This window comes from Monodelphis domestica, chromosome 2 (genome assembly GCF_027887165.1).
Source record: "Monodelphis domestica isolate mMonDom1 chromosome 2, mMonDom1.pri, whole genome shotgun sequence".
Classification (NCBI taxonomy): Eukaryota; Metazoa; Chordata; class Mammalia; order Didelphimorphia; family Didelphidae; genus Monodelphis; species Monodelphis domestica.
In genome coordinates, this window is record NC_077228.1 from 326,436,008 (window position 1) to 326,580,186 (window position 144,179).

Genomic DNA, 144,179 nt, shown 5'->3' on the forward strand with positions numbered 1-144,179 from the left:
CTGATACCTTTGATGAAGATGTAAGTTCTTTTCTTATCTCTTTTGCTACCCCTCATCTTTTTTTTTTACATAAGCTGAAACATAATGAATTCTCTAGTCTTTTACCTTTACCCTGTGTGTATCTCCCCATTCTAAATGTGTTTATTGTACAAAAGATGTTGTGAGACTCTGGTATTTAATTCACTTTGCTATATTCTATTCTATGGATGGATTCTTGCTCACATTCACAGTTATGATTACTATGTGTTTCATTCCATATACTTTTTTGTCTCTGTCTTTTTCTCCTTTCAATCTTTCCCCATTCACAAATATTTTGCTTCTGACTATTGCCTCTTCCAGTTCCCTCTCCTTTTTGTCTGTCCCCCACTTTTTCATTTCCTCTTGCCTTAAGACCTCCCAATAACTTGAAATAGATTTCTATAACCATTCGAGTGTGGGTGTTATTCCTTCTTTGTGCCAATTCTGATGAGAATATGGTTCAAATATTGCTCATCATCTCCTCTCCTGCTTCCTCTCTACTATATTTTTGTGAAGATTTTTATTTTACAAATTACAAGTAAAAACAATTTTCCATATAATTAGTCTGAAGTTATATGACCCAAATTGTCTCTCTCACTTTCCTCCCTACCCCTTCCCAATGATGTTGAACAATTTGATCTGGGTTATAGATGTATTATTATACAAAACACATTTCCAAATTATTCATATTTGTAAGAGAATAATCAAATAAAACCAAATCCCCCAAATAAAAATCCAAATAAATTAAAGCACAAAATATGGTCAGCATTCTTTGTTATAAATCCTTCAGAACTGTCCTGGATTATTGTATTGATAAGAGTAGCTAAGTTTTTCACAGCTGATCATTCCATAGTATTGCTGTTACTGAGTACAATGTTCTCTTTTGTCTGTTTATTTCACTCTGCATCACTTCATGTAGGTCTTTCCAGCTCTTTCCAAAACTGTACAGTTAATCATTTCTTACAGCACACTAGTATTCCATAACCATCATATACCACAATTTGTTGAGCCATTTCTCAACTGTGGAACTTAGTTTCTAATTCCTCGACACCACAGAAAGGGCTACTATAAATATTTTCATACAAATAAGTCCTTCTCTCCACTGTATTGAGTCTTAGATAGATCCTCAAATTAGAAAAATGTATTCCCATGCTACTTTCCTTTTTCCTTTTCCCAGAATGTTCCTCTTTCTTATTCATTGCCCTAATACTCATAAAATCTATAGGTATCTTCAGTACTTTAAATATCTTAAGTTCTTTGCTACCTTAAGTGTCTCAAATATCACAGATCTAAGTCTCTTACTTATATTCCATGTAATAATGTAATCATTTCAACCCAATTGATTCCCTAAGTACCTTTAATACTTAAAGTACCTTGAGTACTTCAAGTACCATAGATACCTTAAGTTCCTTGATTAACATTTCCCCTGTTAGAATGTAATCATTTAATCCTATTGAGTCCTTTGAGTAACTTAAGTGTCTTAAGTACTTTAAGAGCCTTAAGTATACCTCATGTTGTACCTGTCTTAAGTTATCCCTTTCCAATATAAAATGTAATTAGTTTCCCCCCTTCACATGCTTAAGTTTTCTCTTTTCCATATACTTTTATTATGCTTCTCTTGAGTATTAAATTGATCAGTGAATTTTCTTTCTAGCTTTGTTCTTCTCATCAGGAATGCCTGGAAGTCCTTGATTTCATTAAATATTCATTCCTTTCTGTGAAGTACTAGGCTCAATTTGGCTGAGTAAGTGATTCTTCTTTGTGGTCCTAGATCCTTTCCTTGTGTAATATCATATTCCATGCCTTTGGGTCCTTTAATGTAGAAACTGCTAGGTCCTGTGTAATCCTGAATGTTGGCTCCACAATATTTGAATTCCTTTTTTTGGTTGCTTTTCTCCTTGCCCACAAGTTCTTAAATTTGGCTACAATGGTACTGTGGGTTTTTAATTTGGGATGCCTTTCAGGACACACTCTCTGTTGGCAATATATGTAGGATACTACATCAAATTCCAGACTCAGGTCTTTTGAGTAGCACATATACCAACTAGTTATTATTTTTATTCTTATTGTTAGGACTCCTTTAAATAATTTTGAATTGGATGTTGCAATGTTTTCACTGCAGTATTCTATTCATTAGCTCTGTCAGTTCTTCAAGCTTCTTAAAAATGTTTTGGCTTTGAATTATTGACTAAAATAAATTATAGTCATACTTTTAATTACCGTCTCAATCTGGATAGTAATCAAATTTTGTGTTTACCTAAGAAATCTATCTAAGTAATGTGGCTTTCTATCAGTAATTGATGACTCTCGTCTAAAACATATATCTCAGGCTACTGAAATATTTCATAATATAAAATTTGTTAGAAATTTTATGAATCTGATGAAGCCAATCACCAGGCTTCAAAATTTGAGCATATAATGATCATAGTCCCTCTTCCACTTTCTGATTGGACTGAAAATATGTTTACAAGATTTTAAGTATGAAATGGATTACATTCTGTAATACTTAACCATGGCTTATCTCTAATATTGGTTCAAAATCAATGAAAAAATAAGTTAGTAGAAGTATTATAGATCAGCCAAGTTATATAGCTATATAGAGAACCATAAACCTGAGCCAGGAAACAAAGTTAAGCATAAACTCATGAAAATAAAATATTCTTCAATCTCCCTAAGTTGTTTAACCAGAGAGTTGCCAAGTCTTATCAGCTCTACCCTTAAGACAATTGTTTAACTCTATCTCTTTTATGAAAAGAATATTATCTTTTCAGGAATTAATTACAAGTTACTTGGACTATGATAAAAACTTCTTAACGGGTTTTCCTTCTTCTAGGTTCTGTCCTTTCCAGTCCTTTTTTCACACAGTTGCAAAAATAATCTTGCTGAGGTTCATTTGTACTCCACAAATCAAAACCCTCTCATTACTTCTAGGATAAAATTCAAACTTATTAACCTCACATTTAAGGCCTTCCAAAGTCTGGGCCCTTCCTACCTCTCCAGTTTTGTTTGCTAACCCTCTTGCAATTTTCTTCATATATGTCATCAAATTAGACTATTAGATATTCCTCAAATTCAAATGAATCTTCTACCACATTATATTTTCTTTTCTTTTAATATTTAAAGTTTATATTTATTTTAACATTCTTTTTTTGAGTTCCAAATTATCTTCTTCTAGCCATTTTCCCACACTGAGAAATTAAGCAATATATCAATTATACAAGTGAATTGATGCAAAAAAGTTTCCATATTATCCATTATATTATATTTTCTACTTTCCTTTCTCCTCCTACCTCATAACATCCTATATCCTCAATTATGGGCAGCAAGGCCACACAGTAGATGTGACCCTGGAAAAATCACTCTACTCTGCCTCAGTTTCCACATCTGTAAAATAAGCTGCAGAAGGCAATGACAAACAACTCCAATTTCTTTGCCAAAATACCTCAAAATAGGATCACAAAGAATTGGACAAAATTAAATAAAAGCAATGTAAACCCTCTATTACACTTATTGTTATACACATTAAACACAGTAGAATATAAATTCCTGAAAAGCGAGAATGATTAGTTTTTGTCTTTTAAAGAACAGTATCAAATATAGTGTCTTGGACAACTTTTAAAACCTACAAATGTCAGTGATATAATTTTCTGTAAAGAAATTCTCCTTACCAAAACAGATCAATACGTTCTTTGCAATTGAATGTTCTTAGAAGTAACTCTGTAAATTAATGGATAGAGTAAAGTCTTTGATGTCAAGAAGACTTGAATTCAAATCTGGCCTTACATATTTACTAACTGTTTGACCTTGGGCAAGACATTTCTCCTTCTAGCACCACCACACAATATTTTGCTATTAATTATAATAGCACTTTAAGGGTAGTAAAGTGCTTTACATACTATCTGACCTTTAAAACAACCCTTTGAGGTAGATATTATTATTATCCCCTTTTTATAGAAGAGATAACTGAGCAGGTTAAGTGACATGCCCAAGGTCATATTTGTATGAGGCAGATTTTGACCCCATGTCTTTAGTCTGTGAGGGGAGCTATCTATACATACCATCGTTGCCTCTTGCTTTGCATGTTAATAGGTGCTTAGTAATAACCTGGTTGTCTTTGTTGATGGTTGTGCTATAATCACAAATTATTCCAATGAATAAGAACAGGTTTGCTAATCCAGTAAAGGAAATCTGGACCCACAGGAATTTTTTTTCAATTTGTAAAAGACATAGAGTCAATAAACTGATGACAAACACAAAAGACCGGCACAAAAAAAATTTTTTAAGATAAGGAAAGGGAAAACTAAAAATAAATATATTGAGGTCTGATGTGTTACAAGGGCTGTCCCCCACATGGAGCATGAAGGTGCTATTGTGTAGTTCAAAGGGAGGCAAAATAGATAACTCTAGCTTCTTCCTCCCCCACTCTTCTCCAAAAGAAACTTTAATTACTGACAGGAGAGGAAGCAAGAAGTTGGAGCCAAAGGATATGTTGCTCTCCATAGAAAGACCTGGCCCCAGATTAGAATTATATCTGTTTCCTAAAGGATTACCAGGAAATCAGGTTTTTAAATTCAAGTTAATTTCTGATCACTGTTCATTAATGGAAGGAAACAGGATTCTCAAGTTTTATCTCCAGAGCTTGACCTCTTTCCTACCAAATATCATTTCCACAAGGTACACACAGCCCAGAAAAGCCATTTATCCAACTCAGTAGAAAAACAGAAATTAGAGAAGGTATACATAAGAGGATATATATTCAACCATATAGAGTGAAGGATTAGTCCCATTTGAGGACAATAATTCAAATCAACTGAAAGAGAAAAAGTAAAATGTCCCAAAGTCTCTAACGTAGGAAGCTATGGAAAGGGTTATGATAGACTGCCACTTCCTTCTTGACTTCTTCCTAGAATCTTTCATTCAGCAACATGAAGTGGGATTTAGATCTTCACAAGAGTTGCTTCCCAGGGTGATGGCCGAAGTCACTAGGGTGCCTTTCCCAAGGCTTATGACTCCAAGACCCTGAGTTGTCCTCATGAGGATTTAAAGGACACATATTGTATTGCCTCTTGTCTATTCCTAAGAATGTCTTAATGCTTTAGGTAGGCTGCCTTGCTTGCGTGCCTCATCTGCATTGATTTGATGGAAATTGGTGATTATGATTGGCCTCTCTTCCACAGGAGTTGCTTCTTCAGATTATGACTATGAATGTTATGATGAACTCAAGAAGATCCTCCAAATGGAAACAATATACACTTTGACACTGGGTAACTTTGAGGCAAAGATCAGAATAGGTAAGGATAATGAAAAATATTTTGGAAAGAACAGATAAGTATTAAAGAGAGTCAAAAAATCTTAGACTGTGCAGCAGTCTTACATTAGTGCATATTATGAATGCTTTCTTCAAGAAAAGATCTTGAAGGGGTTAAAAATTCATCATATGTTTAAGTGACAGGTAATGGACAGTCACCAATGTTGTTGTCATTCTTGCATTCTAATATATATATATAGAATCTGACTTACTTGTTAAGACCAGGAACAAAATTCATGCAAAATTAGAAGAAAATAAATGTCCCTTTCATTTGAGCTAGCATTAGAAGAACATGCTGAAGGTGAGGAAGATATCAATAATATAGAAAAATTTTGAACCAGAAAGGCAAAAAAGGTCAATTTATACAATGTTAACAACTACATACCAATGCATCTACTTTTCTATTTATATTTTAAAAAATTAGAATAATTTACCTATGTAGTAAGGATATATAATTCCTGAGAGTATTATTAGGGAATGGACAGTCTTTCAAAACCTATATTCCACAATTCATATTACTATCATCAAAAAATAGAGATTCTAATATGTCACTACATTTATTGTTTGCAAATAATCACATTCTTTAAAAGCTTGATAAACGGCTTTCATAAGGGCTTTGAATGTCTCCATACTAGGTCTCTCCTCTCCATATGTCAAAATTAATATTTTATGAAAGATATAACAGAGATTAACTAATTTGATTAATTTCATTATTTTAGGGGGGAAATGAGCTTTGCTTTACATGTCCTAATATATTCTACTGCCTATCCCACTCAGAAAACTATACTTTATAATAACATTTCATCTTTTGTAGAATTAAAAGTGATCATTACCCTGAAGGCAATGGAGAAGTACACTGTGAGAATGCCTACAACATGTACTAAGGAACAAGAATTCTACATTCTGTTGAATCTCTAAAAATTTTTAAAAGAAGCCTAAAATATATCATAAGAGAAATGTTAATGAAAAATGAATATATGCTGGTTATGTGGTGAGGCGGTATGGAATCCAGGGATAACTCATGGACAAATTGCATGTTCTTCTAATGTGCTTTCATTGTGAGGATAAAAGTGAGATTGTCCCTCAAAGCACTTGGTAGACTCCCTTGTGGGGAACTCATGGAAAATATGGACAAAAGTCTGTGCACTGTTGAATGGACTCTCTAAATTGATGAGATAAAAAAAAATCTAAATATCTGAGGAAGTATATGAGATGTTCAAAGTGCTCTGTAAGGTCCACAGAAGTAAATGTCATAATTGCTAGGAAGGCTTCATAAAGAAGGGAACATTTGAAATGGTCTTTGAAGAGCTAAGGGGTTACTCTGATCACTCATTGTGGTGGACAATTGATCCTGGACTCTTGAAAGTCATGCCTCTAAAGTCAGTGAGAAATACAACCAAGTTGGTTCCAATACAGGTCCAATGATGTATTTAATGCCTTGTGCCTGTGTACTCATAGATTTCAGTTCAGGGAATCTCATAAGCAGATCAGCTTCTGTGATGAATTTTTCAGACAAGGAAGCTCTTGAAGTCTAGCTATTAACTCAAAAGAGGTTGTGATCTACATCACTAAAGGAGCACCAATCAAGAAATAGAAGGGTTGGAGGGGTTTTATTTTTTTTTAATCAGGAGCATTTAAATTGCTAATGCATGAGAAAGAAATTCTAAGCATTTGTAAAATCATGGAACTAGAAAAAACGGAGCATATATATGAGAAACTCAGCCAGTCTAGTTTGGCTAATGGTGCAAGTAAATGGAAGGGAATACTATGAGAAAAAGGTAGAAGAAAAGTACTTGCAAATCATGGAGAGTCTTAAATTTTTCCCCACTTCTGCCTTTTGGAACCTTTTCCTTCCTTAAAAACTCCACTCAAGACTTTTTTTCATCCACTTAGCCTCTAATGTATCCCTTCTAAATAAATTTGTGTTTATTTTTATGAATTTTGTGAGAAAAGCTTTGTAATAGAGCAGATTAAAAAACTGGCCTTATCCTGGGAAGAAGTGAGTTTAAGTCTTGCTTCACATGCATACTGTTTGTGTGATGTAGGGCAAGTCAATTAACATCTCAATGACCAAGAAATTCTCTAAGACTACAAATTTCACAAAAGCTGTGGACCTGTATTTCTGAAAGAACTTCTTTACCAGGAATGCTGTATGCTAGTGAAATTACATCTGGTCACAATATATCTATTTTTGGTGGACTTGGGGTTGTTTGTGTTATTTTCCCTGGCTTTTTCTTTTCAACAATGTATAAGGTCAAAGTCTTGTTCTAGCTGAAAACACTAATTCACTTTAAACCTACCTATGGCTTATGTCTACACACCACTATCCTGACCTGTCAAACACTGGGGAAAAAATGCAATAAACTTTTGTTTATTAAATAGAATAGGAAAGCTGGAAGATTCCTAAAGATCAAGGAGCTAAAACCCTCTCATTTGACAAATGAAGAAACCAGTTCCTTGAATGGTTGTGGTTTGCCTGAGATGAGGCAGCTGGTGTAAAGTGCTGATCCTAGATCAAGAAAGACCTGAGATCAAATCTAACTTCTGACACATTATCTAGTAACACTGGACAAATCTCTTGATCTCTATTTGCTTCATTTTGTACAATTATAAAATGAAGTTCCTAATAGCACCTACCTTAGAAGGTCATTGTAAAGATCAAATGAGGTAATACTGATAAAAAGTGCTAAACACAATCCCTGACATATAATAAGTATTTTATAAATGATTATTCCCTCTTCCTTCAATTTCCTTTCCATTCAACTACTTAGTGGCAAAACTAGAATTAGAACCCATATCTTCTGAGTTATGGGCCCCTACATGTGGCAAACACTGATTTGACTCTTGGCCTTAATTTTATTTTTAGCTCCTACAAAAAATGAGATTCTTGTCTGATGTTTCCCACATCATCATGCATATAAAACACTTTGTTTTTCAGGGAAATCAGGAACCAAATAATAGACATGCAAACAAAAGAAACTAACTCACAGCACAAGTTGTTGTTGTTGTTTAAAATGCATAGTGACATAGGCAGTTCTCAAGATAGGAACACATGGTTCTACAGGTGAGAATGCCTATCCTGGTGGAAATTCTCTCCTGTTATTCGTATTAATCACAGTCAAGGTAATAACTACTAGTTTGGGGAGGGAGACATGGAGAAGGGAAGTTAAAGGGAATCTCTTGCTTTCACTTCCAGAGAAGGCTAAGGAAAGAATTAACAGAGATTCTTCCCTAGATTTTAGAGCTAAAACAGATGAGATGAGGTCCCAATGTCTCATGTTGATGAATGCACCATAAAACAATGTAAAACTATTCAATGCTAAAGAAAAGCATGAGGAGAGAGGAGTCAGAGAATATGGTTTCAAAAATCAATCTTAGATATTTACTTTCTCTGTATCATGGATGAATCACTAAAGCTTCCTAGTCTTGAGTTTTCTTAATCAGTTAAAAAAACAGTCATTAAGCATGAACTATGTGCCAGACCCTATGCTAACTAAAGAATAAGATAATCCCTACTCACAAAGAGTTCATATTCTAATGGGGAAGACAATTAGTACTTGAATACATGTATACGGTATAAATGAAAAATTATTAAATGAGGACAAACTAAATACCAGGTCATTTGGGAGGGAAAGTACCAATAGTTGACAGGGTCAGAAAAGATTTCATTATAGAAGATGATGGTTGAGCTGAATCCTAAAGAAAGAAAAGGATTTTCTGAGGTAGAGTTGAGAAGAAAGTATATTCCAGGCATGAATGATGGTCAATGCAAAGACACTGTGTTTATAACAGTGCCTGGCACATAGTAGGCACTCAATAAATGCTTGTGGATTAACTAAAATAGAGTTTCATGTGAGGGAAAAAACATATAGCCTGTTTGGCTGGACTACAGAGGCTCAAAGTATAATGAGGCTAGAAAGAGTTTGGGGCTATGCTGTTGATGGCTTTAAAAACTAAACAGCATTTATATTTTATACTAGTGGGAATGGAGAGGAACTAGAATTGATTGAAAAGGGGAATAACATGGTCAGATCTGTGCTTAAGGAAAATCACACAGAGCAGTGTGTAAAATAGACTGAAGTAAGAAGAACCTAGAGATAGGGAAAACCTTCAAAAGACTTTTGCAATCATCTAAAAGAGAGATGATTAAGCCCTGAATAGAATAATGCCTTTGAGAGTACAGGGAAGGATTAGAAATGAAATATGTTTTGAAGAGAGAAATGGTGAAATTTGGCAACTTTGTGTGGAATAAAGAAAGGGAAGAGTTCAGAATGATACCAATATTTTGAATATGAGGTACTGGAAGGATAGTAGAACCATTGGTAGGAAAAGAAAAGAAGAGAGAACTCATTTTCACTGTCATCCATATTCTAAGTGAATAATTAAATTACACTATCTCACTTCTGAGGTCCTCTGCAGCTTATGCACTTACAAACTCTAATTCAGTTTCAAAAGGGGTTACCAGGTTCCTATGTGATAACTTGATCCTAGGCACTATACCTAATAATCTTTTAATGGAAAATGTGTTTTGAGTTGAAGCTGGCCTACTTACTAATAAAATTTTGGAATGAAATCTATTGTTAAATTATTGGAGACTGGGTGTTTTATGAGTTAATTGTTTTTTGGTCCAGAACTATGATTTCATTGTATAGGAACGCGTAATGGGAAAACTCCCTTTACTGATGCAAATCTACAGTTTTCTTGCCCCTAGTAAAAAAGCAGTATGATTAGAGGCAAAAAACACAAGTCTTCCTAATTTCAAGTCCAACTTCATCTACTCTTCTCTTTCAAATAAGGTTATATAGATTTCTAATTATAAAAATATAATACATGAAAAAATTCTAAACAACCACCTAAATCAAATGAATGTATTTTGACTTTTTAACAAAATGTCAGAGGCTCATTAACTGTCTTCTCTCTTGTTGTGTCTTTCTGGGATATCCAGAAGCTCAGCCCTGTCACTCAAAGTCAGCAGCTGGTATAAAGTAGATTACACAATCTGAAAACTTCAGGGTCACATCAGGATTTAATCCCGGATATAGGCCACTGGAGACCTAACAGATTTGCAACTACCCCTTAAAAAAACAAGAAAGAATCTTCCAACATCCATCCCAAGAGAGGGAATTCACTAAGCACACCCAGTAGTCCAGCTAACCAAACTAATTACAGACGGATTTTTTTAATAAATCCAACTTCAGACATTCATTAATTTTGATATATTTCAAAGAACAATTTCAAATGAAAAGCATTTCTTACCCCCCACCCAAATGTGAATGTGTATTTCCTTACTAAATTACAATTTTTAGAGGTAAGGGGTTCTAGCTTGTTTCATCTGTGTATTTTGATCAATCAAAAAGTGTTCAAGAGTTTAGTTGTAGGCACTATATTGAAAGGATGAATGCATGAATACCCTAAGTTGAATTTAATAAATAGCATTATATATAAAACTTGGAGTATTGTAGGTTAATTTTAATCTTAATACTATTCAATAATGCATTTAATATTAACATAAGATGAAGTATTAAATAAAGTGACAGATGTTCCCCTATACTATTCAACAATGTCATGGAAAATACTCTTCAATAAGTCTCAACAAAAGCAGAATTGTCTGTAGATGGCAAGGACCTATAAAATAGCAAATTCTTTATAGACGATACCATTATAATTGCACTTACCCCCTCCCCAGAATACCAAGATCATAGGATCAAAGATGAAGAATTCAAAGATACATTATAAGTCAACTATAATTCTTTCACCTTACAGATGACAAAACAGGGCTATAAAATTTACAGTACTTGTCCAAGGATATCCAGCTAGGAAGTATCAAGGTGAAATTTTAATCTAAGTCTTTCAATTACAGAGCCAGTATTGTTTCCACCATACCACATTGTCTCAACATCAATGAAATCTATAAGAATTTTAAAGAATGTGTCCTAATGTTCTATGGTGGGTGAGAGAAGGTAAATAATGGTTAGGATACAGGTATTTCCAAGATTATGATATGCCACTTGAAGAGTATCCTGTGAAATTATACACACTGAATGGGAAAGATCCAAACAGTGAGAACTATCCAAAGAGGGAATACACCATCTCAGAAGGTAATTGGTTCCTTTTTTTATCTTTTTTGAGATATTCAAAGAACAGTTTAATGACCACTTATCATGTTGATAAAGATGAGTTTTTGTTTTGTATTTGGGTTAGACCAGATGACTACTGAATTCATTTCCAATTTTGAGATTCTGTGATTTTTTTATGTTGGACATGTAGTGTATGACTGGATAGCAAGTGATGCCTAGAAGTGAATAAGGGGAAGACAAGATCAAAAGATCAGTATAAAAATTCATCTTTTGATAATAGTATTCTCCTGGTGAAACCATACAATGACAAATGACAAGACAACCTAAAATTAAAACTATAACTAACCCAAATGCCAATGGAAAAAATATTTGGAAGGCCTAGCCAGTCACTAATGTGTTTTCTCATATTGTCAGTGACAATTCATATGTAATGTGTATTGCAAAAGACATTATCATGGACATGAGGAGATAAGTGAGTGAGTCATGCAGTAAGAGTGAGAGATAAAAGATGGTAAACCTGAGTGGCATGTTGATATACCCTAGAGATTAAAAAGTAACTTTAATAATATTTATGTAGTACTTTGAGGTTTTCAAAGTACTCTATAAATATATTTAATTTGACCTCCATAACAGCTTTGAGAGTAGGTGCTATTTATTATACCTATTTTCCAGATGAGGGAACTAAAGGAAAGAAGTAGTTTATGATTTGCCCAAGGTCACACACACACAGCTATTTAAGTTGAGTAGTCTTAAGTCATAGATAGCCATATCTAAATTGAATATAGGAGGAAGAAAACACAAAATCAGAGGAGCAGAGTTCTTTGAGTCACATAAATAGTTGCAAATAGCATATAGCTCCTACCCTGGTTTCATTAAAATACTCAATGTAAATACACAAAATACCCAGCCAGATTTGGTATAGTTACAAAGCAAGTCAACTTTCTCATCCCCACCCACAATAAAAGAAAAATATTGGGAACAAACTTTAGAGTAAAAGTGAATTTTAATGTGATCCAGTTTTATATCCATCAGTGACCTACAGGCCTCCCCAGGATAGCCTGAGACCCTAAGCTTTGAAATCAAATTACATTATGTATGTGTGTATATATATATATATATATATATATATATATATATGTACGTATAAACACACACACAAATTCAGTTCAGGGTAGGTCAGCCAAGTGGAGCCTATAAGCAGAAAGGTTGTTGTTTTTCCCTTTGAAGACATAGTACCCTCTTGGAAAGAAGTTCTACCAGGGTCAGGGCCTGATGGTGGGAAGGGCTTAGGTCTTCCCCTGAAGGCCTGATCCCTTCTTGAAAATAAGGTCTGATGTCTTTCTTAGCAAGAAGGTCAAATCTTCTATGGAAAAGGAAGGGATTAAAGTCCAAGCAAGAGATAGAGAACATCACAAAATGTAAAATGAATTATTTTGAATATATTAAATTTTTAAAAATTGTACAAACAAAACCAATGCAACTAAAATTAGAATAAAAGCAAAAAATTGGGAGAAAATTTTATTTTAAAAATATCTGACAAAGATTTAATTTCTCAAATATATAAGAAACTAGGTCAAATTTATTTTAAAAATTAAGCCATTCCTTAACTGAGAAATGGTCAAGGGATATGAATAAACAGTTTTCTGATGAAGAAATCAAAACTATCAATAAGCACATGAAAAGGTGTTCTAAATCCCTCCTGGTTAGAGGAATGCAAGTCAAAACACCCCTAGTAGATTGGTCTATATGGCAGCAAAGAAAAATAATAAATTTTGGAGGAGGAGGTGTGGGAAAATTGGGATGTTAATGCATTACTGGTGGAGTTGTGAATTGATCCAACCATTCTGGAAGGCAATTTGGAATTATGCTGAAAGGGCACTAAAAGTCCATCTGTCCTTTGATCCAGTCATAGCACTGTTGGGTATGTACTCCAAATAGATAATAAAGAGAAATGTTTGGACAAAAATATTTATAGCCATGCTTTTTATAGTGGCAAAATACTTGAAAAAGGAGGGGGTGTCCCTAGATTTGGGAATGACTGGGCAAATTGTGGTATCTGATGGTGATGAAATTTTATTGTGATATAATGAATGATAAACTGGAGGTTTTCTATATGAAATGGAAAGACTTCCAGGAATTGATATTGTGAATTTTAGATTTTACTCCACCCTGCTTAGTCTTTAGAATTTCAGCAACCAGGAATGTATACACCCCCACCTAAGGATTAAGTGTGGGGAAGGAAGGTCTATGAGCCACTTGTGCTAGCAAGTGACAAATCAGAAACAACTGACTGATCTCCTGATCTGTCGAAAGCCAAGTTTAAGCCACCATTGGTACATGTGAGACACAGGAAGTGATGTAAAGAACTGCCTTTATATTTTGTGGCACTTTGTGTGAGAAGGACTTGGTAGTTGAACTTGACTGTGAAGGAGCTCAAGCTTGAGACTGCTGACTGCTTCCTTTAGATTGTTATGTGATGAATGTAAGGCTTACTCCCCTTTTATTGGCTTTTTATGGAGGCAATAGCCTCTGAGAAGGCTGAGGTCTGAGAATGCCTGAGGTCTCTGAACTCCTGCCTGGTTCATACCAGTCTGGGGCAGCTATCCTTCCCGTTTCCTCTCTCTCCCATTCTTAATTTCTTCCTTCTATTGTAAATAAACCATGATAAAATGCCATTCTGACTTAAGTATTTCATTGGGATTTAGAATTTAAATCCCTGGTGACCAACAAAAATTATATTCAGTCCAAGCATAAGTTTTACCCCAAATAATGTAGAGCAAAATAAACAGAACCAGAAGAACATTCTACAAAGACACTGAAACATTGTCTAAGACTGAATGTAATGGACCTTTCTACTAGTAGCAATGCAAAGATGCAGGACAATCCAGAGAGACTTATGAGAAAGAATGAAATCCACATCCAGAGAAAGAACTATGGGAATAGAAACACAGAAGGAAAATATATGATTGATCATGTGATTCGGGGGGGTATATGATTGGGGTTTTGACTTTAAAAGAGCACTCTACTGAAAATATGAATAATATGGAAATAGGTTTTGAACAATGATGCATATGTAACCCAGTGGAATTGCTTGTCATCTCTGGGAGTGGGGAGGAAAGAGGGATGGGAAAGATCATGAATCATGTAACCATGGAAAAATATTCTAAATTAATAAAAAAAAAGAAAGAAAAAAGGTCAGATCTTCTTGCCAAAGCTGGACACCTTCTTCATAAGAAACTCTCAGGTTTTTCTTGTCAAGAAGGTCAGATATTGTCATATTGAGTACTCTACTCTATTCCATATATGGTAATAATGAAAATAGCCAAGGTTATTCTGTAGCTTCAGAGCAAAATGAGATAACATCTTCAGAAACCCCTGGATATATTCCAGGACCCTGAAGGCATGCACAAACTTTCTTTGGCAAAGATATCCATAAGAAATTCTATTATTAATTTTAAGTATGCTATAATTCTTGATTACTGTTTCTCATACACAGTTACTTAACCAATTAATAATGGGAAATATTCTTTACTATTTAATCTATTATTATTATAATTCACCATTAAAACACTGATTATCCAATAGAATTCCATGTAGAGAATATGTAAAATACAGAGGTATAAAACAATGAATATAAACTGAAGTGGTTTAATTAGATTATATTTTATGCAACCTTCCATTTTATTACTTTCTCCTCTCCTCAGGATACAATGAAAAAGAGTGTGGCTCTGATGTCCAAGGATTTGTGTTCAAATCTCAACTCTGAAGCTCACTCTTCAAGAAATAAATGGATGAATAGATGGGTGGATGGAAAAGAGTTTATTAAGCATGCATTATATGTGTCAACTACTATTTTAACCTGTGAAGAAATAGGAAAAGCACTGGTAGATGACACATTTTTTTAAGTCAACTGTAGAGCAAATAGAAATGTCTGTAAGTCTCAAAGGACAGTATAAGTGGCAAGGTCCACCACAACAGATGACAGTGTAGGGGAGATCTACAGGGCTTTGAGGGAACACAGATGCTTAGTCCTGCAGGACCTTAGGATGAAATGTCAAGGTAGTCACTTCATCTCCTTGAGCCTGAGTTTCTTCAGCTATAAAGCAAACATTTGGGAATCAGAATCCTACATGTTCCCTTCCAGCTCTAGCTTTATGATTTCATTATCTTGTAACACCACACAGCACCAAGGAAGTTGGCCAGTTACCTTATTCTGATGTTGTGCTGTCTAAGGTTCCTCTCTGTGATAATCGATTGAAAGCTGTCCTTCTTGTGCCCAAAAAGTTTTCAATTTTATTGATTTCAAATCCTTCTTTCCCTCTGCCAAAGTCTGTTTCCAGCTGTCATAATTGAAAGGATCTAATAAGTTAATGCAAATGAAAATGTTTGTAGATGATAATAGCTAGTTGTATTGCTAGACTCTGGAGAAAAAATAAGTTAGGTAGAACTTTTATTGAGAGAACTTTTAATTACAAGCTTAAATTTGATCTCTGTAGTAATTCAAGGTAACATTAGAAAGTCAATCTGTACAGTAGTACAATTTATTTTTTATCCAGGATAAATATTGGTATTTCTTGCTTTAGGGGATAATTCTGTTATTTAGTTCCAGCAAACAGACTGTTTATTTTTATCCCAACCACCATCTCATTCATTTGATTGATTGTGTGTATATGTATATAGTCTACATGACCAAATGCTATTATCATAAAAGTGTCTCTATTCCCTTTCAAGTGAATTATGTATTTATGTGGGTTGTGCTATTCTTCAACATGTATTTCAGGGTTCATTTTCATTATACAAAATCCACCATGGAAAAGCCAAATAAACGTGCTTCTAATGAAAAGCTGGAAAGTGATACTATCAAGTAGCTTAAATTTCCCATCAGCCTGAGCTTCTTTTTCCCAGGAGAATGAAACATAAATGTCTGGAATGTGTCTCAGGATGAGGAATATTGGTGGTATGCTTAAACAAAAGTGCTGAATTGCCCAGTGTGCTAATATATTGATTCCTCTAGGGGTTTCCACTATCACTGGTTCCTAGCATCCTCAGCCCCTGAAGAAAGAATAGAAGAAAATCCAATATATTTGTGCCCTAGATGAGAATCTCTGTCCTCTTCCTGGTTGATCAGTATTCTAAAGAATTCCCATTGGACAACAATTTAAAAATTGTGAAACTTTAATAGCATTTATAAAGTGTCTTAGGTTTGCAAAGCAGTTTACAGATGCATCTCATTTGATCTTCACAACAACCCTGGGAATTGGGTACTATCATTATGCCTGTTTTTCAGATGAGGTAACTAAAAGAGATAACAGATTTAATGCCTTCCCAGTTTACACAGCTATTTGGAATCAACTGCTACAAGCCACAGATAGTAATATCCATATAGAGTATAGGAGGAATAAAACTCCAAACCAGGGGAATAGATTTCTCTTAGTCAATTAAGGGAAAGAAATTTAGGTGTAGTGGAAGGAATTCAGGTTAACTAAGGGGCAGAGTAGACAGAGTATCAGGCTTGACTTCATGAGTTCAAATCCAGCCTCAAACACTACCTGTCTGAGAAAGTCACTTAAACCCTCTTAGCCTCAGTTTCTCACATCTGAAATGATCTGGAGAAGGAAATGGCAAATTGTTCCAGTATCTTTTCCAAGAAAACCCAATGTGAGGTCAAAAAGAAATCAGATGCAAAAGAAATGATTCAATGACAATATAATAGAAAGAGTACATGACCTGAAGTCAAAGACCCTGAATTTAAATTGTGGCTCTGTGAGTTAATAGCTATGTGAATTTGGACACAAAATTTAATCTCTCTATGCCTCAGTTTACTTATCTATAAAATGAGGTCCATGTTCAGCATAATTAGATTTTCTATAATCTAAAATTCAAGAGAGCACACCAGAATCCCTCATAGATTTCAATACAAATTTGAAGTTAAGAAAACTTTATTGTATTTGACATAATGGGATTTTTGTCTTATTTGGGGTTTAAGCCTCATTTATCAAATGCCCTCAGTACTAAATTATCTCAATAATTATTGAGTCTGATGAAAATGAACAGATGAATGAAATAAAATGTAAAGGTAGAGGATAATATAGAAAAATTAAGATGAAGGCAAGGGTAACGATGATATATGTGCAAATGGAGCCTCAGATCATTTACTCAATGTCTTGTCCTTGGCTACTGAGGCTAGCAATTTTGAATTCTTCTTCTGTTCCCACCTCCTCTTTTGATTCCCAGGTATTGCCTCTGGCATGCACTTTAGAACATCTTTTTGGAAATATGGTAAACCAGAATTCAGTGGTCCATGCCTTAGCAACATCTAAACTTGGGGACTCTGTTGGCAGAACAACTAGAAACATATAAAAAGGTAATTTATGGTGAATGGAGCAACAGTCTCCCTGGTGGCATTCATAAATTTTGTTTGTTCATTTACATTGGTTTTTGGTAATTCTCAGTATGCACTCTGGTTTGCTAAGATGGTCATCCATTAGATTTTCTGGGAAACTCTAGGTGGAAAAGGTCTCTTTCTTATGATTCTTAACCATTAGTTATATCCATTCTCTTTGCTTCCCACTGATTACTGGCACCCTTCATAGGATCACAAAAATCTCTTAGTTGGGAGGGGACTCCAGAGTCCATATAATCCGACTCATAATTGAATGAGAATGCCACATTCAACATCCTAGATAAATGGTCACCCAGCCCAGGCTGTTGTAAGGAATGTGTTTTTTAGACCAAGATGTACAATAGATACTGTCTTATTAAATATTGGCAGAATTCTTAGGGATCACTTTAGAACAAGAAAATTATCTACTTGGCCTGGAGCATTACAGTTAGAATATGCCTCTCAGATGAATTTGTACAGAAGTATTATATCTAGTTTCCAACTCAAACAATGGATTTAATTCCATCCCTCTTCCCTCTGTCTTCCCTTTATTTTATTGATATAAAATTCAAAATCCTTATGTGAACATTATAATTAAAATTTATCATAGAGATCCCTGAAGAAAGAGTATTCCTTTCTCAAAGACTTATAAATTTAACACCTTTCTAAATATAGTAACAGCTTCAAAAAAAAGATATAAAATACACACATTATAAGAACATAATCTCCTCGAGTAGATTCTTTCATTCTCTGCACTTGTTTCCCTAGCATCTAGCACAACACCTAACAGTAGATGCTTAATCAATACTTGCTGATTGTTGAATTAATTGCATATACACACAATTATTCTTAGCAAAAGCAGAACTGGAAAAAAATCATTGTTACTTAAAACTTGATTCTCAGAAGACATTTGGGTGGCTCAGTGGGTTTAGAGTCAGACCTAGAGATGGGAGATTGTAGGTTCAAATCTGACTTCAGATGCTTCCTAGCTATGTGATTCTGGAAAAGTCACTTAACGTCCATTGCCTAGTCCTTACCACACTTGGGCCTTGAAACAAATAAACAATATGGATTCTAAAATGGAAGGTAAGGGTTGTTGTTTTTTTTTTTTAATTAGTACTGCCAGATGAGAAAAGACAGTGTAAAAGTTATTGGAGGAAGTTTCAGCATTGTCATCCCAAAAAGGGTGTGTTCCAAAACTGTAAGACTCTATGGCTTACAAGACTCATCCACAGGGTTGGCCAGTCCTGTGACATCCTGTTTGGGGTAACGAAAAATGAAGAGTAACAAAAGAAGAGATGGATACTATATGAAAAGAGAGAAATAGTGCCAATTTTATTTGCTTCACACAGAACTTTTATAGGTAAAGACTACTTAGACAAAAAACCTACAGGAATTTACAACTCTACATCCCAGAAACTCTAATCTTGATCAAGGGATAGTCAGGTGTTCGAAGGTCAGCCTACATTCTTCCGTTAATGCAAATACAAACAAAGGGAAAGGGGACAGACGAGGGGATAGGCGCCCACCTAATCGCAATTAGCCCTTCATAAATTTTATCCCGCAGCCTAGGCGCCCACCTAATCGCAATTAGCCCTTCATAAATTTTATCCCACAGCCTTCTTGTTTACATTCCATCCTTGGTCCCAAGATGGGCGAAGGTGTCAATCCTTATCTTTGTCTGTAGCAAAGATAAGTAAGTCCACAACTTTATCTTAGGCAAATACAAATAAAGAAAAGAGGAGGTATTCCTCGACTACACAAAACATGATAATCATATAGAGTCAAATCATGCTTTTTAACTATAGAAAAAGTATCTCCAAGATTTTTGCACATTGAAATAAAATTCAAACCCTTTTTGTGAAATTAAATTTGATTTATACATGGCAATTCTTCTAATTCAGTGAACCTATAACTTGAATGTGACACCAGAAAGAAAGGGTTTGGAATCATTTCCAGCAGGAGTTAATAGGTCTCTATCAGGTGATAGAGACCTTCCCACTATGATTCAATGAAGAGGGATTCATAGTAGAGAAAAAGTCTTCATCCCTGTATCTTAGTGCCAGTCCTATATATAAAGCTTCTGCTATTGAGTATAGCCACCGAACTTTGGCTGCTTAAGAATAAGAAAAGAGCCAATGGGCTAGAGTAGAAATAACATAGGAATTAACTAGATGGGCAATTCATGGGTGAAAGACTGAAGAGGAAACAGAGCAGATGCAAGCTCTGATGTTTCAGCTCCTGGTTCTACCTACTACTCCACTCTACCACTCTATTAATAAAAAGCAAGCCACAACATGTGATCAGTATACCATACAGAGCAGTCAATGAATCATTTGTCCTAGAAAACAGTCAGAAGTTCTTATGGTACCATGGGTTAGTACTTATTTTAGTCCTTTTTTTTTTATCGGTAAAGAACTATAGATGGTAAAGCTATACTTATGTGGTCAACTCCATTATGCCATGCTCAAATGACTGAAGTTCAATGAAATATAGCAGGAGAGGAAGGGTAGGAAATCATACAGTGGATGAGAGCTGAGCCAGATGCTAACTGAATATATCCACACAAACCATACCCCTGCTCTAACAGGACAAGTAGAATGACCCGGAAATGAACAGAGCTAGGGAATCAAGGTTGCCACCTCTTTGGCAACTACAGAGGACTTCACATTCCCTCAAGTGCCCGCTGGTATTGAAAGGAGAGCTTTACAACCAATATGAGTATGGAATTGTCAGTTCCAGTAATTCCATAATGCAAAAAATTCAGACAAGTGGCTAGCAATGCATGTGTGGTTAAACACATATGGCCAGTGAATTTTGAGCTTTCTCACTGGAAAAAGAGCTATTTATAAGCATACACCCACACATACATAAATACATAAACAAAAACACATAGCAAACTAAAGAAAGTATGTGCAAACCCACAATTGCTGCCAAAGCAGAATTTTTTTAGTTATCTTATGGGACATGATTTTTTTTCATCAAAGTCAAAAGCTATTTTTAAAAATCGTGACAAAAAGAAGCAAATATTTACATGCTGAAGGGTTTCCAAGAAATATATATATATATATATATACATATATATATATATATTAGTTGTAGATTTCTCTTTATGGGCTTGGGAAAAAAAGGAACTAGGGGGCAGCTGGGTAGCTCAGTGGATTGAGAGCCCGGCCTAGAGACGGGAGGTTCAAATGTGGTCTCAGACACTTCCCAGCTGTGTGACCCTGGGCAAGTCACTTAACCCCCATTGCCTAGCCCTTACCACTCTTCTGCCTTGGAGCCAATATACAGTATTGACTCCAAGACTGAAGGTAAGGGTTTAAAACAAAAAAAAAAAAAAAAAAGAAAGAAAAAAGAAAAAAGGAACTAGCTAGACCAATTTGGGATGTGAAGTGAGCTTTTACATAAAAAGTTATAGACATCTCTAAATTTCAAGTAACGATGATTGGGTCAAAGATGCTTCCAAGTGTACTATCATGGTGACTTAAAACTGTGTCTGATTGGTTAATTGACAAACAAAATCACATTCTCCCAATTGACTGGGCTTTTACTTCCAAAGGTAATTACGTCCTATTTTGAAAGATGATACATAATTTAGAACAAAATTTAAAGAAATACAAATCCTTGAGAATAGTTATACATCTTTCTCACTTCGCTGTTAGCAATCTGGTTTTCATTCCAGCCTTAAGATTTCATGTCAATTCACTTTAAATCCTTATATCACACTAATTAAGAACCTATTTAGGGGTCTATATACAGTGCATATATACAATATATACATATTAGGTGGTGAAATGGATAGAGCACTTGGTCCAGAGAGAAGGGTACAAGATGTGTAATAATAATACAGGGAATGAATAGGATCATAGATTTGGAGAGAGAAGGTATTCTAGAGGTCATTTAATCCAAATCCTTCATTATAAATATTGAGGAAATAAATATCTTAGGAGTTTGATTTGCCCAAAACCACAGAGATTTTAAATAGTGGAGCTGGGATTTGCAATAAGATCCTCGGATTCCAAATTGATCTCTTTGCCTTCTGCACTATATATCTTTCCCAAGTTTCTTTTGGGGGAGATGAGGAGGTGGATAGAGTGACTAGGGAGTTAAGGATAAGAGAATCAGGCTTTTATACTAATATACACAAATAAGAATATTCACAAGGAAAGGCATCTAAAGTAAATCCCCAAAGAATTCAAAATAAGGGAGTAATCATTTATTAAGTGCCAAAGTGTGTGACCCATGATAGGTACTTCATAAACATTTCTTTCTTTATTTCCTACTACCTAGTTACATGATCTTGGTAAAAGCATTCAGCTTCCTTATATCTCAGTTTAGGGCAACTAAATAGTGCCGTGGATTGGACCTAGAGTCAGGAAGAATCATCTTTCTGAGTCAAATTCTGCCTCAGACACTTCAAAGGAAGGGAAATTAAGCTCTCAGCAGCTTGCCATTCTGGATGTCCCTTTGGTTTTACTGATGTTCAATGTAGCAGCTGGTAGCAATTTACTGAAATAATCCTTGACCCTTATGATTTTGCAATAAATATCTGCTATTAAGGAAGAGAAAGAAAATTCATATATAAGCTAGAGTTGAAAGAAACCATAGTAATAATCTATAAACTAATTGCCCATTTGATAAATGATGAAACTCTTGCCCAAAAACATTGATTTATTAGTCTGAAATCACACAACTAGCTAGTGGAAAAACTAGGGTTAAAATTCAGTTTTTTCTGAATGTCAGACCATTTACTTAGTCTTTATTCAGGCCTCAGTGATGTTGATTATATACAATATGATGTAATATATAATAGGCTTGTAAATACTTATCCATCAGGTCTACAGTGTTTCTCATCCTAAATAAGAAGCTAGATATTACCTCCTGTAGTTATGTTCTTATATTTAGTCCAACCTTAATTTTAACCCCTACTTTACTCTTTCTCTCTATTTTGTAAATAAAGCTGCTAAATAAAAAGTCATTTGACTTGAGTTATCATATCTGCAATCACATTCTCTTCTTTTTAGTCTAACAAAAAATTTTAACCCTTACACCACCAAGCTGCCAATAGCAGAAAAATTGAATTTAAACTAGTCTTAATCCTGCCCACACACCTGCCATCAAATTCTTTTTTCAGTTACACTGTAGTACTTGTGCTGTTTAACCTTTGCAAAGCTAATCTAACATAAAACAGACATTCACTCACCTACACACAATATGCTAGGGTAGTTCTATAGTGATAAGAGTTATTACTCTTCTATTTAACTTAAGAGAAGGATTACTGACCATCTTTTGCAACTGAATCAGTCTAAAGGTGATATAACATGGCTACAAATATGAATATATTTTGCATCTTTTCAAGTATGAATGAACTCAATATATCTTTATAGGATGTAAATACAAACATATTCATTGTTCAAGACAAAATAAATAATATGAGTAATACCCTAAATTTTTTAAAATATACAATTGAGAACAGTCCTGAGTTTTTTGTAATATTACATAATTTCTTGATAGAAAATGAACTCTTGGAATCAGACCATCAAGAAAGACATTAGTGATCATCTGGAATTTTGAGAAGTGACTTTCAGTGAATATTTTTCCTACAATTGCCAATAAATTATAATTAGATTAACAATACTTTTCTTAAGTCATTTATGACTAGAAAGGAATTGAAAATAAATCAAAAGAGAAATTTTAGCTTACTCATCAATGAATAGTAGACTGCAAATTCACTAATATCTAATAGTTTTAAAATTGTTTAATCAATTTCTAGGGATAAGGAGGTGGCTCAGTGAATTAAGAACCACTTCTAGAGATGGAAGGTCATGGGCTCAAACACTCCCTAGTTGTGTGACCCTGGGCAAGTCACTTAACTCCCATTGCCTATCCCTTACCACTCTTCTGCCTTGAAACCAATACACAGTACTGATTCTAAGATGGAAAGTAAGGGTTTTTAGGAAAATGTATTTCCATCTTTAGTAAAAGATCTTATAAAACTCTTATTATTTTCACTATATATTAGTATGAGTGAATATTTTCAGTTTTTCTTGTTTTAAATAAAAGGATAGAAATTAACTCTATCTGGAACCAGTTTTAAGACAGTGTTTGTCTGAGGTTGAGCCAAATATTGCAAACTTTTGTTCAAATAAAAAAGTACAAATCAAAATTAAGTTCATGTATGATTATTAAATTATATTAAACACCTTCTAAGTTGTGGCTTATATCATTAAAATGTTATTTACATTCAACAAAATTTATAAAATAAAAATTTTATATGAAGTCTCGCAGATAATTGTGGTGAGTGAAAGATGAAAGGACTGAGGAAACAAAGGCTTGAGCTTCCAAGTGTATTGATTTATTAAGCAATGAATGCCAGCTGCCTAACTATTCTGGACCTCAGCTTTGGTATTGGACCCCAAATGTAGGGTAAAGAACTGTGGAAGGAGAAACACAGAAGAAAAACAACTTCTTGATCACAGCGTTCAATAAGGATATGATTGGGGATGTCGACTCTAAACAATTACCCTAATGCAATATTAATAATATGGAAACAAGTCTTGATCAATGAGATATCTAAAACCCAGTGGAATTTCTCGTTGGCTATGGTAGGTGAGTGGGAGGAGGGGAGGGAAAGAACATGATTCATGTAACCATGGAAAAATATTCTTAATTAATTAATTAAACATATAAACTTATAAAAATAAGACCAGTTAATTAAAAGAAAGCAATATAAGATACAAAATTTGGTAATGTGACTTCCAATTAGAGGAATGATTAAGAACATTCCAAGGTGGGAGGGTGAGAGCAAACAGGTACAGTTCCCTGAATTTAGTAAAAGACGTGCTCCACTCCACCCAACTGTCTATACTTAATCAAAGGAACATGGAAATAATAACTTACTGATTATTACAGGGTAAGTTTTCCAATAAGATCTAAGAATTTTTTGACATGTGTAATTGTGAAAAAACTACTTGCAAGTCTTCAGATTTGACTGAGTTTCTGGTGAGAATAACCTAGGTCCTTACTTGAGAGTCTTTAAGTAGCAAGTAGAGGTGGTTCAGTTTACCACTCATGTAGGGCTAGCCCTCATGTAATGAGATTTTCTCCAAATTCCCACAATTGAATAAAATTTTCTCACAAGAAAGAAATTAGACTGGACCCATAATTGAACAGAGAGGAAACTGATCTAGCTCCAGAACTGAGTCCCAAGATGGAATCAATGTGGCTCAATCAATTCCTTTACCATTTGCTGTCCTAATTCCCTCATTTCCTTCATAAAAGTAAAGATATAAAGTCTTGCTAGATTACGTTTCATTCTTACAGAGTATACCACCTAATTATTTTATAATTTATATTTTGTTTTCATAATTATAGATCAAAATAAAATTTTTATTTTGTAAGCATTTCTACATAGTTCATTTTTTTTAACTTTGAGGAGCAAAATTTATCATTGTAGTTAAGTAAAATACCTAATTGATAAATGGGAAAGAATATAATGAGTATTATACTAAATTGCCATAAGGGTTAATTTACATATTTTTGTTGTTGTTATTGTTGTTGTTGAAAGAAGTTCACAGAACCAAAAACATTAGTAACCTGGCACATAGGAAACATAGAGATTGGGAAACTCCTCTAAATGCAGATGAGAATCTTCTTTGCAATTTATAGTTGTATTGAGAGATTTACTGAATTGCTCAGTATGACACATTCAGTGTATATATATATATATATATATATATATATATATATATATATATATATATATCAAAGGCTGGACTTGTACTCATGTTTTCATTTTTGAGGACCAGCTCTTTATCTTCTGTGTAGTATATGACTATGAAAGGAAGCCTGATGGTCATATAGTGAGAATGAGGGGGGACAATTTTTCCACTATTGGCATGTGTACAGTATCAAGAGTTCTAGAAGAATGTTCTCAGCCTATCCAGAGAATTCTGTAAAAGATTTTTCAGGTGGAATTTGCCATGAGTTACACATGATGAATGGATTATGATATATATAGTTGAAGGGAGTATGTTTGTCAAAAAGACCAAAGATGTTTTAAAATCTCAAAGTAGTAGTATTATCACAAACCCTTTAGACTGGAAGAAGCTTATTCTCTGAAGAAAAAAATATCAAAGTTCTGTCTATGGGCTGAGATGGGAAGAAAATCAGCTCCAGTAATTCCATCACTATTTCCACTCCTCCCATACACTATGGCAGTTTGAGGAGAAGGAAAAGAGAAGAAAAAGAATACAGAAATATATCATTTGGAGATACATCAGTTCTTTTGCTTTTTGGACTATATTATTCTCTTCCCTTCTTTAGTTTCATGAGGGTACAAAATAATCTTCAATCATTTAAATTTCCTTCCTTATATTTAAATGTCTTTCTTCTATCTCTTGCAGAATTTGTGACTGAAATTATTCATTCTATGTATCCTAGAGTTTGAAGCACAGGCTATTTAGGTTTTCTTTTTTCTGGAGCAAATCTCTCATTTGTTTTGTTTCCTGCATTCAGAAGTTGTACATAGTTTTCTTGTATTTTTTCCTGCATCCTAGTGTTAAGGTTTTATTTGTTGTTATTGTTAAGGTTTATATGTTGTTGTTGTTCATATGTTGTTGTTATATGTGTTGTTTAATTTGTTGATATACCTACAGTATTTAAGTTGTATCCATACACCTTGTTTTCAAGGTCATTATTTTGACTTGGATAGAGTTCATGAGTCCTTTTAATATCTCTAAAATTTTCCTACACTTCAATATTTTTTGTTCTAGATCTGTACATTTTTCTTTTATTTGGTCAAAGAAATTCTCCACTGTAGACAGATCTTTTCTCAATTATTTGTTGAATTTTTCTATTCTTCATTATTCCAAATATTTTATTATATTGCTTCATTTCTTTTTTAAACTATTCTGGGGGTTCTTGTTATTCTTTGTTCTCTTAAGAATCTCCAATTTCCATATCCCAAATACCTTATTTTACAGATGAAGAAATATAGTCCAGGAGAGGTTAAATCAGGTCATACATATAAGGAATAACAGATCTAAAATAAACTGCTTTGATTTCAAATACTATACTTTTCCCCATTATATTTCTTTATGAAACATACTGTCTCCACATCTTAACTGGTCTTCATATTCCTGGTACATGAGAAGCTCCTAGCACTTAAAGCTACACTCATTAGCTTAATGTTTTCCAAACTGTTCTCGAGAACCCAATATCCCAAGTTCCAGCAACTTCAGTGATTATCACAGTCTTTACTTAATCACTGTAAGTGCTCATTCATTCATCCAATAAACACTTATTAAGCTCTTAATATGTTCCAAGCACTGGATCGGGTACTACATATGCAAAGACAGAAAGGGAAAATTCTATTCCTTGAAAAAACATTCATACTATTGGAGGAAATAACATGTAAAGAGTGAAGTAGACTCAACATTTAGAGAGTGATGGAGATAGAAAGATGGATTAAATATTTAATACAGAGATTAAACTGTATTACATATTATATAAGTATATAAATAGATGATATAGTTATACATAATATAAAGATTAGAGATAAAAATGAAGATGAGAAGAGAAAAATATAGGGGACTTAAAGAAGGAGAGAACAGAGAAAAAGAGAGAGAGAACAGAGAAAAGAAAGTCAAAAGGGAGAAAGGAAAGACAGAGAAAGAGAGGGGAGAAGGAAAGAGAGAGAAAACAGAGGAAAGAGACGGAGAAGACAGCAAGAAAGGAAAGAGAAAAATAAAAATAGAGAATAGAGAAAAGAGAGACAGAGGGGAAAGAGAGAGAGAGAAAGAAACAGGAGAGAGAGAGAGAGAGAGAGAGAGAGAGACAGAGACAGAGACAGAGAGAGACAGAGAGAGAGACAGAGAGAGAGAGAGAATAATTGGAGGAAATGAGTAGGAATTGGAGGTGTAAGGAAAGGCCTTAAGTAGTAAGCAATGTTTGAATTGAGGCAGGCTGCTCTGTTGCACATGCCAAACCAAGCTGTCATGGTTTTTGCCCTCTAGTGCCTTTCAGTGGAAAAGAAATGATCCCAAAGCAGATAAATAAGAACCATGAAAATAGGCACAATTTAGATTGGAGATTGAATAACCACATCATTATTCTCTATTAAGTAGAGAAATTAAATATGATATAATAGAACTAGAGTAAGAGGGCATACAGGAAGAATATTTCCTAAATTCCACTTGAATGGTCCTCCCTAGGGGCAGCTAGGTTGTACAGTGAATAGAGTACTGGGCCAGGAGTTAGGAAGACCCACATTCAAACTCAGCATTTAATACTTATTAACTTTATAACTTTAGGCAAGTCACTTAACCTTTTTCTGCCTCAATTTCCTCAAATGTAAAATGGGGGTAATAATAGCGCCTACCTCCCAAGGATGTGTCAAGGATAGTGATTGTAAAGTCCTTAGTAGAGTGATACATGGTCAGTCCTATATAAATGTTAGTTATTTTTATTCCTTCCTTGACATAGAGCTTAATGTTTATATGCTTTTGTCACGTTTTATTCTACCTTGTAGTGATATTTATCTATTTTCTTATATCTTCTATTCCCTTCACCAAATTATAAGTTTTTCAAGGGTGGGAGTGATATTTGTGAATACAATACTTCCATTTAGTCAGAGAGACTCAGAATTCCCCAAGAACTGGAATCTCATGTTCCCTTTGAAGGAAAAAGTTGGAAGGAGATTGCTTAATGATTGTTGAAAGGAGGGGTCATTTTAGGGTGTTATACTTTGCCTGAACTCCTAACTTGTTTCCTAGCCCCTTTCCATTATCCTGACTCCTTAAACAAGATTTGAAATCCTTTCAATTGTCTTACAGCTGTCCTATCAGGTGACCATGCCTAGGAGAATTGAATGTTCTGGTTGAGTTTTCCAGTTAGAGTATCTTGCTAATTCCAGTTGTCTTTTCTCTCATTCAGGCCATGGCTTAAATGGACTTTGATTCAGTTTTTGGCTACCATGAATCCTCTTCAGATTCTCCCCTGCCTTTCCCCAGCACTTAATAGTATAAGACTTCCTAATAACAATATCTAGGAAGCTTGCTTCTTCAGGAGTTTAGCATTAACTGCAGTAGTCCACACTGCTTTTCACATTGGAAGTTCACAACGGATGACATTCAACCCTCTGCTGGCACCCACAGTGATTACTTGCTAGTTAAATTGTCAGTTATATTCCAAAATTATCTATCTATTGAGTAAAATAAAAATTAAAACGAGTGATCAGAAACCAATAACTACAGCCTTACTAGGAAAACATTTTCATTAATGTTATCAATTTAATTGAATTTTGTTTCCAACATTTATGCATTTGGTCAGTACATTTTTAGAAATCCTCAAATAAATATTTTCCAAGTTAGAAGCATCACAACTTTACACAAGTTCTTTCTATGTTTCCTGACTACTACTTTTGGAGAAAACCAATAAGCTCAAGATAGTCTTTTTTAAATAGTCAACTAATTCTATTCGGTTTTTTTTTTATTAAACTTTCATTAAAAGATAGAAGTGTTAGCTAGTTTCTATATGATAGCTGGATGAACACTTTCCATACATGAGATATAGCAAGCTTTTTTTGTCTTGATTATTTTAAGACATTCCATACTATTCATGGATGAAATGGTTACAAATCCATTTAAGTAAACAGATAATTTATTGGGTCTCACATTTTAGACACTGATGATATGGTAAAAAGAGGAGTTAGAGATGCCTTCCTACCTTGTTTAATCTGCATATGATTTTTTTTTATCAATACAACATGCATGCTCTCATTTATAGCTGCATTGTGGCAGGGGTAGAGCTTGATCTGCCTTTGTTCTTCTCCATAAATATTTATACCAAACTACACTCCAACATCTCAAGGAGCTTTCTCCTAAGAATGCAGTTGTGTACACAGAGTGTCTCTCAAAATGTGATAGAGCCATATGTGGAGAAAACAAAGGAATTCTTCCAGTTCTGAAAACAAGGCTAGGGAGTAAAGAGGGGAGACTAAATGTAAAATTTGATGATGAGTCTGGGCATGATCACAACTGAATTTCCCTAACAGCCACCCTTGAAGAAGATAATTTAGAAATGATGAAGGTAGAGAGTTGATTTTAGATGAAATCCTCCATAAGTTTCTATTTAAAGTACTTGAAGGAAAAAATTCAGTGTCTCACAATTTTTTCCCAGAAATCCCCCCCTTTTTTTTTTGCTCCCTTCTCTCTTGGACATGTATTTGTTTTCTGAACCCAGTCCAAGTTTGTGTTTGTCAGATTGGTAGATGTATGAAAAGACCTAAGTCTGATTGACATTGCCAATTTTGCAGTCCCAGTTCAATTCAGTGAAAATGACGAGGAAATAAATACACTGGCCCTCAGAGGGGAGGATAAATCAGTCAACTCATCAAAAGACTCCCAAGTTCAAGGGGATCCTTTCAGCATTGTTGCTTGCAGACCCACTAGATGGCACTGTGTGTGTAGGTAGCACTGGCACCCCAAAGTAGGGACCAGCTTACTGCCAAATCCAGCTACTTGAGTGACCAAGTTTCTGTACCAAAAAAGCTCCCCATTTTGGGAACAGCCTGTAAACATTCTGCCTGCTCAGCAATGTCTAACCTTCCTCACTCAGTCTGAATTACTGATAAATGCTCTTTTCAACAGTTCCTACTAATTCTTCCCAAGAAGCTCCAGTTACTTTTTCCACCTCCTGGCCCACTCCAAAGAGTTCCAGAGGTTTAGGAAATGTTTGGAAAACCAAAGGTTTCTTTTTTCAAAAGGAAAAAAGAACGCTCTCATCCTAAACCTCTCTCCCAGAATGACCTTAGAAGGATTTGAAATTATGGGTTCTTATGAGTAAATAAAGTTCTCATGTTTAAAAGTGCTAGGTTTTTTAGTGGAGAATGTTGATGGCAGTTGAAGCAAGGGTTCTTCTTTTGGTTGAGATCCAGCTGCAATAAATAGGCCCATACTAGGGAGCCAAAGTATAGGAATGGTTCCCTCTTCTTTGAAATGAGCTCCACTTTGCTCTAATATCTCCTTGCCCAGTGGTAGACTGGAAGTCAGGAATTTTAAGTTCTAAATCTGGCTGCTCCTCTCTCTAATTTTCTAAGTAGGGCCAAGTTGCCTAAACTTTCTGCACCTCAATTTACTCATTTGTACAAGGAGACTATGAACTCTACAATGTTTAATTATCTATTCCTGCTTTAATAGTAAGTGCATTGCAGTGATTAGAATGCTCGACCTAAAATCACAGAAAGGTGAGTTGGAATCCTATTTCTGATACTCAGTAGTTCTGAAGCCCTGGACAAGTAATTTAACCTCTCAGACATTGAAGTTATAAGTTGCTTGCAATCTATATCTGGTTACATGACTTTTGAGAAAAAAATTTTGCCTTTGTGTATTCTAATTCAAAAAAGTTCAAACATTTCAGCACTTGAAAATAGGATAGGATCTTATATAATACTTTGACTCTTCCTTTTTACAAAATGTAACACTCTTTCATTGAGTAAGGTGATGTAAAACTGATTTCATCGCCTCTTATTGCCTATACAAATAGGCAATACTACTTTGGTGGTGGCATCAATTTGGGAATTCCCACAGAAGGTGAATTTAATATCTTTCCTCTATCATTTAGTACCTACATGACATTGGGCAAGTCATTTAACCTGACTGCCCCGCAGTTCCCTGATGTAGAAAATGAGGGTGATATACTAGATTATAGGCTCCTAACCTTATTCTATGTCAAAGGCCCCTTTGGCATTCTGGTGAAATCTATGGACTCCTCAGAATTATGTAGTTAAATGTGTAAAATAAAATATTTATTGCTTTAAAGGAATGTCAAAAACATGTCAAAATATTTTTATAAGTTAACTGACCCCCATGTTAAGAACCTCTAGACTAGATGAACTCTGAGACAGCTTCTCATTCTTGGTCTCTGATCTTATGATTCTAATATTTACCATTTTTGAGCCCTAGTTCTTTAAAAGAGCTTGAGATCTTCAAAAGTAAATAAAATCATCTTGGGTAAAAAGCTAAGAAGTGCACAGAGAATTATCTAATAAGTTGTGATACAATGGAAAGTATGTAGAATATGAAGCTAGATGGGCTCAGTTCATATCTTTGGTCAGCATCACCTTGAGTGAATTGCTTCACCTCATTGATGAAGAAACAAAATTGTCATATATATAAAGTTTGAACTAAATAATTTATAAAGTCCAGAATTAAATAGTAGGGTCCTAGCTGGAGGTTGCCATAATTATCTTTATAAACTGAAAAAGTGAATTTCACTTCTTGGGGGCAAAGAAGGTGGGAGTTGGATGAACTAGTGATCAGTTCACAGTGTTGGCAATGCTAAAATGCTTCCAAAACACAAAGGAATAATGCAAAAACATATCCTAATTTTCTGTCCAAAGCCTATTTCATATTTATTCAGTGTGGACAGATGAATACCTCTCATCACTTTATACCAAAGCCCACCCAAATGTTTAAACTGCCCCATATACCATTCTTACAATTCCAACTTTTCTAATTATGTTATATGGAATTTCATGGATATTAAAATTCCCTGACACTCTTTATTGGGTAGATAGGAATGAGACAAAATTATCTAGAAGGGACAGAATATCTCTAATGATGAAGAGATCAAGAAATATATAGCTAGGATCTGATAATTGGAATAATTGGAATCATTCTACATCTAGTCCTGGAAGTAAACTTAAGGGTGTATTAAACTTAACCTCTTCATTTTAAAGAGGAAGTTTTTTAAAGTCCACAGAAATAAAAGAAAAAAAAGTTTTTAAAGTTCACATAAATAAAATTGCTTGTGAGAGTTTACCTAGGCAATAAGTAGAAGATCCATGTTATGAGGGAAAGTCTTCTGACTCCAAATTTAGTATTCATTGCAAGTTACTATTTTCTTACTGCTTGGGTTTCTTAGATACAAAAGTAATGGTTTCAGTCAGGGTGACACCATTAGAAGACTATTATAGGGGCAGTTAACTGGCTCAGTGGATACAGTGGCAGGTCTAGAGAAGGAAGTCTTGGTTTAAATCTGACTTTAGATATCTCCCAGCTGTGTGACCTTGCCACTATTTTGCCTTGAAACTGATACTTAGCATTGATGCTGACAGAAGGCAGGGGGAAGGAAGAGGAGGAGAAGAAGGAAGACAAGGAGGAGGAAGACAAGGATGGAGGAAATTGAGGATGGAGGAAGATGAGATGGAAGAAGCTCAAGAAAAGAACAAGAAACAAGAATAAGAGAAGGAGGAGGAAGAGGAAGAGAAGAAGAAGGAGGAGGAGGGAGAAGCAGCAGTGATGGCCTGGGTGAGAGGCGACAAGAGCCAGAATTAGAATGATGACTATGGGAATGGAGAAAAATATATTTCTAGAAGTATTGTGAAAGTAGCAACAATAAGACTTGGTAACAAAGTGGGTATGTGAGGGAGAAAAGAGAGAGGAGTCAAAGCTATCACTGAGGTTCTAAACCTGGATGTCTAGAAGGATACTGGTACCCTCAATGGAGATAGAAAAGTTTAGAATAGGAGAGGACTTGAAGAGAAAGATAATTAGCTGTTTTTGGCCATGTTGAGTTTGAGATGTTAAAGGAACATCCAATTCAAAATACCCAACAATCATTTTTTGACGTGGCACCTTAGAAGACTAGGTGAAATAAATAGATATGGGAATTTTCTGAATAGTGATGATAAATGAACTGACAGGAATTGATGAAATGTACAAATGAGATAGTATTGAGTAAAAAGAAAAGACCCAGAACAGATGCTGAAGGAGGACCCACAGTCAAGAGGCATGATATAGATTTTTTTTAAATGAATGGCCAAGTAGATAGGAGAATAACCAAGAGAAAGGAGGATCCTGAAAACCCAGAAATGACTGGAATACATACTATCTAGGAGGAAAGGATGATGAATAATATAAAATGCTGCAGAGAAGTTTTTTAAAGATGAGGATTTTAAAAGGCTGTTAGGTTTGGCAAATAAGAGATCATCAGTTATTTTGAAGAGGGTAGTTTTAAAATCAATGGTTGACTGAGAAACTAGATTGCAGAGTTTAGAAAAGCATAAAAGAAGAGGAAGAGGAATTACCAATTATAGATACTTTTCCCAAGTATTTTAGTTGAGAATAAGAGAGGAGCTAAACAATGACCTCTAGCATGGAAGCTAGGATGTAACTGAATATTGGGTTTGGAGTTTTGGATGGGTACGGGGGCTGGAGAAGACTTGAGCAGGTTTGTAGTTTGCAGGGAAGTATACAGTATATAGAGAGATTGAATATTAGAGGATGGAGGCAATGTGCTAAATAAAAGAAAAGAGAATGAGATCAGCTGAACCCATAGAGGAGTTAGCTTGAAAATTTGAAGGACAACCTTACCATCATTGACTAGAGTGAAGGAGGAAATGGTGGGAGATTGACATTAGAGGAATTTGAGAAAAAGGAAGGAAGAAAAAGAAACTCAGTCAATGAACTCAATTTTTAAGTTTTCTAATTTTAAAAATTACTGTTTAAAGACCATGAAAATTTTTCTTAATTAGATAAAAGTAATACAAATTTTATCAGAATTTGTCACATAATAGTTCACTATCATTTGTGAACACTTCAAATTAAAGTTGTAGGACATCATCTTAGCAGCTGCTCTGGGCATTTCATCCCATAATAACTTCAATTTCTTTTACTGAGTCTGGGGATACAGTTGGTTTATTTATTAAGCTTTTAAGAATGAAGGTATTCTAAAATCCTAAGTACCATGAAATCAATGAACCTTTCCAGAAAACTCTTCACAGATGTGTATAATGTGAGACTAGTTTTGATTTCAGAATGGAATTTCTGTCCTTAATGATTTCATGAGAAAGAAGCTATGAAACTTGTAGTGGATATCCATCATGTAATTAAACAATGATTATGGTTGCATACTTTATTGTCCTGTACTTTGTCACATCACAATGTACTAAAATAAGTTGAAAATGACCTTTGCATTATTTTGGTTCATGTTTCTTAGTAGCATAGGAAAGTCATATTAATAATCCTCTCAGGAACAAAAACTTCCATTCCATTATATAGTAACAAATGTTCAGTTTCTAAATTGTTAGTTTCAGAAGCTATAAAAGTACCAATGAATATATGATGTCTCATTTGTATGCAACACTGGGAAAGAGTTCAGTTTTCTCAAGAATAAGAAAAATCTCACAACTAAGTGATTTGTGGTCTGCTGCTATTATTTAGAATCAAAAAGCAAGGGTTTAAAGAGACCTCAGAAGTCACAGATAAGTAAACTGAAGCTAAGGATTAAGCCTAGGTTAAATGATTTGCCCAGCCTCACTGAGATTTGAATTCATTTCTTTTGATTCTAGAGTCAGTGCTACATCCACTATACATTGATATTTCCTATTTAAATTAGCTAAAAGGATGAACAACTACAATTTCATATGTACTCCTTAAAAAGGGACACAGAATATAGAGATATTCAACACAATATAATCCCTAAAAGAAAAATTATTTACAGAACATGTTTTCTTGAGAATAGCATGAAGACAAGTCAACGAGCAAGGGGAGTGTCTTTCAAAGATATTGTCAAAGTAAAATTTAGAGCCAAATTGATTGGATAACTGATTGAATATTGGGGTGAAGTCATGAGTAAGGGGATATAAGAGGGTTGAGGGTGAGTAAAGAGTCAAAGATGACATGTAGGTTGTGAATATGAGTGACGAAAAAGATGATATTGGTATTCTGGATAATAATATGGAAGGAGGCAGGAAGGCATTTCAGTGGAGATGGGAGGTCTTGTGTTTAAATCTAGCTGTGTGACCCTAAGGAAGTCACTTTCACCTAGCTCTTACCCCTATTCTGCCTTGGAACCAGTATTCAGTAAAGGGTTTGTTTTTTTAATAGCAATAAGGCAGTTAGGAAAAAGAAAGGTTTTGGGAGGAAAGATTAGTTTCTTTTTGGATATATTGAGATTAAGATATCCAGAACACAAATTCAGTTTGAAATGTCCAATAATGAGATAGAGATGAAAGGCTGGAGATCAAGAAATATTAGGACTTCAGAAATGGATTTAAAAATCATCTGCATAGAGATGATAATTGCATTTGTGGTATCCAATGAGATCACCAAGTGAAATACTATAAATGGGGAAGAGAAAAGAATCTAGGTCCAAATTTTCAGTGATATTGGTAGTTAGTGAGTATGACGTTAATAAATATTCAGCAAAAGATACTGAGAAACAGTCAGATGGGTAGTAAGAGATCAATGTTACAAAAATGTAGGGAGAAGAGAATATCAAGGAAAAGAGGGTTATCAACAATGACAAAGCTTTCAGAAGGGCCAAGAAGTATGAGAATTGAGAAAGGACCATTAGATTTAGCAATTAATATATCACTGGTAATATTAGAAAAAGCAGTTTCAATCAAATGATGAAGTCAGAAGCCCCACTAAAGAAAGTTAAGAGAGCAATTGGAAAGAAAGTGCAGGCATCTTTTTAGATGATCTTTTCAAAAATGTCAATCATTAAGAACATCCTGGTGCAAACAACATCATTGAAATAGGTTCTGATCAAGGACACAAGTAATACCCAATGAAATTGTGTGTTGACTGCAGGAAGGGGGGGAGGGAGGGAAATAAAGTGAGTATTTTAACCAAAAAAATAAATAAATAATAAATAATTAAAAAATAATTTCAATCATTAAAGGGAAACAAGATATAAACTAATAGCTAAAGGGAATGGATGGATCAAATGAGCATTTTTGAGGATAGGAGAGATATGGACATATGTCTATGAATTAAAGAAGTGCCAGTCAACAGAGAGACTAAAAATAAAAGAAAGTGGTGATGATAGAAGTGGGTAATATGCTAGAGAATATGGCACAGAATGGGATCATTTATATGTTTAGAGAGATTCATCTTCAAGGGGAAGTATGACCTCTTCTTTTGAGACAGATGAAAGAAGATAGTAGGAGAAGTCATCTGATGTGGCATGAGGTGGAAGAAAGAAGAACTCTTCATGAATGGCCTCAATTACTTCAGTGAAATATGAGGCAATGCTCTTGTCTGAGAGGGTGAATGGAGAAAGAACCAGAGAGATTTGAGAAGTGATTTAAAAAAAACCATTTTAAAAGAGCACCTAAAGTGAATGAGATAGTGAATCAAATAGAAAGGTAGAAAAGGAGGCAGCTAAGTAGCACAGAGGATAGAACACTGGGTCTAGAGTCAAGAAGACCTGGATTCAAATTTGACATCAGACCCAACTGTGTGACCTTGGACAACTCTCAATTCCAATTGTCTAGTCCTTGCTACTTTTCTGTCTTAGAATTAATATGACAGAAGATAAAAGGAAGGAAGGAAGGGAGGTAGGGAGGAAGGAAGGAACAAACGAACGAAGAGAGAGAAGAAAAAAATAAACGAAAGGAGGGAAGGAAGGAATTGCTTTGCTGCAGTAAAGGACCGAATGAGATTATGTCACATAAAATTTATATCAGGCCCTTTCAGCATGCTTTTGTGATTTTTCTGGTTATGTTGAGTACCAGGAATCCAAGGATGATGTTTAGCAGGATAAGATTAGTGATCTTTTAAGAGGGTAAGGGATAAAAGAGGGCAGTGAAGACTTGAACTGGTTCACCAAGGGGAAAAAATTAAGAAAGAAGTAATACGTTAACAATATAGTGATAATGACCTGGGAGATAACTGAAGGATAGAATGTTTACAGATAGCAATGAAAGTGAAAAACAGGTGGTTGCATTGTAAAACAGAGGGAGATGTGGAATGATGATGGATCAGATAAAGCAATTTCAGAGTTTATGAGCATGAGTAACATGCTACTCAGACCCATCATCTTCATATCTGAAGATGTGAAGAATATTTTCAAGGTCACTGAGACATTGTTCTTTCAATCAACCACAAACATGCTTGATGTCTAGAAAAATCATGAAAGCCCCATTGTGCCAAATTTCATAGTTGAATGTTTATAAATTAAGTCAACTGCTTAAAGTAATAAGAATTAGGTTCAAGTTCCCACTACTGATACTTACTAGATATATGATATTAGACAAGTCATTCCATTTCTCTGAACTTGTTTCTTCTATAAAATGGGCAAAATATTTGCATTTCCTCTCACCAAATTGTTTTTCAATCAGATCTGTCATTTTATTGGTAAACAGAACTCAAAAAATGAAATAAAATAAAGGAACTCTCCACAAGAGGGATACTTGCTTTAAACAAAGTTACAGAGGACACTGAGTAAAGAGTGAGTTTATATTAAGTTTCTTTGAACTTGTCTTCTTCACATTTAATAAAAGTACTGTCAATTGTGACCATTATCTATATGGAAAATGTGAAACTGAAAAGACCAGAATCCAGACAGTAGTGCTAAGAAATCATCATTTATGAAAGTTATTTGTATTCAAATCATCTTCAGAAAACATGAAGACATCTTCCACAAATTCATAGCACAAATGATGCCTTTGGCTTGCAAATAAATGGCAGGGCTTTGCTTGGGGTTTGGTTTCCTCCTTTTTAGGTCTCTTGAGAACATTTCCAAGGAGGTGGCTGGGACACTGTTCTTTCAAGCAACCACAGACATGCTGAATAGATAGAAAAATTGTGAAAGCCCTATATGTGGTTTTCTGTAGGTTGCCACGTATGGAAGGAATGTGCAAAATTTCTCTTCAGTAAATGATCACAGTGGTTATCTATACAATTATTTTTATTAAAGTATATTCTTAAAGTATTTATATATGGAGAGGAGGCCATAGGATGTGGTCTAGGCTTGCTACAAATATAAATATCTAGTATAATGTTTAGGATTTTGTTTTAAATGGCTATGACAAAATGTAATAAACATCAAGTGACTTTAAAAATACAAATTATGCCGAATCTCATAGTTGAATGTTTACAAACTAACTCAGCTGCCAACATGGTGATTTTGAACAATCTTAATGCGTGCCAGTAATTTATTTTCATGGTCTGTATGGATAATAACTCACAAACAAAATCGGCTTCCCTTTTACGCCATGGACTATATCCATGAATTGTTTTGTGTGTCCCTTTGGATTATTGAGACATTAATTACAAAACTAAAGCCATGCTTTAAGATTAGGGGTCAAGGTTTTTCATCTAAATATTTAAAATGGGCACAGTGTCAGGATTTAATGTAAATTACTTAAAGGCAAGAATTCTTTCATTCTTCCTTTTCATTCTTAAAGGTTGGCTCATAGTGGGTATTTAATAAATGCTTGATAAATGGTGGATTGATTTGTTTGCAGAACATTTGGAAGGTTCTCTTCTCCAAAAAGATCCTCACCACACCTTTCACAGTATATGCCATGCAATACTTAAAGCTTAAAGTGATTTGAGTTAAGGCATTAACTCTTCAAGAATCTGTTTCTTTTTTCCCCAAAGGAGAAGACACTATTAAACTTTTCTCAATTTTTATTACCTTACTGTGGCTTCTTTATTAGGTTTTTCTATGTTAATAAAAAGAATTTGTATTTTAACTGTGGATAGAGAAGAGTTAGTGATTACATTGACACATAGGGTAATTGACCATAAAGTAAGTAAGAACTGAGCAATGGGACTAGGGAAAATAGTGAAGAGGAATCAAGAGAAGAGTACAAAAAGGGAAGGTAGCAGAATGACAAAGAAGAATAATAGCCTTTTGCATTTTTATTTCAGATATATTTATTTATGTTGTATATGCTTACTTATAGGCTTATCTCTCCCATTAGAATATAAGATCCTTGAATAAAGGAATCATTTCATTCATTGTATTTGTATCCCCAGCATCAAGAACAGGTAGGTACTTGACAAATGCTTTTGGTTTGATCAATTAAGGACTTTACCAATTTAAAAATGGACTTTCATGTATTGCCTTTCATTCCACTCATAACACAACCCTATTAAGGGGCCCTGGGTCACCTAGGTGACACAAAGGAGAGAGCAACAGATCTGGAGATGGGAAGTCCTGAGTTCAAATCTGACCTTAGACAATTCCTAGATGTGAGATCCTACACAAGTCACTAAATCCCAGTTGCCTAGTCCTTATTATTCTTCTACCTGGGAATTGATACTCAGTTGTTTTTTTTTTCTAAGACTGAAGGTAAGGAAGTGGGGACAGGGAAAGTATCTTTATCTCAACTTTATATATGATGCAGCTGAGGCACAGAGGAGCTGATTGATGCCCCAAACTAGGAAGTGGCAGATCTTGGTTTCAAACATATAGCTTCTGCCTCCTAGTCTCATCTATCTTCCCCATATCAGACTGCTTCTATTTTAGTGGTTGACAAAAAAACAGTTGTATGCTTTTTACTAGGACCTATCATCTTTGTCTTAATACATTTGAGAACAGACATTACAATAAACCAGTTGAAATACTTTTATCTTTTTCTATTATTTTAATTCACTAAGTGGAAGTTGTTTGAGGGTATTGAGTTAAGTGACTCACTGAGAGTCACACAGTGAGTATAAAGATTGGAAAACAGTTCTTCCTGACTTTAAGTCAACTCTCTATAGCTATATTGTGCTTCTTATCATAGATCAGTGGTGAGACAGAGATGAGAGAGAGAGAGAGAGAGAGAGAGAGAGAGAGAGAGAGAGAGAGAGAGAGAGAGAGAGAGAGAGTTTGGGGGTAGATAGAATTAGATAGGTTGTAGATAAATAGAGGATGATCCAGAGAAATGATAAAGATAGACAAATTGGCAGATGATAGAAATAAAAAGATATAAAGAGATAAGTAGATAGATAGTGTGTAGATAAGTAGTTAGATATATAGAGGCAGATGAAGGAGAGAGACAGTAAGAAAGATGAATGGGTACATAGATGGAGAGATGACTGGGTGGATAGAGACAGATGATTAGATAACTTGATATATGATGATAGATACAGAAAATGGATAAATAGGTGAACATGGGGATGTATACATGAATGTATAGAGCTAAATATAAATAATTAGATAGATAGATAGATAGATAGATAGATAGATAGATAGATAGATAGATAGATAGATAGATGATATAGACAAATAATGAACAAATAAATGACTTAGAGAGAACAACAGAGAAAAAATGGAGGAAAGACCAAAAGATCGCATAATCTAGTGAGGTAGAGAGTAAATGTATTTTTGAAAAGGGAGTGAACAAAAATTTTTTTGGAGGGAAAAAATGAGGCAGTGGGGAAAAAACATTCTATTTGGCATTGAAGAACCTAGATTTGAATTCATTTGTCTTTTAGAACAGAATCAATTTATTTTGTGTTCTCAGAGATTTTAGATTCACTTCTTTAAAACAAAGTTAAAGGAATGCAAAAGTCTCAAAGTAACAATGTAGAAATAATCAAATACATACATTATAGAATCCAAGAACACTGGGTAATCCTTCAACATACTTTCATTTCACAAACAACTTTTACAACAGACTATGAGAAACCAAATTCAAACTAAGGTTTGGTAATAAGTCACTCCCCCATGAACTAGATTAGTTTCTCAGATTAATGCAAGTAAGCCTTCAAAGGCTGAAGCCTTTGAAGCAACTTTGCCTTAGTGACTAAGGAAATTAGTTATAACCTTCATAACTTTAATATGTACCTTTGTACTGGATAAAAAGCTTCAAGGATTTTCCCTCAGAAATCTGGAATTTTTCATTATCCTGACTCTCTGTCTCCACCCCCCCCACCTCTCTCTCTCTCTCTCTCTCTCTCTCTCTCTCTCTCTCTCTCTCTCTCTCTCTCTCTCTCTCTCTCTCTCTCTCTCTCTCTCTCTTTCTCTCTCTCTCTCTCTCTCTCTCTCTCTCTCTCTCTCTCTCTCTCTCTCTCTCTCTCTCTCTCTCTCTCTCTCTCTCTCTCTCTCCCTTCCTCCTCCTTTTAAGAATAAATCTCAGCCTATATACCAATTAGGTTACCATTTAAGACACAACTTAGGGGCAAGTCTCCTGCTACTTCTTGGCTATGTGACCCCAGAAAAGTCACTTCACACTTCTTTACTGCTGCATTTCATCCTCTGTAAAATAAAAGGCTGGACTATGATCACTAAGGCCTCTTCTCATTTTAAACTATGATGCAAGATGAAGATGTGGAGTCAGTGAGGCACAGAAGAAAAAACACTCATTCTCAGTTTAATGAAACTTGGTTTAAATCCTGCTTCTGAAGCCTCTGTATCCATATGTCCTTAGGTGAGTCATTTTTCCTCACCTAGAGAGGTTCAATGAGATAACAACAGTGAGCATTTATATTTCACTTTAAGGCTTGCAAAGCACTTCATGATATCTCGTTTTATCTTAAAAGGTACATGCTACTACTCTCTCTATTTTACAGAAGAGAAAAACAAGAAGAAAAGCAATAAATTACTTGCCTTTGGTCACACCACTAATAAGTATTAGAGATGGATTTAAATTCACATTCCCTTGACACTAAGTCCAGAATTTTATACATTGGACTACCTAAAAGTGGTCTCAGAGAATTCTGTCCAGCTAAAGCCCTATGATCTTGAACAAATGACAGTGCATTCAGATCATGACCATATTCAAGTGAAGTTGCTTAATATTTCTATTTTCTTTCTGTTCATAAAATGATACAATGGCATAACAACTTTTGCTTTACTTTAGGTTAAGGCATCACCTCCTCACCCTATCAATATTTTTTATTAAGTGCTATGAATATAGAGTGGGGTACATTTGTATCCTTTATGAGAGCCTATTTGAAAAAAACAAAACTGAGATTTAAAGAGGCAAAAACTAAGAAGAATAAGGAAAAAAGAAACTGATTTTGCACAGAGATGAGGTGTGTAGAATCTTTTTCCCACCTAGAGAAAATGGCAAAGGCTCCCCAACAACTGGGTTCTACACAGAGATTTCCATAGCACCTTGTCTAGTTCAAATAAAACCAACTGAAATAGCCAAAATTGGAAATTTCCATAGTACAGAGTGGACTACCAACAAAAGATTTGATTTTCTAAAAATATGACATCCTATTCCATCTATAGCTTCCTTCTCCATTTGGCGAATCTCTGGTCCATGCCACAGTTTTGTAAATTACCATTCCCTCCCCAATTCCTACACTTGTAGCCTAGCTCCCTTTTATATGTCTTTTTCCATTCAAACGTAAGCTCTTTCTAAGTAAGGATCATATATTTTGTTTATAGTTTCATTCCCAGCTCTTAACACACTGCTTGACTCATAACAAACACTTAGTGAATGTTCTATCTATTTATCTTCATCTATATATCTATTTATCTCTAATTTGGATCAAGACTCCTTGTAAATGTGATGATCTTCAGGAATGCTAAAATATGCTCTACACTTTCAAAAGTCATATTAGTGCAATGAGAAGTTTAAATTGTAGGTTAACATCAATGGAACAATTTTTTTTCCACTGGGCTTTTGAAGTTTATTCTTTCAGCTGGAATTCAGAAAAGTTCTCATGCTTATTCTGTTAGCATCACACCAGTCATTGTTAAGCTTGGATAATAGACTGTTGTTTTTCTCTCTACTCATCCTTCTGCCAAGATAGAATGTTCCCTAAAGTAAATTTGGTTTTGATTAGTTCAATGATAACCTCCAATCTTGACCATTTGTATCTTTGGCTTAATTAAACCCAATTTATACTTTGTTTCCATTTACCAACAGCTATTTGTAAAATGAAAAAAAATCTTCTTTCCACTTTAAATCTGCTTGGCTATGTCTCTTTAAATGTTGCTTCTTCTATAAAGCTCACCAAGAGATGATTCTCTAACTCTAGTAATCCTGTCTAGATTGTACCGAGAACAATTTATTATTCAGAATTATAGATTTAGAACTAGAAGAAAATTTAGAGTTCACATGATCATAAGATTATGATTTAGAGTTGGAAAGGATTTTAAAAGTCATCTTGTCCAATCCTTTCATTTGACAGAGGAGGCAACTATGACCCAGAAAGATAAAATTATTTGCCTAGGGTCATATGGAAAATAAATGGCAGAAGATGAATTTTAATATAGATCTCCTGAACTAAAAGTACAGGGAACTTTTCACTGTTCCATGTTGTTTGAATATTCTTTTATTTCTTGAAAAAACTCAACAACAACCACAACAAAAATTGTCTCCACAGCATTGCACAGTGCCTGGAACAGAATAAATGTTTAAAATATACTTTTAGGGGCAACTAGGTGGTTCAGTGGATTGAAAGTCAGGTCTAGAGATGGGAGGTCCTGGGTTCAAATTTAGCCTCAGACACTTCCTAGCTGTGTGACACTGGGCTAGTCACTTAACCCCTATTGCCTAACCCTTGCTAGTCTTCTGCCTTAGAACCAATACCCAGTATTAATTCTAAGACAGAAAGTAAAGGTTTTTTTTTAAATTAAAATATTCTTTTACATTGATCAATCACTGCATGTTTAGCTCCTGTCTCTCCATTTGGCCAAATTCCTGATGGATAGAAATAGCCTTATTTCTTCACACACATCATTCTGTACACTAGACGTCATATTGCATAACACCTAACATAGTTTGAGATGCATAGTTCTGTCTGTCCAAAAGCCACACTAGACTAAAGGCCCATTGAAATGGAATTGGTGTGTATGGTATGATTAAAAGCATGATTTAGGCAGTAAAATCTTAAGCACACTACTCTTGCCACACCACAGTGACATAAATGTTGCCAGCCTTTTACTTCTTCTTGGTTGTCTACAAAGGCTACATTTATGTGGATTTGCTGCCTTAAAATAACCTTGACATCTGTGTCATGAGTAATTACTCCCGCCTATCTGGGATACATCTTTGAGAAATCCTATTCATGTCTTCATGTCAATCAAAGGGATTGATGAATGTCTTTTTAAATTACATACCTAGTTCTGGACTACAACAATAGATCAAAGATTTATAGTGGGAAGGGACCTAAGCGATAATCTAGTTCAACCTCAAGAGAAGGAAACTGAAGTCCAAGGTTAAGTGACTTGTCCAAAGTCACCTAGGTTATATATGGCAGCATCAGGATTCCAACCCAGGTCTTCTTATTACAAATCTAGCATGCTTTCTGCTATAGAATCCTGACTTCCTAATTAAAAGCCATTAACAAACACTTTTGGGGAGTGTAAATAACTGTGTTATTCAATCTGCTCTACAAACAGATTTTATTCATTCATAGAATTAAAAAGACCCCAAAGGTCATCTTGAGCAGAGATGTCAAACATTGCCACACAGGTATCCATGATACTTCTGAGTGTGGCCAGAACCAGGTTAAAATGTAACTGAGCAGCATTTAACAAAATAAATAAAAAAAGAGAATTTAGATAACATTAATATGTGATTTTCAAGTCAATATGCAACCAGTTGTCACTGTTTCTAAGTTTGACACCACTGATTTTGAACATACGTGTTTTATTGTGGAAGGGGACATTCCAAACGTAACTGTTAGGAATTATAATATTTTGCAACAAACTCAGTCTAAATAGCAAATGAGACCAGGACAATTAGTCAGCTGACTGAATACAAATTTGTTTCTTTCAGTCTGGATGAAAAGTACTGTTTGGACAGTGAAAAAAAGAATTAGTGTTAGTGGGAGCAGTATTATCATTGGCTAGAAAAGTGGCATCTCCACACAGATGCCAATAATGTAGAATTACTAACTATAGAATTAACAGTAAGACCACCATCTATTACTGCTCTGGGCTTAGCTATTGATTTTTTGTTTTGGTTTGGTTTTTTGTTTAAAGAAAAGTGTCATATATGCTTTTTTGAGCCCATATCCTACAAAGAGCAACTGAGTTAGAAAGGGAATCTAGCAGATTAATTTCTAACCAGGTTGTCATGTCAGATCAAGTATGTGGGTGATAAAAAGTGGGTCTTTGAAGAGATAGATTCCATGAGACAAATCAGACTTTTTGTCCAATCATCAGGTATTTTACATACCTGACAGAATTGATATCTCCATTCTGTCCCTACCTTTCTTGTTCCTGCTATTTGTTAAATCTGACCCTTCTCCCAAAAGAAAAAGACTTTCTCTTGGGCTCACCAATTATCTGATCACTGGAATGCATTAGTCCCCCAATAGGCAATGCAAGTACATGCAGCTCCTCTGTCATTGTGTCATACATATTATTAAGATAGAAGTTAACATACCCATCATAGAATTCTATATTCACCACCAGTTTCATTATTTTATCTGATAATATAAAGTTAAGTTTGTTTCTCCTCAAAAAAAAAATGAAAGACGATGACTAACTGATTTGTCCATTTCAAAATCTGTGGAAGTAACCTGAGAGATTGTGTGTAGAAATGAATGCTACGGATACCCACAACATCAAAAATAACCTTTTGGTAAATGGAATCCTTTCAAAGAGTGACTCAAAGACCACAATGAGTACTCACGTTGCAAATAAACAAATTATGTTACAGATTTTAATCACTGCCATGTGTTCATTATCAACAAGTTAGATAGGATTTTCCCTGTTTTTCTTTTTACTGATGCAATATAGCAAGAATAAGCTCCCTGACAAAACAAATATGAAAATTGCTTCAGGGAAATAGGGAGGGTGGGGAGAGGAAAAGATGTCATTAGCCACAATTTCCAATCTCTGCTTGGTGGCAATATGTTCTTTTGGATGAAAGTTTGGGTGCTATTCCTTGAAAAGTATTTACCCTGTGCTTTCCACAACATTTTTCTTCAAATAAAAAGGTATCCAAGTAATATGAATCAACTCTCAGCAATGTAGCCTAGAAAGTTCCCTGGCCTAGTAATGATGCTCAAGTAAGAGTTCTCTGATCAATTTAATGAGCTTACCAGGAGGTGAACCTTTGGTTGTCCAGACTTCTGCTTTGTAGCAGATGTGGATGTGCTCATGGATATATTATTTAAAAAGACAGAAGACAAGTCCAGATTAAGTCCTGGCGAATAAAACTGCCCCAAAATGAAGCAACTAATTCAAAGATACCCTCTAACCCTGCTAAGGATTGGTTTAAATAGCTAAAACAATTGCTCAAAGAGAAAGTTTGATATTTGAAGACCCAGACACTGAGACTGGATAGAGCCCATTTAAGTCCAAAGTCTTAGGCAACATAGACCATAGATTGCACTCATAAAATGTCCATTTAAAGGTCAGAAATCTCAAGTGAAATAATGAAAAGAAATGTGAACAAAGGGGCCTGGCAATAATAGATCTCAGACTATACTACTAAGCAATAGTTATTAAAAACAGTTTCAAATGGGTTGAAAAATAAGAAAATCAGTGGAACAGATTAGATCCACAACATATGAAGCAAATGTATCTAAAACTCTAGTACTCTAAAAATGCAAAGACAAGCACTTGCATAAGTACTTACAATTGACAAAAATTGCTCAGAAAATTGACAGCAATATTAAAAAAGTAGATTTATATCAACACTTCATACTTTTCACACTTTTTCAAAGAGAATTTTCAAATACACATGTGACTTAGATATAAAAGATCTCAAAATAAACAAATTAGAAATGTGGGAAATGTTAACTATCATGTCTATGGATAAGAAAAAAGTTCATGATCAAATGAGCATTAGAGAGAATCACAGAAGATAAAATGGAGAATTTTTATTATGTAAAATTATGCATAAACAAATCTAATAAAGCTAAGTTTCAAAAGGAAACAATTAACTGGGGGGGAAAGATCATCACAGAAAGTTTCCCTGATGAAAGTCTTATTTCTAAAATACATAGAGAACTAATTCAATTTTTAAGAAAAGAAATGTTCCCTAATTGATAAATTATCTAAAGGTATGAAAAATTTCTCAAGGGAAAAAATCAAGGCAATTCATGATCCTAGAAAAAAAATACTCCAAATTACTACTACTTGGAAAAATGCAAATTAAAGTAATGCTGTTGATAAGACATTGATAAGATAACCTAGACCAAATCACTTGCCTAAACAGGGAGGAGGAAGGAAAGGGAGAAAGGGAGATAAGTTCAATCATATAACTAATGTGAAAATATTATTCTACAAGTAATTGATTAAAAATAAAATAAAAATTAATTAATTTTTTAAAAAAGTAATGCTGAGATTCCACCTCATAGTCATGAGGGTTGCAAGAATAACAAAAAAAGAAAAATTATAAAGATTAGAGGGGGTATGGAAAAATAACTACATTGATGAACTTTTGATGAACAACCTGTGAAAGGCTACAACAATTCTGGAAATTATATGGAAATATACACTAAAAGTTACTAAACAGGGCCTGCTCTTTGACCTAACTATGCCACTGATAGATCTATATAAAAATAGACCAAAAAAAAGTAAAAGAGTTTTATGTACAAAAATATTTACTTCAGTTCTTTGTATGGTAACAAAAACAAAACTGGAAATTAAGGAAATGTCTAATAACTGAGAAGTGGTTTAAGAAGTTGCATTATATGAATGTGTTAGAATATTACTTTGCTATAAAAAATTATAAAATAGGTGGTTTCAGAAAGTCTTACATGAATAAATGCAATGAAGTGAGAGGAAACAGAAAAAGATATAGCATCAACATTATAAAAATGATCAATCTTGATGTTTATAAAAAATAAACAAAGGGAGATTAAATAAGCAGAACCTAGAAAACAATTTATACAAAAATAACATTGTAAAAGCAAATTACTTTGAAAGCTGTTAAGAATTATGATCAATACAATGGCCATTTGTGATTACAGAGAATTTAAAATGAAACATGTTATGCATTACAAATATGGCACAAAATTAGAGTGCAGAATAAAACATATATTTTGGTAGACAATCATTGAGGGAATTTATTTTTCTTGGCCAAAGATTTTTTTAAATGAATAAAATTTTTATTTAGTCAATTTCAAACATTATTCCTTGGATACAAAAATAATTTTCTATTCCTCCTTCCCCTCCCACAACCCCTCCCATAGCTGACACACAATTCCACTGGGTATTGCATGTGTCTTGATTTGAACCCATTTTCATGTTGTTGGTATTTGCACTAGGATGTTCATTTAGAGTCTATATCCCCAGCCATATCCTCTCTACCCATGTATTCAAGCAGTTGTTTTTCTTCTGTGTTTCTGCTCCCACAGATTTTCCTCTGAATGTGGATAGTGTTCTTTCTCATAGATACCTCCAGATTGTTCAGGAACATTGCCACTAATGGAGAAGTCCATTACCTTTGATTGTACAACAGTGTATCAGTCTCTGTGTACAATGTTCTCCTGTTTCTGCTCCTTTCATTCTGCATCAATTCCTGGAGGTCATTCCAGTTCACATGGAATTCCTCCACTTTATTATTCCTTTGAGCACAATAGTATTCCATCACCAACATATACCATAATTTGTTCAGCCATTCCCCAATTGAAGGGCATCCCCTCATTTTCCATTTTTTTGCCACCACAAAGAGCACAGCTATGAATATTCTTGTACAAGTCTTTTTCCTTATTATCTCTTTGGGGTACAAACCAAGCAGTGGTATGGTTGGATCAAAAAAAAATAAAAAAGATAAAAAAGGCAGTCTTTTATTGCCCTTTGGGCATATTTCCAAATTGTCTTCCAGAATGGTTGGATCAATTCACAACTCCACCGGCAGTGAATTAATGTCCTGAGTTTGCCACATACCCTCCAGCATTCATTACTTTCCCTTGCTGTAATGTTAGCCAATCCATTAGGTGTGAGGTGGTACCTCAGAGTTGTTTTGATTTGCATCTCTCTGATTATAAGAGATTTAGAACACTTTTTCATATGCTTATTAATGATTTTGATTTCTTTAACTGAAAATTGCCTATTTATGTCCCTTGCCAATTTATCAATTGGGGATTGGCTTGATTTTTTGTACAATTAATTTAGCTCTTTGTAAATTTGAGTAATTAGACCTTTGTCAGAGGGTTTTGTTATGAAGATTGTTTCCCAGTTGTTATTTCTCTTCTGAATTTGGTAACATCAGTTTTGTTTGTACAAAAACTTTTTAATTTGATATAGTCAAAATTATTTATTTTACATTTTGTGGGTCTTTCTAAGTCTTGCTTAGTTTTAAAATCTTTCCCTTCCCAAAGGTCTGACATGTATACTATTCTGTGTTCACCTAATTTACTTATAGCTTCCTTCTTTATGTTCAAGTCATTCACCCATTCTGAGTTTATCTTGGTGTAGGGTGTGAGGGGTTGATTTAAATCCAATCTCTCCCACACTGTCTTCCAATTTTCCTAGCAGTTTTTATCGAATACTGGGGTTTTATCCCCAAAGTTGGGATCTTTGAGCTAGTCATAGACTGTCTTGCTGAGGTCACTTACCCCAAGTCTATTTCACTGATCCTCCTTTCTGTTTCTTAGCCAGTACAAAATTGTTTTGATGACCACTGCTTTGCAATACAGTTTGAGATCTGGGATTGCAAGGCCACCTTCCTTTGTATTTTTTTTTCATGATTTCCCTGGATATCCTTGATCTTTTGTTCTTCCAAATGAACTTTGTTACTTTTTTTTCTAATTCAGTAAAAAAGTTTTTTGGTAGTTGAATGGGTATGGCACTAAATAACTAAATAACTTCGGGTAGGATGGTCATTTTTATTATGTTAGCTCATCCTACCCGTGAGCAGTTAATGTTTTTCCAATTGCTCAGATCTAGTTTTAGTTATGTGGAAAGTGTTTTGTAGTTGTGTTCATGTAGTCCCTCTGTTTGTCTTGGCAGATAGATTCCTAAGTATTTTATATTGTCTATGGTGATTTTTAATGGAATTTCTCTTTCTAATTCCTGCTGCTGAGATGTGTTGGAGATATGTAGAAATGCTGATGACTTATGTGGGTTTATTTTGTATCCTGCAACTTTGCTAAAGTTGTTGATTATTTCCACTAGCTTTTTAGCTGATTCTCTAGGATTCTTTAAGTAGACCATCATATCATCTGCAAAGATTGATAGCTTGGTCTCTTCATTGCCAATTTTAATACCTTCTATTTCTTTTTCTTCTCTAATTGCTATTGCTAGTGTTGCTAGTACAATGTTAAATAATAGAGGTGATAATGGACATCCTTGTTTCACTCCTGATTTATTGGGGATGCATCTAGTTTATCCCCATTGCAGATGATGTTGGCTGATGGTTTTAGACAAATACTGTTTATTATTTTTAGGAAAGGCCCCTCTATTCCTATATCTTCTAGAGTTTTCAATAGGAATGAATGTTGCATTTTGTCAAAGGCTTTTTCTGCATCTATTGAGATAATCATGTGGTTCTTGTTGGTTTGCTTGTTGATGTGGTCAATTATGTGGATGGTTTTCCATTGAACCATCCTTGCATTCCTGGGATAAATCACACCTGATCATAGTGAATAACCCTCATGATGACTTGCTGGAGTCTTTTTGCTAGTATCCTATTTAAGACTTTTCATCTATGTTTACTAAGGAGATTGGTCTATAGTTTTCTTTCTCTGTCTCTGGCTGGCTTTAGGGTCAGTACCATATTTGTGTCATAAAAGAAGTTTGGTAGAACTCCCTCTTTGCTTATTATGTCAAATAGTTTGTATAGTATTGGGATGAACTGTTCTTTGAATGTTTGGTAGAATTCACTTGTGAAGCCATCTGTCCCTGGTGATTTTTTTCTTAAGGTGTTCTTTGATGGTCTATTCAATTCCTTTTTCTGATATGGGATTATTTAAGAATTCTATTTCTTCTTCTTTTAATCTAGGCAATTTATATTTTTGTAGATATTCATCCATATCACCTAGATTGGCATATTTGTTGCTATATAGTTGGGCACATTAGTTTTTAATAATTGCCTTAGTTTCCTCTTCATTGGATGTGAGTTCTCCCTTTCCATCCCTGATACTGTTAATTTGGTTTTCTTCTTTACTCTTTTTCATTAGATTGACCAGTACTTTGTCTATTTTGTTTGTTTTTTTTCAAAACACCAGCTTTTGACTCTTCTTTATTAGTTCAATAGTTCTATCACTTCCATTTTAATTAATTTCTCCCTTAATTTTTAGGATCTCTAATTTGGTTTTCTTCTGGAGATTTTTAATTTGTTCACTTTCAAGTTTTTTGATTTGCATGTCCAGTTCATTGATGTCTGCCCTCTCTAATTTGTTAATATATGAACTCAAGGATATAAATTTTGCCCTAAGTACTGCTTTGGCTGCATCCCATAGAGTTTGAAAGGATGTCTCATCATTGTCATTTCCTTCTATGAAATTATTGTTTCCATGATTTGTTTTCTGACTAAATGATTTTGGAGAATCATGTTATTTAATTTCCAATTAATTTTTATTTGGTTCTCCATGTACCCTTACTGATCATTACTCTTATAGCCTTATAATCAGAAAAGGTTGCATTTATTATTTCTGCTTTTCTGTATTTGTATGCCATGTTTTTATGACCTAGTATATGGTCAATCTTTGTGAGTGTACCATGTGCTGCTGAAAAGAAGGTGTATTCCTTTTTGTCCCTATTTATTTTTCTCCACATATCTATTAAGTCTAAATTTTCTAAGATTTCATTCACCTCTTTTACCTCTTTCTTATTAATTTTTTATTTGATTTATCTAAATTTGATAGTGTTAGGTTCAGATCTCCCACTAGTATAGTTTTACTATCTATTTCCTCCTTCAATTCTACTAGTTTCTCCATTAGAAATTTGAGTGCTAAATCATTTGGTACATACATGTTGATTAGTGATATTTCCTCATTGTCTATACTCCCTTTTATCAGGAAGTATTTACCCTATCCCTTTTAATCAGGTCTATTTTTACTTTGGCTTTGTCTGATATCATGATTGCAACTCCTTCCTTCTTTCTGTCAGTTGAGGCCCAATAGGTCTTACTCCAAACTTTAATTCTGACCTTGTGAGTATCTATCCACCTCAGGAGTGTTTCTTGTAGACAACATATGGTAGGATTTTGGATTCTAATCAACTCTCCTATTTGTCTACGTTTTATGGGTGAATTCATCCCATTCACGTTCAAAGTTATGATTGTCACTTTTGAATTCCCTAGCATTTTGATATACTCTCCTAGTTTTGTCCTTTTTTCTTTTGCTGTATCCTTTTAAACCAATGGTTTACTTTTAATCATTCCCCCTAATCCCCTCCCTTGATATGATTCCCTTTCAGGTCCCTCCCTTTTTGTTCCCATCTTGTTTTTTTAGGGTCTGTTTAGTTCCCTCCCCCCTCTCTTTCCCTCCCTATTGGTACTCCCTCCCCCCTACCCCCCTTAGTTTTACTTTCTTCCTTACCCTGTAGGATAAGATAGACTTCAAGATCCCAATGGATCTAGATACTCTTCCCTCTCAGAACTGATTTTACTGAGAGTAATTTTTGAGTATTACCTATTAGCACTCTCTTTCTCTCCCTCTTAAAAGAGTATTCTTCCCCTCCCCTTCCCATGTATATCTTTGTGTGACAAAGATTATTCTATTTATTTTATTTCTTCAAGTATCTCTTGGTACCATCATCTATTCCCCCCCCACCCTTTTTTTTACATATCATTTTAGAGGCCTTAATGCCCCAATCCTTTCCTATGAGTGATTCTTCTAATTACTATAATAATGAATACAATTTTTGAGAGTTACAAATAACATTTTCCCCATATATTAATAGATATAATTTGATCTAATTGTAGCCCTTAAAGAAGAGAGTTTGAATTAAAAAAAAAACATTTTCTCCTTTTCCCTCTCTTTCATATTTACCTTTTCATGTTTCTCTTGATCTTTGTGTTTAGATATCAAAATTTCCACTTAGTTCTGGTCTTTTCTTTACAAATACTTAGAAATTATCTATTTTGTTGAATTCCCTTACTTTCCCCTGGAAGTATATAGTCAGTTTTGAGGGGTAGGTGATTCTTGGTTAAAGACCCAGTTTTCTTGCCTTTCTGAATATCATGTTCCACGCCTTGCAGTCCTTTAGTGTGGAAGCTGCCAGGTCTTGTGTGATCCTCATTGGTGCTCCTTGGTATCTGAAATTCCTCTTTTTGACTTCTTGTAGAATTTTCTCCTCAGTTTGAAAGCTCTGGAATTTGGTAATTACATTCCTAGGAGTTGGTTTTTTTGGGGGGGTAGGAGTTAGTGTAGAGGGTGTTCTATGAACTCTTTCAATTTCTATTTTGCCCCCTTGTTCAAGAACATCAGGGCAGTTTTCTTGGATGATTTCTTGTAGTTTGGTGTCAAGATTTCTGTTTATTTCTGTTTTTTTCAGGTAGACCAATGAGTTTCAAATTGTCTCTCCTTCCTCTGTTTTCCTGATCTGTCACCTTGTACCTTGTCAGTGAGATATTTTATGTTTTCTTCTATTTTGTTAGTCTTTTGACTTTGCTTTATTAATTCTTGCTGTTTTGCAAGCTCATTGGTTTCCAGTTGCCCAATTCTGGTCCTTAAGGCCTGGTTTTCTGTTATAATAATTTGGTTTTCTACTTTAATCTTTTGGTATTCAGCTATGATTTCTTCATTCTTTTTTGCACCATTTCCCACTTATCTTGCCAGAAGGCTTCCATCTTTTTGATAAGCTCCAATTTAAATTCTTTCAGAGCTTGTAGACAATTTCCATTTTTTAAAAGGTTTTGCCTTTGTTTGAATTTCATCCTGCATTTCCTCTGTAGGCTGGGTTTTTCCTCTGTAAAAATTTTCGAGGGTCACTGTTTCTTTTTTGTTTTTGTTTTTTTTTTTTTGGAAGGATTTTGAGTCTCCTATGTGCAATTATCCATCACTATGGATGTTCTTCCTTCCCTTTTTAGTCAGAAATCTGAGTGAGCTGGGCAGGTTCTCTGTGTATAGAGTTAAGGAGCAAGGATTTTGCCTGAGGCAAGCCCTGGAATCTCCATAATCCTTTGCAGCTCTTCTCTGCACTACCTTCCCAGTGGTACCCAAGGTCTGTAGTCCCCTCCCCGCCTGGGTTTCTGGTCTAGCTGCTTTCAGAGGTAAGTCCCCAGTGGTCCCAGTCAGCTCCCAAAGACCTAGAAGTGCCCCTTGCTCACTCTAGGGGTGCCTCTTGCTAGCTTGCTGCTTCTGGCATGTGTGCTGGCTCTGAGCACTTAAGGTCTGCACTCCCTTGTGCACCTGGGTTTCTGGTCTAGCTGCTTTCAGGGGAAGGTCCCCAGCAGTCCTTGTCAGTTCTCAAGGACCTAGAGGTGCCCCTTGCTCACTCAAGAGGTGCCCCTAGTTCACTTGCCAGTTCTGGCACACACTGGCTCTGGCTCCATAGGTGGGGTGGGGGAGGGTGGATCAGCCCACATTTGGGTGTGAGCCTTTTCACTCTCTTATAGTGTGAAAATGCCCAAATCCCATATACCTTCAATGCTGCGGCCTACTGTACATTTCTTCTGTTCTTCTGAAAATGATTTTTTAAGATCTTTTGAAGTAGTCTTTGTCCGTGTGTGCTGGGGAAAGGAAGTGTCCCGCATCTAGACTGCCACTATGCTTACCCAAAGCAATTGGCCATAGATTTTTGATACAAGAAATATATTTGTTTTCTCTTGGGAAGGAAAGAAAATAGACTTGTGTTCATTTAAAAAACAAAGGAAGGGGGTGATATAGATGTAGAATGTTGCATGAACTTTCAAATGAGATCACTATTATAAGTTTTACTTAACCATTTAATTGTGTTACGGGATCTCATATGAGAAGATTATATTAATCTGTAAAAACACATCAACAAAACTTTTTTAAAAAAATAAAGGAAAAAAATGTGCAGGACTAGCTTTCAATCATACTGTCAGAGGACACATAAATGGCATTAAAATTTTTTTTCTGACAATTACCTACTTATGGAAATAAGTGGTAATACAATGATACTAATGCTGGAGTCAAATATAACATAAAATATCTTATTTGGTTGTCAAGAAACAAGCTGTTATTGATCTTTAAGACACTACTCCAAAGCATGTCACTGGTTGGTCTTGACATTTATATTCCTGAACTCTCTCTTTCCCAGTTTTGAAAAAGGCACTCATGTTTCCTTTTTCTCTTTTCTTAAAAACACAAATGATTCCCCTGGGATTTTTTAATTGCTGCATCAATTTTTTGCCTTTCTTAGATATTTTTCAGAATAAAAGGAACTGACTAGGAAGGCAAAAAAAAGTATTGAATCACATTTGAATATAATGAATCACCAAACATCGTAATTAAACTCTCAAGAGGCAGCATATACAGTAAGAGATAAGCTAATGTTATTTTTGCCCAAGGACTAAGTTTGGCAATGGAATTGCCTTTTAAAAAATCTCTGGGGAAAAGAGAATTCATTTGCACTTAGAAGGGAATAATCAGGAAAACCCTGACCATTGGACTGGGGAACATCTCTTTGAGCTAGAAAGGCTCTGTCAGGCTCTATGGGGATGGGTATATACTTTGACCCCTTTCTAAATGACATGCATGAGGACATCTTGCTCATTGGAATCCAGCTTTTGCTTGGACTTCCAGTAAGAGGTTAGCATATACTTACAATCCCATGGAGTTAGAAAGCACATGCCTAGCTCAGAGTTCAGCTCAGGGGATTTCCAATTACCTCCATTATACAATGTGTTGTAGAGTGCTATCCGTTCTTCCAAATCTTTCATGTGTGCCTCATAACTAGTACAGAGTGAATGGTGCTTTGCCCTGGGGTCCCATGGAGGGGACAGGGCTAAGGGTTGGGGGGGGGGAGCCAGGAAGAAGAGAAGGGAATAAGCATTTATACAGCACCTACAGTGCCACTTAGCCACTATGCTAAGAACTTTACAAATATTACTTTATTTAATCCTCTTCATTACCCAATAAAATAGGTACTGTTCTTATCTCCATTTTATAGTTAGAGCAACTAAAGCAAACAAAGATTAAAAAATATTCCCAGGGTCATGTAGCTATTTGTGTCTGAGGCTGAATTTGAACTCAAGTCTTTTAACTCCAAACCTGGTGATTGATCACACTATGCCACTTTACTACCTAAAATAGAATATCTCAGACCTTCTACAACTACTACTCAGAAACAACTAGGCAATACAGTGAATAGAATATAGGATCTGAAGTCTGGAAGGCATAAATTCAAATCTAGATTCAGACACTTAAGTTATGTGACCTTGAGCAAATGACTTTACCACTGTCTGCCTTGGTTTCCTCTGCTTTAAAATAAAGTATATAGTAACACTTACCTCCTGGGTTACTGGGAAGATAAAATGAGATAATGTTTAAAAGCACTCTGTAAACCTTGAAACAATATGTAAACTATTGACATTAATACATCAGTGAAATTGTCCCTAGCTACCCCCCTCCAGGGTTTCTCTAATGATGGCAACTTTTTCCCAGGTAACAATTCCTCTCAGCCCCTATGCTATGAGGGCCTACCCCTTCCTATCATTATTAACCTCTTGTTAAAACTGATGTGTGGGCTATTGATTATTGTGTGTATATGTCCTATCTTCCCATTAGAAATTAATTGACTAGTAGACAGAGACTCTTTTCTTTCTTTTTCTTTTAACCTCTCTTCACAAACATTCCTCTTCCTGAATAGAACCTAGACATACAGAGTTCTGCTGCCCAGAAGTAACACTAGACTAAAGGCCCATTGTCCTGGAATTGGTGTAATCCCTGTGCTTGAAAGCCTGAGTTGGGCAATAGAATCTCAAGCACACAATTCTAGCCTCAGTGGCATAAATGTTACTAACCTTTTGCCTCCTCTTGGAGGCAATATTTACCAGACTATATTTACAAATTTGCTGCCTTAGGATATATTTGACATCCCTATTGTTAATGTCCCCAGTTTATCTGAAGTGAATCTTCTGGACATCTTATTCATGCTTTTATGTTAACCAAAGGAACCAGGACTAATTCTATATGAGTATAGAATTACATATCTAGCCCTGTTCACAACAAATGGCAAATAGGATGGTAAATTTAGAAAGGAACTATGGAGACCATGTAATCCAATTCTCCTATTTTACAGATGAGGAAACTTGGGTCAAGAGATGTTAAATTACTTACCCAAGGTGACATAGGTTGTTTGGTTGTTGTTTTTTTCCTGGTACAGTTACAAGTAGTTACAGCTCCTTCTATTGGCAAGTCATCATTTCTGTAACCCACATTAGTCATTTTTATTTTAACTGTTGTTTCAATTAGAAGTAAAAGCAAGAACACAGAACATTTCCTATTCTGTGATATGTCTCTGTGAGTTTATAAAGGCCATCCTCTATTCCTAGAAAGCTTTCCCTCCTCTCTGCCTGACAGACTATCTCTTTTCCTTCAAAACTGAGCACAAGTATATGACTTTTCTGTCCCCACATTCCAGTTCTCTCCCTCTTTAATATATTATATGTAGAGACATACATACTTCAATTTACTATACCTTGTATTTATTTTGGATTTATTTTGGATTATACATTTAGACATGTTTCCCCTTATAGAACATAAACTCCTTGAGAGCAGGCATTGTTATATCTTTATCTCCTCAAAACATAATATGGTATCTGGTATCCTATAGATATTCAATAAAATTTTGTTGATGGATTGATTAATTGCAAGAAAATGAATATAAAGATAAAATTACAGGGAAATTTTTCCAGTTCTTATTTGGTGCTTAATTCTAGAAGCAAAGAAATTGTCAGAAAACTTCAATAATATTGGCAGGTCTGAGACAGAGAGGAGGGATGGAACCTGGGAAATTCAACTGAATTTATATTTGCCAGTAGCCTATGGTTTTCACTATGTATATTCCTGGTAGACTTATCAGAGAATCAAGAAATGTTAGTGCTGATTAAGAAAGAAATCTAAGCCATTCATCAAGCATTGAGATCAACAAGGGAATAGAAAAGAAACAATTGAGAACAATTTTCATTTTGAGAACCAAGAACCAGGATTATTTCGTATATGCTTACCTATACATAAGTCTTCTGACATTCTAAATGATAGATTTCTGTCCACATTAACCAAGTCCCATGAGTTAATATTACTTTGAATCTAGAGGAAAAAATCATCCAATCTTCCATGCCTTATACCATAAATTAATTATATTCCTCTAAATTTTAACAGGAACAGTTAGAACCAAAAAAAAAAGTATATTGGACATCCAGTTGTGGATCAAAGAAAGAAGCAATAACAGTACTATTTGATCAATTGGAAGGAATATGTCCCAGAAAACCACATATGGCGATCAGAACAGGCCACATTCCCTCTCTAATTAAACAGTTTGATCATAGGGCTTTCCACTGGAGGAGAACCTTATGAAGGCAGGTAACTACTTGTAAACAATTTAATCCAGTGGAGCCATGAAAGTGAGGGAAACAAAGTACATCACAGCCAATTGTGCCATCATATTTACCCAGAGTATTTAAGGAGAGAAGAAAGTTGTTCAGTCATTTTATGATCCCATTAGGGATTTTCCTGGCAGAGATAATACTGAAGAATGATTTGCCATTTCCTTCTGCAGCTCATTTACAGAGGAGGAAGCTGAGGCAAACAGGGTTAAAGTGACTTGTCTAGAATCACATGGGTAGTAAGTGTCTGTATAAATGGAAAATATAATATTTTTATTATTAGAGATATAATTTTAGATTTTTATAGTTGGCAACCAAAAGGGACAAGAGAATTACTCTCAATTTTTTTTAAGATAGCCTAGATAATTTTTTTAAGCCACATTTCTTCTGCCAAGGCTTTTGGCCCACCCCTTCCACCCACCCACCCTCACAAACTGTGAGAAAACTCGAAATCTCTTTGGAATTGCTGCCTTTTTTCTTTCCCTGCTTTTTGCCCCATTCCCTTCCCTACAGGCCTGGCGGTTTTCATTTCGAGTGCTCTTGTCCATCTGCTTGAGTTCCTCAATTCTTCTCTGCTGACTCTGGCATTGTTGATACTGCTTCCTCTATACCCTGACCCTGATCACTCATCCAGCCCAACCATGGCACTGAGCCCGGCCCCAGCCCCAAGGCTCCAGACATCCTCCTCCTGATCTTAGGCTCTGCTCCTAAAATCAGCCTCTGACTGGACCCCATCACTACCACTGTTGCTGATTGCTGCCACCAAGAAGCTAGGAGTCAGGGCAAATGGTAAAAAAACTGGGGTATTCTTTTCTTAGGCAACAATTAGACTCCACATGGCAGGGAACCTGGTTGGGGGGTAGGGGGGAGGGATGCGCTAGGAGAAGGAAGAGACTCTTCCAAAGAAATTGATTACAAGCATGGTGTATTCTATGAGAGGGCAGTGCATTACCTATTTCAAACATCTTCCAGCTTTAGAAGGTTTTTTCATGGGTGGACTGATCCTTTTACTTATCTTACCTGAGATTCAGGGGAGAATTAACCTTTTGCCATTCTGGCCTGCCGAGTCTCTAAGATTCATTCAATTTGGGATTCCTTCACACTATGCTCAGCAAGGAGCACCCAAGAGCGCTAATAATAGAGATCTGTACAGATTTTTAAAAAAAAAAGGAACTTTAAAGAGACTGGAGGTTATATGTTTAAGACTTTTTAGACTTCAAAGTCTCTGTATATTTTTGGATTTTGCTGATTTTTTTAAGATTTAATTTTGTGATTTTAAATTGATATATTAATGTATTCAATGTTATTCTGTTACACTGAATGATTTTAATGTACTGGGTTTTAACTACTGTTATATTCTCCTACTTTTCCCCTATAACTATAATGAACAAATATTATTGAATAAGCCCATATAAAAACAGATATTTTTTTCTATTTTGACTTTGTAAATTGTCATATAGAGAATAGATGAACTTCAATAAAACAGGTAACAATTGTATAACATATAACAACCTTTGAAAATTTTAATGAGCTAAATATCTCAAATTGATTTTAAGAGGTCTTTAGATATGATTTTTAGATTTTTTTTTCAACAACTCTAATCATTTTGCCTGCCTCTAACAGGAGGTAAGGTCCATTTTAGATTTTTTTCAACAACTCTGATCATTTTACCTGCCTCTAACAGGAGGTAAGGTTCATTTTAGTAGCTGAAGTGAAGTACAATTATAATCCCTACCTCCCAATGGGACATTACAGTCTCATACCAAAGGAGCTGGGAAGTTATCCCAGGGCATGGTACCCCTGGGTGGCTCCCAAAAGAGGGGAATCTCTCATTTGTAACTCCTCAGCTCACTTTACCCTTTCACCAGAATGATCTAGATTCTTGGTGACATTTTTAGACCCAACATCAACAGTACAGAGGTTTGGTTTTTTCTAGACTCCTGCCACATTTTTGTAATAATGTCAGTAATGGAATTTTTTAAAAATATTTCAAGCAAGGTTGAAACATTGCTACACCTGAAAAACTTGTAACAAGTATCCATTAGCTTCTTGGGTGCTTTTTTTTCTTTATATGTCATACAGCAGACTCATGTAAAATATGATAGTGGGTTTGTTTGCTATTGTCATTAAATGGGCTATTATAACTTTGGGGATTTTGATACTTTTTTAATATGCATAGAACTACTGTTCTTTATTAAAAAAAAACAGTTACTTTGTGAAAATCATTTGCTTGTACTCACAGTGGATAATGGCCAGGTTTGAGAAAGGAAATGGATCTCATTTTTTGGTGAGAAACTTTTGTATTCTACATTTCCTTAACTGACAAAGTGCATCAATGATTATAAACTACATTTTTAAAACTTTTATTATTGTTTTTGCTTGCATGTGCAATATACTATTTCAGTTTTTTCTCTCCTTTTTATATTTGAAGCACATGTCACCAGTACTAGAAGATTTTCTTCAACTTTTTTTGAATTTGCAGTAATATAAGTGTAAAATATATTTGCTATAATATTAATGCATACTCAAAAGATTTAGACTATGGAAACCTGCCATTTATTGATAAATGTTATGGGACTGTGATTAATGTTTGTGTCTAATTCTAGGAAATGGGATCAAAAAAGGAGCTCAGACTTCATCTATACAGTTCCATAGAAGCACAGAATTTAACCTGAATAGTGCCAAAAAGAGCACACAGGTCAAAAAATAAACCAATCCATGTGAGTTTGATGAACTTCTAAGCCAATACTAAAGGACTTGAACCTAGTGTGAGACTCGAGGTTGTGACACTTGACATATGTTAAGATGTAGGACTCCTTGTATCCACACTCTTTGTGAAATACTCACAGGCAAGTACAAAAGTTTGGCTATCACCCTGGCTCCCCCTATCCCTGAGAATGAAGCCAAAATCAGGCCAGGGGATGATACTTCCCTATCCATCATTTTTTCTCTCTTATAATACAGTAACTTCTTGTAGTCTTGGCTTCAAATGGGTAAGTGAAATAGTACTACATTTTGTCCTACAGACTTGTGGGATAGACATTACTTTAATTGGGCCCTGATTCAAGGACCTGTTATGGATTTATTTTTCTTTTACTTAGAATTTTTACACATAAGACTTTGATAGTCTATATTTCATTCAGAAATTATTTTTCATTTGTATTTTTGATATTTTTTATTTCTCTTGCCAGTTGATTCATATAATTCATAACTCAGCCATGTATTCCTAAGTGATCCCTGTGTTTTTCAATCACCCTCTTCTGGGTGGAGGGAATGTATAATTATTATTATTTTAAATTGCAAAGTTTAAATTCCTTTTGAGAGTACTTTTAGGTTAAGAAACATGCTACCTCTCCAATTCCAGAAAGTGAACTCTTTAGAGAAGGCACCATGAAGGTGCCTCCATAGACCACCAACTGCACCAAAAGATCCAGAGTGAACTTTGGGACATGGTGATTTGAACTGTGTGGGGTTGAATGAAATTGTTTTGTATATATATGTTTATGCCAAAGGGGACTTCCCCCTAACTGGCTTTTTGTCCATGCATATAGCAATCATTGGTTTTGTTCTTTTCCTCTTATCCTCAAATTATTGTAATTTCAAAGTTGGTATGTTTACAAAACCCATCAGAGAGATTAGTCTTCCTCGGGTCTCAGGGGGAGTATATAAATAGAGATTTGAAACTTTGACTTCATTCCCCAGAAGACCTTAGTATTTACCAAAATCCCCTATAATCTCTTCTGCATCTCCACATTGGCAGGATCTCGCTATTGGTATTTAACTGGCAGTAACTCCTCCCATGATCTCTTTTTGGGGGATGATATCAGCAGTGATGGTGGTGACTGGGGATTTTAAAAATGGCTAACCAGACATGAACATGTGGTTTTTAATTTGTATCTTCTTTATTCCTTGATTTCTAATTATCTTTAATAAACCTCCAAAACTATGATATTTTTGCTATTTAAGATCAAATTCTAATTTTTACAGTCTGGGTTTGAACTCATGAAGCCAACCCTGATACTCTATCCACTGTGCCATTTAGCTACCCTAAACTCCTTCCACTATACCTCAATTGCTCTTCTTTAATTGGATTTGAAGTTATGAATATGAGTCTTCCTGATTCCAAAACTGGGGTTCTACACACTATACCAACTATCTATCCCAAAAAGGGGGTAATTAGTATTTAAAGTATAGAAAAAATATCTGAAATAGGCATGGGAAGGGTGAAGCTGAGGGAGTGACACAGAGTCTTCTAAGAAACCAGCTTCCACCAAAACTTGAGAGTCGATAATTAAAATTTCTGGGTGAGCACTTATTCATTGGAAATCAACAAAGATACAAAGCAGAGCTAGCATATAGTTTGATTGGTCTAAACTTAAGAAAATAATAGAGATGTTAATCATTCAGATTTAACTTTAAAGCTTAATATCTGCACCTTTTTTTTTAGAGACAGTGATTAAGCATTTACCACCATACTGCTATATATGTTCTATATATATTCTGATTGTTTTCCACACCCTAGGAAAGAAGTCAGAAATATCAAAGTGAAAGAGTGTTGGTAAGTACAATGCCATTTACATAGCACTTTATGAATATATTTATTTGATCCTCACAAGATAGGTACTATTATTCATTCCTTTTAATAGATGAGGAAACTAAGTCAAATGGAGCTTAAGTGATTTGCCCAGGGAAATATAGGTAAAAAAATATCTGAGGCTGAATTTAAATTCAAATTTTCTTGATGCCAGATTCAGTACTTTTTTTTTTACTTTAAAAATCTAGCTATCTCATCATAATACCAAGAATTCATATCATACTTTAAAGTTTTCAAAGCATTTTACAAATATTTCATTTTAGTGTGTAATGTGTGTGTGTGTTTCCTTCCCTTATTTCTTCCTATGCTTCAAGCATTGAACATACTATGGCTCTGTTAGATTTCCACCAAAATAGGTGGTCACCAGAAGAGTGAGCCTGTCTTAGAAAATCACATATATCATAGACCTCACATTATAAGAATGATCTGAAACACTGCTGTAGAGCATGAGATCTCTTAACCTGCATATTTTATATATTTGTGCATATATAAAATTATATTTCAATATAATTTGTTCCCTTTATAATTGTATGCATTTAATTTAATCATTTATAAATATCCTAAGAAGTGATCCGTAAGCTTTATCCAACTGTCAAACAAACAAACAAACAAAACATTAAGAACCTGTGTTCTGGACATATTTGCTTCAAAGTTCTGTACATCACATCTATCTCATTGGGCAGTAGCAAAATTCAAATGTAATAAAGTTAAAGTGCTGTGAAAACTAGATACACATAGAGAAAATTTTGTAATCTATTAGATTTCCTAATCCAAAATTATTATAAGCATGCAGCTAAGTGACTCACTGCATAGAATATCAATACCAGGAGTTAGGAAGACTCATCTTCCCAAGTTTAAATCAAGCCTCAGACATGAGTTGTGTTACTCTGGGCAAGTTACTTAACCCTGCTTACCTCAGTTTCTTCATCTGTAAAATGAGCTGGAGAAGTAAATGGCAAAACATTGCAATATCTTTAACAAGAATACCCTAAATGAGGTCAAGAGTTGATCATGACTGCAAAATAACTGAACAACAATCTTCATTCAACTAATTGATGGAAATATATATAATGTGTATAAAATATATTTATATATAAAACATATATTACTGGTCTATGTAGCTAGATATTAAGGGATTCATTTTTAGCTTTTTTTTAAATGTTCAATATGAGTGGAGGTAGTGGCAAGGACATAATAAAAATAAAATAAAATAAAATAAACAAGCTGGAAAAAATGAAAAAAAGAACCTTACCCTAAAGTGTTGGATAATATCTTCCATATTTATGTATAGAGATGTGGTTCATCTTAATTACAGTCAAGATTATGGACAATGACCTGGGATGCAATGAATACCCTTGACATCTTCAATGACCAAAACCTAAGCACCCAATAGTATGTGCTTCAGTTGCCTTCATGGCCATTGGAACTGTTAAGATTAAATTGTTAATATAATAATAATAATAAAAACCAGAAACTGGATTTTGGGTAAGATGATCAATTTATTGATTAGGCTAGCATATAGTTCATAGATTAATAAATCATTGATCCCCTCAATAGCCAAAAGACCCTGGTCTATAAATACTGACCTCCCTTGAATACCTGTAGACATCTCTAATTGGTAAGTAGCTAATTAGGAGATGGTGCATTAAACTATCAACTCCTCCCTACCCCATAGGGGATTAGGGTCATGTAAGTAGGAAGAGAATCATTGTCTCCTTTACCAATTAACCAGGTTTTTTTAAATTCCATTTAGTCATTTTAGAACATTATTCCTTGGTTACAAGAATCATATTCTTTCCCTCCCTCCCCTGCACCCCTACCTGTAGTTGCACAATTCCACTGGGTTTTACATGTGTCCTTGATCAAAACCTATTTCCGTGTTGTTGATGTTTGCACTAGGATGATCATTTAGAATCTATATCCCCAATCATATCCCCATCAACCCATGTAATCAAGCAGTTGTTTTTCTTCGATGTTTCTATATACATATACATATACATATACATATACATATACATATACATATACATATACATATACACTCCCAAAGTTTTTCTTCTGATTGTGGATAGTGTTCTTTCTCATAGATCCCTCCAAGATGCTCAGGATCACATCATTGCCACTAATGGAGAAGTCCATTACATTCTATTATATACCACAGTGTATCAGTCTCTGTCTATAATGTTCTCCTTTAACCAGGTTTTATTAAAAGGAAAGCATCCCTTGGAATTCTTTAACAAAGAAAATGTAAAATTCCACAGACTAGTAGGAGCATATGATCTAAGACCCTGTCACAGGAATTCTCTCTAAAATATGAGAATTCTCTCTAATACAAGACTCTAATACAGTATATAAAAAAAATAAATTCTCATAGAACAAATTGCTCTCATATGTCTATTCTGCCATTGAAATTCCTCCCATACTTGGGATAGAAATCCCCCAATTTACTGATGAGTTTGAAGTACATCACATACCTTTAACCTGGTTTAGCTCATCTACCAGAGTGTGGCCCCTGTCCATGCTATAGCTTCCTTGAGCCACAGGTGAGAGTTGGGTGAAAGGTGGATGTCCTGAAAAGGGGTCAGCAAGCCTTCATACCAGAGGTTCTAGTCATTTCCCCCCCATACCTCATGAGGACAGAAAGACCAAAGGAAACAAACTCTGTCCTGTGTACATATGATATATGTATATATGATAATATGTACATAATTATACATAATATTAATCAACATTTTAGATTAAAATTTGAAAATTATTTTTCCTACTTGGTTTTTTAATATATATGTATATATTTGTGTATATAATCTCTATTCAAATAATTGAATATATAGCATACATATATAGATTCCAAATATGTGTGTGCATGTATATGTATCTATGTACACATATATGTATAAACATACACACACATATATGAATATATGTGGGGAGAGAAGTATACAAAGCCTAGGACAGAGTAGATAGAAGACTTAACAATAATCTTTAGGTAAGGTTTTTTGTTTTTTCATTTTTTCCAACTTGTTTTTTATTATTTTAATTAATATTTCCCTTCCACTGCCTCATACTAAATACTTTTAAAATAAAAAAATAAAGCCCTCATTATGTATCTACATAGACAATAAAAAAAGTTATTCATGTTGGCTGTATCCAAAAATATATCTTTTTCTTAATAAAGTTAGGAAATGAAGGGTTATGAAGTTGAGTATGTGATGTGAGGGGTACAATTATTTATTCTTTTGGATTAATAATTTGTCATTATGTTTACAAAAATTCTAAAGTCTTTAAAAGTTGTTTTTTCATTACAATGTTATCATTGTACAAATTCTTCTTTTAGTTCTACTCACTTCACTTTGCATTAGATCATAGAGATCTTCCCAGTTTATTCAGAAATGTCTGTTTCACCATTTCTTATGGAACAGTAATATACCATTACATTCACACATCACAATTTCACTATTTCTTAATAGGATATCCCTTAGTTTCTAATTTTTGGTTATGAAAAAAGAGTTTCTATAAGTGATTTGATATATATTGATACTTTTTCTCTTTCTCTGCCTTTTTTTGGGGGGGAATATAGACCTAGTAGTAGTAGTATAGCTCTTTTGAGTAAGGTTTAACAATGAACTATGAATATGTATAATAATTATACTATGTTATTATCTAGAAACATTTCATGAGGATATCATGAGTTATTTCCAATTCAACTGAATGAATAGGAGAGCTGATGTTTAAGTTCCTTTTTATATGAAGATATACTTTGATAAAGTCAAGATGTGCTTAAATTAAATTAAAGTGCTTTAATTAAATATATTTTAATTTTACTTGATTAATTAAATGTGTAATGTGGCATTTTCTTAATCAACTTTTTCAGTAACTAAATTCATATTATTTTGTGAAGGATGTTTTTGATGAGCTTTTGTGTGTCTTGAAACTATTTGCTTTCTTTACCTTTCTTCCTGGTTTCTAACTGATCATACTATTCCCATGTTGTCAAGTCCTTATAATTCTATCTACTCACATATTATTCACATATATTCTTAAAAAAATATCACGTTCTCTCTGGAATTTCATTTTTAGACTTCCCATGTAATCCTTCCAACTAGATATGTCCTCTTGTTGAAGTCAGTTTTCCAAGAATACATGTCTTAGTTTTTGTCTCATGTACACTTCCACTTCACAATAGATAAATCTTCTGAAATATTTTCTCACTAACTGAAAGATATAATGTTTGGGGAAGTAATCTCCTCTTCTGAACTGTCTTGCTTATGAAAAAGAAAATCAAATTAATATGATCTAATCTATAAAAACCTTGACTTTCAGAACCTGTCATTCATTAAGTCATGTTCATCTGAATAAATTTACTGTTCCACCAATGCTATCCCTGCCAAAAACATTCAGAATCTGAGAGGAGTCATTCATTACTTGATGAAATGTTCATCTATCCTCTAGTAAAAGCTGAAAATTTCATCTTGGAAAAAGCATAACTAATTCCAGGGTTCTAATCACAACCTTTAGTCAAATGTATTATTATCACTCCTGGAAGAGCATGAGATCTCAGTAAAAGACCATGGTTTCTGTACTAGCTTAATGTACATAAAATTCATGCATGACTAGCTTTCAACTAATTTCTTCATTATCAGCAACTAGACAAGAGAGTGTTTTAGCAGCAAGCAAAATATTGATTCAGTACCTACTAGCTTTGTGTAGCCATAGACAAACCTGAGTGTCTATATATGTAAAATTGGCATGATAATGTCTGTAACATGTATCCCTTGGTGCTGTCAGGAAAAACATTTTCTGTAAACCCCTCAAGAGATTTTAGAAATATGAGCTATTATTATCTTTCTCCTAACTCATCAATTTCACTGCTTTGTTTAGATATTCTCTTTACCCAGGCATGGACAGAAGAGATAGTATGTTCAATAAGACTCTGAGTGGTAATTAAGTCTCTGTAAACTTTTTTAAAAAGTACATTTCTGAACAACAATCAAGCTCAGAGTTTGTGCAGAAGGATAATATGAGGGAGGAGTTAAAGTAGAAATAAAAATGACCCACCAAAAACTAATGATGAGACAGAAGGTGTGAGCATTGAAAGAGTTGTTTTGTTTTGTTTTGTTTTCTCACATGATGATACTTACAGGTATTGCCTTTGTGGACAAGCAGCTACTTGATAAGAGGGAAGTCTCTTCCAGCAAAAAGGTTTCATGAAAAAAAAATTAGGAAAGCTAATGGCACTCATATCAGCATGGGATCCAGCCAACGGCCTCCTGGCCCAGTTAGCACAGGGTGGCGCCAGCAGCCACATGACTCAGACTTAGTCAAAGTGTTCTGGAAGAAGCTTTCAAGGTTCTGCTAGGGGAAAAATCTAGACAGCCAGGGAAAATAAAGGTCTCAGCACAAGAAATAAAGGAGTTAAAATGAAAGGCAAAAATAAGCTTTACCTGAAGCAAAGACTAATTGAGTAAGGGCCTGTAACCTCAATGCAGACTGCCTACAGCAATCAGCATCAAATCTCATTTCACATGGCTTGATCTAATCAAAGAGTACCAAGGTTAGTTAAACTACTAATTGTCCTCTTTAGAGGTTCAAGTTTAAACTGGAGAACCTGTCAACCCAGCTTGGCAAATCTTACCATTTACTTTTTGTCTTATTTTTTCTCTGTTTTCTAGAAGTGTGTATTTATTGCTTCAATAGATGCACTGTTCAAGACTGGCTTAATGGTATAACAGGTAAAAAGCTGACCTTGGAGTCAGGTAAGACATGGGTTCAAGTCTGTAATACATACTGGCTGTGTGATCCAAGGCAAATATATTATTTTAAACTATCAGTACCTGAGGCAACTCTCTAAGATTGTAATCTAGGTCCTATTCTCATTGGAAGGTGTTTCTCACTGAGAGATCCCTAAACTGATGAAACTATAGGTCCAGTTCATCCCTCCCCCAAATGTATACTTTAAAAACACATGCAAAATGTAAAATTTTATCACTTATACTAATAAGAGCCTGTCACATAGTAGGTCCTTAATAAATGCTGGATGACTTTTTCATTAGGAGGGCAATTTGACATACAGTATGTGAATGGATACATTTTTTAAGTATTCATTAATCTTTAACTATGTGCCAAGTACTGAGCTAAGTGTAAGACACAACAAAAAAGAAAGTATAGCTTCCATCATTAAGTGTCTTCACCTGAGGGAGATACCTCTGGCTCTGAGTTTCCATTGTAATCAGTCAACCAAGAATCAAACCTGAAGCTCCTCATGGTTGTACTTAGGTGATGAAGTGATGTCAGCACTCTGAGCTATTAGTCCCCCATCTAAGCAATTCTCAATGATGGTTTCACCCACCTTTTAAGGAAAAACTAATTGAATTTGGATGAGGATAGGATGTTAGACTATTAATCCCTCCATAGCATGGTTTCTGGTCAGGGTAGAAAGATTGCTGGTGAAGATGGTGAGGAGGTGGTATACAATATGCCATATATTAAGAGAATCTTAAAGATTAATAACCAGTAAAGTAGCAAGATACAAAATAAGCAGACATAAATCATCAACAATTCTGTATACAATCAGTAAAATCAACTAGAATATAAAAAAGAGGATATGAAGAAAATTTGACCATCCATCTACTAACATACCCAGGAACTATATGAATGCAATTACAAAATATTCTTTACAGAAATAAAGAAAGCCTAAATAATTAGAGAAATAAGACCTGGAGAAAGGTCTTTTCTGCTTCATAATTGGGCTTTGATTCTGTGATCAATCTGCTTTATAATCTACCCTCCCCAGATTTTCATGGTCATCAAATGTATAAATATACATTTTATCTTCATTCAAATCATTGGGGAAAGACATATATATATGTATATGTATGTGTGTATATATACACATATATGAACAAGCAAGAATAAGAATGAAGGCAAGAATAGAATTTAGGGCATTAAATGCATTAATCATTACTCTTTGAATAAGATTTTACAATGGTAAGATGGGAAAGGAGCAGGAATGAGAATTACAATACCACCTAGCCCATTTCCTTGCCCTCATAAAAATAATTTGACTGGTTTTAAATCATTTTGGGGAAGGAAAGAGAAAACACTCAGCATATTTTGAATCAGAAGTTTTAAATTCAAACCCCACTTCAGCTATTTTGTAACTATGTGATGATGGGCAAATCATTCTATTTCACCAGACCTCAGTTCCTCATTTGTAAAATATTGGATTAGCCTAGATGACCTCCAAGTTCTTACTTATGATCCAATTATAAATTGTCTGAAAATATTTAGGGTAAAAGGAACCTTAAATACATAGAAGTCCAGTACTCTTTCCACCCTACCAGCATGGTATTTAATGGTGATTAACTTACTGAAGATATAAAACTTTAGTATTCTAGAGTCACAAAATACCTTAGACATATTTATGTTATTGTTCAGTTGTTTCTGTTGTGTCTAACTCTTTGTGAAATGTTCTTGGCAAAGATCCTGAAGTGATTTGCCATTTCCTTCTCCAGTTCATTTTACAGATGAGGAAACTAAGGGAAATAGGGTTAAGTGTTTTGCTAGTAAGTGTCTGAAACCAAATTTGAACTCAGGAAGGTGAGTCTTCCTAACTCCTGATCCATCACTTTAGCTGCCCATCAAGAAATTTATATCAACCCCCTCATTTTATGGATTAAGGAAATAGAGACCCAGAAAGATAAAATTACTTGCCTGAGATCATATTGCAATTAACAGGCACTGAAAGCCATTTCTTGAAATCTAGTTCAGTAATCCATTTTCTCAATAGGATCAAATCCCTTCCAGCTAAACAAGTAGATAGATAGATAGATAGATAGATAGATAGATAGATAGATAGATAGATAGATAGATAGATAGATAGATAGATAGATAGACAGATAGAGAGAGAGAGAAAGAGAAATTTCTTTATAGGCACCAAAGTTTGTTGGTTCTACTTGCATTCATCCGCCTTTGATCCATTCACCTTGCTATACAGATTCCTTACTTGTCTCTGTTGGACCTTAACAAGTCCAATTTTCAGTTCATACTTCATAGATTTGCTAGAGTACTATTCCTAATACATAGATTTATAAAAATGCCTTTCAGCATTCAAAGCACTGTTTAGGTACTACTTTTTCCATGTGACTCCCTGATCCTCTAAGGTCAAAATGATTCCTTCCTCCACTAAATTCTCATGCCACTCTGTTTGACCTCACTTTCCAACATAATTCTAATTTCACTCCTTTATTCCCTTGTACATAATGAGCTCTTTGAAGGAAAGGGCTATGTCATTTTCTGTGTTTATAACCCCAGTGCTTAGCTTAGTATTTCGTAGGTACTTAATAACTGTAAGTAGAAGTTGTTATTTTAAAAAAAAGGAGCTCTGGAAAAATGAATTCTGAATAAATTGAACTCATATCCCAAAACATTTATGTTTTACAAAATGCCTTTTCCCACAACAGTTTCATTAGATATATGAAATAAATATCACTACTTCCATTTAAAGATGAAGAAAGAGAGTCCCATGGGATGAAGTAACTTGCTCAAGAATATAAAAATAATAAATGTAAAACCAGGAATTCAAGATCAGTGTAGTTAAAGTTAGAGGGAATATTTTTTCTGATTAAAGTCTGATAGCCAGTATATGGAAGAAAATGATTGAAATATAAAAGAACAAGTCATTCCTTAAATAGATAAATGATTAAAGAATATGTATGGATAGTAGTCAAAGGAAGAAATCCAAGCTATCAATAGCTATTTTGAAAAAATGTTCCAGGTTATTTAATTTAATAATTTAAGATAATAATTTAATAACAATAATAATGATTTAATTAATGATTTAGGAAATGCAAATTAAATAACTTCTGAGGTTCCATGTTATGCACACCAAATCAGCAAATTTAACAAAAAAAGAAAAAAATGTAAATTATTGGAAGATGTGTGAGAAGACAAGACTGGCACACTGATTAATTGTTGGCAGAGCTATGAATTTCTCCAGTCTTGCTGGAAAGCAATTTGAACCAGTGCCCCAAATTCTGAGCATATCTTTTAATATAGAAATAATAATATCAGGCTTATACCCCAAAGAGATCAAAGGAAGAAGGTAAATGCCCATATATGCAAAATTATTTATAGAAGTTCTATTTGTTGTAGAAAAATGTAAACTAAAGAGGTGTCCATCAATTAGAGAATGACCGCACAAATCATGTCAGATGGCTATAATAGCATATTATTGTACTTCAAGAAATTTTGAAAGTAATCATTTCAGGGAATCTGAGAAGAACTATTATAGAATGAGAGGGCAGAAACTAAGAGAGTAATTTATAGAATAACAATATTGTAAAAAAAAGTTGGCATATGCTACCACCTCACAATTATAGTCTCAAGGTACAGATATTTTTAGACTGATATGTGAAATCATTTTTGCTTAACCATGAATACTTTGTTGTTTTATTTGTCCTTTAAAAAATTTAATTGGGAGACTTAGGAAGAAAGGCTAAGAAAAATGAAGAAAAAAAGAAAAGGAAAGAGGGATCTTTAAAGAATTTTTAATGCACAGGTTAGAAAAGGAAATTTACAGGAAACATGCAAATAAGCAGGTTACCTATGAAAATAATATCTAATTTACTTTATACTTTGACAGAAAAATAAGCTGTATATAAAATGAATATTTTCATAAATAATCCTCATGAATTATTTCTTTGTTCATAAAAATGTTCATCTTATTTGACATATGTCAAGTTCATAATTTAAAATTTATAATAAATTCTATATATGCATTTTATATAGTCATATAAGAGAGAGAGACAGAGAGAGATGGTACCTCTACAGAAATGTTTTTGAAACTGGGTCATATGGGAGGATTCCAAGTTTGGTAAGAAAAATGTAGTTTGGGACAAGAAAAAAGATCATTCAAAGGAGAAGGTCTTAATATGAGAAAAGGTCCAAAGCTGAGAAAGAATCTGATGTGTTCATTGGACTATTAGGGAACCAGACTAACTAGAGCAGAGGGTACATATTGGGAAGGCACAGGAAGTAAAATTGAAGTAGATATTGTGACACCTTGAAAGCCAAGTAAATAAAAAAGAATTATGAAGTGAAAAACTCATGAAATATTTTGGAACTGCTGAAGAGAATATAAATGGAAATTTGTATGAACCTGCTAAATATTTATCAATTAGATTGTGTCAAAAGGAAAGAAGGAAGGAAGGAAGTAAGGAAGGAAGGAAGGAAGGAAGGAAGGAAGGAAGGAAGGAAGGAAGGAAGGAAGGAAGGAAGGAAGGAAGGAAGGAAGGAAGGAAAAATAAAAATGTAGAATCATCATGCTCTTTCTCAAAAAGCAAATTAAAAATGTATTGTGGGGGGCAGCTGGGTAGCTCAGTGGATTGAGAGCCCGTCCTAGAGATGGGAGGTCCTAGGTTAAAATCTGTCCTCAGACACTTCCCAGCTGTGTGACCCTGGGCAAGTCACTTGACTCCCATTGCCTAGCCCTTACCACTCTTCTGCCTTGGAGCCAATACACAGTATTGACTCCAAGACAGAGGTAAGGGTTTAAAAAAAAATGTATTGTGGTATTCTACATGCCCACGGATCTCAGTACCTCTTTTATAAGATACTATAGTTCACTTAATCCATTTAGCAAATAGTGGCAATTTTGAAAAAAAATATTTAAATTTTTATAAGAAAATATTAAAGTTATAAAACTCCTATTATCAATAGTACTACAGTAGGAGCTAGAACTATCTGGTTTTTTGTTTTGTTTTGTTCTTTTTACTTCAAATTTGATTATTTAAGTCCATAGACCTTACATATATCTGGAATACTCTCCTTTCTCACCTCAGTCTCTTGAAACCTCTAGTTTTTTTCAAAGTTTAACTCTGACACCTTCTACAACAGACATTTCCTGATTCTCTGTTAACACTTCTCCCACCTCCAATAATAATCATTTTGCATTTATTTGGAATGTATCCTGTATTTAGTTATCTTTCAATATGTAGCACCCACCCCACCCAATCAAATGGACTACCTCAGAAGCAGAATCTCTCAGTTTTGTATTTGTACCTTTTTTTGTACCTTCAGTACCGAGCACATAGTAGGTACTTAATATATGCACATTTAATGATTAATTGAACAATTCTCACATTCTAGATTTCCCAAAATTTTCTGCTCATTTAGCTGATATAGTCATCTATTTACTTAAAGAAAGCAAAAAGTTTTCTTCTATCTCTAACATTTGACCAATTTACAGTGTTACAAGGATTATACACCCACACAGTCTATCACCCAATAACTAACCCAGTAACAAAATAATAGGAGGCAACTTGAGTTTAGAATTGTGGCAAACACAAACAAGGTAACCTTTTTCTTCAGCTTTGCTTCTTGGTTTCAATGCCATGAACATCATGCCTCCATTTGGATTAACTCATCACTTAAAGTGAAATCCTCATTTGCTGGTGGATTCTGAATTGAACTGACCATTCTGAAGGGTAATTTCAAATCATGCCCAAAGGGATTTAAAGTTATGCATGCCCTTTGATCCAACAATACCACTACTAGGTTTATATCTCAAAGAGATAAAAAAAAAAAAACTGGGCAAGGATCTGTTTATACAAAAATATTTATAGCTGCATTTTTGTGGTAGCAAAAAATTAGAAAATGAGGGGGTGTCCCTTGATGGAGGAATGACTGAAAAATTGTGGTAAATGATGGTGATGGAATACTATTGTGCTATAAGGAATGATGAATTAATGGATTTCTATAAGAACTAAAAAGACCTACATGAACTGATGCACAGTGAAATAAGCAGAACCAGGAGAATGTTATTCACAGAGACTATAACATTGTGGGATGATCAAATATGATAAACTTTGCTACTAAAAGGAATGTAATAATCCAGTACAATTCTGAAGGAATAATGAGAAAGAATGCTATCCATATTCAGAGAAAGAACTGTGGGAGTAGAAATCCAGAAGAAACATGTGATTTATCACTTGCTTATATGGGTATATGAATTAGGGTTGTTGTTTTAAAGGATTGCTTTTGTGCAAAAATGAATAATATGGAAATGAGTTCGAGTGATTATATATATAACCCAGTGGAATTGCTTGTCAACTCTGGGAGGGAGAGGGGAACGAGGGGAGGGAGAATACATGAATCATGTAACCATGTAAAAAAATAATAATTAAAAAAGAGTAATCCTCATGAAGATCAATTTAACTTTAATACTCATCACCTTATAAGTACCCTCAGGTGTTTCTTCCCTCTTAAAGGAGGGTTAGAGAGTGAAAAAAAAAGCTCTTCCTAAAGCCTGCCTTTAGAGTGCCTCAGAGTTTGCCATCTACTTTTCTATTTCGTCAGCTTCTCTACTTGATTTCAGTTCCACAAACATCATGTGCCTCTTCTGGTACCCTGGTTTCCCTGTCCCCTTCTTTTCAGCTTCCCTTGGTGTATTGTCTTCCTCTATCAGATCCTAAACTCCATGATGGCAGAAAATGTCACTATCTTTTCATTTCTCCAATGCTCAACACAATACCTGGCATGTAGATAAATACTGATTCACTATTGACCTAACCAGAAAAATAGGCAACCCCCAAAATACTATAATTTCAGGAAGGAAGAGGGTCCATTACAAAAAAGGAAATTAAATAAACAAGCAAACCTCCCTATCAGACTGATTAATTCCTGAAATGAATTGAAGAACTTCATTCCTTTTGCTCACTCCTGCCTAAAGCAAGTCATATGTATTTTAGAACTCATTTCTGATCTTTCTTGGGAGTAGGATTTGTTGGTATAAGACAAAGAGACTGAGAGGGTAGTAAACATGTAAAGTATTATGGAAATGTCAAAGCAGCATTGTGGATAAAGAGAAAGCAGAGTCATAACTATCTATTTTAACATCTGGGGCACCACAAATTCTGTCCAGGGCAAGTGCCATGGAATTCAATTTGCAACTGGGACACTGATGCCTCTGTTCAGAGACTACTGAATAAAAAGAAACCACTTCTGATGAGGCTGGTCTATGAGGATGGGGAGGGGTAAGCGAGAATAAAGGGGTAAGGAGAAAAGATCATAGATGATATAAAAGCTACCACAGAAGAGAGACAAAAGGGGGAGGAGGAAATAAGTAGAATATCTGGTAGTGTCCTCTTTTTTAGTTACTCTTTTTTTCTAACTAGGTGCTAAAAACCTCATGATCCTTTGGACAAAACTTTCTTGTCAAAGATAATGGTGTGGTTTGTCATTTTTTTCTCCAGTGTGTCCACAATTTACAAATGAAGAACTGACACAAATAATTTTAAGTGACTTGCCCAAGGTCACACAGCTCGTAAGTGTTTGAGGTCAGATTTTAACTCTGATCTCCTGACTTCCAAGACCCCATTCCACCACTTTGTTGCCCCTAAAAGTTCTTTTAGTGCCTCTAAATAGGACACTAAACCAGTGCACTGGGTAATTTATCATAATCATGGCTCTGGGAAATAAGTTCTACCTACTTCAGAATTTTTCCTAGAACTATGTGCTGATGGAAATTTTTCAATGTATCAACTCTAGCAGCTTTTTGCAAAGCCAGGCATTATTAACAATTATGTAGCCTAATACCATTTTCAAAAATTTGAAGTCTTTCAAGTTAACCAGGTACTCTTCAGCTGTCTTAATGACTGTATCAGAATTAAGTAGGTTAAAATGATAAGCAAACTTCAAGGAATTTGACAGACTGGGAAAATCCATTCAGGAAAACCAACCGATTTTTAGTATAGTTCTGAAAGTACTAGTGCCATACAAAATTCAGGTAAATTCTGACCATTGGAAATTTAGACCAAAGATCTCTGGAAAGCAAAGTCAGATCTGAAGTCGCCTTCAAATTCTTGTCTATTTCTAGGTAAATTCGATATCCTAATGGAGAAATCACAACTAATTGAACTCTCAACTCTACCTTGAAATAGCTGAACCCAGTTTAAATTCAAAGTCATTACCTTTTTTCATGAACAAAAGGGAGTTCATGTAATCTATATGTAATATTTGAGGAAAATGTCTAGATGTAGGATCAAAGAGAAGGCAGAATTTCCATAAAGGCCATATAGAGACACAAGAACTAGACTAGTGAGGGGGATTTGGGATTTCCTTTACCTGAAGACTCTGTATAAAGTTATGTGGGTGTGTGGCCATGCTTTGAGGCAAGAGAAGAACCAGCTTGCTAATTCTTGGTGACCTAGCAAAGAACTCCTATAGGATCCATATTTTCCCATGAGAAATTCATGAGACTGACATGAATAGAATTTTAGAGTTTAATGAATTGGGTTTGAGAGCATCAGGACCCGAAAACATGCAGTGGAAGAAAAATCAAATACATAAAGGAGCAAGAAAAAAAAGGTTGATATTTAACAGTTTCTGTGTCAGACCCATTCTTAGAATTAAAAATTTTAAGTGTATAAAATAAAATACAAAAATAATTACAAAGGAAAATATTTATATTATTAGAACAAAATATTAGATTAGACTATTAGAATTATTCAATTATCAAATCATCAAATTAAAAGTGGTTATCAAAATATCACAAAAATTCAGGAACCCAAAGTTAATAACTCCTAAGCTAAGCAGAGTAAGAAAGAAAATGTTCCACCAAATGGCATGAGAAATGAGGAAGCAGACAAGGAAGCAAAGATTCCAAATTTAGGCAGGTAAGGGAGATGAGAAAATTAGTAGAAAAGAGAATAAGCATGAAAGAACAAAATAAAGGTGATCTGATCACCAAAATCTTACTCATGTCTGAATCCCAAAGGAATGGCAAAGTAGATAGGTAGCATGGTGGATAGAACTCAGGATCTAGAGCCAATTAGATCTGAATTCAAGTCCATCCCTTAAACATTTAATAGCTATATGACCTTAAGTCACTTAAACTTTCTGTGCTTCAGTTGCTGTGTCTATAAAATGGAAAAAATAATTGTACCTAGAGTTATTGTGAGGATCAAATGTGTAAATATACAAAAAGTGCCTTCCACATGTCAATGTGCTATATAAATGTTAGATATTATTATTGTTGCTACTATTGTTATTATATATGGCTATGAGTTAATATAACAATGGAAGTAGCTAGGGTCTGAAACAAAGTACAAAGTTAATAGAGAGATAGGAAAAGGAGACAGAGAGAGTAGCTAGTCTTATTCTTCAAAGTTATAGTCAGACTTCAATGTGCAAATGTTGGTATGAGCCAACACGAGACCTCTCAAAATAAGAAATTCCTGGAAGCAGAGGGTGGAGGGAAGGAATGACAGAGGTGGAGGAACTTTTATTAGCCAAAGGAATGGCTGCAACTTGGAACTCCCTATAGGTTATTTCTCCATGCCAAGAATCTTTCCATGCCAAGGGCTTTTCAAAGAAGTTTGCATGTGAAATAGAAACACCTGTCATTATCCTGGGTGAACATTTTGGGACAATTTGGCGAAAATTAGCTCCTTTGTTGCCTTGGCCCAGAGTACAACTGGTGATGTTCTGGAATTACCAAGAATTGAGGTGTTAGGTAGAAAACATATTCCATGTGAATTGCCCATCATGTGACTGAGACTGGACTGGTTCCTACATTTTCCCTATAAGTTACAAAGCCTGAGGCTTTTCTGTGTCTTTAGGGAGCATTATAAACTGTTGTTGAAGTCAGTCATATGACCTAGTTGGGAAGAAGTGACTCCATCCAACTGTGTAGCATCGCCAGCCAGCTACAAATTGCTTTCCACCATCTCTAGAGGCCTTCTAGACAGATAGGCAATGCGCAAAACTATAATAAAGGAAATTTACCAGAATAGAATAGAAGACTAGCTCTGGGTAGTGTTGTAAAATAGGAAAAGTTTGTCTTCAGTGGCTCATTTTGTGACCTTGCAGCCACAAAAGTGGATATCATTGCTCCTATTCATGTCTTCTCTGCTCTTACCAAACTGACCTGATGTTTCTCACAGATCATGTGACTTTGACCTGAATGTCCTTTCTCCCACTTTCACCCCTAAGAATCCCTAATTTTCTTCAAAGTTGAACTCACCTCTTTTCCTAGACCTAAAAACTTTCCTGATTGCCACAATTGCACCTGTATTTTGTGAATATTCCCTATCTGTCCATAGTGTCTTCTCCAGTAGAAAGTAACCTCCTTAAGAGACTGATTCATTTTTATCTTTGTATCTTCAGTACCTAGCACAGAACCTGGCATAGAGTAGGCACTTAAGTACTTTTTAATCAATTGCTCAGGAATTGTATTGCATTAAAGAAACAGGGAAAAATAGAGATCTAGTAAAGAAAATCAAGTGAATGCAGGCAAAGGGAAATGGAAATAGTACTCAGTAAGCATAGTGCACAGTCCAAGTGGCCTTGAGGGGCTGGGTATCATCACATGTTACAGATCTCTTCTTTATGGGTTCTAGTCCCTTCTCTGCTGCTGTGTTACCTTGGACAAGTCAATTAAACTCTCTTAGGCCCAGATTATTTATTGGTAAAACAAAAGGGATAGATTAGAAGATATTAGAAGTCTCTTCCTATCTCTAAGATTCAATGATTCTACCACTAAAAAAAAGTCTCTCTTCTCTTTCTTATTCCTTTAAAAGTATAGTCTCTGCTAGTGTGAAAATCATGGTAATTTTCAGTTATCAGTTAAATAGAAATGGAATATTACTGTGCTGTATGAAATGATGAAAAGGATATAAAGTAGTTTAGTTAAAGATAAAGTTCAGAGGGAGAGCAATAAAAGCTGTGGGGAATCAGAAAAGGTTTTGGGCAAAAGATGGTACTTTCATTGCATCTTAAAAAAAGAAGAGAGAGGGATATCACAAAGTAGAAGTAAGGAAGAAGTTTATTTCAGGAATGAAAAATGGCCAGTGAAAAGGCAAGCCAATAAGAGCATTGTGAAGAATAGAAAGAAGGCCAGTTTGCCTAGATCACAGAATGGGAAGAGGGTAGAAGGATGCCCAATGAGTTTGGAAAGGTGGTTTGGTGTCAGATTGTGAGAGGGTTTAAAAGATAAAGAAAGGAGTTTATATGTCATCCTAGAAGCAATAGGAAAGCAAACTGGATTTGGTTGAATAGGAAAATCACATGGTCAGATTTTTGCTTAAGGAAAACTACTTTGGCAGCTATATGTGTAGGATGGATTAGAGTGATGAAAGACTTGAGACAGGTAGAGCAATTAGGAAACTGTTACAATAATCTAGGCAAGATGTGATGAGAACCTGAATTAATATGGTACCAATGTGAGTTTCTTTAAAGAGTCAGACGTAAAAGACATTGTGAAAATAGAAATGGCAAAATTTGGCAACAGATTAAACCTATAAAGGATAATGTTGATGATGATACTGAGACAGTGGAAGGACAGCACTGACCTTGATCTTAATAGAGGAGTTTGGAATAGGGGAGAATTTGTAGGGAGAGATAAATTAAATCAGCTTAAGTCATGTTGAGTTTAAGATGTCTCTGGGACATCCCATTTGAAATGTTCAATGAGCAAATGGAGATTCAAAATGAACATTGACGGGAAAGCTTGGAGTTGGTCATAAAAATCTGGAGGTCTTCTCCATAGAGATGATAGATAAGTCCATAGAATCTAGTGAAGTTACCAAGAGAATAAAGAGAGAGGATAGACAAGGACCATCTGTGTAATCTGTGTAAACACCCACAGTAACAGAGAGTGATGTGGATAATGAACTGGCAAAGTAGATAGAAAACGAATAGTCATATTAGTAGAAAATAAACAAGAAAAAAGTAGTTTTGAGCAAATCCATAGAAGAGAGTATACAGAAGTGTCGAAATGGTTGAGGACTGATTTTTTAAATTTTGTTTTGGTAACTAAGAGATTACTGGTAACTTTGAAGAGATTGGTTTCAATTAAACAATGAGGTCAGAAGATAGATTGAAAGGAGTTGTGGGAAAGGCAGATCAAATATGATAGTGTAATCGAGCTTTTCTACTGAGTTCTCCCAAGCCAATTGTCTAAACAATTTTTAAAAAACACATCAAATTAAATTCTGATGGGATTTAAAGGACTGCCTTGCTACAATGAGGGCCTAGTTGAAGTTGGTTAAAATAAATTTGTAATGGATATAGGTAACATGATCATGAGATATCCTCCAGCTTCAATCAGCAGCTGAGTATGAGAAGAAGAGAATTCAAGGAGTGATCCAAGGTTGAGGCTTTACAAGAGAAGAGTGGTACTAAGATAAGGAACAAAAGAATTCATGACTAGAGGACAAGGGAACTTTGAAATGACTAATTATTAGGTTGAAATTGGAAAGAGAGCAAAATTCATTCAAAATCCACATCTAGTGGCCACAGAAAGTACTGAGGGATGAATAGAATAGAGTATTGATGAGGAAAAAGAATAGATTAGAAAGGAAGAGTGGTATGAAGCATTGGGAGCGATGGAATTATAGGAAGTTATAGTCATATAGTGGAATTTTACAGTTTCGTAGTTCAGGAGATTGATCCCGAGCATTTGCAAATGGAGTACTTCCAATCCAATGTCAAATGGTTCAATTTTGGAAACTAATGTGACTTTAGCAGTGGAAGTGGCAAATACCACTGCTGGGTTTGTACCCCAAAGATATCATAAGGAAAAATACGTGTACAAAAATGTTTATAGCTACACTCTTTGTGGTGGAAAAAAATGGAAAATGAGGGAGTGGCCACTGATTGGGAAATGGCTGAACAAATTGTGTTATCTAATTGTGATAGAATACTATTGTGTTGAAAGGAATGATGAACTGGAAGATTTCTTTGTGAACTGGAAAGACCTACAGAAACTGATGCAGAGCAAAAGGAGCAGAACCAGGAGAACATTGTACACAGAAATCAAAACATTGTGGTATATTCAAATGCAATAGACTTTTCTACTAGTAGCAATGCAATGATCCAGGACAACACTAAGAAACTTCTGAGAAGGAATACTATCCATATCCAAAGAAAGAACTGTGGGAGTAGAAATGCAAAAGAAAAACATATGATCAATGACATGATTTGATGGGAATATGATTGGGGTTTTGGTATTAAAAGATCAATCTATTGCAAATATGAATAATATGAGAATAGGTTTTGAACAATGATATATGTATAACCCAATGGAATTGCTTGTCAGCTCTGGGGAGGAGGGTTGAAGAGGGGTGAGAAAAATCATGAATCATGTAACCATGGAAAAATTTCTAATTAAATAAATAAAAGGAAAAAGAAGAGGCAATACCACTTGTTTTGCTAATGCACCCTAAGAACCACAGGACCTTTCCATCTGACTTGCTGCTGAAACTTTCTGAGTCTTCTCTCTGAGTAGAATGTGAGTTCTTTGAGGACAGGGACCATCTTTTCTATTTATTTCCTAAGCATTTCACCCAGTGATTTGCACATAGTAATCACTTAATAAATGCTTTATTCATTCATTTCAACCAGAGATGAGGAACTCTTGTAAATTATGGTAAGATCCAGTTTGTGACCATCCCTATATATGAATTAAGTGGATTGAAGGAGCAGGTCATGAGATTTAAGGAGGCTGAGAAAATAGAGATTAGTAAATTTGAGGCAATAACTACATAGATATTAAAATTTTGTAGTGTAAAAGCAGGAGTCAGGGAGAAGAGAAAAATGATGAGTTGAGTGTTGCACTCATCTGAGGAATGAGAGAGAATGACCAGAATGAGGTTCAGTAAACTGCAGCTGCCATAATTTTAATTGGTAGACAACTTTATTGTTGTCTTCCAGACTTCCAAAAAGGAAATGCTATTGACTGAATAAGGCAAAGGGAGAAAATGAAGGAGCAAGGAGGAGCAAGAAGTATTCTGCCTCCCAGGCTAGGATTAATGTGATGGCAGGAGGGAAAAATAATGTAAGAGAATGTGCAGCCAATGTTGGAAAAGATAGCCAAGAATACAAGAAGGAGCCAGTTCTCTAATAAAGGCTAATGGACAGAAAAAGTATAAGGCAAAAAGAACCACAGAAAGATGAACAATGGATGGAAATTATAAAGAGATGAATTTATGCCTTAATATAAAGGGGAAAATCTTATAGATCAATCAGAATTGTCCAAAAGTAAAATGGGCTGGCTCATAGGATGTGATTTAGTGGATATTCTTTGCAGGGTATGGGTTGGACTAGATGACTACTGAAGTCTCAGTTTTGCAGTTCTTTAATTCTATGTTTACTGAAAAGATAGTGCAGTTCAAAGATTTGTTTCAAAGTAACTATCCCAAAATATTTCTTTTTAAGAAAATTACTCCTTGGAAGAGGAATTTAAGTTGATTATTTTAACAAAAGACTAAATGAATAGAAGCAGAGCAACACTGGTTACTGTTGATCCAGGCACACCCAGTGATTTCTATTCAGCAACATATACTTTAAAGTCAGTTCTGTGAAACTGTATTCATTTAGAAACCACAAATTTTCGATTTGCAATAACTTTTGAAATGATATAAATAATTTCTATTAATAAAAACATATTAAATTCATTTTCCTCTGTAAAATTTGAGGGCTTCATCTACAAATCAAGTAGAAAACACCCAAATTCAGTAGTTTGGTTTTTTATTGATATGATCAGTTAAAATCTTCAGTGAAGCTTCAGCTGACACCAGTAATGAATTATTATGCATTAGACTTTGAGTTTATAGTGCACTAATGGATACTTTTGTGAAGTTGTCACAGTGTCAAAGAATCAGGAAAATCTGAAAGGGGCACCCAGGCCAATCATCTTTTTATGGCCGGTGTCTGGTCCCTTCCACCAAGAGAACATTCACAGGACCTCTTCATGCTTCCATGCTGGTTATCTTTCTCATTGCCTTCCCACCTTCCTATCCTTGTTTGAGTTTCCTTACATATAGTATTATTTTCCCCAATAGAATATAAATACCCTAAGCTTAAGGACTGGGTTTTTTCACTTGAGTTTGTATTTCTAGCTCCTAGAATAATGCCTGGCATGTAGTTAGCATTTAATAAATGCTTCTTAACTGACAGATGGACTCACTGACTCTTGGAGATGTAAGGAACTTCAGGTAATATCTAATGCAATCCCCTCTTTTTTATAGAATGAAAAAACACAAGTGAAAAGGTTTAAAGTGAAACTGAATTCCATAGTGGAAAAGCTTCTGAATTCAGACTTTCAAGTAATTTATAAGGTATCATGAATTATCTCTCCATAAACAAGTACCCTCCCTTAAAACTAACAATCAAATTCCGGAGAACAAGCCAAAATAATGTGGTGTTTCACATGAATGTTGAGGGGATTAAAATATATACATTCAAATAGTCAAAATTGCCAATGGACTCATGATCTCATCAATTCAGAAATACACATTAGAGTCCAACCAGGTCTCCCACCCTATGGGACTTATTGATATTCTCCCTAAAATCTACCAAAAGCTTGCTACACAGTGTGCTAGAGGACTTCTCAATTTTCTCCCAATATCACAAGTTTACCAATGCAACATGGCTGCTCAACTGTCATACAATGAACTAATATTTCAGTAATTTGGAGAACAGTATCATGTCTTGACATTCTAAATGTAACAAGTGGGAAAAGTCTCTGCCTCTTTCTCCCTTTGAACCCCATCTAGACCCTTTTGAGGAACCCAAAAGGTGGCCTATTTGTGAAAACAGAAAGGCTTACTTACTCATTTGTTATCCATCATGTTAACCTGCTAAACTTAATTACTCACTCCATTGCTGATGTGCCCTCCTAGACCTTATCCCTTCAGCTCAGATCCATTCACACAACACAGATCAGCCCAACAATTCCAAATGCTGTCAACTTAGCTATTGCTTTTCAAAGTTGGAATTAAATTGGACAAACATTTCCTTACAAAATATGCATTAAGAATAAGAAATGAGGAAGCAAAAAACAGTATTTTGATGTGAAACACCTTCTATGAAATAAGAATCTCAGGTATAGCTGGAAATACCATTCAGATTAGGTTGATTTCTTGCTTTGGACAACACAACGATGCACCAATGTGTATAATGGCATTGGTTATCACAAACACATTTAAGAGTCTCAATAATGAGTTGGAATTATAAATTTCATGCTGAGAAAAAAATAACATTAGGAGAGGAAGAACTAAAGCCTCTGGGAAAAGTTAAGGACAGCAAAAAGGGGTTGAGAGGGACAGAAATAAATGAATAGGGTACTAATTATAGATTATAGATAAGGTAGAGTCTAACAGTGTCTGGTAAATGATTAATAAATGGCTCTCTAAGAGAAAAAATGTACCTCTAATACTCTTTTAATATTTTATCTGAATTATCAAAATTTTATCCATCAATCTCTTAAGTCTAGACAATCAACAAAGCAATAACAAATTCCAATTTATAGAATTTATTAATTTCTAAGGTATAAATTCTCACAAAGAAAATGTAACAATTGGCTCTTTAAGCCAGAATGAACTGGATCAGGCATACGGTCTTGGTTGCTCAATTCTAATTTTACTCCTGCTTTTTATAACAAAGAGAATAACTTTCAGACTGGCAAGGACAGGACAAACGTGATTAACAGGGAGTTAAGTAGGAAAATAGTAAGAGAGAACATAGTGGCCCTCAATGAGGTCACATAATTAGTCCAAGACAATCTGCATCTTAAAATACTAAGAAATGGTAGATATAATCGATGAGTCACTGTGAAAGGTCCCTAAACAATCATGAAGAATGGGATTGAAAGGAAACAATTGCCCCAATTTTTTTGTAAAAGGAAAGGAAATGGATTCTCTCAAGTAATGGTCACAAATGATTGGCTACACTCTTAGCAATAGAGCATTGCTTTTGAGAAAATTTCACTTAACTGTGAAAAGTCATCATGTGTCTGTAAAGTGAAGAAGACATTTGATACAGTGGAAAAGTGTGTTTAAAATGAAGTCAGAAGGGAGCCCCTCGATAACTCAGTGGACTGATAACCAAATCCAGAAACAGGAGGTCCTGGGTTCAAATATGAACTCAGACACTTCCTGGCTGTTTGACCTTGGTCTAGTCACAACCCTATTTGCCTAGCCTTACTGTTTCATTGATTCTAAGAGAGAAGGTAATGTTTTTTTTTTTTTAATCTGGGTTCAAATTCAATCTCTTTCATTACTACCTAAGTGACTTTAGTCAGATTACATTAAGTCTCTGGGTCTCTGGGTTTCTGAATGAAGTGATAGGACAGGATGGCCTCTGAACTCCTTTCCTGCTCCAGATCTGTCATCTATCCACACACCAAAGGACATTAGAATAATTTCCAATCCAAAGGCTCCTCTTATGTAGGAATAGAATTTAGTGACATTGACAATTAATGAGTTCATCTTCCCATCTTTTTTAGTGTGAGTTAGGAGAGGGGTTAAAACCACATCTGGGATTTTATTAGTATGCAGAATTCCCAGAAGAGGAAACTCCCTTTACCAATTCAAGTTATCACTCTCCCTGCAACTTGTAGTCTTAAAGAGTCATTTTGAGGCTCAGGAATTCTTAATCTGGGATCCGTGACCTTTAAAAAAAATTTAATGTATTTCAATATAATTGTTTTCCTTTGTAAAAACATTATTCTGAGAAGTAGTCCATAGTTTCTGCCAGATTGTCTCTGGCTTTGAGGCCTCCTCCCTATCTGCTAGGCCACACTGTTTCTCTTTCAATCATGAATCACTCCTAAATGAGGACTCTATTTTCCCTTTCTCCCCACTAAGATGTTGGATGATGATTAACAAATACATTTAGTTCACTTATTCAGTCCTAAAGAGAGGAGAATTTGAACATTGCTGACTATTGACCCTAACTGCTTGAATGAAATGATCTCCACAGTACAGGAGGACCCAAAATAGTGTTCATGGCACAAGAATGGTTCTCAGAGAAAATAATCTTCCAGAAGAGAAAATTGCACTTTAAAAAAGATCTATCTTTTCCTGGAAAGAGGTGGGAATGTGTTGTTTATATCTGGTGCCCCTTGAGAATGTACAGCTCAGCAAAGTTGGGAATGATTCAAAAGGGGGATCTAAAGAGAATTTTTAAGAGAGGAAAAAAAGCATAATCATGGGACTTTTTATATGTCATGAATGTATTTCTATAATCAAATGACAGCTCACGTAAACGTTCATCTGGCTATCAGAAAGCTATTGTGCTCAGTGCTTGCCAGGTCACTTCTTCGATACTACTGGCTAAGGATTCAGCCTTTGAAAATGTTTTTTCCCTTAAATTAACCTAGTCTAAACATATCGATGACTAACATTGCATCTGTGACCCAAATGTCAGTGTTCTCCACCAATTTAGAAGAGTTATATCTTGTAAGGAACACTTGGGAATTTGTATTCCAATAAGATTTTTTCATCTCAAAATGCTAACAGTTAAACAGTGAAAAATAACCTTGTAATTGAAAGAAGAGAGCAAAGCATTTGGCTCATATGGAAGCTTATGATCTCTCTGTTTTATGATGATCCAATAAACAATGTTGTTTATAAATTTCAAAATAAAAAATGTTAAAGCATTTAACTATACTCACTGATCCTTACTTAGCTTTATTTGCAAAGGGGTTTGAGGAAACATTTTACTTTTTATTTTGAAAAATAAAGCTGACAGAATAGAATAACATTCTCAGAATTTAAATTTCATTTCTAATAAAAAAAATCAGATGCCACAATAGAAAAAATTCATAAATGAGAGCTAATGGGACCCTATTAATAACCTATTTGTCTCTGGCTCAAAGGATGATAGATATTAAAACCTGAAAAATCAAACCCCTTTATTTTACAGGTGAGGAAATTGAGGTCCGGAGAGGTTTATGATTTGTCAAAAGATAGTAAGTGAAAAGGTTAGACTTGAATCCAGGTTCTCTGATTCATTCAACTGCCTGGGACTTATGCTTTCAGTTCATCACTGTGAATTCCAAAACTGTTGCCACAACTTCCAAAATTCATATAGCCAGTATATTCTCAGAAGCTGATGACTGGTTGGAATGTTACTAGCATCAGAATGAAATGCCACTCATTTTCTCTATGAAGACTGAAAAGGCTAATAGTTTCCCTGAAGACATGTAAGGGAATTATAGTAATATGAAAAGAGAGGCATGCCCATAAGACATTGTTAATGATGAGTTTATTCAATATTGAAATATATTCAGGGAATTCTCTTTTGGAATTGATCAAACAATAAAGAAAGAGAAAGTCTAGGCTGAGGAAAAAAAAAGTTAGTTATCAAAGAGGGGAAAGGTTATATAAATCATAGAATCACAACTGTAGCATCAGACAAGATCTTAGAGATTATCTAATCCAAACACCTTTCATTTTTAAAGATGAAAAAAAACTTGAGGTTGAGAGGAGTTGAATGATATGCCCAAGGTCACATTACTAGTAACCGACCAAGCTAGGATTCAAACTGAAGTCTTCTGATTCCAAGTCCAGTGCCCTTTTTACTAAATAGATGATAACTGAACTATGGATAAGAATCAACTCTCCACTAACCATGTAATCTTGGGTAGGTCACTATACTGTTCCAGGCCTCATTTTCTTTACCCATAAAATGAAGTAGTGGGACCTCTAAGGTCCCATCTAGCTCTAAACTTCTATCATCTTTTAAATCTGTATTCACATTGCTATTTGCACAGGACATTTTCATGCACAGATCTGACATGTAAATAGCTAGTTCTAATTTTTTATCAGTCAATGAATATTTATTAAATTGTTAGTATGTACAAAACAATGTGCTAAGCACCAGGAATACAAACAATCCCTACCCTCAAGGAGTTTATTTATTGTCAAGTATGTCAAGGATATGACATACAAACAACTATGTACAAACAAGATATATAGAGAATAAAATTAGAAATAATAAAGAACAGGAAGGCACTAAAATCAAGGGAGATCCAGAAAGTTTTCCCATGGAAATGGAAATTTTTAGCTGGGACTTAAAGGAACCTGAGGAAGCCAGAAGGCAGAGATGAGGAAAGAGAGCATTCCAGGTATTAGAGGGTTTTGATTAAAGTGCCCAGAGTTGGGAAATAGAGAAAATTATTCCAAAAACAGGGAAGACTAATGAATTGAGATTGCAGAGATTGAAAGTGGATTCTTAGATCCTAAGAAATCCTCATTTTAAAAAGCAGTTTATTAAATTGCTGGAGAACTTACATTAACTGAACCTTAAAAGTTCCTTTCTTCTAGATAGGGTCAATTTAACTTCTTTGCAATGAATGGGAGTTGCAAAGGGACAAATTTTAGGCTTAATATCAGGAAAAAAATTCCCTAAGAATTAAAACTCAAATAGTGAAATGGGTCACTTTGAAAGTAGATAAGCAACAACTCTCTTAATGGTGGCAAAAAACTAGAAACTGAGGGGACGCCCTTCAATTGGGAAATGGATAAATGAATCATGGTATATGGTTATGATGGAATACTACTGCACCATAAGAAATGATGAGCAGGGTAATTTTAAAAGAACTTGGAAAGAACTACACAGAATAATGGATAGGAAATAAGTAGAACCAAGAGAACATCAAACATAGCTACATACTTAATACTTGAAGAATAAATTGTGAATGTCACTGCAGTGAATGAACTGGAAAATGGAAACATGAAAACACATCTAATTCAAAGGAAATCACAATGAGCTATACAAGAGAGCATGTGTAATTCAGTTCTAAAATGTGTGATGTAGACAAAGAATTCTCTAGTTCAGAGAATAAAGGAGGATGGAATACAAAGTGTCCAAAAATTATATTTGGGGTTTAAGCTATTAAAATTTTAAATTTTACTAAGACTGTTGGATCACCATATATAAATATATATGCCTATATATATATATATTTGTGAATTTATGAAGAATGCATCAAATCCAGAACTCCAAAAAAAATGAAAATTATTCATTTTCTTCTATGTAGGACTTTTAAAAATGTAAATTGGAAGGTTTGCTACTGCTCCTCACCAATTTGATAATTCTAACCCCAAGAAGCAATTAGACATAAAGAATTGGAATGCTGGGTTAGACCACATAGCCCAATATCCATCTCTTATCATGACACCAAGGGATGTTTTATGAAAAGCATAAACTTAGGGAGATATTTAAAGAACTTTGGCTTCTGTTCATCATTTTATCACAGACCTATGAGCCTTGAATTTATTTAATCTTCCCTTGGTATTTAAAGTTTTCAACCTGTATTTCATCTTGAGTAAAGATTTTCATGAGTTTAATATTCACAATATAATGTAGGAATTCCTTTCATTCATTCTATCAAGCTTCAACAAGTATCACTTTAGTTCTTCTAGTCTGAGATCTGATGAATAAGTCTATATTCATCCTATTCTAACTCTTCACATGGTTTATAAATCCTCCTTAATCATCTTTCTCCATAGAACTATTTTTCTTTCCAGACTGGAATCCTAATTATTTTACATGCTTCTCTTAAGGCACCTAACTCCTTTTATTCATGTCTATATAACACACACCCTTACCCCCATCTCCTTTTATTATTTCAGTTGCTTTTCTCTGGAACTTCTTCTACTTCCTCATGTACTTTTTGAGAGGCCTCCTCAAATACTAGATAGCATTCCATTGGCAGATAGACCATTGTTTTGTACAGGGATAGAACATTCTCTTTTTATCTTCCCTGACAATATTCAGTGTTATATGGGACTTTTAGAGACACAACATGGTATACTATCTCCAAAAATACCTTTCCTATGTAATAATTAATGCCTATGGGTAAGCTAGGTGACTCAGGGGATAAAGACCTAGACCTGGAGAAGGGAATTCCTGGATTCAAATGTGGCCTCAGACACTTCCTAGCTGTGGGACCCATGACAAATCACTTAACCCCAACTGCCTACTCCTTACAGCTCTCCTGCCTTGGAACCAATGCCTAGAATCAATTCTAAGATGGAAGGTAAGAATTAAAAGAGTATTAATAATTAATACCTTTGATCTCATCATCTTAGAAGTTGAGTTTTGACTGTGTATGTCCTGTTTCCCTGCACTATAGTTCTAATGTCATTTCCTCAAAGATGCCATTAGAGTATCCCTCTGATGCCTCAAATATAATTTAAGCATAACCTTGACTTCTTAAAGGCTCTTTGCCAGAAGACTACAAACTGAGAGAATATGTTACTCTGGACAGGATAGAGAGGCTCATCGCTAGTCAGCTGTTGACTAGGGGATGAATTTTTTTGGACTTTACATCTCATGAAAGCTATCTACCATAAGAAATTGGTAAAGAGATTACACATATGAATGAAAAAGCATTTTAGCAAGATGTGGGATAACTAGGTAGCATAATTAATAGAGTCCTGTACTTGGAGTCAGAAGTAAACAAGTTCAAATCTAGCCTCAGACATTTACCAGTTGTGTGACCCTGGGAAAGTTACCTAACTCTTGTTTGCCTTAGTTTCCTCATCTGTGAAATGAGAGTAATAAGAGCAAATATCTTGCAGAATTGTTGTGAGGATAAAATGAGCAAATAATTGTACAGCACTTAGCATAGTACCTGATGTACTACATAAATGTTATGTCATCATCATAGTAATAGTAGCAGCAGCAGTAGCAGTAGAAGTAGTAGTAGTAGTAGTAGTCGTAGTAGTCGTAGTAGTAGTAGTGGTAGTAGTACTAGCAGCAGCAGCAGCAGCAGCAGCAGCAACAGCAGCAGTAGCAGCAGTAGCAGTAGCAGCAGCAATAGCAGTAATAAAGTAGTGGGAGTAGGAGTAGAAATAGGAGTAGGAGAAGGAATTTCTTCAAAATTCCCAGACAGCTGCTACCCAGTCCTATTGATTCATTTGCATTATTTGTCAGTTATAATCAGAACATTGTACCTCTCACTGAGAAGCTCTGTTTTAATTGAAACAATGTTTTGTAAAAAAGAGTGGATTTGGAATTGGAGTTGGAGAACCTGAGTCTAAAAGTGGACTCTACCACTAGATACTTATGTGATCTTGGGCAAATTATTTCACCTCTCTAGACTTCACTTACCTCATCTGTAAAATGAATTTAGACTAATTGACCATTCTCATTTCTAAATCTGAGATCCAATAAAAAAATAGTGACTTTAGCATCTTCCTCCATAAGGAAACACTAACCAGGCTGAGTTTCACCACCTGAAAATTTTCTAAGAATTTTCCTTGAATAAAGAATTCAAACACATCCAGTCTAAGACTATGGGAGTTATACCATTGAAAAGAAAGAGAAATTGACATCATATTCATTGATTTGTGAGATTGTGTATGTATATGTGTGGTCTATGTATGTCTCTGGGTGTGTATGTGAATGTATATGTGTGTGTTTCTCTTATCTCTAAAGGAAAGAGAATGAATGACATTGGAAATCATATTCTCTTTTAAAGCACCATATCAGGCAAAAATACTTAAGAATATTTGCTGCAGATGGCAAAGCTCATATTCATGCCCCAAAAATGTTATTATTACTCAGTCTGTGTGGGATTTGCATAACATTAGCAATAGACAGGGTGTTTCCTTGCACCCCAGGGCCTTACATGTAAATGCAAGCCCACATAATCTCTCTTCATATATCCACCTTAAGTCTTCTATTTGGAATCGCCCATTCCACACCCAAATTTTCACAGAGAAAGATATATAGCTTAAAGGGCTATCTTTGTAGGTAATCAGGTGTGTAAGATTGTTGTACAGGCAGAGACAAGGGGCTGTGCCAAATTCATTCGTTCTTTTTCAGGTAAATCCCCCACCTATTTTGGCATTCTTGTCTTCAAGTCTTGTTTGATTTGGCTGCTGGAAAACTAGCTGACATGGCTGAGAAAGAAAAGTAAAAAAAAAAGTCACCTCTTTTCCCATCATCAGAAAACAGCAAGACAGTTGGCAACTTCTGCTTAAAGTATGTTGTATTCTGACTAGGACTCCTTCTTGTAATCTATATGGTAAATGCTGGACTCATGGTTGAGTCACACTACTCCTACTAGATTCAAGCTAAGATACCCCAGACCTACCCAGACATTGGAATACATCATAACTTAAATCCAGAATCATTCCATTAAGTCACAAAATGGTAGCTGACTGCCTACATGTAAAAGGATCTAGGTAAACTCCTTGAGGAAGACTAACAGCACCCAGAATTATAGAATCTTGGAGACAGAAGGTATCTCAAATATCATCTAGACCAACCTCTGTCTGAACAAGAATACCCACTTTTTTTTTTAAAGGACCAAACAGACCTGTTTTTATTGTGAATAAAATTGACAATCAGGGAGACACCTTTGAGGAGGGGATGATGAAGTAGGTCTCTATCACAAAATAAAAAACCCCCTGTGCCTTCCAATGAGTCCCCCACAGGTCCTCAGGTAATACTTAAATGCATCATGTTCTCAGTAGTGCCACAAGCGATCAATGCCTCAAATGCAAATTCGAGTGATCAACAAGTCTTGGTTTAGAGATTTCCACATAATAAAGGGGTCTTCCTGAAACAGGCCCCTGCATTTTTTTTAAGCTCTTCCCTTCTGTCTTAGGATCAGTACTATGTATTGGTTCCAAGGCAGAAAGAGTGGTAAGGGCTAGGCAATGGGGGTTAAGTGAGTTGCCCAGGGTCACACTGCTAGGAAGTGTCTGAGGCTGAATTTGAACCTAGGACCTCCCATCTCTAAGCCTGGCTCTCCATCCACTGAGCAACCCAGTTGCCCCAAGCCCCTCCCAATTTGGGGTAACTTTAATTATTAATAAGGGATTTTTCACCTTTCTATTAAGCCTAAATTTGTTTCTTTACAACTTCCCTCCATTATTACTACTTCTGTCTTCTAATGTCAAAAAGAAGAGTTCTATTCTTCTTCTATGTGACAGCCCTTCAGATACTTTCAGACAGTTATTTCTTACCCAAATTAATTTTCTCATTAAGTGACATACCAACCAAACTACTAAAAAAATTTCAAAGAGCTAGGAAAAATAATAAAAATTCATCTGCAGGAACAAACAGTCAAGAATATCAAGGGGATTAATATTTTTTTAAAAAGTAGAAGAGGATTTTTAGCCATACTAGATCTTAAACTGTATTATAGTGCAGTAATCACCAAAACAATATGATGTGGACTAAAAAAGAGGGTAGTGATCAATGGAATAGATTAGAAACACAATATGCTATAGTAAAAGACCACAATAATTTGGTGTTTGACAAACCCAAAGACCCAAGCTTTGGTATAAAAACCAAGTATTTGGCAAAAACTGCTGGGAAAATTGGCAAACAATATGGTAAAAAATAGCTATGACCAACTTTTGATACCATATTTCACAATAAAGTCAAAATCGATACACAATTTAGACAGATAAAGGATGACGAAGTTTCTCAAGATGCTATATGAGAGCTAAGGGAAGGAAATCAAATGTGTGAGTGTTACACTAAGAAATAGCTATCTTTTTTTAAATAATGTTTTATTTTTTTCTCCAACTACATGAAGAAACAATTTCTTAACTTCAATTTAATATTGATTTTCTCACATTTTGAGTTCCAAATTCTTTCCTTCCCTCCCCTACATCCTCTCTCAACAGTGTAGGTTGTGTGAGAGTAGAAGGGTCAGGTGTCCATGAAAACTACATCAATGAAGGCAGGAGAGGAAGCACAGGATGAAGAAGTCAAGTTTCATTCTGATTTTTCTTAAGAGAAGAGAATCTACAAATCCTATTGTATTTATATGTAAAAAGACGATGGATGTTTTCAGTGACTAATGAAAATGGCCAGCTCATTAAGAAAAGTTTTGACTATTTATAAGAATCTGCTACATATCAGAAGAGATTATCCAAAAGGAGACTACTTTAAAGGATGTTTGAAGACAACATACCTGAAAAACAAAGATGTAATGGATCCAGAGAAGATCAAAGAACTTTAATTTTTTTAAATATATTTTATTTGATCATTTCCAAGCATTATTTGTTAAAGACATAGATCATTCTCTTTTCCTCCCCCCCACCCCCCATAGCCGACGGGTAAGTCCACTGGGCATTAGATGTTTTCTTGATTTCAACCCATTGCTTTGTTGATAGTATTTGCATTAGAGTGTTCATTTAGAGTCTATCCTCTGTCATGTCCCCTCAACCTCTGTATTCAGGCAGTTGCTTTTTCTCGGTGTTTCCACTCCCATAGTTTATCCTTTGCTTATGAATGGTGTTTTTTTCTCCTGGATCCCTGTAAGTTGTTCAGGGACATTACACCGCCACTAATGGAGAAGTCCATTACGTTCGATTATACCACAGTGTATTAGTCTCTGTGTACAATGTTCTCCTGGTTCTGCTCCTCTCGCTCTGCATCACTTCCTGGAGTTGTTCCAGTCTCCATGGAACTCCTCCACTTTATTATTCCTTTTAGCACAATAGTATTCCATCACCAACATATACCACAGTTTGTTCAGCCATTCCCCAATTGATGGGCATCCCCTCGTTTTCCAGTTTTTGGCCACCACAAAGAGTGCAGCTATGAATATTCTTGTACAAGTCTTTGTGTCCATTATCTCTTTGGGGTACAGACCCAGCAGTGCTATGGCTGGGTCAAAGGGTAGATATTCTTTTGTCGCCCTTTGGGCATAGTTCCAAATTGCCCTCCAGAATGGTTGGATCAGTTCACAACTCCACCAGCAATGAATTAATGTCCCTACTTTGCCACATCCCCTCCAGCATTCATTACTTTCCTTTGCTGTTATGTTAGCCAATCTGCTAGGTGTGAGGTGATACCTCAGAGTTGTTTTGATTTGCATCTCTCTGATTATAAGAGATTTAGAACACTTCTTCATGTGCTTGTTAATAGTTTTGATTTCTTTATCTGAGAACTGCCTATCCATTTCCCTTGCCCATTTATCAATTGGAGAATGGCTTGATTTTTTGTACAATTGTTTTAGCTCATTATAAATATGAGGAATTAAACCTTTGTCAGAGGTTTCTATGAAGATTTTTTTCCCAATTTGTTGTTTCCCTTCTGATTTTAGTTATATTGGTTTTGTTTGTACAAAAGCTTTTTAGTTTGATGTAGTCAAAATTATTTATTTTACATTTTGTGATTCTTTCTATATCTTGCTTGGTTTTAAAGCCTTTCCCCTCCCAAAGGTCTGACATGTATACTATTCTGTGTTTACCCAATTTACTTATGGTTTCCTTCTTTATGTTTAAGTCACTCACCCATTTTGAATTTATCTTGGTGTAGGGTGTGAGGTGTTGATCTATTCCTAGTCTCTCCCACACTGTCTTCCAATTTTCCCAGCAGTTTTTATCGAATAGTGGATTTTTGTCCCAAAAGCTGGGATCTTTGGGTTTATCGTATACTGTCTTGCTGAGGTCGCTTTCCCCCAGTCTATTCCACTGATCTTCCTTTCTTTTTCTTAGCCAGTACCAAATTGTTTTGATGACTGCTGCTTTGTAATATAGTTTTAGGTCAGGGACTGCAAGGCCCCCATCATATGTGTTTTTTTTCATTATTTCCCTGGATATCCTTGATCTTTTGTTCTTCCAAATGAACTTTGTTATGGTTTTTTCTAAATCAGTGAAGAAGTATTTTGGTAGTTCAATGGGTATGGCACTAAATAGATAAATAAGTTTGGGTAGGATGGTCATTTTTATTATATTGGCTCGTCCTATCCATGAGCAGTTAATGTTTTTCCATTTGTTCAAGTCTAGTTTTAGTTGTGTGGCGAGTGTTTTGTAGTTGTGTTCATATAGTTCCTGTGTTTGTCTTGGGAGATAGATTCCTAGGTATTTTATTTTGTCTAAGGTGATTTTGAATGGGATTTCTCTTTCTAGTTCTTGCTGCTGAGCTGTGTTGGAGATATATAGAAAAGCTGATGATTTATGTGGGTTTATTTTGTATCCTGCAACTTTGCTAAAGTTGTTGATTATTTCAATTAGCTTTTTGGTTGAATCTCTAGGATTCTTTAAGTAGACCATCATGTCATCCTCAAAGAGTGATAACTTGGTCTCCTCCTTGCCTATTTTGATGCCTTCAATTCCTTTATCTTCTCTAATTGCTACTGCTAGTGTTTCTAGTACAATGTCAAATAGTAGAGGTGATAATGGGCATCCTTGTTTCACTCCTGATCTTATTGGGAATGCATCTAGTTTATCCCCATTGCAGATGATATTAGCTGTTGGTTTTAGATATATACTGTTTATTATTTTTAGGAATGACCCTTCTATTCCTATGCTTTCTAGTGTTTTTAATAGGAATGGGTGTTGTATTTTATCAAAGGCTTTTTCTACATCTATTGAGATAATCATGTGGTTCTTGCTAGTTTTCTTGTTAATGTGGTCAATTATGTGGATGGTTTTCCTAATGTTGAACCAGCCCTGCATCCCTGGTATGAATCCTACTTGATCATGGTGAATGATCCTTCTGATCACTTGCTGGAGTCTTTTTGCTAGTATCCTATTTAAGATTTTTGAATCTATATTCATTACGGAGATTGGCCTATAGTTTTCTTTCCCTGTTTTTGACCTGCCTGGTTTTGGAATCAGTACCATGTTTGTGTCGTAAAAGGAGTTTGGTAGAACTCCCTCTTTGCTTATTATGTCAAATAGTTTGTATAGTATTGGGATTAACTGTTCTTTGAATGTTTGATAGAATTCACAGGTGAATCCATCAGGTCCTGGGGATTTTTTCTTAGGAAGTTCTTTGATGGCTTGTTGGATTTCAATTTCTGATATGGGATTATTTAAGAATTCTATTTCCTCTTCTGTTAGTCTAGGCAGTTTGTATTTTTGTATATATTCATCCATTTCTCCTAAATTGGTGTATTTATTGCCATATAATTGGGCAAAGTAATTTCTAATGATTGCCTTAATTTCATCTTCATCAGAGGTGCTGTCCCCCTTTTCATCTTTAATGCTATGAATTTGCTTTTCTTCCTTCCTTTTTTTAATTAGATTGACCAGTACTTTGTCTATTTTGTTTGTTTTTTCAAAGTACCAGCTTCTTGTCTTATTTATTAAATCAATAGTTCTATCACTTTCGATTTTATTAATTTCTCCCTTAATTTTTAGGATTTCTAGTTTGGTTTTCTGCTGGGGGGTTTTAATTTGATTGCTTTCGAGTTTTTTCATTTGCATTTCCAATTGATTGATCTCTGCTCTCCCCTGTTTGTTAATATAAGCATTCAGGGATATGAATTTACCTCTGATTACCGCTTTGGCTGCATCCCAAAAGGTTTGAAAGGATGTTTCGCCATTGTCATTTTCCTCGATGAAATTATTAATTGTTTCTATGATTTCTTCTTTAACTAAACGATTTTGGAGTATCATATTGTTTAATTTCCAATTGGTTTTAGATTTGGTTTTCCATGTACCATTACTAATCATTATTTTTATTGCCTTGTGATCTGAGAAGGCTGCATTCATTATTTCTGCTTTTTTGCATTTGTATGCCATGTTTCTGTGACCTAATGTATGGTCAATTTTTGTGAATGTGCCATGTGGTGCTGAGAAGAAGGTGTATTCCTTTTTATCACTATTTATTTTTCTCCATATGTCTATTAATTCTAATTTTCTAAGATTTCATTCACTTCTTTTACCTCTTTCTTATTTATTTTTTGATTTGATTTATCTAAATTTGATAGCGGTTGTTTTAAGTCTCCCACTAGTATGGTTTTATTGTCTATTTCTTCCTTCAATTCTCCTAGTTTCTCCTTTAGAAATTTGGGTGCTATATTATTTGGTGCATACATGTTGATTAATGATATTTCCTCATTGTCTAGAGTCCCTTTTAACAAAATATAATTACCTTCCCTATCCCTTTTGATCAGGTCTATTTTTGCATTGGCTTTATCAGATATCATGATTACCACTCCTGCCTTCTTTCTATCAGTTGAGGCCCAGAAGGTCTTACTCCATCCTTTAATTCTGACCTTGTGGGTGTCAACCCGCCTCATGTGTGTTTCTTGAAGACAACATATGGTAGGGTTTTGGATTCTAATCCATTCTGCTATTCGTCTACATTTTATGGGTGAGTTCATCCCATTCACGTTCAAAGTTATGATTGTCATTTGTGGACTCCCTGGAATTTTGATTGCCTTCCCTAATTCTAACCTTTTCTTCTTCGGCTCTACCTTTTAGTCCAGTGATTTACTTTGAATCAGTCCCCCTTGTCCCCTCCCTTGATGTTTCCCTTTTTATTCCCTCCCTTTTTCTTTTCTCCCCCTCCCCCCTCTCTTTCCCTCCCTTTTTGTTCTCCCTCTCCCCCTCCCCCCCTTGGTTTTCCCTTCTCCTTACCCTTGTTGGGTAAGATAGAATTCAAGATCCCAATGGATCTGGATGTTTTTCCCTCTCAGAGTTGATTTCCCTGAGATTGAGGTTTAAGTAAACCCCTCTCCTCTCTTCCTCTCCTTCTTATAGGAGTTTTCTTCCCCTCCCCTTCCCATGTGAATCTTTGTGTGAGAACGATTATTCTATTTGGTCTTTCTTTACCCCCTATTTATACATTACATTTTTCCCACATATTAGCATACATAGATTGATATAAATGTAGTCCTTATAGAAGAGAGTTTGAGTAAAAGAAGAAGATAACATTTTTCCCCTTTCCTTGATATTTACCTTTTCAGGTATTCCTTGCTCTTTGATTTTCGGTATCAAACTTTCCACAGAGCTCTGATCTTTTCTTTGCAAAAAGTTGGAAGTCTTCTATTTTGTTGAATGCCCATACTTTCCCTTGGAAGATTATAGTCAGTTTTGCTGGGTAGCTGATTCTTGGTTGGAGACCCAGCTCTCTTGCCTTTCTGAAGATCATGTTCCATGCCTTACGATCATTCAGAGTAGAACTTACAAGGTCTTGTGTGACCCTGATTGGCATTCCTTTATATCTAAATTGTCTTTTTCTGGCTTCCTGTAGGATTTTTTCTTTTGTTTGATAGCTTTGGAATTTGGCAATTACATTCCTGGGAGTTGTCTTTTGGGGGTTTAGTGTAGAAGGTGTTCTGTGAGCTCTGTCAGTGGATGTATTGCCCCCTTGTTCTAGAATCTCTGGGCAATTTTCTTTGATTATATCTTGTATCACTATGTCCAGTTTGGTGTTTATTTCTGGCTTTTCTGGGAGTCCAATTATTCTTAAATTATCTCTTCTCCCTCTATTTTCCAGGTCTATCACCTTGTCGGTGAGATATTTTATGTTCTCTTCTAATTTCTTGGTGTTTTGGCTTTGCTTTATTAGTTCTTGCTTTAAAGCCTGGTTTTCTTTTACAGTTTGGTCAAACTGGTTTTGTAGATGCGTGAATTTCTTTTGCATTATTTCCCACTTTTCCTCCCAGAAGGCTTCCATCTTTTTGGTCATTTCTGATTCAAATTCTTCATGGGTTTGTGGAGAGTTTCCATTTCCTTTGGAAGATTTTGGAGCATTCTCTTGTATATCTTCTTCTATCTGCTCTGTATTTTGTATTTTTGCTCCATAGAATGTGTCCAAATTCGCTCCTTTCTTCTTATTTTTCTTGGTATTTTGGGGCTTCTGTGCTTCTGTGGAGTTTGCCATCTCTGAATGTGGAGGATTAGCTTTTCTTATCTCTGCCTGGTGTTCAGAGGCTTTAGTCCTGGGCAGATTGTTGGTTCTATGAACTTTCCCTGGGTTAAACTGAATATGCCTCACTGGAACTGGAATGGAAGGGTCGGACCACGAGGCCACAGTCTCCCCCCCCCCCCCCCCCCGGGTCGGGTTCCTTTCCGGAAGTTGCCTTCAGAATCTCTGGCCGTGAGGCTGTTTCGTTGGCCTGCAGGGGGGATGGGCTGCAGCTTCCCCAAGCTCCGAGGGCAGGGACTTTCACTGAGACTTGGATAGCAGGATCCAGCCCATGAGGCTGTCTTGCCCACCCTGAGGGTTGCTGTTGTTTCGACCCTACTCTCTGCCGGGGGAGCTCCAGGCATTGACTTTCACTGGGACTCGGATAGAAGGCCCTGAGAGTTGTTGTTCCGAGGACCCTGCTCTCTGAGCCAGGCTGCAGCTTCCTGGAGCCTTGGACTCTGCGCTCCTACCCCTTAGGTCCAAGTGATCTCGGGTTCTGGCTTTTGAGGGGAGCCGTACCTTTTGATCCGGGTCCAGGTTCAGGAGGAGGGTTCCCAGGGTCTGTGCTGTTGATTGTTTTGAATTTCGGCGCCTTAGGAGCTTATAGTTTGAGATCGGTCGGGAAGGGTTTTCCGGAGATCTGAACTTTAGCTTTCTCTAAGCCGCCATCTTAACCGGAAGTGGGGAACTTTAATTTTTGATAATTTATAATAAAAGCACTAGAAGTCTTGTACTTTCTTAGAAAATACAGAACTATGAAGCTATGCTACTATGTAAGAAACAACAAAACTACATGAATTGTTTGGTTTTTTTTTTGCAAATATAAAGTTACTGATTAGGCTGTCTGTGCAGTAATCTGTGCCATATCTTTATATGTAAATCAAATACTGCATAATAACATATAGAATGTACATAAAAAAGCTGAGAATACATGAACTGTGTTCCTCAACTTTAAAAATTATTTTAATAGATGGATATGACTATAAGTTGATACTGAAAGTTTCTTCAGCCAAAAAAATATCAAACAAACCATAGGCATTATGGGACTTTTTTATCTTGCCATTTGACCATAGATCCCAGGTGAAGAACCAAAACTATAGTAGTGTACCTGTTTGTTTGTTTTTCATTTTAATTAGCATTCTTTGCTGCAGTCTTATTTCTTTTAGAACTGAACTAATCTCTTTCAGGATAAGGGCATATGAGCCCTCCTCATAGGCCCAGTCTACTGTTTATTAAAAATTTACTGAAATCCTTGAGGAGAATTTAAAATGGTACATACATCAAATTTATTTTCCTCTCTAAAAAAATGTGAGCCTTTAAAGTTTACTGGTTGGCATGGAAACAAGTCAAAATGTTTATGTTACATGGAGAGAAGTAACTCCTTTGTAATTTAAAAATGAGCTGAAAATACTGACAAGAGCTTTTGTCTGTGAAGTAGTGTGACTGAAAATTTATGACTTATCAGTGGTAAAAAAAAAAATTTAGATTAAACCAAACAAAAACATAAAAGGAAAAAAGAAAGATGCTCACAAGAGAACAAGGACTTCATCATTTCTTTGGATTTGACCAACTATAATGTGCCTACCCAGTCCTAGCTCAAATCAGCTTACTTCTCTATAAACTCTTCCCAGTTTACAGAAAAGCAAGCAACAATTACTGTCATCCAGGAATGCATTTATTCCAGAGCCTATTTAAGGATGTAATGAGTTTGATAAAAAGTTATATACTATAGAGGAAAGGTCATTTTATTTAGCTATCCTCCTTCCCTGAAACTCTAGTATTATAAGCACAAAAGCCAAACTTCATGCTAATTTAAAATATGTTATTCAAAGGACTCAGGTCCATTTCTATTAATCTATCAGGTGATGGTAGACAGCTGATTGACTGGTAAGCTGAAAAAGAAAAGCAAGAGAAGAGTTGAGGAAATAGGTTTCTTTTTCTTCTTGTTTTTAAAAATAAACATTTTATTTATGCTTTTTTTAAAAACAATGAATGCCTCATTCTATAACTTCAATCCACCAATTTTCTGTTGACCTGCTTAAAGAAACATTGCAAAAACCTCCAGAATGCAAAGCAATGGGGGTAGGTAGGGAAAATGCAATATGTCAGACCATTTTGGCATGCAGCAATCACAGATTCCACATACTTGCTAAGAGTCAGAGCTTTGGGTATGGGAAGATAGGCAGTTATATAAACTTGTGGCAAAAAGCAGAAGGCCTTGACATAGGATTGATATTGCTCCAGGCAGACATCTATCACCAGGATATTGGTTAATTCAAATAGTATACGATGAAGAAGATGATAGTTTATTTGTTTCCCAGGACCATTTGAATCTAATTCAGGGTTCTTGGCTCATTCTGGAATAATTTTAAGGCAGCAGACAATCTAAAGCAACTCTGAGAGACCCACCCCAATCTCATTACAACTGTTAAAATCGTGACAACACTGACAATCAGAAAATGTCACTGGATCTCCCCAAAACCTAAATCTAGCAGAGAGAAAACCAAAGACTTTTGTTGTTGTTCTTAAAGATTCTACTCATAATCAAATTAGTTATGAAATACTGTATTTAGACATAAATATATATATATATACACATTGAAAAATATATATGTAGAGAGAGAGGGGGAGAAAGATGAATATAGACAGTAGGTTTAGTGAACAGTGTGCTAGATGTTGAACTAGATAGAATAGGGTTTGTAAAATGCTTATGACACTTCCCAATTCTGTGGCCATAGCAAGTCATTTCTCTCAATGTAACATCTATTTTCTCAGATGTAAAATGGGGATAATAAAGCCTTTACCACCTACTTGATAGATTGTGATTCTCAAATGAGATATTAAAGCAATATATAAATCTCAATTATTTAACCATGGCTAGTATTTCTATGACACTTGAATAAGCACATATTAAGAACCTAGTGGGTCATAGGAACATATATTTAGAGGTAGATGGAACCTTAGAGGTTACTGAGTTCAATCACATCACTTTACAGATGAGTAAATTGAAACCAAGGAAAGTTAAGTGACTTGCCCAAAATCAGAGGTGGGGTTTGAACCCAGATTCTCAGACTTCAAATCCAGAGTTCTTGTCCATTACACCCTGCCAACTCTAGAATAGTAGCGCACACTGCATGAGGTTCTGAGAAGACAAATGCAAAAAAGGAACAATGCCCATCTTAAAGACCTTACATTCTAATAGGGAGAAAACAGCATATGCACAGCCACAAAATTTATACAAAATACAGTCAAAGTAATTCTTTCAGTTGGAGGAAGGGGTGTTATACAAGAGCATTAACAAACTGTATTATCCCAATAGGTCAAAATTGGCTGGGTTTGGGGAGGAAACTCTGATACAAAGAATTTAAGAATTTTTCTAAAAGCCAGTGGCTGTCTACTGAATCAGCAAACTTTTCGACCCTTGAAGTCATCTGTTGGATTTTCTTTGTCTATAAATTCAAAAAGACTTGTTTTCATTAACAAGAGTAAATACTCACACCAAATATTATCAAATTCACATTATTCATATGAATATTTTAACTTGTTCCCAAGTGATGTGGAATCAAAGCATTATAATTAGCAAATTTTAAGGAAGCCCTAGACAGAAAATCAATGGCATTGGGAAGAACTTGCAGCTTTTACAGCTTCCCAAAGACATGCTCTACTCACTTGACCACATTGCCTCATCTAAAATATTCTGTACATGAATTATTTTTTTTAAATCACTCAAGATCTTGGTCATACTGAATTCCAGTTTTTGCTGGCCACTCCACTTTGCAAATTCTAGCTGCCAAATATGCATAAAGTGTCTATTGAGAAGTTTATAGCTTCTCTGGGAGATTAAAAGGAGTGTAGTACTTTCCAAGGAAGGAGACCACATCCCTTGCCAGAAAGGAAAGTATCCAACTCTTACAGATGTCATGGTGAAACAGATTTTCAAAGGAGATATGGTATTCCAAAATGTGTCACTGCTTTGGCAGGCAAGGTAGAAGGCGCCATATAAGAAGAGCCAATGGATTGAGATGCATCACAAAAGTAGTCTCAAAAAAAAATTCCTTGCCTTGATTTAACGTCCATTCAACTCAATAAATAAAGTCACCTACCAGTCTATGAATTGATTAAAGATGTGAATGACCAGCACTTTCAAATAATTCAATATGGAACTTAGCAATGAACAACAAAGAACTACAAAACTTATAGTAGGATTCCAGTTAAAATTCTGGGCTTTCAAACAAAAATGTTAGGTAGGGCCCCTCTTGTCAACTAGAAAATAAATATATCCAGGGATAAGAGACTGTCTTTTCTTGGGCACCTAAAGGTCTGTCTGATATTTATGCCAGTGTTATGTGACCATAACATAATGAGGCATATGTTTAAATCAACATGCTAGAAATTATGCCCCCTTTTGAGTATCATCTTTCAAAGTAGTCACTTGGGAAGCAAGGCACTTACTTCAATATTGCTCAGGTGATTTTTGGAGCTCTCTCTGGAATTGTCTTTAAGAGACAATTTGCATGCTATACTAGAAAATTGGTTTCATTATTTTATAGCCATACCTTGGGGCAGGGAGTGAGGAGGGAATTTAGCAAAGATAGTACACAGTACCTTGATTATCTACTTTATTTACCTAACATGACTGTGAAAGATTTGGGAAATATGTCTTGAGTGAAATAGATCCCCCCACAAAGAATTAGACCCCTCTGAATTAGAACATTCTCCTCCATAGTAAAGAAGAATTAAAGTATATAATGAGCCTCTGAAGACAATTCCCAAAGAGAAGGCTTCAATTTATAACAATTGTGCTGTAAAATGAGAGTATTTTCTCCCAGAACGACATTATGAAATATATTTTAAGTCTTGGTTGCCTCTTTAGAAAAGTTGTCTCACCTGCCAATATGATATCACTAAAAGGGAAAAATTCTCATTTGGAAACATAAATTGTGGGACAATTGATCAAAATTGATCACATTACTTTATGATCATGCATCAATTTATGTAAAACCTAGAACTCTCTGATTCTAAGCTCTAAACTCATCTACCACTGGTCAGAACACTTTGAATTATTCCTAGTCCTTCCCTGATCCAATCCTACCTCCAATTCTGAGCACTTCCTACTGACCACAGACCTCAAAATTACTTTCTACTTAACCACATTCATAGTTTCTATTTACTTATCTGTGAATGCCTTGTGTCCTCCCACTACCTACTCCCATTGTAATGTAAGCTTTTGGGGAGCAAAAACTGTTTTCATATTTGTCTTTGTATCCCTAGAACCTAGCAGAGTAGCTGGAGCATTATAGGTACTTTAAAAATACTTCTCAAATTGAACATTCTTGTTTTGAGTCATATGAGCTCAATAGATTGTCATAATTTTCTTATAGAATAGCCCAGAAATATGTTTAGAAAGCCTCCAAAACTTCTAATAGTTGTAATTGAGGAGTTACTCATTATTTATTCATATAAAAGAATAAACCCTCTAAAAACCTACTAACTTCCTCTCTGCAGAGAAATAATGGGTTACTGGTATGGAATGAAGTATACATTGCAAACATGATTCATACTGAAAAGCTGAAAAAAAGTTACCTGACTCTGATCTTTCAAAAACTTTAATTAAAAAAAAAAAAAAACAGTTTCCCCACTCTGAAATTGACTAACCCTAACCCTCCCCAGCCCAAAACTTAAATCTTGTCAGATTCAAAGGGTCCCTCCTTGGTGTGGGATTGGTCCTTAGATAGACCAATCTCATACCTGGAAATAGGGGGAGTGACCTCTCCCTATCATGGGATTGGTTCAATTCAAGAGCAATCCCATGCCAATAAGTAGGTGGGAGGGACCCCTGGGGCATGCTGGGGGATGCAGTTCCTCCACCACAATATTTTAAAACTCACAATATGAAAGTTTATTTTAGTTAATGAACTATTTACTTCTTGTTACAAGATCAAATTCTTTGATAGGCACTATGGAGTATTAGATATTGTATAGGACTTAAGGTTCTGGATTTAAATCCTGCTCTAGACACAAGGGCAGCAAGGTGGCAAGCCTTTAGTCAAGAAGTATTATATCATCTTCCTGAGTTTAAATCTGACCTCAGACTAGCTGTGTGACCCGAAATAAGTCACTTGATCCCCTTTTTGCCTCATTTTCCTCATATGTAAAATGAGCTGGAGAAAGTAATGGCAAACCACACTAGTATCTTTGCCAAGAAAACCCTAAATGGAGTTACAAAAAGTCAGATTGGAATGAAAACCACTGTACAACATTTAGACTTTTACCAGCTATGTGACATTCAGCAAATCACTCTCATCCTCAGTTTCCATAACAGTAACATTGGAATAATAATAAAACAGACTTCTTGGGATTATTGTAAGGATCAGATAAGATAATGTATGCAAAGCTCTTTGCAAACCTTAATGTGACCAATCTAAAGGTTAACTATTACTATGGGATAATTATCTGTCACAATGGTTGATGGAGATAGATTTGGAACTAGGAAATTCTGATTTGTATTCTTGCCTCAGACAATTTTCTATCTGTATAATCCTAGCAAGTCACTTCACTGTTCTTAGCTTCAGTTGCCTCATCTGTAAAAATGGGGGAAAATAAAAGCACCTACCTCTCAGGGATGTTATGAGGGTTAAATGAGACAACAGATAAGGCACTAAAGAACAACCCCAACAACATTACTTCTTTGTTTTAAATTAGTATTGTTTATGTGAAGGTTACCAATCTTCTTTTCTTATAATCAGGAAGATCAAGGTACAGAATTCTCTCCCTCTCCCTCTCTCTCTCTCTCTCTCTCCCTCTCCTCATACGTTAAAATTTATCCTTTTGTTATAGTTTGTCCTATTAAAATTGTTTAGAGTACTTTGATTCTCTATATTTTAGGTTGAAAATCCTTTCCATCCAAGAACACCAGTAATATTTCAGAGGCTAAACACACAAACTTCCGGACTGAAACTTAAAATGGAAGCATGCATCAATTTATGTAACCACTAGAACTCAATAGAGAGGAACACTTAGAGGTAATTTTTTTATCTAAATGACAATAACAATTTCTAAGAACAACTTGTAAGATAATCCACATGCATATGAAATATTACCTTTTTTTCTTAAAAGAATGTGCTTTAATCCATTTCCTAAGGGATGAAAATATATCTTTTCTTTTCTGCCTGACTAGAAAAGCTCTTTCAAAAGAATGCCTAGAGCAATCATGAATACAAGGGCACACCAAGGATGAGCTTGACAATCTCCCCATAGGGCATACCGTTACAGAAATTACATGTGTAAGTTTGTTTTTTCTTTTAAAATCTTAAAAGATGCAGCTATAGTTCTAGAAGGGGCCTTAGAAGCCATCTAGTTCAATTTCCTCATTTTTCAACTGAGAAAACTGAGATCCAAGGACATTGAGTGACTGATTTGTCCAAAGATCACAGAAGTAGTAAGTAGCTGGTATGAGAATTTAGACACATTTCCCCTGATTCTGGAGGCAGTGCTCTTTCATATACATCATACTGCTCTTCTCTGTTGGGGTCCAGGCATCTTTCCTTGGGCAATATTTTGGAGCAGATAGAGTACTGAGTCATGAAGACCTGGATCGAATTCTCAAATTCTGCTGGCTACCTCCAAGTTGTGTAACCTTAGGCAAGTCTCTTAACTTTTCTGAACTTTAGTATCGTTATCTGTAAAACGGGATTATAGCCATATCAAGCTTATCTCATAGGGTTTTTGAGTTCAAGAATGATAATGTTATATAAAATACCATATAAACCTTAAAGCACTATACAAATATCATCTACTTGTAGTGATGCCTTGTGAGATAATCTCTCAATGCATGTATCCACTGGGTGTTTTGTAAATAAAGCCTAGGAGGCTGTGCACATAGATAACTGGGGTTTAAGGAGAGTCTGGGGAAGGAGACAGAAGATGAGACAAGTGCAGGGTTTAAGAGGAGCAGATAGATGCCTTCTCCATCTTGAGACAGATAGCACCAATACTCCCAGTGTGTTTACTTGCTTTGGCTCCCATACAGAAGGTCTATGAGAAATATTACTTTTAGAGACACAGCCTCTGGTGTACTGAAGATGGAATCTGAGGGGGCAGCCAGGTGGCTCAGTGGACTGAGAGTCAGGCCCAGAGATGGGAGGTCCTGGGTTCAAATATGTTTGTGTATACCCTAAGCATTGGCATCGCTTTAAGGCTTTGGGAATATTTTATAAGTATCATCACATTAGATCTTCACAATAACACTGTGAGATTCCTCATTTTACAAATGAGGAAAATGAGGCTGAGAGGCTAAATCACTTTCCCACAGTCACTAAGCTCATTTCTAAGCCAGTACCCTATTCATTATGCTACCTAGCCATATGTGTATATGTAGTGTATGTATTGTATTGTATTGTATTCCTCAGTGAGACTCCTAGTCAAGGCAAGAGTCTTAGAGAAAAGATATCTTCCTTCTGTTCCCTTTTCACTCCAACCCTTCTCTATTGTCTGGCTCCCCAGCTGCCCATTATATATTTTCACTGATAACGAGTTTAACAAGTCACCGTTTTCTTTGTCAAGTGTGTTATGGTCGAAAGAGCACTAGATTTGCAGTGAAAGGCATTGAATTCAAATCCATTCCTGCCACTTTGTACCTGTAAGATCACCTAATAGTCAATGAACTAATTAATTAAGCATCTGCTCTGTGCCAGGCACTATGGTAAGCACTAGGGATACCAAAAGAGACTAAAGACAATCTTCTTCCTCTTAGAACCCACAATCGCATAGGGGGATGAAGGGAAGACTATCAAATAACTATTTATAACCTCTCTGGGCCTGATTTCCTCATCTGAAAATTTTAAGGGTTGGTCTAGATGACCTTCAAGGTCATTTCCAACTTTAAAGCTATGAAGCTGTGATCAGTCTACATTATGAGTATAGTTTAAATTGTGGTTCTGATTCTTTTTTACTATTTCACTGACTTGATGTGACTCTCTGTGCATGTGTGTGTATGTGCATGTGTGTGTGTGCACGTGTGTATGTGTCTTTCAATGTTTGGCTAAGAAGTCATTAGTTGAAAGAGAAAAGATTATTTGGGGGCTAAGGGGAGCCAGAGTGTGAACACTGGTTTACAGATCTAAGAAAGTGGAAAGGAAGCAGTGCAAAGCACCAGATGTGTCCATGATGCAAGCAGTTTCCTTTTGCCCTAAAGATTCCAGCTGCCCTTCTATGAATGGGGAGTATAAATATACAAGGTAATTAAGAATCCAACCTGATGTGCCATTAGGCTGAAAAGGAGGAGTTCACACCTCCTTGCCATTCTTTTATCCCTCCTGGCTCCAGATTCAGCATTGAGTATGAGTTTACATTGGCAATGCTATGCTTACAATCAGAAGTGTTGGGAACCTTCCTTGTATTAAAGGCAGACGCTCTAGACTAAGTAGAAATCAGTAGATCTGTCTAGCAGAGATTTAGTGTCCAGAACATTACTCTGACAAATCAAATTCCCCTTCTTCAATTCAAAGCTTCCATTTTTTGACTACCACCCAAACTTTTTATGACACAGGAGTGACCCCGGATTCTCAAAAGTAGTGCCAGAGGAACCCAAGATCTGACAGATTCTACCAAGATTGAAATACTATAGCTCAACAATAGCTTGCAGCAAGTCTCTGAAGACTAACGAGGCCAACTAAGTATGAAAAGACTCATTATCAGAGAGTTGGCCATTAAGTGATAAACACATTTTTGTTCACTGCAAACTATGCCACAAACAAACATGGTATCTATTAAAGTTTAACAGTATAGTTTACTAAGTGGACCTTTCCATTAAGGATGGCACAGAATTAGCTGGTATATTCCAACAATTTATATGCAAGAAAATCCCGCATGATTGAGTAATTTGCCTCCTTTCCATATCCTTTAAAGGTCAGTGTAATTAAACAATACTATGCCAAGCTCTTTGCTGAACAAATACTTTAATTTTCTAAAATTTTAAGATGAGAATTACTTGGAGTTTTAATTCCTCCAACACTTTTTTTGGTCTTTACTCTCTGACTTAAAACTGATACTAAGTATAAGTTCCGAGGCAAAAGAGCAGTAAGAACTAGGCAATTTGGGTTGTGACTTGCCCAAGATCACACAGCTAGGAAGTATCTGAGGGCAGAGTTGAACCCAAGACCTCCTATCTCCAGGCTTGGCTTTCTGTTGAGCCACCTAACTGCCCCTCCAACATGCCATACTCTTTCATTTTACTGCACAAAATTTCGTATTTGACAGAATAACAGAGTCTAAGATATAGAGACCTCATGAGGCAGTTCTCTCATCCCAGACTAAGTATTCACACTGAAACATAATAATCACTTACTCATATACTTGCAGACCTACAGTGAGGGGGGACATCCTACTACTTCTTGAGAAAGCAATTCTCTTTAGGATGGCTTGCAACTATTGGGAATTTTTTCCAAACATTTGCTTTCTTGCCATTTCAATTTCATTCCTATGGCTCACCTTAGAAGTCAAGCAAAACAATTCTAATACCTTTTCCACATGATAGCTCTAAAAATACTTGAAAGCAATTATTATGTTCAATCAATCAATCAAAAACATCTATTGAATACTTACTTTATGCCAGGCACCAGGCAAGTCACCATAAGAAGGCAAAAATGAAATCATCCTTGCTCTTAAAGAATTAACATTCTATCAGAGAAGACAAAATGCATACATATAAATATATATAAAATATGAATTTACAAATTATATACAAGGTTATTGGGGTGGGGTGAAGGTTCTAGTAACTAATGAATTAGGAAAGATTATATAGTAAGTGCCTTTTTAAAAACCTTTACCTTCCACCTTAATATCAATGCTGCAAATTGGTTTCATGCAAAAGAGCAGTAAGGACTAGGCAATGGGGATCAAGTGACTTGGCCAGGGTCACACAGCTAGGAAGTAGTAAGTGCCTTTTAAGGAGAGTTTTGAAGGAAACTAGTAATTATGAAATGTTGAGGAAGAAGTAAATTCCAAGCATGGGGAGAAATTTGCACAAAGACATGGAGACAGAAGATGAAGTAGCACACATGAGCCACCATTAGAAGGCCAATTTAGTTGGATTGAGGAGTGTGAAAATACTGGAAAGGAAGATTGACTATATACTGTGGTCATCTTTAAATGCAAAAAAAGTGGGGGGAGAGTTTTGTATTTGACAGGGAATAACTGTGTTTAGTGAGCAGGGGGGTCACTTGGTCGAATCTGGATCTTAGGAAAATCACTGGCAGCTATGCAGATGATGGGAAGAGAAGGAAATGAGGCAGGAAAATCAATTAGACAATTTCAACAGTTCAGGAAAGATATGGTGGGGGGACTAAATTACAGTGGTTGCCTATACGCATTCAAAGAAGGGAATGGATTTTAGATATACTGTGGAGGTAAAATAAATGAGACTTGACAGCTTCTTGAATAAACAAGAGGAAGGAGAGTGAGAAGCCAAAGATAACTCAAAGACTGTAAACCTTTTGTTAATAGAAGCAAAGTAGTGTCTGCAATAAAAAATAAATAAAAAGAAAGGAAGTTCAGAGAAGTGGATTTGGGGAAAAGATGATTTCAATTTTGGACATGTTAAGTAGATATTTCTCAGACATCCATAGTAATATCAACTCCCTCATTGCTATGCTTTTTTATTGAATTCTAAGATTAGAATAGGGCACTGAGGACAATTTAAAATGGTAAAAATCTCAAGGAGCTCACCTTCTAAAGTGGGGAGACAAAATACAAAAAAACACGCGTGCTATATTTACAGAGTATATGGAAAGTCATCTCAGTTGGCAATGCACTAGATGTTGAAAGAATTAGAAAGGCAATAAGATGAGTTTAATCTTGAAATAAACTAGGCAGAATAAGAAAAGAGTATTCTAAGAACGGGGGGAAATTCATAGAGGGATATAAAGAATAAGAAGACTAGAAAGGTAGGAAAGAGACAGGTAATGAAGAACCTTTTCATTATGCAAATGCCAAATAGATGGTTTTTATATTTGATCCTCAGAAAAGGAGCCACCAGAGTTTATTTGTTGATTGGGGGGAAAGGGACCTCACTTGGTCAGAGCTGTGCTTTTTAAAAATCACTTTAGCACTTGAGTAAAAGATAGATTAGAGACAATATATTTGAGGCAGAAACCAGAAAGTTAGTGCATTGGACTAGCCGAGAGGTGATGAAGTCTTGAAATAAGGTTGTGACAGTGTGAAAAGAGACAGTAGGGAGAACAGTATGCATGCAAAAGATATTGTAATGATAGAAAAAACAAGAGAGCTAGTTTTAAGTAAAGCTGACCTGGTTTCAATTCTTTCTTCTGACACAAAACTGTGTAATTGGGGAAAGTCATTTGACCTTCAAATCTTAATATCCTTATCTGTACAAGAAGAAGATAGGACTCAATAATCTTGAATGTCCCTGCTAGCCCTAAATCTATGATTCTCTTATCTTGTTACAACTTCTCACTCCCAAAAATAATCCTCTAAAACTCTACATTGCAAAACAAGTGCCAACTTGTATTAGTAAAGGGAGTTTCCTCATTTAGGAGTTCCCTGTGTCATTGAAATGATAACTATGGCCCAAAAGCAATACTATTACTACTATTAAACTACTACTACTACTACTACTACTACTACTACTACTACTACTACTACTACTACCACTACAAATAACAGTGACAACAACAATAGCAATGATAATAATGATGATAGTAATTGGAGGTATTTGTACTATTTCACAGAGTTTTGAGGAAACTATTGTGTAAAGATTAATATACCATAAAAATGTATTTAATTATTACTCATTTTCAAGTTCTTTCCATTTTTCATTTTAAGAATTTGCTGTGTTAAATGGTGAAGTAAATCAGAAAAAAATGGTGAAGTAAAAAAAAAGGCTCCGAGGCACCATGAGAATCCTCTCCTACCAATATTTAAATATCACCACAAAATGAATACATGAGTGAAAGAACCAACAAGGAGATAGAGTATAACAACTTTCAAGAAAAGAAAAACTCCAAAGATAGGCAGAAAACATCTGGGGCACTGGGGTGAGAGGGGAGTAGAGTCAGTAAGTGGCAAGAGTAAAGAGCAAGCCACGAGCAAACCACACACCCCCACCCCACATCTGCTGTCCCAGGTTTGAAATCTAATCCCAAGCTTACATTCATACTCTGAGATCCTTCCTGGGCAAATATTGGTCCAAACCAACCCAAATACCTTGAAATTTCAGACCCATGGAGAAATCTGGAGTCCCAGCCCAGGGCAATCTAAGCTGAAGTGGGCTGATCCATGTGGACCCAGACTGAAGCCAGGAATCCCAGTCTGGGCTTGAGATGAGGACATGGTTCACAGTTTGGGATGGTTGATAATACTAAAAGGGTGACCCATATCTTTTTGCCTAAAGTTCATGGCAGAGCTCCAAGACAGGGAAATCAAGGATGTTCCCAATTAGAACAAGTACACAGCAAGACCAAAAACATATACCTAAGCCTGAGGTTCTAATTTAAGTAGTTCCTGACTTGATCAAGATCAATGTAAGACCAAAAACTTACAACCAAGCCTAAGGCAAGTCTTTGAGCTATCAGAATCTCAAGGTTCAATTGAATCATCAGGGGGAGGGAACTTTCAAAGCTCTCAGGCCTCTGACCACCACATCATCCTCCAAGAATTGAAATTGGTAAAAAAAAAAACGAGAATAGCATCAAGGAAAGCTTGAAATTTAAGAGGGTACCCCAACTCCCCAGAAAACAGAACCTACCTAGAATTAGATAGGGGAAATGAGCAAACAACAAAAAAGCACCTAACTCTAAAGAATTTTTATGGAGACAAAGAGCAAGGTACAGACACTGAAGGGGATGGTAAAAACAAAGCAAACCCACACAAATCCCAAAATAAAAATATGGATTGGACACAGATTCTAGAAGAGCTCAAAAAAGACTTCAAAAAACAATTAAGAGAGGCAGAGGAAAAGTGAAGACAAGAAATGAATGTAATACATGGAGAAAGGAAAGTGATGCAAAAAGAAATGGAACAATTGAAAAATGAGAAACAAAAACTGACAGAGGAATATCAGGTCTTAAAAATCAGAATTGGCCATCTAGAAACTAATGATTTTATGAGAAGTCAAGAAAAAATAAAACAGAATCCAAGAAATGAAAAAACAAGATAAAACATGAAATATCTTATTTAAAAATTTTAACCTAGAAAATAGATGTAGGAGAAACAATTTGAGAATTATTAGACTACCTGAAAACCATGATCAAGAATTTGCTGTATTAAAACATTTTCAGTTTCATAGAAAGTTTTGGAATATAACCCTAAACCAACAGAATCACAGAATTGAAAAGAACTATAATAGCCATGTAGCCTGACCTATATACAAAATGAATACCCACTAGAACAGTGATGGTAAATCTTTTAGAGACTGAGTGCTGCACCCTGCCCCCCTACCTCACTCCCCTAAAACCCAGCTCCTCTCCAACCCCACCATGGGAATCACCTTCACCACAGACTCAACAAGTTTCTGCCTGTGCTACACTCACATGTAGCTTGTGAGCTACATACCCCAGCAGCTTATCCCAAATAGGGGATAGAGGAAATGCTCCCATTGGGCTGCTGATCAAAGGGGCAGGTGAAGTAAGGAATGTCTTCAGGTTCATCAGGAGGGGGAAGGCAAGAGCTCTTCCCTGAGTCCCCTGGCTTTCTAGTAATGCACTCTGGTGGATAACTGCATATGTGCCCACAGTGAGACTGTGTGTGTCAATTTTGGCATGTGTGCCATAGTTTCACCATCATGGCACTAGAATGCATCCTTAAAGTGATATGAGAGAAAGCAGACTATTTAAGATAGGCTTTACAATTTGGAACTATGCCAAAAGGGCTTTCTTTAAAAGGATGTATACCCTTTGATCCAGAAATACCACTTCTAGGTTTGTACCTTAAAGAGATAATAATGGAAAATGTTTGTACCAAAATATTCATAACCATGCTTTTTGTGGTGGCAAAAAATTGGAAAATGAGCGGGTATCCCTTTATTGGGGAATGACTTAACAAATTTTGGTATATGATGGTAATGGAATACTATTGTGCTATAAGGAATGATAATCTGGAGGATTTCTATATGAACTGGAAGAACCTCCAAGAACGGATGCAGAGTGAAATGAGCCAGAACCAAGAGAACATTATACACAGAAAGTGAAACACTGTGGAACAATCCAATGTAGTGGAGTTCCAAGACAGTTCCAAGGGATTAATAAGAAAGAATGCTATTCACATCAAGAGAAAGAACTGTGAGAATAGAAACACAAAAGAAAAACAAATGGCTTATCATTTCTTTATATGGATATATGATTTGAGTTTTAGCTTTAAAAGATTGTTCTATTACAAAAATAAATAATACAGAAATAGTTCTAAGTGGTAATATTTGTGTAACCCAGTGGAAGTGCTTATTAGAACTGGGAGGGGGAGGGAAGAGAGGAGGGAAAGAAAATGAAATGTGGAAATATGGAAAATGTGGAAATATGAAAAAATATTTTTAAAAGAAAGAAACAGGCCATGGTGTTTCTGTCCTATCCAAAGCTGTTAAAGTAGGAACTTTAAGCCCTGGTTCTACTCAGTTTAGGAATGTTTTCTTTTTGTTGGCTTGCTTGTTTAATGGAAGGCCTGTATGAGATGGAGAAGAAAATCGGGTGACCTTTCAAGTATCAAAATCCAAGAGTACATGCTCATAGCAGTTCCACTATCTCAAAGAGCAGACTCTCTACTTCCCTTGAGAAAAGGTCACCTTTAGATCCTAGCTGACGCTCTATTAAAGGTGATTTTTAAGGAGGAAATAATAGCTAGCATTTATGTAGTATTTTAGGTTTGCAAAGTGCTTTATAAATAATAACCCATTTTGTACTCACTATAACTGGTGCTATAATTATGCCCTCTTTTATAGATCAGGAAACAGGCAGAGGAGATGACGCCAAATATGGCTTTATTTCCACTACATCCTGACTTCTGGATTTTTTTACATTTTTGTTTAAATGATTTGCCGTGCTTCTGGGTAATCATGGCTGCAATCTAGACACCACACGCTTCCTCTCCCTGGTACCAAATGAAATAGACTACATCAAAGGAGCATAAAAATCACCTTTGGAGGAACAGAAGGACACCCCAGTACTCCCCAGTACCCCACAGAGGCGAAGGTACATGGGGTTTGAATATTTCCACACTATAATAAGAAGGAGGAAAAGCTTGCACAGAAACATGAACTGAGCCCACCTTCCCCCCCCCTTCCCCACCAAACCAGAGTGAGCTACCGGAGCTCTCACTGGGACAGTGAGTGAGTGGGGAACATCTCTGTCTGGGGGGGCACTCCAGGGTCCTTGGGATCTGGGGACTGCCATGAAAAAACATGGGAGAATCCTGCACCGAGCAAAGGGGGCCCAGGGAGCTGTACTCAGGGTGGTTGCCCTGAGCATCTGGGAGGAGCTAAACACCAGGGGAGGACCACTCTCTGATTATCTGGGCGGAGCTGAACACCTGGGCCGTTTGGCTGTGATCAGGGGCCCAGATCTCTAAGAAACCTCGGAGGCTGGGAAGAACTAGTCTGAGGCAACCTAAATTCACAGAAAACCCGCCCATATCACCCAGACCCCAGACCAAAAAGGAAAGGGGAATAAAACCACCAAAGGGATGGCTCACATGGCCCAAAATCAAGCCTCCAGGAAGAAAGGGGAAAAGACTATTGAAAACTTTTATGGTGGAAGTACCCAAGGAAAAGAGGAGAATGAGAATGAAATCCAAAAAAAAAATCAGAACATGCCTCCCAAAATGGAAACTATCAACAAGCTCTGGAAGATCTCAGACTGGAACTTACCAAAAAGATGGAAACTTGGAAAGAAAAATGGGAGAAAGAAATCAGCAGTCTGACAGCTAAGACTGCTCAATTGGAAAAAGAGCTCGAAGCATCCAATAGAAGGGCAGACAAAGCTGAAAAGCAAAACCAGTGCCTAACGACCAGAATTAAGCAACTCAAAGAAAGTGAGATCATAAAACAGCAAGAATCAATAAAGCAAACCCAAAAAATTAATGAATTAGAAGAAAACAAAAAATATCTCACTGAAAAGGTCACAGACTTGGAAAACAGAGGAAGAAGAGACAACCTCGGAATTATCGGTCTCCCAGAAAAACCAGAGATAAACAATAAACTTGATGTTATTCTACAGGAGATTATAAAAGAAAATTTCCCCCACGTTCTGGAGCAAGGGGGCAAAATAGAAATAGAAAGGGTTCATAGAACACCCTCTATACTAAATCCCCAAAAGACAACCCCTAGGAATGTAATTGCAAAATTCAAGAGCTTCCAAGAAAAGGAGAAAATCTTACAAGAAGCCAAGAAGAGGAGCTTCAGATATAGGGGGGCTCCCATAAGGATCACACACCACTTAGCGGCTAACACACTAAGAGACCACAAAGCATGGAACACGATATTTAGAAAGGCAAGAGAGCTGGGTCTCCAACCAAGAATCAACTACCCAGCAAAACTGACTATATAATTCTAGGGGAAAGTATGGGCATTCAACAAAATAGAAGATTTCCAAGCATTTGCTAAGAAAAGACCAGAACTTAGTGGAAAACTTGATATCCAATCACAGAAAGCAAGAAAAACATGAAAAGGTAAATATGAAAGAAAGGGAAAAGGAGATAAATCTTATCTTTTTCTTTAAGTCAAACTCTCTTCTATAAGCACTACATTTACATCAAATTATATATATTAATATGTGGGGAAAATATTTTGTGTAACTCTCAAAAATGTTATGCATCATAAGAGTAGTTAGAAGAAAGATGCATAGGGAAAGATTGGGGCATTAAGAAGATTTGGGGAAAGTGGAAGCAAAGAAAGGGAAAGGGAGGGGGGGACCATTGATAACACTAAGATTTACTTCAAGAAATAGGTGGGGACTTAATAGAATAATCTTACCCATATAAAGATACACATGGGAAGGGGAGGGGAAGAATTCTCATATGAGGAGAGGAAGAGAGTGTGAAGTGGAATTACTTAAACCTTACTCTCAGTGAAATCAAATCTGAGAGGGAAGAACATCTAGATCCAGTGGGATCCTGAATTCTATCTTATCCAATAGGGCAAGAAAGAAAGGAAAACTAAGGAGGGGGAGAGGGGAGGGAGTATAAAAAGTGAGTGAAGGAGAGGGGGGAGGGGAAGGGAGAATAAAAAAGGAGGGGCTAGAAAGGGAAATATCTCAAGGGAGGGAACTAGGGGGACTGACCTAAAGTAAATCACTGGTTCAAAAGGAGATAGCTAAAGAAGAAAGGTCAGAACTAGGGGAAGATATCAAAATGCCAGTGAATCAACAAATGACAATCATAACTTTGAACGTGAATGGGATGAACTCACCCATAAAATGTAGAAAAATAGCAGATTGGATTAGAACCCAAAACCCTACCATTTGTTGTCTTCAAGAAACACATATGAGACGGGTTGACACTCACAAGGTTACAATTAAAGGTTGGAGTAAGACCTTTTGGGCCTCAACTGATAGAAAGAAGGCAGGAGTTGCAATCATGATATCTGATAAAGCCAAAGCAAAAATAGACCTGATCAAAAGGGATAGGGAAGGCAAATATATTCTGTTAGAAGGGAGTATAGACAATGAGGAAATATCACTAATCAACATGTATGCACCAAATGGTATAGCATCCAAATTTTTAATAGAGAAACTAGGAAAATTGAAGGAGAAAATAGACAGTAAAACCATATTAGTGGGAGACTTGAACCAACCACTATCAAATTTAGATAAATCAAATCAAAAAATAAACAAGAAAGAGGTAAAAGAGGTGAATGAAATCTTAGAAAAATTAGAGTTAATAGACATATGGAGAAAAATAAATAGGGACAAAAAGGAATACACCTTCTTTTCAGCACCACATGGCACATTCACAAAAATAGATCATACACTAGGTCACAGAAACATGGCACTCAAATGCAGAAAAGCAGAAATAATAAATGCAGCCTTTTCAGATCACAAAGCAATAAAAATATTAACTGGTAAGGGTACATGGAGAGCCAAATCAAAAATTAATTGGAAATTAAATAACATGATACTCCAAAATCGGTTAGTTAGAGAAGAAATCATAGAAGCAATTAATAATTTCATTGAGGAAAATGACAACGGCAAGACGTCCCTTAAAACCTTATGGGATGCAGCCAAGGCAGTACTTAAAGGAAAATTCATATCCCTGAGTGCATATATTAACAAATTAGGGAGGACAGAGATCAAGGAATTGGAAATTCAAATCAAAAAACTTAAGAACGAACAAATTAAAAACCCCCAGAAGAAAACCAAACTCGAGATCCTAAAAATTAAGGGAGAAATTAATAAAATCGAAAGTGACAGAACTATTGAGCTAATAAACAAGACTAGAAGCTGGTACTTTGAAAAAACAGACAAAATAGACAAAGTACTGGTCAATCTAATTAAAAAAAGGAAAGAAGAAAGGCAAATTAACAGCATCAAGGATGAAAAGGGGGACATCACTCTCAATGAAGAGGAAATTAAGGCAATCGTTAAAAACTACTTTGCCCAACTATATGGCAATAAATATACCAACCTAGGTGATATGGATGAATATTTACAAAAATATAAATTGCCTAGACTAACAGAAGAAGAAATAGATTTCTTAAATAATACCATATCAGAAAAAGAAATCCAACAGGCCATCAAAGAACTTCCTAAGAAAAAATCCCCAGGGCCTGACGGATTCACCAGCGAATTCTATCAAACATTCAAAGAACAGCTAACTCCAATACTATACAAACTATTTGACATAATAAGCAAAGAGGGAGTTCTACCAAACTCCTTTTATAACACAAACATGGTACTAATTCCAAAGCCAGGCAGGCCAAAAATAGAGAAAGAAAATTATAGACCAATCTCCCTAATGAATATAGATGCAAAAATCTTAAATAGGATACTAGCAAAAAGACTCCAGCAAGTGATCAGAAGGGTCATCCAACATGATCGAGTAGGATTTATACCAGGGATGCAGGGCTGGTTCAATATTAGGAAAACTATCCACATAATTGACCACATCAACAAGCAAACCAACAAGAACCACATGATTATCTCAATAGATGCAGAAAAAGCCTTTGATAAAATACAACATCCATTCCTACTAAAAACACTAGAAAGCATAGGAATAGAAGGGTTGTTCCTAAAAATAATAAACAGTATATATCTAAAACCATCAACTAATATCATCTGCAATGGGGATAAACTAATCTATCTAGATAGATAGATTTTTATCTATCTATCTATATATATATTTATATATATTAAAGATAGATATTTATCTAGATAGATAAAATATCTATCTCCTGAGACAAACACGGGAACTATATGAACACAACTACAAAACACTTTCCACACAACTAAAACTAGACTTGAACAATTGGAAGAACATTAACTGCTCATGGGTAGAATGAGCCAATATAATAAAAATGACCATCCTACCCAAACTCATCTATCTATTTAGTGCCATACCCATGGAACTTCCAAATTTTTTTTTTACTGATTTAGAAAAAACCATAAGAAAGTTCATTTGGAAGAACAAAAGATCAAGGATATCCAGGGAAATAATGAAAAAAAATACAAAGGAAGGGGGCCTTGCAGTCCCAGATCTCAGACTATATTATAAAGCAGCAGTCACCAAAACAATCTGGTACTGGCTAAGAGACAGAAAGGAGGATCAGTGGAATAGACTGGGGGCAAGCGACCTTAGCAAGATAGTATATGACAAACCCAAAGATCCCAGCTTTTGAGACAAAAATCCACTATTTCATAAAAACTGCTGGGAAAATTGGAGGACAGTGTGGGAAAAATTAGGTTTAGATCAACACCTCACACCCTACACCAAGATAAATTCAAAATGGGTGAATGACTTGAACATAAAGAAGGAAATTATAAGAAAATTAGGTGAACACAGAATAGCATACATGTCAGACCTTTGGGAAGGGAAAGACTTCAAAACCAAGTAAGACTTAGAAAGAGTAACAAAATGCAAAATAAATAATCTGGAATACATCAAATTAAAAAGGTTTTGTACAAACAAAACCAATGTAACCAAAATCAGAAGGGTAGCAACAAATTGGGAAACAATCTTCATAAAAACCTCTGACAAAAGTTTAAGTACTCAAATTTACAAAGAACTAAATCAATTGTACAAAAAAATCAAGCCATTCTCCAATTGATAAATGGGCAAGGGACATGAACAGGCAGTTCTCAGGCAAAGAAATTAAAACTATTAATAAGCACATGGAAAAGTGCTCTACATCTCTTATAATCAGAGAGATGCAAATCAAAACAACTCTGAGGTATCACCTCACACCTAGCAGATTGGCTGACATGACAGCTATGGAAAGTAATGAATGCAGGAGGGGATGCTGCAAAGTGGGGACATTAATTCATTGCTGGTGGAGTTGTGAATTGATCCAGCCATTCTGGAGAGCAATTTGGAACTATGCCCAAAGGGTGATAAAAGACTATCTGCCCTTTGATCCAGCTATAGCACTGCTGGGTCTGTGCCCCAAAGAGATAATAAGGAAAAAGACTTGTACAAGAATAGTCATAGCTGCGCTCTTTGTGGTGGCAAAAAATTGGAAAATGAGGGGATGCCCATCAATTGGGGAATGGCTAAACAAATTGTGGTATATGTTGGTGATAGAATACTATTGTGCTAAAAGGAATAATAAAGTAGCGGAATTCCATGGAGACTGGAACAACCTCCAGGAAGTGATGCAGAGCGAAAGGAGCAGAACCAGGAAAACATTGTACACAGAGACTGATACATTGTGGTACAATCGAAGGTGATGGACTTCTCCATTAGTGGCAATGCAATGTCCCTGAACAATCTGCAGGGATCTAAAAAATACTGTCCACAAGCAGAGGATAAACTGTGGGAGTAAAAACACCAATGAAAAGCAACTGCTTGACTACAGGGGTGGAGGGGATATGACTGAGGAGAGACTCTAAATGAACACTCTAATACAAATACCAACAATAGGGAAATGGGTTCGAGTCAAGAACACATGTGATAACCAGTGGAATCGTGCGTCGGCTATGGGAGAGGGAAAGGTGATGGGAGGGGGGGAGAGGAGGAAAAGAAAATGATCTTTGTTTCCAGTGAATAATGTTTGGAAATGACCGAATAAAATAATGTTTAAAATAAAAGAAAAATGATTTGTCTTATTAAAGATGTTGTGGTTCAGTTATTTCAGTCATATACAACTCTTTGTGATTCCATTGGCATTGCCTTGGCAAGGACACCAGGGAGGTTTTCTATTTTCTTCTCCAGTTCACCTTACAGATGAGGAAACTGAGGCAAACAGGATTAAATGACCTGACCATGGTGACACAGCTAGGAAGCTGGATTTGAACTCATGAAGATCAGTCTTCTTGACACCAGGTCCAGTCCTCTATCCTCTGTATCACCTACCTGCCCTACATTGGTGATTTTATCTTGTTTAATTATTTCAGTCATTTCAACTCTTTGTGACCCCATTTGGGGTTTTATTGGCAAAGATACTGGAATGTTTTGCCGCTTCTCTATCCAGCAAATTTTACAGGTAACTGAGGACAGCAGGGTAGCTCAGTGGATTGAGAGCAGGTCTAGATATGGTAGGTCCTAGGTTCAAATCTAGCCTCAGACACTTCCCAGCTGTGTGACCCTGGGCAAGTCACTTGACTTCCATTGCCTAGCCCTTACCACTCTTCTGCCTTGGATCCAATACAAAGTATTGACTCCAAGACAAAAGGTAAGGGTTTTTATTTTTAAAATTACAGGCAAATAAAAACTGAGGCAAATAGAGTTAAGTCACTTGCTCAAGGTCACACAGCTAATAAATAAGCTTCCTTTATTTATATTTTTAAGGTACCAGATATCTCTCTAAAAAATATAACTTCAGAATTCATTACAAATAATCTCTTCTTTTGGATAGGTTATCTATGATCTCACAGTAAAGAGAGCACTGAATTTCCTATCAGAGGATTTAGGTTCAAATCCCATTTCTTCCTTTGGGAAAGTTATTTGACATGCTTGAGCCACAGCTGTGAAATAAAAGGGTTGTACTAGTCAACTTTTAAGGTCTCCACCAGCTGTAAATCTAGTTTCGTCAAGACACTGAACTGTTTTCCTTAATTTGGCATAAGTTCTATGTACGTGGAGAAATAAAACAATCAAAGCCTCACATACCAAAGAAATTAGTGCACATCTTGGGTAATTAAACACGTCTGTAATTCAGCCCTCAAACACCACCTGAGTCAGGATCTAATTGCTCTCAAATATGTTACTTTTCCCATTACTTGGAGAATCATGTATGTCTTAGGACAAGCCAGGGCTTTATTGTTGTTGGCTAATCTATCAAATCTTTTGGTCTCCATTGTCAGCACTCATTTCTTTACCATAATACTACAGAAAATAGATAATGCATTTTATTGGAAGTTGAAAAAACTGATGGGAAAAGGGGTGCAGAGGGAAGCTGGGGAAGGGTCAGGAGGGACCTCAAAGTTTCTCATTGACACCAGGCTTTTTAAATGCAGTGTAACATAGTCACTCTCATAAAATGTCCAGCCATGTCCTTTCTGAAACAAACCATACTTAAAAAAAAAAGGTTTTAAAAATTCGACTTCAATTCTGTATTAAATATGCTGACCTAAAAAACAGTGGAAATCAAATATCCTCTCCTTCTGTTCCTTTCCTTGGTAAACACAATGGCCTGCCAGCTGCTGGTATGCTCATAGCTGCTGACAAGTACAGGAAGATGTTACTCGTCAAAAGCTTTCTCATCTATCCCTTCCCTTCCTTGGTGTGCTATATCTTAATCAATTTTTAAAAGGGATTTTTGTTTCTAAAGACATTGGAGAAACATTCTATTGAAGTGGAAAGCGCATTGGCTCTGAGTCAGAAGACATAGTTTCAAATCCTGCCTTTGATGCTGAATCCCTGTTCAACCTTCAGTAAATCATATAACATTTCTGGGCCTCAATGTACTGTTCTATAAAATAAAAGGGTTGAACCAGATGGCCTCTGAGGTCCTTTCCAGCTTTAAATCTATGAGCCTATTAAATATTAACTGAGTTCTTACCATATACCTTCTGTTGTGGATGTGAGATAATGATAAAGATAGATAATGCAATAGATAGAGCACTGAGCCTGGAGTTAGGAGGATATGAGTTCAAATTCAGTCTTAGGCATTTAATAACTATGTGACCCTGGACAAGTCACTAACCTTCTCTTTGCCTCAGTTTCATCATCTATAAAATGAGGATATCAAGAATATCTATCTCCTGGGTTGTTATGAGGATCAAATGAGAAAAAAAATTATATTGATCCTAACACATTATAAGTGCTATCTAAATATTAGCTATTATTAAAGAGACAGAACTGAGTTTTAACTAGGAGCTCCAGTATATTGGACAAATATAATTGATTTGGGGAGAGGGCAAGAAAGAGATAAAAAGCAGGAGTACTCTTTTGAATGGTTGAACAAGATAGAGATCATAGGAATTAAATAGAGTTTGAAGTATTATGAGGTATTTAAATTATTGGGAAAGTGACCAGAAAGTTCACACATGAGAACAACAAAGTTCTTGGTGTTGTTGAATCAGTTTTAAAGGAAGAGAAGTGAATGATCAATTATAGAAGCAGAAGGAGGATCTGAAAATGGCAGAGGAGAACAATAACCAGTTCCTCCTGGATCAATGTGTCACAGGCTGGGAGGGGAAAAGATAATCTTGTAGAAAGTGCCTAGAGATGTGCTGTCTTCAGAAGATAACTAGACTTCATTGTGTACCAGAGGATGGAATAGATGTGAAATGAAGAAATTCAGGAAGATGGCAGAAATTGATTAACAGTCAAGTTCAAGGAGAAGAATGGGAAGATCATGCAGATGAGAACAAAAGAGTGATAAGGGTGAGTTTACTGTGATCTTGCACTAATCCCAGGAATTCTGTGTCACAAGAGATCCCCAAGACAAACAGTGTGCCAGGAGTAGTCTACCATACTGTCCTAGGGAAATTGACTCCATGAGAATGGTGTGAGAGTCATGGGATCCTGAGGGAGGTAAGTCAAGTCAAGTAAGTCAGTGCAGCTTGAACTCTATGGGATGGGAAAATGAGGAGTGCTTCCCCCTTTCTGGCCCCATATCAGTGCTTGGGGGAAAGTCCTGACCATGCCATTGCAAGTCATGGCTTTGGAAATGTCATGGTCCTATCCCTCTCAGAGGTCTTTTCCTATGGACAAATGGGATTGTTTGATTGGGGAATTTAACACAGAATCATAGAATCTCAGAATCAGAAGGAATTTTAAGTTCAATTACTCCAATCCAATACAGCATCTAAAAAATTACATGAGAACAGGAGGCAGATAATTCTCTTTTAAGCTCTGTTGAAAAAAACTATGCCAAATGAGGAAATGATGAGATTGACAAGTGTTCAAAACACTAACATAGAAACTGATCTTGTGATCTGGCTCTCACTGACGGTCACACAGTATCCTAATGAAAATACATGATTTTAAAATAAATTTAAATAAAAATTAATAATAAACTTGTAAGAGTAAAATGAGACAAACATCACACAAGCTTTACTGTAAAATAGGCACATGTTCCAATCTTGACTGATAAGAAATTAAGCTTCTTTATTCTTTCCGTATTCTTCAGAAGTTCAGCTGGTATTACAGATTATGGGAGTGGTGATGCATAAAGCGTGTTCACATACCTCATTATATTCAATCATCACAACAATTCTATGAGATAGGTAAAGGAAGAAATTATTCTTCTCTTTTTCCACTGGGAAAACCAAAGTTCAGAAAAATTAAGTAAATTGCCCAAAATCAAGAAGTGGAGAGAAAAGGCTATAAGTTTTTTCTAATAATATATAATTTATTTCATCTTAATATGGAAGAAAAATATGGGGGGAAATGAGTAGAGGAAATACCATCCAGCATCCAGTTTTCCTTGGAATTCTTATGTGATTGATGAGGACTTATTAGGCCCACTAGAAAAGTATTATACCTGTAAAATGAAAATGATCAATTCATTGAATTCATTGGCCAGAAGATTTCTTTAAAAAATCATGTTCATTAATATTCAAACTATCATTTGAAGACATAGTCCCAGGAAACTTTTTAGTATCTTAATGGTCTCTGAAACTACAAAAATTGTATGGATTCATTAGGAAAAATAATCTTACCCTCTTTTTAAAAAATATTTTAGGGAAAGTTATGGGAATGGCTTACAATCAGGGAAAATACTCTCAACCTCTCATCAAACACTTGTTATTTTTTTGTTTTTCTAATATGTCTATTCCTTTTAAATGTTTTTATATTTTAGTGAAAACTTTATATTAAACACCAGTGCAATCACCGAACTTTGTTTAGTAGCTATTTACAGTTAAATTAATTCATTTCAGTGAATAAAATATAACTTTTTTTTCTTTTCCCCTATATCACTGATTATGTCTGCCTTTCCTTTCCCCCAATTCAATCACTCCTTTATTATAAATATGTAGAACAAAGCAAAACAAAACAACATAGTAGTCATATCTGGAAATGCATGTCTGGTTCAGTTCTCTTTTCCTTTTTTCTCTCTTTTCTTTCTTCTTTCTCTTGTGGGTGTTCAGTTCTTCCTCTCCCTATTTTGAGTTTTATTTACTCTGTCCTGTATTTCCTTTGTGTCCATCATTGCATGTTCCTTCCTTCATTTTCCATTTTGTTCCTGCCTTTCTCATCCTCCAGTTTCTTTCTATTCAAATCTGATGACAAAGTAATAGAGCATATTTTTCAGATCCGAATTTTGTTGTAATAATAGCTCAAATTTAGTTAGATCTTTAATGCTTACAAAACATCCTTCTCCTCAGGACCCTTTGAGATAGGTAAGTAGAAAAGATATTATCATCTCCATTTTTTAAATGTTTCTCTGACCAGGACCATGAATAGTAGGATTATCACCTACTTTTTTTCCTGGAAGCCATAACTATCTCAGTTCAGCTACATTAGCTTTATGAGTTACCATGTCACACTGTGGACACATTGAGTTTATGGTCTAAAAAATCTCCAGATCTTTTTCTAACAAATTTCTATCTAATTACACACACACACACACACACACACACACACACACACACACACACACAGTCCTTATGTCCTTAAAATCAACTACCTGAATCCATCCATAAAATGTAAATTTATCCTTATTGAAATTAATTTTATCAAATTAAGCCAAATGTTCCAGGCTAATAAAATGTCTTTGGTTCCTAACTTTTTCATTTAGTGTGTTAATTAACTCTAATGTCTATATTGTCATCTGCAAATTAGATGGAGATGTCATCTATGCCTGTATTCAAATCATTAGTAAAAAATGACTTGTTAAAAATAGCAACAGGCCAGGCACATTTACTCCACTACACATGACCTCCCAAATCAACATCCAACTATTAATGAATACTCTTTGATTTCACTGATTTAATCAACTACACACCCATCCAAATAAACTAGCCTATACATCTCCACCCACCCATTAGAATAACCCAAGATACTTTATCCAACGCTACTAAAATCTAGGCATATATGTCTTTATTGTTTTCATGATCTGCCGGCTAAGCAACTCTATCAAAAAAGAATGTATAGTAATGTGGTATTTGATCTCCATGGGATAATATTGAAGATCTTAGCAGGTAAATAGTTTTAATGTCAGCTAAGCATGCTGGGAATATAATTTATGATAGAAATTGTCTACTTTTGAGCAGCGAATCAAATGCAAAGAGATGAAAGTTGAACTCATGGGAACCGATAAAGTCCCTAAGATTGTATAGATTCTACTAAACTTATACTATATTATGCTGTACAATTTTATGCTATGTTATACCACTGTCATACTATGCTGTATATATATATATATATATGTGTGTGTATGCATCACACCTTACCTACCATGTTGTTCCATAATATATCACACCATACCATACTAACTATACTATACAATATAATATGATACTATACTATAATGTAGGGAAAAAATGAAAGCCCTGAGGGACACCCATATTTAACAGCCATGACATGGATGAAGATCCAGCAAAGACCAAGATGAGTGTTTCTTACACATTTTAGTCTCAGAATTCTTTTACATTCTTAAAAATTGAGGATCCCAAAGTTTTTCTTTATGTGGGTCATAAGTATTACTATTTGCAGTATAATAATATACCCATTACATGTTAACATAAACATAACATATTTTATGAAAAATATTTTACAAAATAAAAAATTTTAATGAGAAGGGAGGCATCGTTATACATATTTTGCAAATCTCTTCAATGTCTGACTTAATATAAGACATCTGGATTCTCATATTTGCTTCTGCATTCAATCTGCTGTGATATGTTGTGCTGGTTGAAGTATATGAAAAAAAATCCAGACACATAGATATGTACTTGGAAAAGTCAGAAGTATTTAAGAGGCAAATGACCTCAACATATTATTATTATTAAAATTATCTTGACCTTGAGAACACCATGAAATGATCACATTAGTTAACTACCTGAGGGACAGGCTCGTTTTGTTCTTTTTTACTATTTTGCTACACAGTGTCCAGCATGTAGAAGGTAATGAATCACAAACATTTACTGAACTAAATTGAATTATATCTCCCATTCCTTTGGATAAATTATTTCCTGACTACCTTTATAATTGTATTATATTAAACACAAATTTCATCTGCATGTATTTTTTCTGATCCAGCTATTTTTCCTAATTCCATCTTCTTAAGCATCATTGATATGTCCTGATATGGTTCAGAGAATGCCGAGGATGTCCACCCCAAATATGGTGGTTAAATTGTCATTACCAACGAAAACAGATTGCTATTAAAAATACTATCACATCTGCTCTACTTCATGTTTATTTGCTGTTCTCCTTCCAGTTTGACTTAGAATGCTCTCAAGATGACAGGGATTTGCTAGCTCTTGAGCCAAACTCTCAACAGGCTTGTTGTTTCCTGAAATATTTTTATCTACTTTGGGAGGTGATGGTGGTCATAGTTTTTTGTCACCTTTCTCTCTAATATATTTTTGAATGAGTTTATGCTCTAAACTGCTAGTACCCTTGCTGTCATATTGTTCCTCATTTCAAGGACATTAATTATTTTCTGACCTAGATGACTTCTGTCTTCTTTCAGTATCATTTTTGGGATGAATATTTGGGATCATCTGATGGAGAAGGAAAAACTCTGTAGAACTTGGAGCTAAAGAACCTAATTTTGAATCTCTTATCTATCATTTACTATTAATAATGTTACTGTGAATAAATAACTGAACTTTTTCCAAACTCATTTTCTCACTTATTATATGAAAGTAACAATGAAGTGAAAACAAGTAAGAGAATAAGTGGGAAGACTGACAATAGATCTGCTCCTGTTAGCATAAGTGTCACCAGGAAGAGGTTGACTAAATGGTAAGTGAAGTAAAACTTAGTAAATAAGTCAGTCAGATTTCAAACAAGATTTTATACAGAACATAATTCAACAATATCTCAAAGAACCAAGCTGTGTCGAATGTTAGATTATTTGCATATACTAGAGATAATAGGATGGAATTTTCCATTTGAAAGAAAGATATGAACTTGTAATTATTTTCATTAAAATATATTTACATATATGGAAGAAATTATAATGAACTATTACAATCATAGGAAGTTATTTTAAATTTCATTATTTTAAAATTCCTCTGTCAATTAAAACAATAGATGTGCCCAGTCATTCTCTATCTAAGATGTGCCAGGTATTGTGCTAACCATTGAGGGCTCTAAGAAAGACAAAAGACAATGCTGCTCCCAAGGAATTCACCGTCTATTGGGCATTGAGCTCATGACCAAAATGTTTCACATTATCAATTTCTACCAAGTTTGGCTCTTCAAAAAAGAATTTAATATTTCTTTGGGAAAGAAGGGATCAGAAAGACAATGGTGAATCTATCTTTCAGTTGAAACAGTTGAAAAAAGAATCTTCTCCAAAAAAGTGGCCACTAAGAGACATAAAATTTGAATGTGATCCCAGAAGAGCATTATTTCTATTGCAGAACACAAAGTAAAAAGATCATTTGTTGAATTAGGGAAGAGAACATTTCCTACAAGAGTTAATCCTTTGAAGTCAATTACATTTATATGGTCAGCATCATATTGTTTGGCAGAGATTTTGAAGTGGGTGTCTGTATGCACATAAGTATGAGGGTATATGTGTGTGTGTTTGTGCATTTTAGCGATTCAGTATCTGGATGCCTTCCAGAGCCAAATACAAATACTTTTTAGATCATCTGCTTCTCCTCTCCCTTCCAATAGCTATAATTCTGGCTTGCTGCTTATACATCCTTTGTTCTATGCACTCTCCTAAGCTAAGCCTCAAGCTGAAAATAGCATTTCATTTCTGATGGTCTACAAATGTGCCACAATGAGTATAGGTAAAGAAGCCCACTTTTACACTTAAAAGTAGGAAGGGGATTGTCTTCCAGGAAGAAATTTCACTACAGACTTTAATCTAAAATCATAAATTTCTTTTATATTGGAGATACACATCACATTTCTTCAACTTGTGAGGTGGACTTGCTTTGAGGTCCATTGTTGTATGGCAGCTGTGTTTATACAGATGAGAGTCTTCTGGTCAAATTATTTGTTGTTTTTTACTGCTTAATGTCACTTTCTCCTTATTTCCCATTTCATGGCCTGAATTAATCTTCTTCATTCTTCCTACCCTTCCTATACCCACCATCTCTAATTTGTTTTTACCTTAATGGTAGGATTAAAAAAAATACTTGCCTTCCATTTTAGAATCAACATTGTATATTGGTTCTAGAACAGAATAGTAAGAGAAAAGCAGTGGGAGTTAAGTGACTTGCCCAGGGTCTCACACCTAGGAAGTACCTGAAGTCAAATTTGAACTCGGGACCTACCATCACTAGGCCTGGCTTTCAATACACTGAGCCACCTGGTGGTAGCATTTTGAAATTAAAATTACTACGAACTTTGTCACTTTTCCTTAGCAAGTTTTCTTAACTGAGCAGGAAAATGGTAGATTCATAGACAAAAAGATAGACAAAGGATCTATGACTTTGTCATTGTCGAGAATTCCCATTATGAAAATTTTTTTCAGTCTAAATAGATAACAGACCTTAATGACTCAGTTAAGTAATTTGCCCAGGGTCACATAGCTAGTAAGTTTCAGAGGCAGGTTCTTCCTGGCTTCAAGTACAAATATATACCCAAAGTAACAAGGCCAGTAGGGCATGTTCTTCTGAAAGGCTTATTCTTTCCTCCAGAGGGTATTCTTCCTTCTGCCCCAAAGAGTGCTGGCTAACCAAAATATCTGATGCCTTTTGCACTCCTTGAGCTGCTACCCAGGAGACCCCCCCCCTACCCAGTTTTACTCATTTCTCCTACATTTTGATTTAAGGTTGAATTCTTCTGATAAAGAATCCCGACTTGAGTGCCCAAGCTATATATACTTGGGATCTGCCACAGGTATAGCAGAAGTTATGAGTGCCCTTCTCTAATAGTAAACAAGTCTATGCATCTATTCCCTATGCTCCTCTGCAATTTTCCTCTGGGTTTTGCTTCTAGCTTTCAAGACTCTTACTCTATGCCTAAGCTGCCAGAGCACCTGGTCTCCTCAACCTGGAACAGCCATTTGTCCCAGAAACCATCTCACCCTAGAACATATCTATCAACTTGCCCCATTGGAGAGTTCCTCCCAAGCTTCTGTTTTCAAGAATAGCCCAAATCAGCCATCTTTCATCCCATTTATGGCTTTGCTTCTGCTTTCCTAACTTTAACACCAGGATCCTATACAAGTACTGTCAGAGGTAGAGATCTCAAAGCCTGTCTAGAATTAAGATTTGAGTGCCCTCTCAGAGGTAGATTACTCAGTCTGTCTAGATAAGGTTTGAGTGCTCTCTCCTTCACCTTCTTTATTCTTAGCACAATAAAACATGTTATTGCGGGCAATAACATGTTACTAATGATTAGACTGTTCCCGAACCCGGGTGACCTTAAAGCCTTATCTGCTACACCTTCTCGTTGATTTTTCTCCAAGGATTGTTTTACTGACTGTGGTTCTTGCCTTTAAAAGATGTTACCAGCTTGAATTAAAGCACACTCATTCTACCACCAGTAGATGAGGTCCTTCTGACTCCAATCTTTTCTCTGGTCTCTCATTTTTCCCTCGCCCTTACCTGAGGAACTCCTGGTCCTGGTTCTGCTCCCCCAGGGGGGCAGAAAAGTGACCTTTAACCATTTGTGGAGCACATGCATCAAGGAAAGAAAAAAATCGCAGGTAAGGGACTTCTCCCCCATCAGGGGAGGACATCAGAAGTAAAGCATGCAGTAAACCATTTTTCATGACCAGTGGCTTTTTGATGAGGTCATTACTAACATTTTAAACACTTCGTGGAGCTAAGGTTTCTTTGACTTGCATACAGAGATTTTTACAGCATGTATCCTCTGTGTGCCCTGGTTCCCCCACAAAAGTTCTTTTTGTATTGAGAATTGGAAGAGAGTAGGTAGAATGCTACAAAAGCATGATGCTTTAGAAGGACCTTCTGCAGTACCTGTAGATACCTTTTCTCTCTGGGGGTTAATTCGTGAATCACTGGATCCGGCATCCTGTCTCACAAAATCGAAGCCAAATTCAGATTCTCATACTTACAAGGAAGAAAATGAGGAACCGGAGAAAAGACTGGAGTCTGAAGGACCTCATCTACTGGTGATAGAATGAGTGTGCTTTAATTCAAGCCGGTAACATCTTTTAAAGGCAAGAACCACAGTCAGTAAAACAATCCTTCGAGAAAAATCAACGAGAAGGTGTAGCAGATAAGGCTCTAAGGTCACCCAGGTTCAGGAACAGTCTAATCATTAGTAACATGTTATTCCCTGCAATAACATGTTTCATTGTGCTAAGAATAAAGAAGGTGAAGGAGAGAGCACTCAAACCTTATCTAGACAGACTGTGAGTAATCTACCTCTGAGAGGGCACTCAAATCTTAATCCTAGGCAGGCTCTGAGATCTCTATCTCTGACATGTCCTCCTTCTTTATTTGTTTTAATTGCAGTTTTTAGGCTACACACTGTATAATGAAGCTGGAGAGCAAGGGAGAGCACAGAGTGCCTACCTATTCCCACTTTTCAGATCCTTTTTATGTATTATCTTACCTCATTTGACTGGAAGCTCCTTGAAGGAAAGGACTTTTATTCCTTTTATTTGTAGTTGTATTCCCAGTGTTTAGCACAGTGCCTTACATATCATAAGCATACACTTAATAATTTATGCCTATGCTTTGCCTTGCCTTGCCCTCCTTCCAATTTAATTGCCCTTAATTCTATCTCTTTATCTAATATTCTTTCTATCTTTTGTTGCCCACTGAAACCTAGCTTTTTTATTTTATTTTGGTCAATTTCAAACACTATTCCTCGGTTACAAAAATCATACTCCTTTCCTCCATACCCTCCCCCTATTCCTTCCATAGCCAATGTGCAATTCTACTGGGTATCACTTGTATCTTTGATCAGAACTTATCTCCAAGTTATTGATATTTGCACCAGGTTGTTCATTTAGGGTCCACATCACCAATCATATCCCAGTCAACCCATGTAATCAAGCACTTGCCCTTCTTCGGTATTTCTACTTCCACAGTTTTTCCTCTGAATGTCAATAGTGTTCTTTTTCATATATCCCTCCGGGTTGTTCAGGATCATTGCTTGCCACTAATAGAGAAGTTCATTACATTCAATTGTACCACAGTGTATCAGTCTCTGTGTACAATGCTCTGGTTCTGCTCCTTTCACTCTGCATCAATTTCTGGAGGTTGGTCTGGGTCCCATGGAATTCCTCCACTTTATTATTCCTTTGAGTGCAATAGTATTCCATCACCAACATATAACCCAATTTGTCCAGCCATTCCCCAATTGAAGGGTACCCCCTCATTTTCCAATTTTTTGCCACCATATAGAGCACAGCTATAAATATTCTTGTACAAGTCTTTTTACTTATTATCTCTTTGGGATACAAAACCAGCAGTGCTATGGCTGGGTCAAACGGCAGAGTCTTTTAGTGCCCTTTGGGCATAGTTCCAAATTGCCCTCCAGAATGGTTGGATCAGTTCACAACTCCACCAGCAATGAATTAATGTCCCAACTTTGCCACATCCCCTCCAGCATTCATTACTTTCTATTGCTGTCATGTTAGCCAATCTGCTAGGTGTGAAGTGATACCTCAGAGTTGTTTTGATTTGCATCTCTCTGATTATACGAGATATAGAACATTTTTTCATGTGCTTATTAATAGTTTCAATTTCTTTGACTGAATATTGCCTATTCATGTCCCTTGCCCATTTATTGATTGGAGAATGGCTTCATTTTTTGTACAATTGGTTTACCTCTTTATAAATTTGAGTAGTTAGACCTTTGTCAGAGGTTTTTGTTTTGAAGATTGTTTCCCAATTTGTTACTTCCCTTCTAATTTTGGTTACATTGGTTTTGCTTGTACAAAATCTTTTTAATTTTATGTAATCAAAATTATTTATTTTACATTTTGTGACTTTTTCTAAGTCTTGCTTGATTTTAAAATCTTTCCTTTCCCAAAGAGCTGACATGTATACTATTCTGTGTTAACCTAATTTACTTATAGTTTCCTTCTTTATGTTCAAGTCATTCACCCATTCTGAGTTTATCTTGGTGTAGGGTGTGAGATGCTGATCCAAACCTAATCTCTCCCATACTGTCTTCCAGTTTTCCCAACAGTTTTTATCAAATAGTGGATTTGGGTGCCAAAAGCTGGGATCTTTGGTCTTATCATAGATTGTCTTGTTGAGGTCATTTACCCATAGTCTATTCCACTGATCCTCCTTTATGTCTCTTAGCCAGTACTAAATTGTTTTGATGACCACTGCTTTATAGGATAGTTTGAGATCTGGAACTGCAAGGACACCTTCCTTCGCATTTATTTTCATGATTTCCCTGGATATCCTTGATCTTTTGTTCTTCCAAATGAACTTTATTATGTTTTTTTCTAATTCAGTAAAAAAGTTTTTGGTAGTTGAATGGATATGGCACTAAATAAGTAAATAAGTTTGAGTAGGATGGTCATTTTTATTATGTTAGTTCATCATACCCATGAGCAGTTAATGTTTTTCCAGTTGTTTAGATCTAGTTTTAATTGTATGGAAAGTGTTTTGGAGTTGTGTTCATATAGTATCTGTTTGTCTTGGCAGATAGATTCCTAAGTATTTTATATTGTCTAGGGTGATTTTAAATGGAATTTCTCTTTCTAATTCTTGCTGCTGAGATGTGTTGGAAATATATAGAAATGCTGATGACTTATGTGGATTTATTTTGTATCCTGCAACTTTGCTAAAGTTGTTGATTATTTCCACTAGCTTTTTAGTCGATTCTCTAGGATTCTTTAAGTAGACCATCATATTATCTGCAAAGAGTGGTAGGTTGGTCTCCTCATTGCCAATTTTAATACCTTCAGTTTCTTTTGCTTCTCTTAATTGCTACTGCTAGTGTTTCTAGTACAATGTTAAATAAAGAGGTGATAATGGACATCCTTGTTTCACTCCTGATCTTATTGGGAATGCATCTAGTTTATCCCCATTGCAGATGATGTTGGCTGATGGTTTTAGATAAATACTGTTTATTATTTTTAGGAAAGGCCCCTCTATTCCTATACCTTCTAGTGTTTTCAATAGGAATGAGTGTTGCATTTTGTCAAAGGCTTTTTCTGCATCTATCGGGATAATCATGTGATTTTTGTTGGTTTGCTTGTTGATATGGTCAATTATGTGGATGGTTTTCCTAATATTGAACCATCCTTGCATTCCTGTTATAAATCCCACCTGATCATAGTGAATAACCCTCATGATGCCTTGCTGGAGTCTTTTTCACTTTTCACTTTGGCTTTGTCAGATATCATGATTGCAACTCCTATCTTCTTTCTATCAGTTGAGGCCCAATAGGTTTTGCTCCAAAGTTTAATTCTGACCTTGTGAGTCGGATGTTTTTCTTGTAGACAACATATGGTAGGATTTTGGATTCTAATGCATTCTCCTATTTGTTTTCATTTTATGGGTGAGTTCATCCCATTCACATTCAAAGTTATGATTGTCACTTGGGTAGTCCCCAGCATTTTGATATACTCTCCTAGTTCTGTCCTTTCTTCTTTTGCCATATCCTTTTAAACCAGTGGTTTGCTTTTAATCAACTCCCCTAATCCTCTTCCTTAATATGCTTCCCTTTCTGTCCCCTCCATTTTTTTCTTTCTTATTTTTTAGAGCCTATTTAGTTCCCTCCCCCTTCTCTTTCCCTCCTTTTTTGTACTCCCTCCCCCCCTTACCCTCCTTAGTTTTCCCTTCTAACTTTTCCTGTAGGATAATATAGAATTCAAGGCCCCAATGGATCTAGATGCTCTTCTCTCCCAGAATTTATTTCACTGAGAGTAAAGTTTAAGTATTACCTATTAGCACTCTCTTCCTCTACTTCTTATAAGAGTATTCTTCCTCTCCCCTTCATATCTTTGTGTGATAAAGATTAGCCTATTTATTTTATTTCTTCAATTATCTCTTGGTATCATCTTCTACTCCTCCCTCCCTTTTTATTTTTTTACATATCATCTTATAGCACTTATTATCCCAATCTTCCTGATTATTATATGATTCTTCTAATTACTATAATAGTGAATATAATTTTTGAGAGTTACAAATAGCATTTTCCCCATATATTAACATAAATAATTTGATCTTATTGTAGCCCTTAAAGAAGAAAGTTTTAATAAAAAACCATTTTCCCCTTTTTCCTCTCTTTCTTATTAACCTTTTCATTTTTCTCTTGCTCTTTGTCTTTGGATATCAAACTTTCCACTTAGTTCTGGTCTTTTCTTTATAAATATTTGGAAGTCTTCTATTTTGTTGAATGCCCATATTTTCCTCTGCAAGTATATAATCAGTTTTGATGGATAGGTGATCCTTTGTTGAAGACCCAATTATCTTGCCTTTCTGAATATCATGTTCCAAATCTTGTGGTCCTTTAATGTGGAAGCTGCCAGATCTTGTATAATCCTGATTGGTGCTCCTTGATATCTGAATTGTCTCATTTTTGGCTTCTTATAAAATTTTCTTCTTAGCTTGAAAGCTCTTGAATTTGGCAATTACATTCCTGGGAGTTGTCTTTTGAGGATTTAGTATAGAGGGTGTTCTATGAACTCTTTCAAAGTCTATTTTGCCTCCTTATTCAAAAACAGCAGGGCAGTTTTGTTGGATAATTTCTTATAGTATGATGTCAAGATTTCTGTTTCTTTCTGACTTTTCAGGTAGACCAATGATTCTCAAATTGTTTCTTCGTGCTCTGTTTTCCTGATCCATCATCTTTTCAGTGAGATATTTTATGTTTTCTTCTATTTTGTCAGTCTTTTGACTTTGCTTTATTAATTCTTGCTGTTTTACAAGATCATTGCTTTTCAGTTGCCCAATTCTGGTCCTTAAGCCTGGTTTTCTGTTATAATCTTTTGCTTTTCTGCTTTAATCTTTTGATTTTATGCTATAATCTTTTGAATTTCCTTTTCAGTTTGGTCTATCCTGCTTTCTGTGGCTCCCAGTTGTTTCTCCAATTGGGAGTTCTTGTCCTTCAAACTGTTATTTTCTCTTTGAACTATTTCCCACTTTTCTTCCCAGAAGGCTTCCATCTTTTTGATAAGCTCCAATTTAAATTCTTCAAGAGCTTATGGACAATTTCCATTTTTTGGAAGATTTTGGTGCATTTATTTGAATTTCCTCTTATATTTCCTCTGTAGCCTGGGTTTTTCCTCCATAAAAATTTTCCAGGGTCAACCCCTTCTTTTTTTTCTTGTTGAAGGGAGGTTGTTGTTCCTGGGCACTATTTGCCATCACTGTGGAGATTTTTCCTTTCCTTTTTAGTGAGTGAGATGGACAGGCTCTCTGTGTATGGAGTTAAGGAGCAAAGATTTTGCCTGAGGCAAGCTCTCAAATCTCTGTAGCTTCTGCTGCTTGCTAACTTTCTCTGTGCTATCTTCCCAAGTGTGTCCATGGTCTGCTCTCTTTAGCCTGCTGGGGTTTCAGGTGTAGCTGCTCTCAGGGGTAGGTTTTTGTTGGTCTTAGTCAGCTCCCAAGGACCTAGATGTGCCCCCTCACTCACTCTAGAGGTGTTCCTCTCTCACTCACTGATTCTGGCACATGCTGACCTGACTCTGGCTCCATAGGTTGGGTGGAAGAGGGTAGGTCAGCTCGCCTTTTGGTGTGAGCTTTTTCACCTCTTTATAGTATGGCAATGCCCAAATTCCACATATCTTCAATGCTGTGCCCTCCTGTAGAGTCCCTTTGTTCATATAAATTTGGATTTTTTGGTCTTTTGAGGTAATCTATCTCAGTAGGTACTGAGGAGAGGAAAAGTCCTATGTCTAGACTGCCACCATGTTTACCCAGAAGTCCTCTTCAATCTAGCTTTTTGCTGAAGAAAAATCTCTCAGTATTTTCTCCAATATTTGTTCTTCCCTTTCTCCTATCCCCTAGACACAGGAACACATCTCCTTTAAAGTTCACTCCATCAAATTTTTGCTTCCATCTCTGGACCTCCAATTTACTCTCTATAATACAGTATTTGACTCACACTTATTCCTTGCTCCACCCACACATACCCCTTTTAACACACCATCTCCCAGCTCCCATGACCTCTGCCTCCAGTCTATGCCACTACTTCAGAAACTCACTTTAAACACCATCACAATCCCCATTCAACTTATAGGATCATATAATATCATCATTTAAAGACTGTGAAGGACTTCAGTGGTGTTAGATTTAAAATAGTTTTGAGCATTAATTTGTTGTAGATAAGAGAGTGGGAGCCATAAAATGTGATAATTAAAATGTTTTGGGAGCAAGGGAAATATATATAACAATTATGACCACTGAAATATGTTTTCTACTGTGTCTTGGGTTTATATAAATATGAGATGGTCGCCAGGGAATATATTCCCAATTTATGAATATGCCCAAGCCAACTGGGTTTTATAGTGAAATTTAATTTATAATACACTGATTAATCAATAGAAAAAGAGAGAAAGTAAGAAAGGAATAAGAATGAAGGGCTTCAAGCCAATAAGGCCCAGACCTCAGTCCTAAGAGATAAATCAGCCAGTTGGTTTTATCACTCACCCAAGATCTCTCTAGGTAAGGCTTCTCATGCCAACCTCAGGCTCCACCTTCAAGAGAGCCTCCTTTCAAGAAATGTTTCCAGAGAATTCTCCTCCTGACTCCTCCTGAGTTCACCTTCCACAGCCTCCTTCAAAACCTCTCCAGGAACTCTCCCTCCAGGACCTCTCCTCTCAGACCTCCTTCAGAGCAACAACTTCCTTCTCATCCTCAGACCCCGCTCTCTTTTAAGCCAACAATCTAAGTTCCCTCCCCTCGGTTCTCACATCTACCAATCAGTGTCGATGTCTCCCCTGTGCCAATGATGGCTCTAGCTTAACCCAGGACTGCCCAGAGGTCTGGCCCCTTTGCACATGTCTGTTGAAGGTCATATTCTCAAATAATTAAATCTTGATCTTTGCTACAGCCCTTCCTAAATCCTGTTACTCTGAGTAGGGTGAAGATTTTAGTTTCCAAGACCAGATTCTGTCATTCCAAGTATCTCTATTGTATCAATTCTAAAATCAATCATGACTCAAAGAACTTCCTGTTCTATACTTAAGCATAGGTCAAAGCCCTTTCCATTGTTTAGCAAAAGGTTTCTGTCCTAAAGTAGTCTTAAGTAGGGAGGAGAAGGATCCTCCCATGACAAGGAGTTTCACATTCCAATAGAGTTCTTACTATCAGTAGGAAATTTTTTTCAAGTATGAAATTTCCCAATGGTGAAATTTCCAACACTCATAAGTCTAAGAAATTTTAAGGTTTACAGTGGCCATCTAGTCTAATAGTCTCATTTGACAGAAAGGAAACTGAGTTACAGAGAAATTAAGTACCTTGGTCAAGGTTACATAGACAATGTCAGAGGGAAGAGTTTAACCCAAATCTTCTACCTCCTGAGTTAATACCTTTTCCACTATACATGATTCCTCCTATCTAAATGTGTCCAGGGTTCCATAAAATTCATAGTAATGGCTCTAATTCCATACAGTCACACTCACACTCCCTGTGAATGTATATGTATATGATTTTTATCACTAAAGAAAACTCCCAGTAAGAATATTCCATTCATAAAACAATTGAAAATGAAGGTTGGAGATTTGCATAGAAGACTTCATTAAAATTAGCAGTTGTTCTACAACCTACAGTCACAAAGAACTATTTAAGGCACTGAGAAATCACCCATTCACTATGTCTCAGAGGCAATATTTGAACCTAGGTCTTCTATGTCTAACATAATACATACATATATGGAAATACGTTTATTTAACATGTAAATTCATATAAGATTCTGAAAAAAAAGTTTTTAATAGTTTAAAGCTATGCTAATGTTTCTGGGACATCATAAACATATAATTCTCACCTGAAAAATAATTCCCTCTACAATATATACACAAATGATCATTTAACTGATATATATGAATATATACACATATATACATTCATTTCTACCTCTGAATCTTTACATTTGTTATATCTTTCTCTCAGAAAGTTATTCACCTTTTCTTTTGTCCATTAATTCCTTGAAGCAGCACCAATTAATTCAATCTTTACTAATATTTCCCCCTCCCTTTCTCTTAATTCCTCAAAAACAATAATATATGCTCCACAATTTAACCCTTGATTACTCATTATCTTGTATTATTCCCTAATGGTCTCATATATGATAATTTTCTTTCCCCAGAAGATAATTTGCTTCTCAAAAGGAGTATGATAAATATGCATTTTTGCATGCGTACTATGTTCTAGGCACTGGGGATAAAAAAAAAAGACAAAAATAGTTCTTGCTTTCAATGAGCTCATAATCTTAGGGGGGAGACAACATGAAAGTAGATATGTACAAAGAAGAAATAGGCAGGATAAATTGCAATCAAGAAAGAGGAGGCAGTAGCATTATAGGAAGGGGTAGAATCATGTCACCTACTTGCCCACTGCCCACTTCCTCTCCTGCCCCCTTTCAAGCCTAGTTTGAGGATCAAGAAATATTTGGTTAAGACCAGACTATGACTTAAGTATTTACCAGAAATTCAATGGACATTCCACAAAATGAATGAAATTTCCCAATGGTTAAGTTTTACTTCACTTATTGCTTAGTCAACCTTTTCATAGTGACACTTATGCTAACGTGAGCAGATCTATTCTCAGTCCTCCCACTCATTGTCTTACTTGTTTTCTCTTCAGACTTTGTTAAAGTAATATCTTTGTTTAGTCTTTTCTTCTTGTCAACATGTGCATGGGAGGGAAGTGGAAAAGAGGATCAGTTACCATCTATTGCTCACAAATGCCAAAAGAAAAGACATGCACACTGCCAAACCCACAATCTGGTCTCACAAAACAACATGTTGATTTTTTTCCATGTATCAACAACCCTATAAGTGTATTATACCTTGAAGATGCTCAGGATAAACTATTTAAAGGGAATGGGAAGGGGGAAGCCAAGCACATTTTTCCAAGATCTGCTATTTGCCCATCTTACCACAATGTTGGCTTCTGTAGAGACAGACACAAAAGGGCTGAACACAGGGGAGATTGTGTTTCCAAATAAGAGAAGTCAATTTTTCTTCCTTCTATATACTACTGTCAGTTTCAGATAACAACCTTCTATGTTTTTGCTAGGAGTTTCCAGTTATTGCTAGGAGCAGAAAAAAAACAAGTAATGCCTGTCTAGAAAACCCTTCCCTCCCTGCCCTCTGTACCATCAGCAAAGAGGGTGCTGCATAACCGTCAGAATGGTTTTTTTTTTTGTTGTTCTAGAGAATAACAAAGAAATTATATTGACAGTGTCTCTCTTACAGGATAGACCTAGAAATCAGAAGTCATCTAGTCTAATCCCCTCCATCAATCAGCATTTATTTAAATGCCTACTGTGTGCCAGGAACTGTGCTGAGCACAACAGACACAAAGAGAGACAAAAAATGTTTCCTGCCCTCAAGAGCTCACAATGTAATGAAAGAGACAAGTAAACAATTATGTACAGTCAAACTAAATACAATATACATGGGGAATAATTAAAGAGAAAAGACAATAGAATTGAAAGGGATTAGAAAAGGCTTCCTGTGGGAGATGGAGTTTTACTTCAGACTTCAAGGAAACTTGAAGATGAGGAGGGAGAGCCTTGTTCATGAGGTGAAGGAGAAGAGGATGAAATAAACATTCACAGAGCATGTGCCAGGCACTGTGCTAAGAGTTTACAAGTATTTTCTCATTTGATCCCTGGTTGATTGTCTCTCAAACCGAGGAAGACAATTGTCTTTGTGCGTTTTTGTGCACAAAGACACCTGTGCTTGTAGATTTAAGTGGAAAAGCCGATGCACAGAGACAGTCCCACTCTCTCGGTGTTGGGAGCCTGGGTCTGGTGGCAGGACAAGTCGTTACACCTGGAGACTTCCTCAGCTGCATTGGATGGCTGTGTTGTCTTTTGTGCTCCAACACGCCCTAAGCACTCCACAATGCCTTGCTGCGTCTCCATCTCAGCCGTTGAACATTCTTGTTGGTTTCTTCCGCCTGTTCGGCTGAGGCAGTCTTCACATGCTGGGTGAGCAAAGCCCTAGTTCACCAAGAGTCGACGACCCGATGTCTACCCTCACAAGGTTTAGCCGGCCTGTCGAAGCTGTTGCCCAGGGTGTGGCCGCTGCCGCATGCTAGCAGCTACTGGGAGCCACAAGTGAGAGCTGGGTGTCAGGTGAGGGTCTGAGGCTGGAGAGCTGCCCTAGGAGGGCACGACAAGCCCTCCATACCAGAGATATTACCCCTCCCTGAACACCCCAGTGATCCCTACAATGGCCCTAAAAGGCAGGTGCTATTATTATCCCCCCTTTACACTTGAAGAAACTAAGGCAAACAGGTTAAGTGCCTTGCCTAGGGTCATGTAGCTATTAAGTGTCTATGTACCACCTAGCTTCTAGATGAAAAGGCAAATTAATCTCACTGAATCAAAGGGTACATGGTTGGTGCAACTAAGTTGCTCAGTGATTGGAGAGCAAGGCCTGGACAAAGGAGATGCTGGGTTCAAATTTTACCTCCACTATTTTCTAGCTGTTT